At 36.0% G+C, this 122968-nt stretch overlaps 4 protein-coding genes across 14 annotated transcripts; 1 reads left to right on the top strand and 3 right to left on the bottom strand.

The window, feature by feature from the left end:
• The first annotated feature begins 4638 nt into the window (after positions 1-4638).
• how (protein held out wings) lies at positions 4639-75740 on the top strand. Of its 9 annotated transcripts, XM_074096203.1 has the most exons (8): positions 4639-4959; positions 53734-53867; positions 65974-66102; positions 66427-66567; positions 66802-66922; positions 67780-68115; positions 70549-70666; positions 72786-75740. In XM_074096203.1, exons 1-7 carry the CDS (start codon positions 4833-4835, stop codon positions 70623-70625), a joined length of 1065 nt encoding a protein of 354 aa, XP_073952304.1. In that variant the 5' UTR covers positions 4639-4832; the 3' UTR covers positions 70626-70666; positions 72786-75740. The 9 variants fall into 9 exon arrangements, with proteins under 9 accessions (XP_073952304.1, XP_073952309.1, XP_073952307.1 ...); XM_074096208.1 differs by lacking the exon at positions 72786-75740 and having other exon boundaries at positions 66802-66907; positions 67792-68115; positions 70549-71824; XM_074096206.1 differs by lacking the exon at positions 72786-75740 and having other exon boundaries at positions 66802-66907; positions 70549-71824.
• A 13095-nt stretch (positions 75741-88835) lies between these two features.
• LOC141434429 (luciferin 4-monooxygenase-like) lies at positions 88836-90353 on the bottom strand. The gene is made up of 4 exons (XM_074096849.1): positions 90269-90353; positions 89419-89639; positions 89138-89308; positions 88836-89061 (listed from the first exon to the last, which is right to left on the bottom strand). The coding sequence occupies exons 1-4, from the start codon at positions 90351-90353 to the stop codon at positions 88972-88974; spliced, it is 567 nt and encodes a 188-aa protein (XP_073952950.1). The 3' UTR covers positions 88836-88971.
• Positions 89833-98525, bottom strand: LOC141434365 (uncharacterized). 3 transcript variants are annotated; one of them, XM_074096778.1, is made up of 4 exons: positions 98449-98525; positions 90924-91130; positions 90199-90517; positions 89833-89992 (listed from the first exon to the last, which is right to left on the bottom strand). In XM_074096778.1, exons 1-3 carry the CDS (start codon positions 98476-98478, stop codon positions 90509-90511), a joined length of 246 nt encoding a protein of 81 aa, XP_073952879.1. In that variant the 5' UTR covers positions 98479-98525; the 3' UTR covers positions 89833-89992; positions 90199-90508. The 3 variants fall into 3 exon arrangements, with proteins under 3 accessions (XP_073952879.1, XP_073952877.1, XP_073952878.1); XM_074096776.1 differs by lacking the exon at positions 98449-98525 and adding an exon at positions 91420-91581; XM_074096777.1 differs by lacking the exons at positions 89833-89992; positions 98449-98525 and adding an exon at positions 91420-91581 and having other exon boundaries at positions 90059-90517.
• Positions 98526-101392: 2867 nt separating this feature from the next.
• On the bottom strand, positions 101393-106699 carry LOC141434006 (uncharacterized). Its single transcript, XM_074096201.1, has 2 exons — positions 106156-106699; positions 101393-103683 (listed from the first exon to the last, which is right to left on the bottom strand). Exons 1-2 carry the CDS (start codon positions 106336-106338, stop codon positions 103543-103545), a joined length of 324 nt encoding a protein of 107 aa, XP_073952302.1. The 5' UTR covers positions 106339-106699; the 3' UTR covers positions 101393-103542.
• Positions 106700-122968: the final 16269 nt, after the last annotated feature.

Below are 122968 nucleotides of genomic sequence, written 5' to 3'. Positions count from 1 at the left end.
AATATAGTAGGTAGTAGGAGGCACGTTGACATGCAGAGTAAAGAGGTGAAACCAACATTTGACCTAGAAGTTTAAAAATTATAAATATGACAATGAGATGTTCCTATACAGCCGATTACGCTTAGGGAATTGTTTCTACCATGTTCAGGTAAAGGGTAAAGAAGAGGTCTAGCGACGGAATAGCTACCTATTGATATTGAATCAGGACTTCCACTTTTTGAAAAGTCACGAAACCTAAAGGTGGCCTGGGAAAGTCAAGGCAATAAAGTCGGGGCAAAACCGTTATTTTTAGGTTGATTTGCACACTTTTACACTTTTCATCACTTTTCTCTTTTATTTGATTAAAATTTAATTTTAAATGATAAAATAAGGTTAATTTTCGACTTGGGCCGAAACTGTTACCAACCAGAATCGAAGGTTCAGTTTTGGTTTGGGCTGGAAATGTTGTTTCGGTCGGACAGTAGTTGTTACTAATTTGTACAACTATCTTGCGTTTTCATTTTTTTTTTTCAATAACCCTAATCGAGCCAATCAGGATGATCGGTCTGTATGTAACTATTCAAGATAACGGTGACTTGGAAACAAAATATAGACCGTGGAACTGTTTAATCCGCTTAATTTGATAGAACTACCCAGTACATCGGATAGGGGTCAATTATCCATTTATCCTTTTAACTAAATTGATAAAACGTAACCAACTGGGAGATTTTAATTGATCGAATGCAATGCTCTATTTAAGAAGTTTGGCTGTAGTTAAGCTTAATTTTTATCGGAGCAAACAGATATATACTGAATTGGGAATATAGTGGGGAATAGTGGGATAGGTATAACCTACTCCGGTCAATATACTCGTAGACATTTCAATTTACATAAATTCCAACAAAGCTGAATTTTGGTGGAGATTTTGGGTACACCATAAGGAACAGTGTCAAAAGTCCCCATGTATGCTAAAAAGTAAGTTCGGGGTAAAAAGGAATTATTGAACGGAGTTTATTTTCTTTAAAACTAATTCTAGTATCAAAATGCACATTTCTGATATTGCGATACTTATACATTCGGCACATCAACTGAAATTCCATTCGGTTACTTTTTTTTTATGATTAATTTATTTTTAACTTAGGCAAAAGTTAAACCAGTTATTTCCAGGGATTTTTATATTAAAAGAAAGTAGCCCCTTAATTATCTCATGGAATCTAAGAATTAATTCCTGAGTCGCGATTCTTGAAGGAGTCACGACATGATAGCACATTTACCGTCAGGGTGACTGACTGGTAATTATTCCTTGAAAATTTTTTTAGAACTTATTTAAATTTTGACCTTTGACCCCGAATAACTTTTTTAGCACAATGGGATCTAAGGGGACTTTTGATACTTTATTCCTAATGGTGTAGGTACCTACCTACTCCAGGTCTCCACCAAAATTCAGCTTTGTCGAAATTTTTGTAATTTGACCATTACTTTTATGACTATATTGTCCGGATTAGTATGTTCAATTTTATTTGATTCTGTACATCCGTAATAATCCTTAGGAACTTTTCTCTTTATTAACAATGCCTTAAAACTTTACGGGATTTAAATCCCTTCAAATATCTATTTGCTATTTGGTACAAATAGTGGGCAATCTATGGAGGAACTTTATTCCTAGTAGATCGGCATATTATTTTAATACATGCAGGAAGTTATAATAAACCAGGTGTTGGACTGCGCAATCAGAACCATAATGTTTTGCATAGCCTTATAGGAATAGGTGTAATATTAAAAACAATTCGACGGTCGCCCACCACTTCCTTTTAAGTGGTGGAGAGAAAAAATGTAGGCTCTATTCACTCTCTAATCGTGACAACTCTGGCAAACCAAATACGTCGCGCGTTGGCGTGATGGCGCAAGTTGGTTGCGTTGCCGGCTGGGGCACAAATAAGCAAACTAATAAATATATTACAGATTTTTTTATGTTTAATATGCATTGGGAATGGAGAGGATAAAGTTTGACTCTTGTGGCATTTACTTGCAGACTTGAGTTATCATTATCAGGTGGAACATTATTGTCGACATACATTCCAGGTCTACAATAATTACAGGTACCTAGTACTTTTTTTTGGAACCTTAATTAGATAGATCTAAATGTCCTAATACAAAGCTCAGTTTTTGCGGGATACTAAGTAGCGGGAATTCGCGAGATCTAGGTATATTATAGTGAATTGTTGTATGAAAGTTGAATGTTTTAGATACTTACTAAAATATTTACTAATTATTTGTGGGCTCCACAGAAAACCAGCGTTACTGTTACTGTTAGCACATAATGTGCGGCAACACATGCTGAGTGGAGACCCTTTTTGGTATCCTGTCGTATCACCAAGTAACATAGTTTTAGTGCTAGTTTAGTCTTAGTTTTAGGTGGTACTTATGGAGCCAAAACAAATCTTTCTTTCTTTCTTTCATTCTTAACGCAAGGGTGATTCACAAAAGCTACCATGAATGAATTAAACAGAAGTCATGTCACTGTCATTGTAAAACCTATTTTGATGCAGGGGCCTTCTAATACTTTGTAAACAAGTACCTTTACCTACATAATTTTGGACGGTTCGCTACTGATATTTTACTATCACGAATTTTCTAATTATTATATAAGGTAAACGTATACGAGTGCTCGTCGCTGTCCCAATAGTCTTTAATCTTATGTCATTAGCAATAGAGATGACAGCAGGGTGTCGTCTATTGGAAACTAGTGTGTCGAGCACTCGTACGTTTACCTTAGCCTGTTTTCACACTGACGCCGCAATCCGCGAAATAACGACGAAAAGATACGAAATTCGTAAGAAATTAAGCTGTTTTAATTATAATGCAGCCGTGGTGGCCTAGTGGTTTGACCTATCGCCTCTCAAGCAGAGGGTCGTGGGTTCAAACCCCGGTTTGCACCTCTGAGTTTTTCGAAATTCATGTGCGGAGTTACATTTGAAATTTACCTCGAGCTTTGCGGTGAAGGAAAACATCGTGAGGAAACCTGCACAAACCTGCGAAGCAATTGAATTGTGTGTGTGAAGTTCCCAATCCGCAAACTATGGCCCAAGCCCTCTTGTTCTGAGAGGAGGCCTGTGCCCTGCAGCGGGACGTATATAGGCTGGGATGATGATGATGATGAATTATAATGCAGGCCTGGAGAAAAACGGACAGGAAGAATAAATCAAGCGCATGATTCGTATTGCGTGTGGAGCTTTTGGGAAACTGTCTGATGTGTTCAGATATGAATATACCTATAAATCGGAAGCACAGGGTCTTCGATCAATGTGTCCTTGTGGCGATGGTGTAATGTAAGGCGCGGAGATTCGGACGCTTACACAGCAACATATCCATAGATTGCAAAGTCGAAGAGAGAGCTATGGAGCGAGCGATGCTCAGTATTTCTCTTGGTGATAAAATGAGAAAAATGAAGATCTTGAGGCGGACAATACTCATGGACCCGGCCATAGCTAGAGTAGCCAAAAGAACATTGCTATTGGTGGGCCACATGTGTCGGGCCATGGACGACCGCTGGGGAAAATTTAGTACTTGAGTGGAGTGGAGACGTACAATTGGACATATAAATGTTGTTAAACCACTCAAATGATGGCCCGATGATCTCTTTAACAATAACTAACTTGGTTGGCTTCGTTGGTTATTTGATCGAAGGATAACCTAAAAAAAAACCGGTAAGATGTGGATGAGAAAGACACAAGACCGAGAAAAATGTGCAATGCTGGAAGCCTACACTCAGCATTGGATGGCAAGGGGCTGAAGAAAAGAAAGAAAAAATCAATCAATCAGTCAATTTAATTTTTTTTGTGGACATCATTCACTCATTCAATTTAATTCATTCCTGCTAGTTCTTGTGAATCGACCTGTGCCTATCACAACCTAAAAGATTTAAGCGACCTTAGGAATGACATTTAATGGTAAGTCCTTAGATGAATTTGATTAATTGGTTGCATGTGCTATTTTGATACTACGTAGATATCTTGCTTTAAAATCAGTTACTTTCCTACGGAACTAAACAACGGCTTGTAAAAATGGTTTGTGCTTCTATTTCATCAACCTTATGTAATTTAGTACTGCATGTATTAATATTAATATTTAAATATGAAAATATATAATATCTATTGCAGAAACTGCGAGAGTCGATAGTGGTACAAAGTATCGATAGCTACTATTATTCTGTCTATTATTATTGTTATTGTTTTAAAGTGTGTTTTAAATAAAAGCGTGGGGATGTAAGAAAATAACTACTCTGAGTAGTTAAATTTACATAAAAAAAATTGTTAAAAGGGAAGGTTTAATATCTACGCAGTAGGTATACCTAATATATGCGAAGTCAGCGATTAGTCTACTGACAAATTTGTATGTTTAATCTGCAGAAATAATTAAAAGAACAACGTTTTAATCCAGCATCAGTAATTAGTTTCCAAGAATGATATTAGTTGAAAGTAGGTTGACTAGATGGCGACTCTTGCGATTGGTCTTCAACGTAAGAGCGAAGCGGGCGATCGCTAACGCACGAGTGCGAGCGAGATCAACGTATATTGTAACTACGCCTACACTGTGAACCCAAGCCGCACGCGCATAAAAAATCGTTCGACAAGAGCGCATGCGCGGCGCTATATTCGCCCACAACTTCACTTCGGTCAACTCCGTCATTTAGTGGTGTTCGAAACGTCGATGTGTGTGGAAGTGAAGTTTAACTTTTCTAACATACTTATCTCAACAAATAACAATAACCAAGTAACAAAAGTACAATATCTTATTTAAACGTGTTTGAATAAACATTTTACGTGACATAAGTTGTTCAAGTAGTATTCAAAATGTGTGATAATAACAATCCTTCGACGCAAAGTATAGCGGACTACTTAGCTCAGTTGCTCAAAGACAGGAAGCAACTGGCCGCGTTCCCGAATGTTTTCATGCACATGGAACGACTTCTGGATGAAGGTAGGTGGAATTGCAATCTACTCTCTTAAAAGGTAGTCTACCGATAGTGACATTATCAACAAATTTTGTCACCGAGGTCACTATAAATTGGATGCGTCGACAACTAGCCGACAAATGTTACAACGCACACGGTATTAAGTTTATTTTTGTCTTCGCCCGCCGAGTTATGGTCCAGCGGTGTTTGTAATGTGATCCTTTATAACTAAAATCGATGTGAATCGGTACATTTATCCGACGGCGATTTGCGGTCAGCGTTAGATTGTCGCCGAGGAAAGAGACTGGTGAAATGATTGTAAACGGGTTTAGCGTAGCGCACATTTGACAAGGCAGCTGTTGTGGATAAATCTCTCTGAATTAACGGTGTTGGGCTACCGTGAGGTTATATAATGAGGGCATGCGGCTCGAAGGATTGGGCGGCCTGTAACCTGTTGTAGGGTGGTGGTCTTGCATTCCATGGGAGTTGGCGGAATGCCGCCGTGCGTAGGTACCGTACAGTCGTTCTCAGTCACACGAGATTTGACGGCTCGCCGGCGCACGCTCCTTGTCCTCTGTAGCCTCGTTTTATTGCAACTCGTAACCAGTCTGCGGTGGTGGCCCTTATCGCTGCTAGGTATTTACGCCGCCAAACAGACGCGTTACTGTTTAGATTTCAATTAATATAATGTAGGTATCCAGCTGTCTAAATCAAATGGTCTTGTATGTAGGTAAACAGTAAATCAATGTTGTGTTCTCTTCTATTATTTTGATAACTGCAGAATACGTGAGGTATGATGATTTGAATGACAATGACAATTTGTAAGACCAACCTGCAGCAAACACCTAGAAGATGCGCCATTAAATGTGCTAGGAAGGACCATAATGATATCACATCAGCACAATAGTAATTATTCATTGAATTACCGCCACAAATACATAATGGGATTTCCTGTTCTAGGCAACAAATAATTGACACCTGTAACAACAAAGATGCGTTGACAAAAATATGTACAGTAAGTACACTACACTATGTTAAATTCTGATAACAATTAAGGAAATAAATTGTAAAGTACAATCAATGGTTTAAATAGATATTCTTCTAAGGCGTAACGTTACAAAAACTTATCGCAGCAGTTAGACATGTGTCGACGTGAAGTTGCTTTTTTATATTGTTGTATGTTTGTTTGTTTATACTCTTTATTGTACATACAAAAAGGAAAAACAAAAAGGTTACAGAAAAATAAAGTTTTGTGACGGTCCATACAACATGCATGGTTAACTGCGTCACAAAACTGACAATTAAAAGTGGGACACTTTTTTATTGCTTAAATCGATAGTGCTCGTGATTCTAAGTAGACATAACCCAAAATTTGTTAGGTTTAAAAAAAATATGGGTACACTTTTTTCTGAAAATGCCCAAGTGCAAAGGCGGACTTATCCCTGAACATTACTATTACACCCCCTCCCTCCCCTACCCCTGTACCTGTCCTGTCCCTGGACATTATTATTACTTTAATGATTATTAATTAGGTGCGCAGACGCCTGCTTACCTAATCACATTAACATCTGCAGCCGAGTTAAAATGTCAACATATAAATTCGTCCTTCATCTCATAAAGGATCTCTGGGCCTAATCCCAAATTAACACAATACTTACCTTCTTCTCCTTTTGTTTTCTTTTCGCTACTTCAAAACAAAAGTTCAATTCAACAAAAGTATTTCTGAGCGCCCTACCTTTTCCTACGGACTTAAAAATTCGTTTTAAACTCAAGTCACGTCCCGTGACGAAGCGAGGTCTATTGGGGCGACACACTACTGTCATATTACCTTCACCGTACCTAATGATTTACTGTTACCGTTTTGCCAGTATTTTGGATGTAGAATATTTAGAAATATTCACCTTGGCTGTTCGTTCGTGTAAGTATATTCCTTATTTATTTTACTTGCGGTATTATCATTTATTACATCAAATGTGATCAATATTTCTCTTCCAAATACATACTTGGCGATCACCCATCATGATCACCATCATCTTCAGTCACATAAATGACTAAGTTCATACTTCTAAAATAACTTAAGATACGATCTACTCGTATGAAACTATGGCACGACACGTACCTAGGTATGTTGATTCATCAATGTACATTCTAGGTAGGTATATGTTTAGGTATCTTCCTTTGAACAAAATTCATTAAGAAGAAAATACAGCTGATTCAGAAGCTTGACGTAGAACTGCGCTTAGAAGCAGCAGGGCTACTACGAAACTCGAAACTCGAAGTACGTGTCGTGCGGTTCCTCTGACAATTCTGACACTTATACTATTTAATACGAGAGCGAGAGGGACGATACGATACGAACTTCGAGTATCGAGTTTCGTAGTAGCCCTGCAGACAGTAGAAGCAGTATTTTCCTCCTACTTTTGTTTGATTTCACTCATATTCGGACACCGTGATGAACTATTTTAACAACCTTTTATTAGCTTCACCTCACACCTGTAAGTAACTTACAAACAAATCTAGCAAGCCGATTTCTACCCATTTCCAAGCCATTTGGTAAATGTGTTTTAAAACATTTTTCTAATACTCGATGCCAAAAGCCAAAGAAGCTAAGCACGAAAATCAAAAACAGTAGCCATTTTTAAGCTGAATGAAAATCTTGTGTTGTATCCAATTTTGTCGTTAGCATTATAAGTACGATGTCCTCGGAAAAACGATTGATCGCATAGCCATATAGTATAGCCCGATGTTTACTCGAATTTAAATAAGTGGCTTACGAAACGAGTCGGTGCCAAATGTAGGTGACTAATGGTTGGTCTCGTTTAGCAGTATGCAGATGTAAAGCCTCATTTATGAATATGTAATTCTATTGACTATATAATAGATAAAAATATTTTTGCAGCCTGTGAAGCAACTTTTAAAAATTTAAATTAAGTATGTTCTCTTGAAATTTTAAAAGATCAACTGATACGAAGCGAAATTTATAGTAAGACAGCAGTTTGTAAATTAAGTCCTTAGTATAATTTTAAGTAGGTAGTGCGTGCTGCGTGCGTAGGTATGGAAGACAAGAGTGCTTACCCAACTCTTTAAAACTTGTTGACTTAACATTTACCTTAAAAAGCAAGAGCTCTCGACACTGCTGGCGATTCTTTATTTAATTCAGTTTTGGTAACTCTGCTGACTATATTTGAAGCTGAGCACTCAAAAAAGCTGATTGTGAAATTTCCAGGGGCCTTAAATTTTGTTTAAAATTATTTGCCGCTGTCCAAGTAAAAATACGAGCGTAGATCGTTTTATAGTTTATTTGAGGCGTCGCCTGTCCAGTCACGAGTTGACGAAAATATCGACGGCAAGCTGACAGCCGAAAAGCGAGGCATATCGTATTACACCAACTTTTGGAATAACTATACTGGAAAAGATAACACCATTATTTCCCTGCTGCGGTATGTCAACGGAGACGTACACGTTAATAGCATTGTCTTTCTAATTGTTATTTAGTAATCCATGTTAATGTCAGCTAAAGTTCATATGCGATTCAGGCTAGTAACATAAATTATTTACCACATTGTTGTTCCCTGACATTTAATAACACAGAATCATCACAAGCAATTTCATCTGATCATGTTTACATATTGAATTGAACAATTGGGCTGTTTACATTCCGAGAGCAACCAATGTGAACAACGCTAGATAACAATGTATTTATGAAAGTAAATAACCAATTTGTCAATCATAACATTGCCGATATCGATAATGTTTGATAGATCCACTACAAGATAAGGGCATCAATGAAGAATCATTTTGTAATTTTACGATTATGGATAAGAATCATAAAAATAAAGGAGTTGAAATACCAGATTTCCAGATAAGCTTTATCAGTCATGTTTCACATGCTCTACTTGCAGATTAAACTTTGATAAGAGATAAAATGAGTTTAATAGCCTTAAACGTTACCACGAAGCTGGTAGTAGGAATATGTTACGAAATGAATTTTACATGAAGTAACAGTATGCAGGATGTTCTTTGTCTTATTAATTAAAAACAAATTGATTCAGAGAGCTCAATAATAATATGTAATGTAGGTAATGATATTGTAATAATAATTGCGTTCTAATGCGTAGGCGCCAGCGCTTTGATGTTGACGATTCCGCAACCCTACAGCAAAAGTGAGCTTAGTCGGGTCATTCATTATGAAGCTTGTGATTAGGCGATTGCGCCCACGCCGATAGCCAAATGAGGGTAGTCGTGGGTAGCGTGGAGGTGTAGAAGCCAAGGTTGTTCCAGTCCCTCTCCAACAGGTTGTAACAAGCAGTGGGTCGCTTAATTAAAACGTCTTAAATGTCTGACGGTCTTGGAATTATTACTTTGTTATTATGGATTAAATTATTTATGGGTCACCCAGCCTGGCCGCTGTCGCTGGCCACACCTTATAAGGACGCTCTCTGATTCACAGTTTTTCTCGATATTTTGTTCCTTGTTTTGATGCTTAAAATACGTACCTCGTTATAGCGTTCTAAATAAAGACTGCCAAAATATTATTGAATTATTTATTATGCTTATTGGTAAAATGATTGATTTGGTATGTAGGTACTTAGGTGCAACATATTATGTATTTTGTATCTGCATGCTGTAGAGTTAGTAAGTTAGTAAGCTAGTAAGCAAGTTAGTTGTAGTAAGTTATGCTGCGTGTCGCAGTTGTGCATTGCTGGCTTACTAATCATGTTCTTTTATCTATATGTTTGGTGGTAACTATTTTTTCATCACACTTGCTCGTCAAAGATGTTATTCCATGATATTATTCTAAAGGACAATAGCCTCAATTTTTCCCGCGGGAATTGTGGATTTACGTATAGTTTTTCTTCTCAAGGGAGTTATGACTTTAGTTTTAAAAAGTAAGTACTACGTCATTTCAGACTAAAGAGGATTCAAGACAGCCAACGTTTTATTTACATCTTCAAAACTTAGCTATAATCCAATTTTACACCTTAAAAATTTTCCACGCATCATGATCACTCCATCTTCGTTATTTCTATATTATAAGTTGATACGAAATTGTTCGCAAAATTTTTAGTAAATATTTTTTTAGCATGTTGGCTTAGCATTATTAATGGTAGACGACTAGAAAAAAGTGACAATGAGGGGGGGCTACTACGCAATTCGAAAATAGAAGTTTGTATCGTTTTAGCCCCCTGTATTGGCGGGTAGCCATTATATTATTCAGTTGTTTTCTTAGCGTCTTTCTTTTGCCGAACTGCGTAGTGTTTAGACACAAAACAATTTCATTTTTTGCATTTTTTCCTCGCAATGTGATGAAAATCATTGTGTGTATCACGGGCCGTAAGGGGATTACAAACTTGAGTCAGTAATAGACTCGTTAGTAATCCCCTTCTTACGCCCGTTAATGCACAATGTACTATAACACCTTTAGTGCCAAATCAATCAGCCTGCGTAGAAGCTAGTCGCTCTTAAATCGGTTCCCACGGATGGTTATCGGAAGACAGCGAAAACCATGCAGTCTGACACTTTCTACCCTAGACCAGTTTCGATTCAAGAAATGCCCTAGAAACTAAACATTGACACGCGACTCATTATGTTGTCTACGCGACCTCGATAAGGCTGTGTATTGCATCTCTAGAAAACTGGATCACTCCGAGACGCCTATTCTTCATGCGTTCCCACGACATTGCTGCTGCATGTATCTCCGCTCGTTCAAGCGACGTGATCACTTTACTAATGAGAAATATTTTTCTAAGGTTGAGAATACAAGTCGGTAAATGAATCTTGTTGGTGCAATTATAGACGAGAAAATGTAACTATACGCTTATCGATATTGAGTGAACTGAACAATGCATCCAATAATTCCGTTCCCGTGTCTATAGGCTAATAGCAATCAAGAAGGACAGGAACATTGTCTTTTGTTCCGCCAACCTACAATCGAGCGCCATAGACATGGAATGTTAATGAAAGCGGGTGACCATCGTGCTTAGTGTACTTGAACGCACCAAGAATGCGTTCGGGAAGGGCGCGTAGGTAGTGTGCGCGTGAGCACTGTAATTTGAAATGAAAATCAATCGCTTCAGAATGCCGAGCGAACCTGTCCTGTGGGTGGGACTCGAGGCCTACGCTTACTAACAAACAAACTCAATACACAAATCGCTTTTAGATTTTCGGTTCCGTAATATTTCACTGTTTAGACTCCTACGCGGTTACATGATTTATTGAATTGGATGGGTTTTTAAAATGTTTATTCGTTCATTGTGTCAAGAAACTCCATTGTCCGAAAAAGAGAGTCATCGAGTAGGTAGTAACATCACTGGAATATAACCGATCATAGCATTGTCATTCATTATTATCATCACTAGCACAGAATACCCATGAATGGCACGCGGTACCAAAGTGGTAAGTACTGAAATAGAATAATTCATAGAATGCTGATTGTATAATTAATAGTGAATTTATCGCAATTGCGGCAAGAAACAACGTTATTGAATTTTATCGCCTCCCTATGAACATGGTTAGCATAATTTGAATATTCAGCAACCGAGCAATCTGACTTGTACTTGCCAGTACCAGAATCATTGTCGAGCAGTAAACAAAAAGGTCGAATGGAAGCGTGGGAGCTGGCAGCCTACATACGAAGGTGACTTGATGGGTGGACCTGGTTAGATTAATAGTGGCCCTCGCAACGCCTACGGAACTCTTAGCCCCTTAAATACTTCTATTACTAAGTTGTAAGTAGGGAAACAAGTTAAGCTTGACAAATCTCGATTAGGTACTGCAGTTGGCTGAGGTTATCGTGAAGAAGTTTTCTTGCGCGCCTAAAAATGTAATCATTCATTGCTGATCACCTGAACTGTAGATTTTATTCATTATTCTTACAAGTCACTTCTGCTACACAGCTTTTTACCTAACTTTCAATTATAGGTAGGTACATAACAAACGTTAATTTATTTAATGTTTTACGTCACTGCGAATCAGCAAGAACTTCTTAGTACATAACTTCCCAAAACTTTGTTACCAAATCTTTTGGCAACGACAATCTTGATAAGTAATTTCCACATGATGAATCTTAAGAAAATCCGGCGGAAGTTTGTGCGTTATCTCGTCTATATATGGTATTCTGTAGGCGTGCTGTGTGAAACGAACGGCTTGAGCGCCTGAGGCTTTGAAACTAAAGGATGCACGGTGATAACACCCTAACGGTTCCGTTGACCATTCAAGAATAGTGAACTTTTCTTATCTTCTTCAAGTGCATTTCATTGTTATGTATAACATGATATGAATTTAATTCAATAGCAATTTAGAAACTCGAACGTAATAGTTTTCGTACCCTTAACTGAAACCGATTCAGCATGTATTAGTAATGCGTGGCAATCCACAAATGTACTCCTTTTATACATTAGCAGTCACAATGAACTTTTGTTAGCGGTCAGAGTAAACATGTTCGTTGGTTGGAAAACTGTTGACCCACTTATTATGTACAATGGAAGAATAAATCTCATTTAGACAAAAAAGGTTTTCGTTATATTACTGTTGTCGGTGTGTGTGTAGGTTGCATTGCCAGTTTATTTGGCTATCGATATTTTACGCAAGTTCTTGACAGTTTTATATCTATTTCTTGAATGCTACAGTTTTGTAGGTAGCTCACATATTTATTATTATTATATTCTTATTTTATGCTTATATATACTTAGTAGGTTAATTTAAAATTTTAGTTGCCTACATATTAAATGAACTACAACTTTTTTAAATGAGTTCCACAAGGCTTATGTAATTCACTTCCTGTCGTAACTAATACATGCTTGACTTTATATAGCTGCCAAAATGATACTATTTACAAAAGCTTATCTTTGCTATAGATCTGCTGCTTAAGAATTTTCAGAGTCGGAAGCACAATATCGAATATTTTATTAGTGAATCTCATCCAGCTTACATGCAGACGGTGAAAAATTTACGTTACTATTCATTTATTAGATAATTATTTACAGATATGTAATCTGACGTCTCAATCTGACTTTTCTGAAATTGTGAAATCTATTAAGATAATTTACTAATTCTATTCGTAGTTAGTATTCTTTCTCTACAGCTAATACGCCGGCTGTTATCCACCTATTTAAATTTACATTTTTATTTTTACCCAATAATCCTTTGAGTAAAAACAAGAAACAAAACATGCAAAGCAGTTAGTGAGATTGACATTTTACGCACGAAGTTTTTAAAGTAACAGGATTATGTTGTTTTGAAATCAACAGCGCACTTTATCCAATGTGTATTCAGGTGGAGTAACCGTAATCCTTAATAATAATGGTAATCTCTTTAAACCAAGAAATAAAGGTCTTAGAGTAATAAATCATTTTATTTAATCTATCAATATGCTTCGACACGCTTTATTTTTTAAATGACGGCTATATAAACGAATCCAATTAAATGTTGGTGTTATATGGTCGAATTATAAACTTAAGTGCCTTAAGAAATAATTTAGATAACATATCGTAATAAAAACGTTCAAAGAGGTGAGAAATTCGACTTAACAATTTCTCTTTATTAGTTAACCTACCCAAGAGGAAACATAGGTGATACTAGGCCAAAACTAGTTCCATAGCTGATATGCGAAAGTATTAGAAATTACAGCGAAAGAAGAAAATTAACATAAATAGTAATTTATAAATTTGACTGTTCAATTTGATTTATAAACGAAAACCATCGGGATTGAAATCGCGGAGTTGGCGAAAGGTGTTCTATCGACTGAACCAGAAATTGCAAACAAGAAAATGAAATGTTTCATGTGCTATTTATTTGTTTCTGTGTCTGTGCCTATACTTATAGTTAAATTAAATTTATTGCGAACATTTCACAAGTTATAGTAGTAATAGCCGGATTACTATCATTGATCATTTCACAAACAACGTTTCGCAAACTATTCATTTCACAACCACTTCATATCACAAACTGCTCATATCACAAATGATCATTTGATAAATATACTCTTAACAAACTTTGTCACTTTACAAACACATCATATCATGATAAATCATCATTTAAAAAATGTCCATTACCTAAACAGCTCATTTTTCAAACTAGTTATTTTACAAAACATCAATTTATGAATTACTAAAATTTGACAAACTATTTACATAACATGTTTAAATTGGTAGGATTTGGTTCTCGTGGCTCGTTTTTGTTGCGCATTCCTTAAAGTCGCAGTTCTAACCTAATAACCTACTATACTGGCAGCAATTCGTTTTTTCTCAGGGTTGCAGTTCTATCTAACCTAACATAACCTACTGTACACTGGCAGCAAACAGTATTTCTTAACCAATTTAACCTGAGCTGAGCTGAGTTAGTGTTTATCAAATCATGCATTTTATTAAACTTTTTTTGCCAAACGTTGATTTGACAAACGTGGTTTTGCCAAATAACTAAAATTATAAATGAATAGTTTGCCAAATAATGATTTGTTAGGTATATGATGATTTTTCAAATAAAGAGTTTGTGAAATGTGGTGGTATAAAACTATTGATTTGTGAAACATTTTTTAAATGTTTATTAAATGAATATTTGTTGAAATGTTTGTTTCCAAATTAGTGGATACCGTAACCAGCCACCTGCATTAGTATCTGCCATAGAAGAGCGTGCAATAGTTATTTGTGCAACAAGAGAGCAAAGTCGTTTTTTTGTGCGAGTGTTGAATTTGAATCCCGAGTAAGCGAAGGATTCTACAATTGAATCACGAGCGATAGCGAGTGATTCTAGGTTAGAATCCTGAGATCAGCGAGGGATTGAAAACATATGAGATGCAAAAAAACTTTGGTCTCGTGTGACAATATAATCCGATTGTTAAGAAATAAATATACTTAGTATACTTACTTAATCATATTTAAAAGTTTTTCTCGAAATTTATTCATACAGTCGCCATTACATCTTTAAAAAGTCACTTAAGAATGCCAGACAACGGTCAAAAGTCTCTGGTACTTACCTAAGTAGACAGGTTTTGAATATGGAACGAAAAAGTATCCAGTAGGTACGATATAAATCTCATACTCGTAACATCATACTTTTTAATACTGCAAAAAACCTCATCTTTGGGTCATTAGATTAAAGGTGGAACAATAAATGTATATTTTTTTATTAAAATAAACCTTTAAATATGATTTTATTAGGATTTCTATTGTTTGAAACATTGTTTTTGGAGTCTTTTTGTATTTTTTATTTCAACTCCAAATTTGTTACTTTTACGGGTATCCCGTGAAACCATATCGAAAATACAAACTGAGACATGGATGCACAGAAAAACCAGAAAAAGAGACCAGCACTGGGAATCGAACCCAGGTCCTCAGCATTCCGCGCTGCGTGCTATTACCCCTACACCACTGCTGGACACGAATTTTGCCTATGCATACATATCTCAGGTTGCTTATTTCTACTTTGCTACTTAAGCAGCAGCAAGCGACATCTATGTGGCGTCGACAGACGTCACACTCTTTCGGAACCAACCGCTCACCCAGACAAGAGATGTCGCTACTAAGCAGTGCTGGTCTCTTTTTCTAGTTTTTCTGTGCATCCATGTCTCAGTTTGTATTTTCGAACTAGATTACTTGCAAATTCATTCAATTTGACAAATATTTGATCCAACTTTAAGAGATAGGCAGTATACGGAACGATTTTATTCAAAAAAAAAACAAGAGCAGCGGCTTTCGTACAACGAGGTTGCATACTTTATTAAAAGAGTGGGAAAATTGTAACATTTCGGAAATATTTCGCTGCCATATAATTCACTGTTTTTTTTTAATTTCACCTCGAGTTTTGTTTTTCAATTTGTCCTTATAAATTACGAGTATAATTAATTAATTATTGACATATTTTTAATCCTAATGGTCAACACAGTATTGCTTCTTGCTTAATTAAAAAGTAAAAAAAAAACTTGGATAAAAGTAAAATTGAGCGGGATATTTGTTCATTTGCGATTGCGAATTGCGAATGCGATTTTGCTCACTGATCTTTCATAGCAAAACCTGCCTGTTTGAGCTGCTGGGGTAAAAAGAATATCTGACACGTTCTGCTACCAACCCTAGAGTCGTATCAGAATTTTATGCATGTTATGTTGTGTTGGTGCAGATGACTATATCTGCTTATGATGTTAATTGTGCCATTTTACCTAAATCTCGTTTAAATGTCACATTACATACCTACTGACTGCATCACAACGAAAGTGAAAATTGTTGACATTGTTTCCGATTTTATGCAGGTTACGATAACTGCGCGGTGCATTAATCACGTCCTGTTCTTTATTCTAAAACGCGATTTTCACTGATTTAAACATCAACCATTTAAAAGTTGACAAAGGTCACATACGGAGTCTTTTTTAGAGTTCCGTACCTCTAAAAAATAAACGGATGCCTAGTAGGATCACTTGTATGTCTGTCTGTCTGTCACGGCCAATTAGCTGCGAATCTACTGGGCCGATTTAATTAATATTTGGTACACATAAAATAAAAAATGTAAGTCACCGCCAATGACGAAAGTGTAAAGTAATTAAATGAATTTTAAACATGTAGGTACTTACTTTCGGGAGGTGCATATGAAAACAAAAAAAGTTTTGCAAGATTTTTCTAATAATTTTAAGATTAATTAATAGCTTGAAGTTATTAAATAAATAAGTAAATATTTGATAAAAAACTTAATTGTTTATCGTTCTGCTTTTCATGAGTCTTATTTCAGTATTAGAACGTAGATAACACAGTAAGAGCACCCACCACCCTACAGCCACGATTTGAGCAATATCAATTGATCAACTTCGTTAGCAACCAAATCAATATTTAAATTTCCGCGAACTTCTAAATTGGGTGACACTCGCCCACGCTTCACATTTGCTATTTGCTTCTGCTGAGTGAAAATCAAAACAGTCCGTGTGAGTCTGAGTCATTTCGTAATTCGTCCAAACAGGGCCGGTCTAGTTCTTCAACTTTCTACGAAGCTTGTAGGTGGCGGCGTGCTGGCGCCATCTTGGGAATACTTGATTTTAGTGACAGTTTCTTACAAGGCGCATTTTTTCTTGGCTATTTGTATATCGCGTGAAGCTGGTGCATTACCTACATCATGTTCAATTTTACCTTCTTTGCACGAATTACCTAGTTCTACAATAGATTAAATGCTTCACTATAGTATCACCTCTTAATGTTTCTAGGACTTCCTTAATTTCATCCTTATCTCTTACAATCTTTCCAAGTCTTTCAGATTTGAGCCTAAAGTAGTTGTATTTTCTCGAAAATTAATCAGTTTTCGCATTAACATCGATTTAGTACAAAATATTACCGAAATTTTAATTAAATAAGAAAATGAAGGCAAGGTAAGTTTTAATAGAGACTTGGCCCCGATGAATTAATTTTCGGGATTAGAGTAAAGCCTCCAAATGAATAAATAGTTTCAGTTTACTTACTCAACTAATCTTAATCCCACGTTTTCAGTTGCTTTTCCGTTCTCAATACCTACCTACTCGTAGGTATCCATGAATTTGACCAATCAGCACCAGTTAAACGTTTTTAGCATGTTTTCTATTGCACACCAGCGATTGACCCTTGCTGCCTACACATTTAACCGTCCGTGAGAACATATCAAGCGTTAATAAGTCGTATTTAGACAGAACTAAGGTTATGACAACATTAAGAACTAAATCCCCGTCTTTTCACACAGACGTCCAAGATTCGCTCTCTGAGTATAATCGATAGGCAACGCTTCACTAACAAGCAATATAAACAATGTCGAAAGCGCCTCTTACGGAACAGCTACGACTATGAGCGACAGCGGCGACTTAGTGAGCAATTTTCTTTCACACTGCGTATTTTGTTGACCTGCCAGTGTACGATGAGTGTCTCGACAGCGCAATGGACAGAGAATTTTCTACCGCGCCAAGAGTCGCACATAGCCGTGGCTGGACCGTTTCGCCACCACGTGTGGAGTGTGGGATGCGCCGGCGCCGGCCTGCCGTCGGCCGTAGTGTGTACACGGCTTAAGGGTCCCATTCATTTCGCGTTAAGCAATTTGTTAAAGGCAGAACGTTTACAAATTCATTCATGCGATTGTGCAACTGTGCATGTCCGGCTTAACTTATAACGATGTTAATGTAGTATTAACTGATTCAGTTTTGTTTGGTAAGTAATTCTATTCAAATGGAAATTGTTGTGCTGTCATTCTTCTTAATTTTATTTTTTCTACAATATCATGTTTTTATGTCACACAACACACATGATGATAAAAATTGTTCTAAGTCCAATACCGTGAAACAAAGATACAGATGCAGTGACTCATCGCTGGTGTTTTCATTTCACTCCAACTCGCCTGTCAGGGCATGCGTCTGTCACTTTCGGCTGCGACTGGTTACATGCTAGCCATCCAACTATTGTTAATTTAATTAGATGTGTACTTTCGTCTGTAGATACGCCATAGATCACATAACAAGAAGCATTTCTTAAAACTTAAGAAGTTTAAGTATACTTCTTTTGGCTCAGTGAGCGATTATCGCAAATGATAAAATTTTAGTGGGATCATAAAAATAAGTGTTGTTCTTCTAAAATTATTATTTACCTTATAATTAATTATGATCTTTGAATAAAAAGAGGTACCGAAATATTACTGAAGCTGCAAAGGTGTCCAATAAATAGTATGCAGTTGGGGTATTATGGATTTTTTTTTGTAAAATTGACTAGGATTGGTATTAAATGTTCTCGACCCTTTTAATGGTTGCTGTAGAAGTGATTTGGTATGTAAGTATATGAAAATTCTTTGAGCTATATTTAATTACCTCGTTTGTATAATGTGGTTTTAATTAAAGTACCTAGATAAATAAAGCACAGACGTAAACCGCGAAATAACCATCAATAACGTAAGCTCTTTACGTCCTTGGCCACAAAATATTGTTTATCTTATTAACGAACCTGTCCCAATGATGATCGTAATGTAAATAGCGGTGCTGAGGTCAGTAGGTTCCTGACGCCTCGCATGCATTTGATATTTTATCATTATGCTTCTTACATAATAGAACATTAACGAAGATTACGTTCCTTGCAATGTCAGTTGTCTGTGTAAGATAATAATAATTATGTTTTATAGACCGTTTTAATATGGCACGGGACTTGCCTTGTTTGTAGTTGTTTAGTCGCAAGCCTTTATACAGTAACACGTATTTTCAAACGAGACATAATGGAAATGTTTTCGTTTGTCGAAAATCTCGCGGTAAATTAAAATGTAATTTTGCGTAGGTAAATAATATAAATTCCGGAAATATAAAAGAGACGCGGTCCCCACGATGTCCTCTGCTTACGAGGCTATGTATCAAACAACTGGTGGCGAATTGCTCGTGTTTGCGCGTTCTTATCTACTTCGACAATTCTTGTTCTATTCTTCGCTGAGAAATGTCAGAGCTTAATGTAAGCCGGGGTTAAATAGCTAAATGGAATCTGCGCCTACATACTCGTAATTTATATAAGTAGAGCAATTTCACACAATTCAGAATATCTAGATATATTCTATCTGGCTATCTGGATCTTGTCCAATTTCCATTAATGCGGCCACTCACTTGTAAGACACTTTCTGTTTGAATACTTATATCACTTCGCTACTGAATGGGTTGGTTTTATATTTTCCGTTTTGTTACAGTTGACATCATTTCAAACTAGCCGTTGCCCGCGACTTTGTATGCAGAGAATTCGTTTATTGTTACCGCGAGAACTGTAAATTTTTCCGGGAAAAGTATCTTATGTGTTAATCCAATAAACTATCAGCCTGTAGTATAATACAAGACATTTCAAAATTGATCCGGGGTATTTTAACAATGATTGTAGACTAGTACGTGCTCATTCACTTAACGGATCGCTCTCATGTAGTACAATCGTGCAAACGTATTACTACTACTTCGGTTTTTTTAGTTCATTTAGTACACTAGTGCGTTATAATTATAGTCTATGCATGGTTCACTCTCGTTACAAAACCGTTCTGTTTCTTTTTGTTATCACACTCAAACTCGTACTTTCAAGGTATCGTTCACTAAGTCGACACTGTTCAATTTGACTCGGTTAAAGTACGGTTCGGCGGGTCGGTCAGTCGAAGCTATTCAGAGTAGATCAGAATATAGTGATTCGGTACGATTGCGCTCTCGAGATATTAAGAGCAGAAAGGAAATTTAAATTGTTCATTTCATTATTTAGGTACATTGTTATACCGATTATTGATTTTAGGTAGTTACTTAGCAGGTAATACATTACATGTAATACACAAGCCGATTAAGTTAATTTGACTGACCGCTGCTGTAAATATTCCTAGGGATTTTTAAGTTGTGGTTGACAAACTTGTCCATACATTGATCGATCTTCAAAGTGTACCGTAACAGAGGCGTGGCTACATTTTGAATCAAATTTTCCAATGAAAAGCCTTAACTTTGGTGTTCAGTTAAATTTACCCAAAAACCTCCTGAAATATTCCGAATTAATTTGAATACACCTTGTAAAGGTTATTTTTGCTTAATAGCAATAGATTAATCAACATCTGAACTTCCAAACTCTCATATTTATAACATTAGTAGAGCTACAGTTATGGCTGATTCATTCAGCACAATTAACTGTGAATACTCGCGTCGCATGCAAAAGTTTCTTAATTACTGAGACTTGGGCTCTTCACAAAATTCTAAGCCAAATTTGAACGTTCAAGGGTAAAGCGTATGATACTGTAAATAAAAATAATTTAGAATTGGCGTCAGGCCCGCATGCCCCGTCATCGACCTCTCCTGCATTACATTTAATATTTAACGGTACTAACAGTATTACTCCCCGATAAAGCTTGCGATAGTGCCCCCTTACGATAAACTACCGGTCCAATAGTTGTTAATATTTTCGTATTTGACATTATGTTTAATCACAGCGAGCTATCTGGTTAAGCGCCTAACAATAGCTGCCACTGTCGCGTCTAAAACGGGTGTCGTAACTCTCATTTCAACAGATTAAAGCTTGTTCCGAAACACGCATTTAAACTTATTTCTTTTAACAGAACAGGGAATAAAAGCAGCCCCAGAAATTACTAGGTGTCGAAATGTTTACGTAACTTTTTTTAAAAAAAATATATCAAACATTCGCTGGAACCCAACAACGACTTTTAGAGACTGCTTCTTAATTTGTCCATAAGGCACAGGGGCAGCCGGCGATGACTAAAGAAGATCTCCTGAAATGAACGTTCAACGTTCAGATTAGGGTCTAAATTCGCCCAATAACGATCCGCAAATAGGACTTAATACGAATTAATTGGATATTTTTAATGACATGCCTTTGGTTATTTATAAAGCATCTGGAACGGGTGCCTCACGGATGTGATATTTCGGAATAGGTAACGTAAGATACTATTTTAAAACATCCATAAGCCGAATTATATCACTAAAATGCATCTAAGATATGTTACAGATCCCTTTTGATTTATGTTCTTATGTTCTTTGTATTTTGTTACAGGTATGTGGGGGTTATATCGTTGTTTAAAATGAATTGGGTTCGAATGTAAGTATTTCAACGAGGCACTGCAATCGTTTACTTCCTGCTAGTGGAAATTTATTTCTTCGCACTGAAAAACAATCTAAGTACATAATAATATTCTTGTGCTAAATTTAGAACATTTTTGCTAGAGCATGCAGCAATTTCCTGTCTACCCTCTAAGCGCGAAACACAATAAAATCGGCGTAAACGTAAACTTATCTTAACGCTCTCGGTTCCGGTGCGCGGTGATTACAATCATTACAAATTACCTAATAATAACAGTGTAAGTATTTGACAAAGTAGACCGAACTAATAATGACTTACATAGAAGACAACTACGTTTTGTAGATAATATCAACACATTTCGCGATCACATCCATTTGTTTTAAGGATGAATATTAATTTGTAATGGAAGATTAGGAACGAAAACGAACATGACGAAGAATCTTGAAGTAATTACTCTTAAAGAGTCGCTTCCTCTTGACTTATAAAAACTCTTAAACGTGACAATTTAACTTTCCCTTTAATTAGTGTTCAACTGTTCATATTCTTACCGCATCCACCGGTTCATTCTTGAGCGACGACAATAAAGGCAAGCACGAGCACGCTCATTAAGTCCTAAAACAATGCAAGGTGGGGTTGTCAGGGTAATAAAAATTACAAGACGACCAGGATGGGAGCGCCTAATGGTTCCGTACTTGTCGGTCGATGCTCACGATAAAAACTTGATGCTGTATCGCGAGATATCTTGTGGTATATCTGACGTTTTCATTGCTCCTTTGTTTTTCAAGATATCTTTCCCGTTATGTAAGTATAATGATTTTCTTCAAATTGACTTGAGCCATGAAGTAGGTAATGATATAACTAGGTGAAGTGTTAAATCTCCAATTATGAACATTTAAGATTACTTACTGATTAAAGTGGCAGTTGAAAATACGAACAAGTTCGCTTACATAAAGGTTACTTTTATAAGATGCATTTGTAAGTTTAAATATTTATCTAAGATGGAAAATAAATTATGCGCGAAGTAACATTTTCTTCGTTATTTCGAATAAGCTCTTGCAACAACCCTAACTGATTACGAACCAAAACAGCCTAAACCAGTAAAAATTTTAACTATTGCCACACATCTGGCGTACCTATTTAATCTGCCGGGGAGGTGACTGACGGTATTTTGGTTATTTTAATCTAAGAGATGACGAATGGTGAGTGACGCGATGGCCTATGAGTATGAATGAAGCGTTGCGATGGCCAAGTTTCGGACGGTCTCGAGCCAATGGCGCGGGGATCCTGCTTCCGTAGCCGCGCCCGCGCCGCTCGCGCGTAAACAATCGTACTGTTCGATCCAGGGGAAAGGGAAAGGTCCCAGTTTCAACAGACAATGGAAATAGAATGCATTTGTAATGCTCGGATTCTAAGTACCACCCCTTAAATTGGATGCATAATCATAGTATGAGGTTGGGCATTCACACGATTAAATACACCGCACGTTTTTGTTTAGTATAAAATAGTTATGTTTTAGCTGATTGTTAATGAAAGAAAACTAAACCCGTTCGCTTTTTGAAGCTATTAAAAACTTTTTGTTAAAATAATAAAGAGTGCTTTACTTTGTTGGGATAATAAACTTTACTTTGCTTTACTTTGTAACTGTACTTTGGGTTTAGTAGTCAAAACGTGTTTCTGCATTTGAAAACAAAATAGGTAGGTACTTAAGTATAAGTACGTAAGTATGCATTTAGTTCAATATTTTAGGCAAAAATACCTATTTATGTAGTGGCCTAATGTTATTAGGTTCCTTTCCTAATTTTAGCAAGGTACTATTAATGAACGCGAATTGTGTCAAACATTTAACATGCTTTAAAATAACAAAAGTTTGAAGATCGTCCAGTTCGTAGTTGGCAGCCAGACGCAAATTTGTAAACCACAACAAATGAGCCGTCCTCTACAAGAAAAACATTCAGTATTTATAATTAATGTCACACTTGTTTTATAGCATATAGCGTACAGTTTGCATTTTTCATTAACTCAAAAATTTCAGATCGTAGCGCTAAATATGTCTACTACTTATGCAAAATAAATCATTAAGCTACGCCAAATGTTACCTTGAGCTGTTACTTCTTTGAGTTGCGAAATTATTAGAATATTATTTAGACATCCTGAATAACATCCTGAATGTAGGGGAAAAAACGTCGCAAACGACTTTAGAAAACTGTATGGAGTATGAGTACCTATGACTCAGAAGTGTTTGGAAACGGCGATGATTTATTAGAGGCCGCGCACTGTAGGTTCTCTGTTTTATTCGGATTGCACATTCGTAATTATTTCGACCTTAAACAGTTTTCTCTTGCAAAGATCGCATTTCAGATTACGTAATGAGAGTGCGTCGGCGCTCATTTCGTCACCGCGGAAAGCGCGCTGGCCCATTAAATTGTTTTATTATGAACCGACGCCATCTTGTGTATTTTTGGCTGGGGTTTAGGTATTTATCTCTTGGGACTCTGTCCAAACAGTAATTAGTAGGTATGTTTAACTTGTTTTCGCTGTCTAGGCGCTTCGCAACCACCACGTCCGCTGACTTCACCGTCCTCTGGAAACAGTTGAGTCATTAACAGAACACGTTTGTTTATTTGAAATAACTAGGTCGTGATATTCTTTGTCATCCATGGTGGATCTGGATAATAGAACTTTTGCGACTGAAGGAACCATTTCATTTTCTGAGTTTTAATTGTAACTGCTTTACTGGAAATGTAAGGTGTCATTGCCGCACGTTGCAGTACGATAAGAGTTAAACCTGACGCAAGCTGAAGAGTTGAACGACCGTTTGTCATCTTTCTTGTATTCCCGCATCACCTGCTTCATTTTTCACTATCGTCGTAGTCGTCGACAACTTCTATTTTTATTTCCGAGACTAATGATAATATGAATGAGCGGCCACGAGTGACACCGGACTCAGCACGCCCTCGTTAGCCGGTGGAAATAATTCTGTCTAATCAGTGAGAAAGCATTCATTCAAAGTCTTTGGCCACTAAATAACACAAGCAATCCAATATTTTCAATCTTGACAAATTTATTATAACAACTAAACGTTATTTTCATTCATTAATTCTTCTGAGGAGCTGGTGATATTCAAACATGCTAACGTATTCTACGTGCGTTGTTAGTATTAGTAATAATGAGGAAGATGAGTAAATTTTTCTCATGTCCTTAAGATTTCATGAATGAAACATATCAGGGGCACTTATGCTTACATTAACTGCACATTTTGTTAAATAATGCTAGGTTTTTATAGATAGCGTAAACATTAAAAATGCAATCATGTTGTCATATTGCCCTTGTGTGCTGCCGACGCCTTATTTATGAACGAGTTTATTAGTTTTGCAGTTCCATATTATAGCATCAGTTATTAGCCGCGTGAGTCAGCCTCTGGTCCCAGCGCAGGTTTCATAGCGCGTGATGTAATCTACGTTTTGGTCCATTGAATGCAGGGGTCGTAAAGCGCTGCCACACACCAATGTCCGTAATAGGCAGTGCACGAATTGTCGTTGCATTAACAAGCCTACTAACTTGCCTACAGTTCACCAGTTTCGCACCACTAACATGGGTAACACGAACTCGTATCAGATTAAATAGACAGCGTTCTTAAATCTACTTTACGAAAAAACCACACGATTTAACTTGCGAATCTAGTTTTTTGTTGCCTCTATTTATAATCACAAAGTGACCAAAGACTTCTATGAATACGAATATATAATAATCAATTATCTATAAGAACCTTAGTCAAAACCAGTCTTGCTGATGTCTTCGCGTGATACCGTACATTACGGTAGTCCGATAAAAAAATCTATCGCTTTAGCGAGTTAAGAGACATCACACTCGTGCATGTGCATGAAGAAAAAGCGGCGAAGTATGGCCGGTTGAAAGCAGGACAGATGTCCGTTTAGCTAATTGTCCTAGCAGGCGCCTGTGCAGTTTGTTTCATTGTAACTTAATTCATAAAACATTCGTGTAACTGTTTTCTAGATCCCCTCGCGTCCCTTCTGCGCCGGCGTGGGAGACGTGCGCGGAACGTCGACCCCGCAGGCGACTATAAATACCCACGTCGCGTATCCACGCGTCGAGATTGTCGGAAACTCCCTTGTGGCTAGATGCGTATTTTTCGAAAGCTGATAAATATAGAACGGGAATCGAGAAAATCGTACGGCGTATAACGAAGTCTCTGCTTCTGCGGATTTGCATAATTAGTGCTTTAGAAAAAACTTAACTAAGCGGCCAAGGATAATCTTAATTCGGGTCTTTTAATGATAAGCAGCAAGCAAACTTAATTTGTATGTTTCGTTTCAATATAATATTCTTCTGTCCTTTTAATAATGCAAACATTCTTTTAAATTAATAAACTATAATGATACCTATGTATAAGCAGATTGAAATAAAATAATAGATCCGTTATCGTCAACATTCTTTTATAAATTAATTTTACTGTATTAAATAAATAAATAATAAATATCATAGGACATTTGAGACACCAATTGACCTAGTCCCAAACTAAGCAAAGCTTGTAGTCTGAATACTAGGCAATGAATAAACATACTTATACATATAATATATTCACACCGTAGAACGTACGTGTGCATATTCACACCGCAATAATTATATTCGAGAAATATTATCCTTCTTTTACTTCGCAAATTAGTTTTTTTATCAATCTTTTTAACGTCTGATAAAGTGCTGATTATGTATTCAATTTCCGCTGTTAGGTGAAGAAACGTCGCCTTGTGAATGTTTCATTATAAAAATAATCATTAATTGAGGTTAACATTGTTCTACTTTATCGGACTCGATATCAAGCAATCCTTTAATATTTTACCATACATTGGTAACTATATAATTATAATCATCTGATATCAAACGTTTCTGGCCGGGTCAATGCCATCTCTAGATTGGTGATAGCAATTGAATCAGTTCCACTTGCATCAAATTAATGTTCATTAAACGAGAACAACGTGACACGGCTGACCGCCTCACTACCTATGTAAGTACTTCAACATCTTCAGACTTGTGTTGATCTTGTATAAAACGATCATTGGGACGTCCTGTTCTGCTATGTTCTCTATTCTGCCTTATGACATCATCCATGTGATTCTATCTCGATGAGACGTCGGGTTGCGTGCTTTTGAACGAAAATTTGATTTTTACGGTAATTATTTACGCATTCTCTTAAGAACCTGATCGATCGTCGTGTCGGGTCGTAAAACGGAACACGGCCGTCCCTGATATTGTCGCACTAGGTCAGTTCAGCGCGACTCTTGTAACGGTACAATCAGGTTGTTGCCGTCCACTGCCACGTAACAGTATGATTGCAGTTTGGAAACGTTGACTGTAACAATTCTATTGAACTGACGCGTCCGAATTCAAGCTTTGTTACTTGATAGGTGCGGTTTAAATCGCACAGGGAACTGATATGACTTGTACTCTGATTTCAAGACTTAACACCTTGGTGAAAATATTCTCTCCAGATCTTAAGTGTATTTATATAAAAATATTTATCTTTCACCAAACAAAGTTTTATTGATTTTTAATTTATTTAAGTACTCACATTAGTTTTAAATGACTTTTATTACCTACCTATGAATATTTATGAACCTCGAGTCTTTATATTGTTCTTGGTTTACCTGTATACTCATTAATGGACGACTGTATTGTGTTCTTAAAATAATTAAAAAAAATATGGTGCAGGGTTAAAAATATCAATATAGATGGTCCCGACATTTTCACTTCGATTTTGCAAACATGATAAGAATTTCTTACGCGAGTAAATTTACTTTTCAGATACCATCTAGGAGTTAATCAAGCATTCCGAGTTTGCGTTAACTCGGCGGTCACGTTTAATTGTCACCACATTTCTTAACGTTACCTACTTCTGAACTGAGGGGACTTACTTTCACAACTATGATAAGTAACAACTTTTCAGTATGTATATATGTTTTAAGTAGCAAAAGTAGCTTATTTTTTACGTACATTGGTTGACAAAAGATATATTATGTTTTTTTGTAAATTATGTAGAAACTAGAACACTGAAAAATCCAAGAAAGAATTATAGTTAAGGCTGAAAATCAAATCCAGTTCCTTAACAATCCGTGGGGCGTACTCTATCATATACCAACATGAGACCTAAAATTCTCAATGTGTTCACGAAACAGCTATTTTAATTTAGTTTTGCGAATTTTTGTTGCTAAGATTCGTCAGTATGAATGGATGCACATTACTATAGCTTTTTGCCGGATTTCTGAGTTTTTCAATAAATTCTAGTTTCGGTAAGTATACCAAAAAAAATGTAATGGGAGAATTTTTGAACATGTATTGTTACCTGACACAAAGTTGATATTTCGGGCTCTTGTCTACTTTCATATATGCCCTTGGTTAGAATCATGTTCATTTTATGTGTACAATTCACTAAGTACTCAGAATATTTCATCTCATTAGATCTTTGACTTGGAAATCATTTGAGTTAAGTATGACATCACTTTCGGACGTTAAAAAGATTAGTAATAGAGTAAACAGTGTTGTGTAAATTTTATACGTTTTGTAAATGGCGTCACGTGTTGTTTATTTTAGTGTAGTTAACGTAATGAACTGGCAATACTGGCATACTGTTTATAATTTGTATACAAGCATACGAAACCATACAATTGTAGAATTTCGAAACGAATGCTGTGGTTCGAAGAACATCTTTAATTTAAAGTAAAATTACTGCAATCAGTTAGTAAGCAATAGAGTTGTAGTCATAAAAAGCAAAAACATAGGTACCTGATGTTTTAATAAAAGAATAGATTTCCTCGAATTGGCTTAAATCGCTATGCTTTTGAGTTAAGTAAACATATCTATAAACCCAAATCCCTCAATAGGTAGGTACACAATGCAGGCACGGCCACTAAACAGGTGTAATATTGTACCGTTTCTACCTGCAGTAGCGCAGGTTCACGTTTGTATTCCGAACCCTAATCATCTATCTCGAGTTTCCGAGTGACGTCATATGGGGAGCGCCATAAAAGTGAGGTAATCTTAAAACTGTATAAAAAAGTGTTAGGCCTTTTTTGCCAAGTCCTAATAGATTACGGAATAGTGTTAGTCATTGATTTTGAATAATACCCGTAGTTGAAGATGACATGTCAACGGCGAGTTTTTACTGTTCATGTTTTATGTTATAAATTGTTTTTAAATATGCTCGTTTAAGTTGTAATTTCGTGATGTTCGAATCACTCACGACACCCACGTAACATGCACGTTCTCAAACTATGCAAAACAATTTATATTTATAACCCTATTACTTAGGTAGATTGATTGCAATATGAATTGGTCGTTTTATAAGTACATGTTACATGTTTAAGTGTTGATATACTTAGAAGTCTAAATACCCGCGAAATCTTAGCTTTTTCACGACTAGATAGTATCAGTCTAATTTTAATATCAATTATTGTTTTAAACCACAAACTTATCTTATGATAATGACATGAGTTTTTTTTCTACTGAGCACCAAACTTTTTGCATGCTTGCCCCAATAAATAATTAATTTCTAGGAATCAATTTGAACTATTGACCCAGACCAGCTGTCGGGATCTGCACATCTGTGTGGCGATAATAATAATGATTTTGATAATTTAATAGGCGTTATGCAACTGACAATTACTAAATGCATTAACCATTTATGGTAGCATCATGTAAAAAACAATAATTTACTTGCGCCTAGGTGCTGCTCGCGACTCTTGCCTGCGAATAATTTGTTTATCTGTATCCCGCAGGAAATATGCAAAGGATGTTTTTATCGTGGTCTAAAACTATCTCAATACAGATCAGCAGTTTAAGCGTGAAGAAATAACATACAGACAGACAAAGTTACTTTCGGATTTATAATACTTATATGGATTAGGTATGTTTCTAAGGTTCAATTATCCCCTCCCTGTAATAAATTAGTGCGTGTTCAGATTTTTCAGTCCTGATTAGCAGCGCGATGAGTGTTTTCATTACTGACAACTTGTGTGTCTGATAATGGTTATGTTTGGTAACCCGCAGTTACAAGAAATATCCATTTCCAAAAAATAATGACATGATTATAATAACGCGGGGTTAACCGTACAACAATGAGTTATATTTACCTACTTTATTACGTTCAATCTTCAATAGTTTGCATTTTTTCTATTGTTCCACACTTCTACATACATCCTGTATACGCAATGTAAAGCATCATAGCAAAATTATTGTAGGCTTCTTGCAAACAATCGTCAGGTTGCACAATGGCTAGACGTTTCTTGTACTCGCTAAGACAAAGGGATGACCGTTAAGTTGCTTTTTTCCCTTTTTTGTTCTGTTCTGGCGTCGTAGCAAACGTTTCTCTTGTTTCTCGTTGTTCCACATGCTGTACTAATGTTTTCTATTGTTGTGTTTCTGCTCATTTGTTGAAAGAACTTACTAATTTTGACCAACTTTAACTCGCCACAATTTACTGGTCAGCTCTTATTTTAATAGTCATTGGATTTGAGCTTAGAAGTAAATTGTTTAATAAATTATGTTTGAAGTAAGTACCATAGGCGACAATCTTGTGGTCGCACTGCAAGATTGCAATCAGGGTACAACTACAAATCCATAACAGCAAAACGACTGATCTCGTTCCATTGTGGTTTAACCGCAAGTCTTATACCGAGTAAGAATATCCCTGGAGTCGGCGTGATGCGATAATAAACGCAGCTGCTGTGATTTTAGAGTAGAACTCTGATTCATTAATTATGAAAGGCATTGTTGTACTGACATTGAATTCAATTGCGTTTGCAGCAAAACCTATTTCAGGAGAGCTGTTTTACTACTAAGTGTGTCGGTTGCATGAGTACTTGCAGAGATCATGTTTCAGCTGCAGGCGTGGTAGGTGTTAGCGTCAGTGATCAACCGCTCTTTGTGCTAAGCTCCTGCGCCGATGTTGATCGACCGTTATTGTTTCAACCTTATTCTTGTGATAGATGACGTAAGACAAAATTAGGGCATTTAGACGCAGTTGCCTTATTCATTAGGACCTGATTAGGTTTATGTGTTTAATTTTAAGGATTGCTCCCCAGATTCTTCAATTAGATTAATGTCGAATTTACGCCTCAAGTCTATTTATAATTCAATAGGTCATTCTGACTAAATGTTTAATGAACTTGATTTTCAAGTCTTACAATATTTAAATCGAAAATCGTGAACCGTTGATAACATCGAATAAGCTTTTTTCGTGACAGGTTAAATAAAGGCGTGATTGTTGTTGCAGATTGTTTTCATTGTGACTTCATTGCGAAGACTGGCGCCAGATACGAATGTTTACAAATAAGTGGTACAAAATAGTCTTAAAACTAAAATATTAGTGACACAAAGCATCCCATCCTTTTGCAATCGCTCTCTTGTTAATGTTTCCTTGTTTTATCTGCGCGTCAGAAACTAGCGTGGTCGGTAAATCTACAGCTGTGTTGGTAGCAGTTTGTACGAGTACCAACACGGGTGACAAAGATTGGCCTTGTGTGCTCAGCAACTGATCCTTTTATCGTCATCAAGATACCAGCTCTGACTTCATGTACAAAGTATTTTGTTCAGAACATTAAGCTTATTTATTACAAAGGCGGGTCCTTAGGTTAGCCAGGCTGTTAAGTCGTGTCACAAACTCTGCATGTAATAAAATAATTATGATGTTCTTTAACACTATGATGATCATTATAATTTTTGATGGGTATTAAAGCGTGAAGTTGGTTTTATATTAATGTTTTTGTACGATGCTGAATAATTATGTCATTCGATATAGATTTACTTGACCTTCGCGTAGTGCTTAAATTAACTAATGATTTCGAAAGGTTATAGGTACCATGAAAATCGTATTGGCTCGTATATTATGGTTTTATGTAGTGCTACAACAATTTGTCACTCGGAGAGCCACAATTCATTGTATGGTGTGAGAAATAGTGTGCTAGCTCCTAATATATCTGACGACACACCATTATTATGTGGCACTTACGGTGTCACTGACCACATTGGAGATGTTCGTCATGCGACTTTTCAATGTCTATCTCGTCGCATACAGGCATCTGAAATTTAAACCGAATCCCAATTTCATCTTCAAACTTATTCATATGCGATAACGTTACAAACACTTTGTAAGTACCTGCTATTACTGTTTTATGTCTCCTGGCTACTTCAAGTTTTGAAACACCTCTATGCGAAAAACGCAAAATCAAAACAGATTATCCAATCTATATCCAGCCGAGTATGAGTATGACTACAAATATTGCTATATGATCACTAACTGAATCTTTAAACCACCTTATATAGGCATGGTCGGGTTGGTTCCTCTGCCTACACAATACTAATGTCCATATTCGTCATTATGGGCGTTCTGAGTAACGCCGCCGACGAATCAGCTACCTTTGTTAGAAGACGATGATGACTGTTTTTGCTTCTTATGTGGGCGGTCAATTCACCTTCGATATTAAGGTCTTCATGTAGGTGGTATCCACCACTTATTCTTGAGAACTCAAGGAAGTGTCATAACATGTTATGCTTCGATTTTGTAATTACACTCAGGCCGTCACTGTGTGGGAAGCTTAGCTATTTGTAATTAAATTAGCTATTGCAATTATTGTATGTCATTCAGTTTCCAATTGTACTTAGTTTGTACATACTTAATAGTTTTTCTTGCAGATAGAAACGATGCAAATATTGGCCAAATACATTGTTACATTTAGGATGCATAATTATATTTGTTTCTTTATAAATTGACTATTGTGGCATTTGAAGTGCCTATTTTATTAAAAGTTTTTACGTTTACTATAAGTCTACAATTGCTTATTCCGTTTTCAGCTGATAGAGTAACATGAGTAACCGCAACTCGTAATTAAGGGTTTTTGCCTCATCTTTAAAAACCAACTTCATTCATACCATGAGCATAGCATTTGTAATTTTATTCTAATTTTCTTTACTTAAATGTAAGTTTTTTATTTTACTAATATTATGTGACTCTGGAGTTCTGTGCCGGGCCCATGTTAAAATAAAGTGTAGGTAAGTACTAGTTTTCTCTTCGGCCGAGTAGTGCAATTAAGTCATACAAACTAGCTTTTGTGTTGAAAATACCACGTGCTCTGACAAGAATAAATAAACGGTCGAACAAAATTTTCTGCAGTGTACTTGTAAATTTTCAATATAAGAATAGTTTAGTTTAGTTTATTTATTCATTCAATACATCATTACATTATAATTTACATAAATGTCATTTATAAAAATTTGTATTGTAAATTGAAATCGTCAAAGGTAATAGCGACTATAAAGTTCTGGCCCTATACTGCGAAGTGAAAAATTCAAATTTCGGCTATCTTGCCGTCACGCTGACGCTTATATTATTTAATATGAAAGTGAGAGCACAAAACAACAAATAGTACTACTGTGCAAGAGGGCCGGTACAATACGAAGAGGCCCCCCTGCTTTAAAACTTAGACAAGTAGGTAAGTATTCACCAAACCGTATTACAACTTGGACCACAAAATAAAGGCACCTTTAACATTAATGCTTTAAGTGTATCTCTGTAAAAATTATTTAAGATACTTCTACCAACAAAATAAATAAGATGCCACACAATTAAGTAATAAACCCTAATTTTATCAACATTTGTCTACATCGGTTAGCATTATCCTTTGTAAATACATGGAATTAACTGGCAGCCTGTAATTTTCTCATAACCGCGGCTTCGAAATGTTTCATCTTGCTACCGTAGATAACCGAGTAATGGATATCCATGTGAACAAATTGAAGTACCTACTCTAAGCCTACGGAGCTATTTTAGTTTATCAAGCCTTTAGTGTACGCTTGGAAATTTTACGCGTGGCTACTTAAGACTCAACAATTTATTTTGACGATCAGTGGTATTTTTAGACACGGGCAAGGCAAGGCATGTTTTAAATTTTCGACGTACCCTACATGGCCTATCAAGTACTTCTAGTGAAGTTAATGTTTTTTTTTTAACAGTTAATAATATGACATTAATGAGTTAATGATTAGGTACTGGAAAAATACTAGACAAGGGGTATATATGAAGGGGTATTACACGACCAGATGGCCTAGTGGTTAGAGAACCTGACTACGAAGCTTGAGGTCCCGGGTTCGATTCCCGTGTCGGGGCAGATATTTGTATGAAAAATACGAATGTTTGTTCTCGGGTCTTGGGTGTTATCTATCTATATAATTATATTTATCCGTTGCTTAGTACCCATAACACAAGCTTTGCTAAGCTTACTTTGGGACTAGGTCAGAATGGTCTGAATTGTCCCGTGATATTTTATTTATTTATTTATTTATATCGAAAATTTTACGGATATTAAAAGAAGTATGCGATTAGTTTTATTAAATGGACTAACATGTTAATTTGATTAAGGTAAAATCAGGCCACCGTAGGCTTATATTAGTCAAGTCTTTAATTGATGTTGAACCATTCATTTCATATTAACGGCTAATTCCGTCGCATATACAGCTATCTTAAATATCAAACTTCGTCAATAATAGTTATGTTTAGCATAATTCATTATCAATTCGGTTTCATCACTAAAATACGAGATCTGCGACAGATGCAGTTATTTAAATTAACAAAAAAGTAAAACCAACTCCAAAAAAATAAAAAAATAAAAAATGGAACCGACTACAAAACTATTGAAAATGTTTTTCTAGTTAGGTACCTACTATAGCTCGAAGTCGGTGCCTCAGCACGAGCCAGCAGGAGTGGGACAATAGTCGTCTACCTCACCTACATACTATGGGTTTCAATCACTCCTGCTGGGTCGTGCTGAGTCACCGACTTCGAGCTAGTAGGTACCTACCTAGAAAAATATTTTCAAGAGTTTTGTAGTCGGTTCCATTTTTTGTTACTTTTTTGGAGTTGGTTTTACTTTTTTGTTATTTTTTTTCTTTATTTCTCACTTTTTAGTGATTTGTAGCCAAAGTACATCTCACAAGAATCCCATTAAGCCTAAACACGGCTTAGTTTTGTTGTTTTATAACAGAGTTCCGTTGCCTACCTTCCGGCTTAAAGCTTCTTCTTAGTTGCTTATCTAGGTTTAGTAATCATGATCGTTTATAGACACACGAGCATTAAGTACTTAGCTTTGACGAGTTCCATTGGCCGTCTACGGTCTGCCTCATCAGGTCCAGTTTACCAAGTGATACTTTCTGAATGTAAATGCTTGTTTTAATGCTAAAAATGACAAAATCGCCATAGGTATGCTTCTAAATTTAGAGGTTTGCCCTCGATTTCCCCAGGATCCCATCATCAGATCTTGACTTGGTGACAATGCTTGGACCACCTCAGAAGAGTACTCTTTGAAATAAAAAAAGAATTTTGAAAATCGATCCACAATTGACTGAGTAATCGGTGAACATACATAAAGAAAAAAAATACAAACATAAGAAAATAGAACCTCCTCCTTTTTTGAAGTCGGTTAAAAACACGAGACATTTGTATTGATAAAATAGTTTTAAACGATCGATTAGATAGTTACTATATCACAATTTTATACATAACTTTCCAAAACCATAGAATCTAAGGCAGCATATAGTGATGAAAGAACAACACATATGACGGTAAACCAAGAAACGATAGAAAAACATTGATCAGTGTATCATCGATGTAACATCCGTTTCTCATGGCACACTTTATCTAATGTGGCGTAGTACTAACCCTACGACTAACCTTGTGTTTGGCATAAGACAGATAAGATCAAAATAGGGTCAAATTTAGTCCACCTTTGTTATGACTGTGTCTTAGGTAAAAAAATGAATGGCAGGCAATCGGCGGACCTCTGAACTGGGAAACCCGTTCACAATAGGCCTGATCAATTAGGGACAGAAACGCAGTGGGTGGTCTAAAAATATTTTTATCTTGTGGATATTGTTGGAATTAAAACCTTCACTTCATGCTATTTACCTTAGCCAACGTTTTCGTATCATAAAATGTTTGGACCTAAGATCATTACTTCCGTTAAAATAATTGCAAAACTAATAACTAATTCTATTGATAACGTTTTAAGAGAAGTTTCCCTGCCGGCCGCGCAGCCGCGTTAGGTATTCGTTTGGGATATTGCTGTCTTTATCGCTCGTGACATAAGCGCTCGCAGCCGTCCCCCCCATGCCTGCCGCAACGACGTCAGTAATTTATATCGAGATAGCTGTAGGCTTTTCAAGATTCGGGCGGTTGAATTTTGGGTTTCGTTGTCCTCATATTATACAAAAGTATAGCACAGAAATCAATGATATTTTACAATCAAGATATTCATTATATGTTATATGCCTGTGGTTTTTTCGATTTTTGTAAAAATGCTTTATTAGTCTGTAATGATCGTGCAAAGTTGACATCTTTTTTTTGTCGACTTTTGAGCTCCTGTAATTCTGATATTACACAGTTATATGAAAATCTGAAAAACCACAGGCATAGATAATTACGTCTAGTCCATACTTACAAAATTTCATCTATTTCTGTTGCCTAGTTTTCAAATGAGACCGGGACTACGTTTGTATGGAGAATGGAACGAAGAAACTTCTCTTAAATGATTCATGGTTAATTACATTAGTCTAATGAAATGATTTGACATATTCTATCCTGCGGGATTTATACCGCGGTTTAGTTGGGTAACTGCTTTCACGACGCCAGTTTTGTCAAAATATTGAGAGCTCATGATACGCAGTCCCGGTCTACGTCCTGTAGCGTAGAAAGAATGTTTAATGTGATTCTTTATTTACTTGTAACTTGTCAATGTATTCAAATCAGATATGAGATGGATTCGTGCAGGCTGTTAAAGCTGGCAGGCATCAAGATAATTATTTTCCTCTAGCTTTACTGAATGCCTTTTCTGTTGTAAACGTATAATCAGTGACATTTAGTCCACTTGTAATTAAGTCAACGAGCTGGGCCCCAGACAATGCCGTAATAAACCGGTACTGTAATGATCACTAAGTTCCATAATTTTGTCATCTCCATTAAAGGCTTTTGTTTGCATAGGTTTCCTTGTACTAACTACCCCGCCTTGCGAATTAAAATTTATTATTGTTATTAAGGATAACGACGATTTTACGTTTTTGCTGCACGTTTCATTTCGAACTAAGTTACATGGCTGAAGTAAAATTCACTTGTTGCCAAGTACCTATATATATTTAAATTCAGGTACAAAGTATATTTTAAGTAGCGACTTGATCACAAATAAGTTATTTGTTTATGTTGTCGAAGTATTTATTGTTTACTTGTTAATAACGCAAATAAGAAGTAATGCAATTCTCAATCAAAACAATATTTGTAAAACATACATTTAGGGGCTGTTTCACCATCCATTGATTAGTGTTAACTGGCGGTTAGGTGTGATGCCGTCTCTATTTGTTTTGTTCGAATAGACGAAGACGGCATCACATTAAACCGTCGGTTAACGCTAATCAATGGATGGTGAAACAGCCCCTTAGAATAGAAAAGTACTGACAGCTGTACCTAACAGTTAAACCTAACACAGTTGAAACTAATCTCATTGCAGTGTCTAGTTGAGTTATGATAAGGATTGGGAACTTAGCCAACGTACATCTGACGCGAGCAACACTGTTAACTGTTCTGCGATTATAATAAGACACCTTATTGCATTACGAGTATCTACATCGAATATTCAAATTAAATCCCAGTAGTTTCAATTATTGATGAAATATTTGAACATTTCAATATCAGCATTAATAATACTGATGAACTTAACGGATCATTTGATACAGTTTTCATTATTCAATTGTATTGTCTGTATCTTAAAATTAATCGGGATTATTTCAACAGATCATTAGGCAAGTTTCAATAAAAACCTTTTGAATGTTAATATATTTTTTTTTTCAATTTGTCATTTTTTTCATATAAAATATGGTCGATGTTCAAAGTATCTACAAAAGATACTACATCTTAAAAATTCCGATAAGAGATATTTACAGGGGTATTCGGTTCAGTTAACCCAACCATCTGATCAAAAAATATTTAATGCCAAAAAAAAAGGAATAATCAAGTAATTTTACCATCTGATGAAATGTTCCAGATTATTTTAAAACACCTTGCATATTTTGTTTTTGCTTTTTGACTGCGTTGTTTTTGACACTCTTTCGTCGAAGTGTCGAAATGTCCAACTCATCGCCATCCGAAGCGGAATGTTCGTTACAAACAGCGCGATTAACCGGAACGTATCTTTAGCTTCGCTTTATTATTCGCCTGTTCTTATGTATATGCGTGTGTACTCGACGCCGTGCCAAAGACTCAGACGCATTAGCACGCTCTACTAATATATAGGGACAGCTATTTCAGAGTATACGAATTATCATTGTCCACTAAAGTTCGTTATGCATGCTTTAAGTTTTTTTTAAATATTCATATTGAAACAGATTTCTTACAACAATGCCAAATGAGAAGACATTTTTCAATGTCACTATTAGACAGTGGTGATATTGTCTCGTGTATTGATTAATGAATTAATAGCCAAGATTCGTAGCGATACATTTATATCATAATAATTTAACTGAGATCATCAGTAATTGTTGCAAAATAGTTGATGGTTGACAGTAAAATCTCAGGCGCACCCAGTACCCGTTAGACAAATCGTCACTACTTTGAAAAAAGCTCATATCTCAAAATTGATACTTTTCTAATTGAACGTACGTAACGTATTGATTTTGATACGAGATTTTTTCAAAGTAGTGACGAAATGTTGAATATTTCCTCAAAGAACTGATGTTGCGTTGCGTAACTAGCGTAAACGAAACAAAATACCAACATTAGGTGTTACATGTGACAGGGACATTTGGTTACCGTGATCGAATGGCAAAAGCCAAATGTAAAACACATTATGAACTCGTGTAAAAGTTACATCACACATCATAGAGGCTTAATGCTTTGAGCTGGCTGAAACATTTCATTGATGACATTGCCCAACAAATCGCTTCCTTTGAATAAGTCTAAATAACACTGGGTTCAACTGGAAAAATATAGGAATATCATGAAGTTGATAGAGCGCCTTTCAAAATAAACACCAGAAACACAGGAAGTCGCGGACAGCAGCCAAACGAAAATTAGTAGTGCTGTAGATAAGGATTTGCGAAAACCATTTGTTCGTGTAAAACCTTGAGCGAGTCATGATCTTAGTGCGTTTCGGTACGTGCTAATTAACGCTATTGGGTTCTGGCGGTACCTTCACAGCGGGACGTGAAATTTATCATTGGATTAATTGGACACTCACTGTGACTGCTGCCAAGCCAACTATCACCGATTTCCCACGATTGTAGTCTGCGTCCTATTTATTTCAAAGCAATGCCGGAAAATGTACCTATATTTCAATTACTAATCACTTAAAAACGGTAAATGTTAGCTTTTCAATAATGAAAATTATTCTAATAATGTTTTCTTTTTCCAGGTAAGTAAGCCTTTTGGACCGTAATTACAGCGGGTGAGAAATTCTACGATTTGGTGTTAGTCACCATAAAGTCAACTTAACACTCACTACATTCTGGTCAATGTGTGACTTTCCTCGTAATATCCTCTTCCTCATACCCAACATCTTTTGACTTGAGTTCATAAAGGAGATGTTAAGTATATAAAATTATGCTTATGATTATTAACTTCACTGAAATCAAAATTTATAAGTTGAAATTGAAACTCAACTTCTACTTGCATCAATCATAGGAGATTATTTTAAGTTCTAGCGATTTTAGGTAACGTTTAGTTCATTGTGTTGTAGCCATTTTGCTCGAAATAAGTCTTATCTGTTTTATCTCATCGGTTCGTGGTCTGTTGCACTGCGCTGGCGGCGTTACAAAGGAGCTTATACATCTTTCGCGACGCCTAACCGTGGTCAGGAACGACATGCAAATGTTAGACGTTTATTATTGCAACGGCATTTCGTATTGGGTTAGCGCCGTTGGATGCATTATAATCAACAATGTGTCGAGAATATAAGGCGTCTTTTTGTGATCTTTGTACGCATTATTTAAATCGATACACATTAATTGTTGTCTGCGTAAGTTTGAACTAATATTATATTCAGTAAGTAAGTAAGTAACCTTACTTCCGCCATAAGGTATACTGTGAGCTAGATAGTGAACACTTTTACAGCGTTTCGTTTATCCCTTCGGCCGCTTTGGAAACAGGTTCGAAACCAGTTTAGAAAACAGAATTATTTTTCTTTTTCGGAAACCTGAGGCCGTATTGCCTAAGTTTCTGACGCTCGCGATCGCAATCAAATGACAGTTTTTGCATGCGAAATGTCATTTGATTGCGATCGCGAGCGCCAGATACGTTAGGCAATACGGCCTCTGGTTTCGAATGAAAACTATTTTATTCTTATACGAAACCAGTTATGAACGAATACTTTTTGTTCTTGCACGAAACTAGGACCAGTGATCGACTTCTGGTTTTTTACTGAAGCTTATTTTTACAGTAGCGTTTTTTCCAATCAGAATCGACACAGACACAGTGTTGACGGAGCTCCTGCTTTTGTGTAGTTTTGGCCCTTGGGGCCGATGTAAACTTAACATAAACTAAACCTACCTGTTTCTGTGTGGATTAAAATTGGGAAATTGAAATTTGTGAATGAGTTTCGAAATAAGATTCTGTATTCTGTCTGAGAAACCAGTTTAGAAAACAGAATCATTTTTCTTCATTCGAAACCAGGTTTCCGAAAAAGAAAAATAATTCTGTTTTCTAAACTGATTTCGAACCTTTGGTTTCCAAAGTGGCCGAAGGGTCGTTTATTGGTTACCTACGATCTTGCAAAAGTAACGCATTTGTGGATAGATACTTCAAACCCAAGAACCTTGACGAACTGCTGAAAGCCATGACTTTAGCATTTACCTATAAAATGTAACAATAAACAACCACACTCAGTCATTAGTGTGACTGACAATGCAAGCGTTATTGTCAACATTATCTCTGTATTTACAGTGTAGGTGGAATATAAATATCAATAACTTTGCATACATTAAACAGTTTATTACAATACATTTGCAAAAGCAAATTCTACTAGTGGTTCTAATGGGCGGTTCTTCTAATCATTCAAGATTATGAATGAGACGATTGACAGGTATCGGGTTGACCGAAGGTGCCAAACGTTGTTGCGGCTGGCACGTGTCTCTATTGTCAAATATTTGGACAAGCGTTTGGGCTAACATCTACTTGGAACAAGAACTGCACTTTTTTTTCATACCTCTGATTGACGTTCATATTTGTGGGCAAAAGACAAAAGAGTAGTCCTGTCATAGACGCCCATCACATGACTGCTCTGTGTACTAAGTCTAGTCTAGCAAATGTGGAGGAAATATTTCAAAGATGATTAAGTATTGTTTCTTAATTCTTAGATTAATTGGAGCAATAGAAGTTTAGGTCGAATATTCAACAGAACTGTGTCAGATTAGATAAATTGTGCAGTGATGAATCACCTAAGTAAGCGAGATGGCTCTATCTGAACACAAGGCATATGTTATAAGCAGAATTAAACTTATATGATGAGTGATTCACAAAATGGCTATTTCAGACCTCCAGCTAAGTCTAATATTGCGTACTCTCTAAAAATAACTACGTTTTGTCCATAGTGTACGGCTGCAGCTTTTACTGCCAAAAATCGTACAAGGAATATTTCAACACGTTGAAACTTGTGCATTGTTGCCACATTGGAATATCGTCGTTGTTTGTCGATCAAGATCAAACACGAAATCGTGGTTTGTCTAGTTGAACCGTTTAGGTAGGTACTTTGTCGTTCAACTCAAGTTGTCAATATTTGTCATCGATATGAAACTACCTGTTGAATACTATATTAGATACGCCCACCAGGCCTCATTGAATATGGGTTCCGCCCTACTGACAGCGTATTGTTTGCCAGTTTACCGCTTTTGCGTCCTAAAAATATGGACTTAGCATGTATGTACTGTATTTACGTATTTTTATTAGGTGTCAATTTCCTCCACGCGTCTTTGAAACTTTATTGGTTGTTGTTCGTTTAGTTTTTATTAACTGCCATCTGGTCTGCGCAATTTTTATAGACCCGTCATAGTCCTAGTTACACCGGAGGTAATAAATTTTCTATTATACATTGAACGTGGGATATGATGCATAAAAGTCGCAAACTATTAAACATATTGTGGTCAAGTATAGTGCTTCCTCTGTCCCCATTTATTTTGTAATGAAAAAATGGCTTCGGCTTGTTTAATTTCAATATCTACCTATTCGTAATTCACCAGTTCGTTACGCGGTCTTAGTTCCGTCAACACAACACAACACTTGCGAGTTTATAGGTCTTTGTCAATTTTGCGTGTATGTACAGTGTGCCTTTGGCTATTATTCAATTTTATCTTCTATTGTATAGCATTCAATAAATATGATAACTATTAACTGTAGGTACTTAGTAACATCTAAATGTTTTAATATTCTATATTTTCAGCAATACTCGTAATGCGTACCTATGCTATTTTACACACATCTATGGAATAAAGAAGTTAGTGCATATACTTAGATCAAACTGGTTTCTTATGCTCGTTGCAAACTATTTCCTTTGTTTGAAAGTAATACATTTAAAGAGAAAATTTGTTTACCTAACTGTAAACCCCGTCCTATTTGCGTTTGGTCCAGTAAGTAAACCGTGAAAAACAAATATTAGGCGATATATCAGGAAAATCGTTGGTTTGCGCTAAAGCTTTAATAGCTATAATAAAAGAACCGTCAACTACAGACAGTGTTCGGAGAATAAATAATAATACAACGTGGCCTGCATTCTAAAAGCGCAGGCGCGGAACGCCGTTCATTGGTTCAGCTTTAAATTCGACACATTTAGCTGCTCCCGACCAGTACGCTATTTACTCGAGTCGACGCGTAAATTCTTACAAATAGGCTGTAAATCTTGAGTCCACAGTTTCTATGAAAACAAACAATCGCTACTCCGCTTGGAAAGTGTTAGAACGATTCTATACGCCGCGATATTCAATACGTTTTAAACGTAGCACCACGTCGAAGAGTGCCGACTACGTGTTAAGTTAAGTTTACGCTTCTGTGCTGGTATCTTTTGTGAAACCGGCAATAAGCTGTGTGGAAACTTGGAACTACGGTTAGAAAGTTATTCATAAGCCTATACTTAAGTCATTTAATAATTTGCTAATGCTGTACATACTCGTAATTTCCTCAACAACGCATTTTCTTCATGAATGCTTGTTTTAGTATCGAAATACCGCACTCGGAAACTTCTAATGCGCCATCAAATAAATCGTCCGTGTTAACATTTTTCTTTCAAAAATATGGTAAGGATGATGGCCCAACAATTGATTTCGTGTCTAGATTGACATCAAATGCTTTCTGTGACTTGCAGCTTCAACCAACTTTCATCTACAAAGTACATGTGTACATTTAAATAGGTACCTATGTGAAGAACTGTCGTTCACTCTTTTTACTTTCGTGTGCCTACTTGCTGTGTATCAATAGCTAGATGGGTAAACTGTTTATCTTCATTCGCCTCCGAAGCCGGACAATTTCTTAACTCAGCTACTACAGTGTGTAAACAACATACATGTTTTCATTAACACTACACGTCGGCAAATAACTGTCATTCATAAATATTAACGGCGCGCTTAACATTTATGTGACACTTGCATTATAACGATGTCAAAATTTCTGGTTCTCAGAACTTTAATTTGTAATTGAAATTAATTATCATCATTCATTCGAAGACAAAACTCTTTTCATGTGTCAATGCTCCTGCTCACCATAAAATTTTATATCTCCAACTATTTCGTATGTCCATCAATATTCTGTGAGCATAATCATTTCGCCCTTTGACTTTGCATAGATTAAGATATCACGATAAAGCATTTCAATCACAGTCGTTAGGCCAACCTGCGCTGACATTTTCAAACTGGTTTCCTTTTGAGAAACCTCCATTAGGTATAATCTAACCTACAATTTCATATCCCAGTGTTTGTCGATCTGTATTAAGTCAAGTATACTCGGGGGTTATAATTATTCATTCGTATTTGAGTCACCTCTAGTAGCTATTTCGTCACCATTCTACGAATAAAGAAGAACAACAATTAACCCACGCGAATAGTATTAACACTTCAATCAATCTAGTGTCACTGCTGCATTGATCAATCCGGACAACTTTTTGCTGGTAGTGCCTATTCTAAAATCAAAATATACTCTGATATCTGCGGAGGTTCACTTGTCTTGTTATTGACAACTGCAACTGCTCTAACTGTACGTTAACTATTATGCATAATTCATGTACTCAACAACACATCGGTGCATGGTACTTGACATCCGGGACAGGAAGTCTCCTCTTCTGTTAAAAGCTACCATTCACTTAACTGCTAATTGTAGGGATAATTCAGTTGACTCGTATTACTCGTCATGTCAACTTTAAGTTCTAAACTTGCTAGTACGTATGTGGTCTTTTAATTAACATTCAAAAGCTTCTGGAACATAAAATAAAGTTACAAGTAATACTTTGTCCGTCGTATCGATAGCAATGGCAAGTAAGTACATTGTCTTTAACTACTGTTCCGGCACCTTGGCGTTCTGTCTTGATTATCTTACGGCCATCCATCATGTGAAGTGTGGTGCTTTCAATTTGTTCTTTATTGTTATTCATCAGATATTCATCTTCAACCATTGTTTTGATTTATGTTCTAAATGACCAGGTAATTTGTCACCGTTTTATTTTTTGGAATTTAATTATTCTAAGCAAGTTATTGTGTATTGTAAACTTTTTACTACACAAACAGTTTATAAGTAGCTACAACAATTGGTAGAGAGTAGCACAAAGGCGAACATATTCACTTCGAGTTAAAACGGATTCAGAAGCTGAAAATTTAATAAAAATTCGCAAGCAGTCGATAATTCGAAATATGTGTTCAAAACTTTTATCTAGATAAAGGAATAAAAATGTTATATCCATTCCGTACATAACTTCAGAGTCTTTACTGAGCGTTAATTTAATGTTCTTCTTGTGTATTTCGAGTTATTTTTCAATAAAAACCTCCACGCAAACGACATTGCAGGAAATCTCGTTCACTATCCTAAAGAACACACTGTAGTTGCAAATACAGACGAGAAATCAAACATAATCCCTATTTGAATGTTTCATCATTCCTCGTAATCATTTGACTGGCTTCTGCACTTGTGCCTACGAAAGGTGCAAATAACTTTATTAATGTTGAATATGCAGCAATTAACACGATAACTTATGTACATGATCCGATTGGATAGACTCGAGGGGTCCATATTGACTCTCATAAAATTCTTATTTCTATTTTTTATTTTACTACCCATTTGTGTTCAGTTCATAATAATCACTCTACATCATTTTTTTCCTCATACTGTTTTTGTTCATAAATTTTTATTACTAACATCGGAACTCATAACAGACAGTGTTCATAATATTTTCTTTACTCATAATGTCATTACTAAGAACACATTCAACTCATAATGTTGTTTTTCAGAAAAAAAACTTCATAACAGACGAATATCTTAATTTTCTTATTAATAATGACATTAATAAGAAAACGTTTGAACTCATAATATTGTTTTTCATAACAGTAACTACCTATTCAAAATAAGATTTACTTAAGTATATCGTTAATTATTTATATTAGTATTAGTTGAAAAATATCTTCGGTCCTGGCGCTTCGCCGGCCGCTTGCGTGGCACGCTCGCTTCGCTCGCTCGGCTCGCACGCTGTAAGGTCACAGTTCTACCTAACACTCCTCGCTTCGTTCGTCGTCGTACCTAACGGAGTCCTCCCTTAAATACATCATTTCGCACCATCGAAAATTTTTCATGTCCTTGCGCGTCAATAATGCGGATAAATAACACTTATGATTAAAAAAAATATGAAAACAAATATTAGTATTACCAAAGTTATGAATACTGGCGTTATGAATTAGAACGATTAGGAGTTTAAATCGTTATTATAAGAAAATATATGAAAACCAATATTAGTATAAGAACAAGGTGTATGATAAGTGATATTATGAATTCTGATGATTATGAGTTTCGATCGTTAGTATTAAAAAAAATGAAGTGATCGTTATGATGTAAAATGGTATGAGAAACATTTTCGAACTTCCGATACTTAATAGGAATTAAAATGTTATGTGAAAAAATGCGCACCCAGACTCGTGTCTATCGTCGGCACTTCTAGGCTGGCGCTAACTAACCGTAGCGGTTCGTACGCGCATGGCTGCATCGCGTGGGAATATTACACTAAAGGCATATTATCCAAATCTACCTTATTATGTTTCGTTTAAATCTTACAGACCAAAAAACCATAGAAGACGTGTTACAACTACACATATGGTTCTTGATTCAGTGTCCTTTCATAGCCAATTTTGTAAAAAAAGTTTCTGTTGGGTTATGATAAACAGCCTGTGGTAAGGTCTGTATCTGAAGGGTGAGACTCTTTCCCGGCCCGGATAATGCCGACATAGAAATACCGACGCATAGAAGCTCATGTCAGTTTCTATGGGCGTGTACACGAAAAGCAGGGTCGGTATTTTCATTTCGGTACTATCTGGGTCGGGAAAGAGGTCACCCTATCTGAATACAAATTAAACTTTAAACTTGGTAAGCTTATATTATAACCTACCACTTTCTTCATTGTCTCTTCACTTACCAGCGACTTTGCTAATTACTTCTACCCACCGTGTAATTTCCCCGTCTAGACTGCGTACCTACGACCGCAAACAACTTCACTTAGTTATTTTATAACGATACACCGGGTACTTGCATCCACAAACACAAGTTACGGTTCGCGCTGAAAAAAATTAACAGTTTCCATAGAGTAGTGTTAAGAAGGAAAGTGACATAAACTCGATGTACGCAACGATTATCGCTTCCATCTAACAAGCATAATTGAAGACATTCCTTCTAGAACAGTCTAAGTGATATTAAGATTTGGAGCGCAAGGTGTTATTATCTTACCAATATTTCAACAGGATTTATTCAAATGGGTTCTAATGTCAAAGATCGGGTTAAGGCGTGGGTTTGTTCTTACACGAGACGATAGCTTTTATTTCAACGCTTTACTTAAAAGATTGCTAAGGGGCTATAAAAAGTATTCTAATGGGGATCATGAAACGGGTTGTAGGCGTTAAGTTGGACGTAAAAATCCAATCACGTAAGTCAAAGGTTTCGATTCCGCATGCCGATGCTATCTTGTGCCTTAAATGTAACTGAATACATTTATTAACGTATTAGAATAGAATGAGGGAGACGGGATTACGGATGCAAAGAGGTGACTCGCAGACTGCCATTGTGGCCGGTGACAATGGAGATTGCATTATCTGTAACCAGAAAGCATGCTAGTGTTGCAATACTCAAGAGAAGAAATTGTTTCATGTTTTTTTAGAAATAGATTCTGCATACTTCGAATGCATACGCAGATTAAATAAAATTAAATGTGACTTTTAAATTTGTTGATAATTCTTTGATGAGTTAGGTAGGTAACTTTATTACAAATGGAAAATATTTGTTTTTCGGGTTTCGTCTTAACTTTCATGTTCATAAGCCGTACGGGACGCGACTGACATATAATTATGGAATTTGGCAAAAAGGACATAAGGTCTCAACACAAGTAAAGGACCAAAAATCACCCTATAGGTTTTGATACGACGAACAACGGTTTTAATGAGTGTATATTTTGATCTCGTGAACCCTATTATTTAACGGTAGGAAGAGATGATGACTGTGATTATTTCATATACATTTTAACTCTACCCGTGTTGCTGAGACAATATTGTTAAATTCTTAATGGGAATGTGGAATCTTCAACCTTAAAATAATGATGAGATGTCAAACTAAGGGATAGACAGGTATCAAAGTGATCCCAAAAGGGTGCTTTTTTGCCTGTTGAGGTACGAAACCATAAAAAATTACACATCAACAATAAGCAGAATTTACATCTTTACTCTTTAAGTAGTATAATAATAATGGCCCTGTTAGGACTAGAGTTACCTATCAGTGGTTAATGGTTGAGGTTGTGGTTAGAGTAATCCGACTTAGTAGTAAAATGAAGCTGGAATGAAGTATTAAAGGTACCTCGATTATTGTTGTACCTATTTAATTAAGTTTATTTGACCTGTGTCATGTGAACGGCTGTCCGTTTGGCCATTTTTAAATTTCTTCGAATTCAGACGTATTCTATTAATATATAATGTACTTACCTACACTTGCACATCTGAAACTTAAACGGTTTGAAAAAATACTATCCAAGGGGCACTTTGAAAATCAAACATCTGTGTCTGTTCATTCATCATAATCTAACATCTGTGTTTTAGAAGATAGCCAACTTCTAGAAATATAATTTTTAAGCATGTATTTTTATCTTGTAAATAATCTAATAACAATAAAGTCGCTTCTTGCCCGGCAATAGTTTGGCAACTCTGAAGCAAACAGTCCACTAGCACATCCTCATGATGAACTGAAACAATTACTTTCTTCACCCGCGACTTTATAAAGAAACGCTTGAAACGCCTGATTCGATAAATCATCCTCATGATGTAGGTATTAAGAAAAGGCCTCCATAGTCACGCCCATTTCATTTTTTAGATGTACTTATGGTAGGTACTAAAAGCTTCAGCATGTTGGCTTTAGGCTCATGAGCTTTTCCAGGATACCTGTGGGTTTGTGATCAATTTTTTTTGTAAAATCCCGGAATTTAACTGTAACTTCCAGATCGAAGACGCAGTGGGGATCGAGTGGCAGTGGGCCGGCCATATCAGCCGAAGAACCGATAACCGCTGGGGCAAACGAGTTCTTGAGTGGAGACCGCGAATTGGCAAGCGTGGCGTAGGACGCCCTCAGACTAGGTGGAGCGATGATCTTCGCAGATTAGCTGGCAAGAACTGGATGAGACTGGCCGAGGATCGTGCTCAGTGGCGTGCAACTGGAGAGGCCTATGTCCAGCAGTGGACTAAGATAGGCCGGTGATGATGATGATGATGATGACCAGATCGAATAGTTTACGCGTGCGAAGACTCATCGGAACATAGTGCATTTTTGTGAGCTATGATTCTTGAAATGGTGACGCTACAATACCGCATCGCTGCAATTTCCACTTGACTGAGAAAGGAAACAACCCTATTCCTTGTGCTCAAGCGCAGTTTAATAATAAACTAAATTACTACTAGTTAGTTTTATAAAAACAACTCGGTTAATGCGCGGTTGGCCGAAGTAAATAAACCATTATCCCATCACTCGCCTCTAGCACTTCAAACGTTGCGCAAGAGACTGAAGCCTTAGATGACAACGTTTCTGACGTGAACTGGTCCCGTCAAGTAAGACTGCATTAATCAAACTAAAAATGTACACGTGGAGTGACAGACAGACGGCCCCCAATAACACCTGCGTCAAAACTCAGTCTATTAAAACCGCCTTTGTTTTTATTTAGAAGCCTCATTTGCCGGCACAAAGCAGCCTGTATTGTTGTACGTCCATTACAAGTGTTTCGACACCCGTCAACGTAGAGTTGTGACAAGTATGAAAAGACTTTTTTTTAATTTACTCTGACCTTGTTATTAAGAACATCAGCAAATTGATTTTCTTGTCGATATATTATTTGATGAATTGTTTCGACTATCGAATAGACAGCAAAACTCCGGTTGATTGGGTTTTTAACACATCTAATGTATTATAGTTTGTAAATTAATATTAACTTTTACCAAATATATTTTTTCTTCTAGCTATTGATTTGAGTTTGTTGTTTCTTGGCTATATTTGCTCTGTAAGCTACACATTAGAAGTGAGTAAAATTCGACTTGTGAGATTTGAACACTTTACATACGAACATTTAAATGAAAGATTGCAAAAACCCGTCATAAAATGATTTTAATACTTGAATTTAATGTAGTTGATTTGCATTCATTTCATAAATTAGTATTCTGTCCATTATCAAAGAAGTAAACCTTTTCATTCTAAAAGCTTTCAGCCATTTAGAGGTCCATGCATGAGAGAGCAATAATGACAATTAAATATAGAATCCATTGGTGATCCTGATCACACGTATGCCGTATGGACTATAGGCTTGTTTACTCCATGCAACCCTTATATGGCGTGAAAGCTGTGTATTGTCGCTGCCTGCTGGACTCGTTCGGACATAGCCGCACTTAATCGAGAATCTGTTGTGAAGTTTTCGATTGGATACGTGAACCATCTTTGTGCTTAGCTAAGTTACTAAGTTGGCAATATTCATGTGTTCGTGGGTTCACGGTGGACACAGGCTTGCTCACTAATCCTGCCGTGAAGCAGCAGTGCTTGAACTGTTGTGTTTCGGCGTGGAGTGTAAGACAGCCGGTGAAATTACTGGCACTTGAGGTATCCCATCTTAGGCGTCTAGGTTGGCAACACATCTGCAATCCCCCTGGTGTTGCAGGTGTCTATGGGTGGTGGTGATCTCTTACCATCAGGAGACCCACTTGCTCGTTTTCCATCCAGTCGAATAAAAAAAACAGGCTGCCTTCAACCGAAGCAACAGGGGCTCATGGGGCAGACCCTACGTTCAACGGTTGCTATTAATAATTTTTATTTAATGATAGGAAAAAGATCCGCCATATCACTTATAAGTGAATAACAACGATTATTGAATACTTAATAAAACTTTGAGTTTAAAAAGTTCGTTACTTTAGTCTGCATATTGGGACTGAATCTCAAGGGATTAAAGTTTATTTTTTTTAATTTACTCTGGAAACCCCTAAACAGCCAATCACGGTGTTTGTGAATGGAGGATTATGGCCAGTTTCATTGATTGTACATACAATTTTTATGGCGTGGAAATAACCACAAAATGACAACTGTGCAAAAATATATAAAAAAAGATTTAATTTCGTGAAATACGATTATTGATTACGAAAATGAATATATTTAATTATATTAAGGGTTAATTCATTTTAAGCAATAAATGCGAAACTTTCATTTGTCCTGCTCTCGAGAGCGACAAGAGAAGTACTTGACCAACGACTTTCTGTCTTACTTAATATAAGTACATGGAGAAAATCTGATTCATCCTCCTACGTTCAACAAAAAACCTGTAAAAAATATTCTGTTCTTAAGAACAGCAGTGTATCCAATTTTTTTTTTCAAATTTTGATAACAAGTAATTGCGTCACCGATGTTAAATGAGCACCACCACTCATAGACACCAGTAGATTGCCGAGTGGCCGGCGTATTGTTAACCTAGAGCACTAAGCTAGAAAACTCCACGTGCCTGTAATTTTTGCGTTTAATTTCATACAAGCGAAACGCGAAATGAGCGAGCAGTCTTGAATCTGAATCTGTCATCCTCAATAATTTGCAAAAATCAGCAATACGTGCACTTTCCATTATTTCGTACCGTTAAGTAACATCAACGTTAAAATAAAACTACAAGCAATATATGCAATTTACCCGCTCTTATTGTGCCTGTGTCAAGATTTGACACACTTTTTATGCGCATCGCATAAGCATATGGTATTCCTTATTCGGCTGCCGAAAATTACGCGATGACTCACCAGATTCTTTGCGGATAAGGGTGATAAGTAGCGTCCAAGCAACAGTGGGGTTGCCAACTTTTAATTGCGAGCTGATTAGACCCTTAAACAGTTCTATTGAAGTGAAGACGTGGAGAATTGATCAATCACATAAGTTGAGAGTCGCGTCAAATTATAACGTTACAAGGGAAGGGACGGGACTTGATTTACCTATTTAACTTGTATCATTCGTACGAATGTAAGTTCTTTTAGTTTCCAATTTCGCACACTATTTTTCGACCACTTTCTGGTTTCTCCGGTTGAGACAAAATCAGGCATATTTATTTATCTTAATCTGGTTATAAGGCATTAATCTGATAGGAAAATTCTGGTAGGCCTTCCAGGATCGTCTTTGTAAGATAGAATTTGTAGACGGTAAATAGCATCGATTTGAAACTCGGTACAGATATGTAATAGTTTGGATGACAATGCAAGGAAAATGAACAGAAAATACAGACAGCAAAAAGTATAATTTTTTTTTAACTAAAACTTATTCGAATTTTATACGATTTGGCTACACTCCGTAAATATAATTAGAAACAATTAAAAGCCGAATTTTTAAAACTAGAAAATGTACTTTCATTTTGTCGCTAAAATTGTGGTCGAATGTCAATGTTTATATATTTAATTACAGTGAATCATGCGTTCGGTCTATTAATAACGCCATAAGACTGCTAAAAAGAAGTTTTAAACATAATGTAATCTAATCTAATCATCATAAATAAGTAATATCATAAACTTAATTAAATAGAAAAGAACTGCAAGTTCATTAATAATCAGTACGTCATAATAGGGCTTGTTAATTAAAAATCTTGATGTAAATCATTGTAATAATAAACTGTCGAAAAGGCAATTTATGTTTGTTTGTTGATACTCGTACGAAAATTAATGGAAAATTATTTATTTTGCTATGCTATTCATAAACAAACACTCATCCTTTACAATAGAAGCGTCTTATAATGTCTTGGTGCCTGACAACTTCAAGAAAATGCCTAAGATGTTTAATGGAAATCGTCTGGAAATAAGCTTTATGAGTAGGTTATAGCATAGTAAAAGAGGAGAAGTAAGTCCACTCCGACCCTTTAGGAGACTTAACGCCTACTCCGGCGCGGACGCTTAGGGTTGTCGACGTCTATTTTAGATTAATTACCTACCGGCAAATAATTTTAGTACGAAAGTTAACTTAATTCTATGCCGTTATATTATTATTATTATACTCAATTTAAAAATATTATTTATAAATTCACCGGAATGGCGATGGCGACTGTATATGTACATACTACTCATGCTTATACCTACACATAATACTATAACTATATTGTTTATAGGTAGGTAGGTATCTATTTTTTTTTGTGTCCTTGCACGAAACTCTTACACTACACTTATATACTACTAATTTACTACTATACCTAATACAAAAAATACGTAAGTACGAGTACGCGAACGTAAAAGGTGATCATCTCAGCGCAAGACGAGCGAGCTAAAATCGAAAAGTACGACACCGACGGCAGCGAAGCCTTGACTAAAGAAAACTCAATCCTCCTTAAATTATCAGTGTGTGCGTGCGGCGGGTGCGTGCGTACCGCCGCCAAAGGGCGCGCACACAATTAAGCCACGCGATGTACTTTTGTTCGTAGTGAACCAACTTGTCATCTTTTACTATGGTTTATAGCCCCTATTATCTTATACTTGTGTGTTTTCATCTGTCATTCTTTCTATGCTCTTGCCAGACATTAACAATTACTTAATTGAATGAACTATGGTGGTTGCGAAGTAGTTAGGTAAATGGATGTGGTTCATTGATATGCACCTCCGTAAAGTAACGCCTGAACTGATCAATTTATTTAAAATACGTATACGCTTCAACTATAATTAAGTCTTTAACTTTTTATGAATACCTAAGGGTATAAGTTATCTTAAGCACGACATCTGTTAAATGTTACATCTCAGCAACTACTCCAATGCGATTGTTTTTAGCTGTTGCATCAGCTTTAATGACAGAGTATGGAAGTGTGTCATGTAATTATGAGATAGAGGCTTCGATTTATCAATTAAATGATATCATAAATGGAAAATTAATGCTTTGTCAAGTTTAAGTGGTTCAAACGATTTTTAGCATCGAAAAATTTGCTTAGTTTAGCCTTAAAGATGCACAAGTTACAGTTATCTATATTAATTAGGCTAGCGTGGGAAGGATTAGTTCCCGACCCAAATTCCAGAAACATCAAACAAAACTACGGAAATATAGTAAATTTGGATATATTTACAATATTTTTGTAAAATGAATTCGACTCCTGAAATATACGGCAAAATAAGTAAGTATCCGTCGAATCCGGGACTAAGCATGCGAAGTACAGCTACAGAAACCCTTATTGGTAGCGGAGTTCTGTGTTCAACGCAACTGGCTTCTTTTCGTTTGTACTCTTAACTAAATGATGATATATCCGAACACTAATGTACACAATCCAAGTAGGTCTTGCTGTAAATCTAATTATTGAAGGCATTTATTAGTTTTCCTAGAGGCGTAATAAGGTCTCATAAAACTAAATTTTCTACGGCGCATTAAATTTTATCTTGGCGAGCAAATGTTTGGGCGGTCTCCTAAAATTATCGAAACTAATATGACATGTTTTATCTACAAAATTTATGTAGAAGTCACAAACATAACTTTTCATGTTGCTCATAACTGTTTTCTCTTCGTTACAGAAATAGCAAAAGTGCGGGCGAGTCTATTTCAAATAAATGGCGTTAAGAAGGAACCACTTATTCTACCAGAAGCTGAAGGCATGGTCACCACACTTACAGAAAAAGTATACGTACCAGTCAAAGAACATCCAGATGTAAGTACCGTTAAACTACATACACTATCATTAAGCAAGGAAGTTCTAAGGCTTGAAATAATAACGACTACTAGAGATGCAAAGAAACATAAATTGGCAAAACGTTGCTTCTTCTTTTAAACATTGGAAATAAACTGCTCTACATGTTATACATCAATAACAATATAATATCATTCCGTTCGTATGAGAAAGTCCAATTAAAACTGTATCTGTTGAAAGTTAATATCGGTAAAGCTGGCGTTAACATAACCGAATAGTTTTAATGCCATTATAAAGTTTTTGATTGCCATTTGACCAGATTTTCACTTCTTGGTAGCTGTCGATGTAAAATTTAAAGAGCAACGGTGAATTTTATTTTAGACCATGTGATTTATAAATCAAAGTAACATATTAAGCACTCCCTGTCAAGAGCATTTAGGAGGCTTTCAGTATTGTTTGCAATAACACTTATCGCCTAACTTAAATACTTACTGGCGCTCGCAAGACTTGTTTTGGTTGAGACAAATTAATAACTTACAAGTTAGGCGTAAATCAACTCAAGTTGGATGTGAATAAACAACCCAGTCGAAAACAATTCCGTACACATACCTCTACTACTATAAATCTGTCCCTGGTAGATTAAACGGGAGATTGTTATTCATAAGATCCAGTTGTTAACTAGAGTGGCTGCAAGTTAAAACGTACTTTTGCTCCAGGGGACATACTAAACGAGGCTATCTTTAAAATTTGTCTAAGCATTCCTTCCTTTTGTTCAAAAGGTGTAATGTCTACGAGAGATCGTTGTCAGAAGAGTTTCAACGAGCTCTGTAGAATTAAATGGCGTTTGTCATACATGTAGAGGCAAGGCTGGCAGCCTGCTTCATTTGGTGACTCGTGTCAGGGTTGCTCCACTGTTACAGGCTCTATCACTCATTGACACTTATTTCTCCAGTTATGTTTCATACGTCATTTATAGATATTTCCATTTCGTAAGTTCTTAATGCTACTAAGTAGAAGCGTTCAACCGTACGCTCCTGTTTTTTAATCATTTCACTTTTGTAAGGTTACGAATCACTGTTTTATATCGGTCGACTGCCACTGATGTGTTTGGCAGACTCCAACGAGTATGTGTGTAGTCCATTCATTCGCATCGTACCGTTTCAGGCTCATTTGCGAAGCACGTTTCTACAATTCTTTATTCGGCATACAGAGTTCGTTGAACCTGATGACACATGTTCCTACTTAATTATGTAATTCCTTCTAGGGATTTATGTCGATACTGTAGTGCCTCCAAGGCACCTTTTAGAATTGAGTTAAAATCAAATATGTAAATTTGAGTACCATAATATCGCAAGATTCTAACGATCTTCAATTTAGTGTGGGAAAATCCCTTTTTTTGTTTATTTCGTTTATTCTCCGCAAGCTGCTCTTTTCTGTTTACTTAGCAAGGACAATCAAAAACCGGAAATCAATGCAAACGTGAAATAATTATGGAAACTTGTAGAATAAATACACACAAACAAAAAAGACAATGTACGTTTGGGTTATGTTTATATTATGATTATTTAGGTATATATTGGCAGTCTGCATTTCTTTAAAAATCATTATACTTAGCAATAGCTTAATCACACTTAAGTACACGAGAATTTTCTAGAAACGAGCACTCAAAGTAATCGTAATGGAGGTAATGGTTTTCTTGCTACCAAGTTGTGAAGCACTGTTAATGGCGTGCGGTGAGAACTAGAAACAATTATATCCTTCGGCGTTTCTCGGTACTAGGGCATATACGTAATCAGATTTTACAGAATTTCAACATCGAAGCAGTTCGGTTTGATAATAATTAACTACAACGTACCATGGGGGTTAGGTCAAGCATAAAATTACGTAGTGTTTTAGTATACTGCAGAAAGCGTGTCTCTTAAGAAGCTTTGTAAGTATAGTTGTGGGGCGGAAATACTCAGATAATACTTTTTTCATGTTTTCATTTTTTATTACTTTTAGATATTTTAATACAACATGTTTCTCTTCAGATATCTGGGAATGAACCTTTGAGTATTCAAGTCAAGAAGGGAGTGAACGCGTGCCGCGATAGTTATATACTCCATTTTTTCTAGAAAGTGTCACAAGATATAATAAATCATTGTTGCAGTCTCGACAGCCAGTATATAACAGTATATTATTTTAACGATACTCCGCTTAGCAAATACACAATAATACGCTCAAATAAGTATCAGACGTTGTAAAATCAAGCAAAATCCGCTTACGACTATTTATACTTGTCAATGTTGATTCCATATTTATTCTCGTAGATCATCTGGATAATTGTCAGGAATTCAACAATGTGAACGTAAATCTTAAGATAAATTGAACGTTGAATGATATTGATTGTCGATCAAAAGAGCCGTACGAGACATCGGTCACGTACTGAAACCATGATGGAATCAGTCTTAACGATGTGGATGTCACTAGACTATAGTTCGGGCGCTTAGTATTCAAAGTATAAAACGGTATAGTTAATAAAGCAAGTACTTTGTTCAACTTTAAATTTGTTTCAAATTTCCTAGTTACAATGCACCGGAAAATGTCCTCCAAACTTTGTTTTAAATCTGGAGCGTTTGCAAAAACTGAACTGTAAAGTAAACAGCGACTACAACGGAAATAGACCGAAGAAAATGTGTTTCATATGTCGAACATATTGTAGAAACAATAGTTTCGAAACCTTGCTGCCAATGAGTAATATCTCGAAAATGTTTTTAGTTTTGTGACTTTAACGTTCTTCTTTATAGCTAGTTAACGCTTTTATACTCGGCCTGCGCGGTTCTGCGCAGTTTTCAGGAGAATCTCGAACTTTAACTTCCATTATTAATTTTAACCTCTGAAGTGCCTAAAAGCTTGTCAAGTAGACGTACCTTTAGTATGGCTGTTTTAATAAGTATTAAATATTACTAGTTACTTGTTACTTAAATTTTATTGTATAATTTGTAATCCGGAACGAATTGTACTTTAGTATGGATGCGTTTAATGTATGCAGCACACAGACAGCAGCGCTGCGTACTGCATTCAATCATAGTTGTATTGCCTTGACGGGACCTGGTTTAAGCTCTATTCCAGGACTCGATGGTTTTCTAGGCAAGACATCAGTTAATATCGATGATATTCTTTATCTCAATTTCACAAATAAATCAGCTCATGACAGTCAATATCAAAAGCTAATAGGTGCGGTGTGCGGTGCGTCTGTACGTACATGACTTACAAGCATTTGGCTATGTGCCTGAATTTAATGCCGTTAAGTCTCGTTAACAGAGGGTGTACATGCCAAAATAACTCCAAATTTCAATTTTATCGCAATGACTGATTTCGACTCGCTGGAAAGACTTGATGCAGCAAAACTGGCGAACTTCAAGTGTTATTTTTTGCTCTGAAAAGTTGACTTTAAAATCATCGCTCGCTTTAAATGATGAAGCTTATTAGTGATGCTTTTCCTGTATTCACTTACAACACCTACATGAAATAATATTGTGTAAATTGTCGATATCGATACATGCTTGTCCCCACCGCGGCCACTGCGTCTCCCCTTATAGGGAAAGGCGCTTTATTAAATCCAACCATATCGGTGGGCCCGTTACTTTGGCTTTTTGCTGGCCATCATGAGAAACCTGCAGGCCGACGCGTACCTACAACACTTTGAGGAACCTATGGGCTATTATAATGATCAGAGGACGGACAATCCTTTTGAATACTTCTTTATTACTAAGTTATTCATGGCAAACTATTTCACTAAAATTTTAATTAGTACTAATGCTATAGCATACGTAGGTATAATTAATAGAAAAAAACCTGCATGCTCAAAAATAATTATATCTAGTACGTAATCCCTAATTTCTGCACTATTTCATCTTCTTCTTCGAAAGGTAAGTGTTATTCAAATTGTTTTCATAAAATATATCAGCTAGCGGTATGCGGTTTATCATTGGCGAGTGCAAACATCGGTAAAAGCTCACGAATGTGTTTCAAACATTAAACATTTTCGGTTACCAGCTAACATAGTTTCTATACTGCATAGCGCACTAAGGAAATGCTGGGTTACGATTACGACGCTATAGACATCAACTGCATTAGATCTTCCTGTATTTTAGATTTAGGAAAGCTATAAATGTGTTGCTCCAAAGATTCCTATTGTAATGTGTAACCTGTACCTGTGTGCTACAATACTTCATGGTGTGAATGCGGACCTGTTCAATTGAGTGTGTGAGATTCTTAATAGGTACGTATTGGGCTGGAGGGGAACTACTGTTAAAGTCCTCTGTTTTTGAGAGGAAGCTAGTCTGTGACCTGCAAAGAGACGTATGTAAGCTATAGAGACTATGACGATACGGTATGAATATGTCCTTTTAATAATTTGCTGTAGACTTTCGTAAGATCTAAGTAGGTACTGTATTGTCTTCTTGTCTGTATTGTTTCCTTGGTATAATGTGGCGAGAGATTTCGGACACGGACGGCGAGTGGGCGAACGTTGTTTATTTTATTACTTAGCAATATTTTTCGTATTTAACGTATTTTTTAAAGTAAGTTTATTTTGTATTAAGCTATAACTTACGCAATAAATGCATGTGTGGGCCGTTAATCTGTCCCGTAATCCTCAGCTTGTTTTCTGACCTACACTTACACCCATAAGTTTCTTGAAAATGTGGATTATTCGTGTTTCGAAGGTGTTTGAATTTAGGTCAATTCACTAAAGGCTTTTCGTTTAAATGTTTTTGTTTTTGTGAATTATACAAAAGCCGCGCGCGCGTCATCTCCCTTTTCCTTAATTACTACTTTATTTAGGAATTGAACGTTCAAGTGAAACCGGAAAAATTCTTTTATTTTAAGGAAAATTCGAACACGGGTCACAGCGTAACTACATTAAATGTAGCGGCACTTCCTTTTTTAATATGTAGTAATGATACAGCACTAACGCCTTAAAGAATGTGGATTCATTGAACTCTGCACAATATCGTGCTCGCGTTTCTTTTTGAAGGTGAAACTTTGTATTAAAGTTAATCTAATATTTTTAGGGGTTATGGCCATAACTGTCATTTAGGGGTTCTCATCTATGATGCAGTCCGCACTGGTACCGATTTTGCATCAGCTAGATGCTTATGATATTCGTTATTTAGGGCAATGCATGTGAAATGTAAAATTGATTGTGAATTTTTGTTTTATAAAAAAGTCATCAACATACATCATGTGAGGGGTTGTCACAGGAACTAAAAATACCAGTATTAAATAATGCTTTAATAAGTACTAATTTCAAGGCTTTCTTTCATGTACCGGTAAAATACCAGTACAGTTTATGTAGGTACCGGTGTATACCGCTTATACTGGCATTTTTGATTTCAAGCCGCGGTTCTCGCAGCCGCAGAGATCGCAGCTTTACTTTATCTGGTTTCTAAATTAGATTTCCCACAACGCAGACAAAACAAAAGGCGGCTAATAAACATGAACACATTGTTATTTGATAATTTATCACCTTCATTTACGGTGATAAGTGCAATTGGCGGCAATGAGGTCGATCGGATCGGCCACGCTCCGCTGCGTGGTCACGGGTCACGGGGCACGCCGGTCTCGTTGGCTCCCTGTTTGGAACTCACATCTTGTACCTTTAGTTGGAATTCGCGGGCTATGATGTTGTATAGCGGTTGGAGCTTGGCCGTCTTCTTTTTTTTTGGAGTTGAGTCATCTTAGGGTCGAAAGACTACGCCAAAGAGGTCCTTACTTGTTTTAAGTTAAAAAAAATCTGACTTTCATTTTTAAAACACTTGCTTTTACCCGCAGTTTCACGTGAATTATTAGCTCGGCTGTTTGATGATGATTTACTAAATTCTCATTGGAATTCCCTCTGATTGTATGTAAGTATGTAAATACTTTATTATATACAAATAAAGAAACAATTGACAAACATTGAGATAACTATAAGTACAAAACTTGTCCACTTAAAGGTTTTCAACCAGTCAAGTTTCGTTAAGTTGCATGAAGAAATACCCTAGGCAAAATTTCTACATTTAGCGTTCTGTAATAATGTTATGTGAGAATTCCGATCCCGCGAGAATATCAGCATAATAAGTAGATAGACTGTGTTTATTTCTAAGATTCAGCCATTTACATAAGAAAGTTAATCCAGTCCTGTAATTTTAGCCTGAAAGAATACAACTCACACAGTAACACACACACGCACTCACTAACTTTCGCATTTAGAAGCAGTAGTTAGCAGAAGTACGTAGTTAGGTAGGTACGTAGTTTATGTTTGTAGTGAACATCCTTTGTAGTTAGTCTGGCTACTTGTACCCATATTAAAATCTTTTCTTAGTTTGGTAGTAGGCAGATAAATTGGTGTGAATTTTTCCGTGATATTTATCAATTGAGCATGTTAATAATGTCGTAAAAGTTGTCGCTTCGATGCCAGACGATTTGAACATTGACAATTACAAAAATACTTAGTTTAACTGTTTTAGGTTTTTTTTTATTCCGAGTCGATAGTGGCAGCTGTAATTAAATCATACGTAATTGAACAATTAGCACATGCCATATATTAATTATGCCCTTATGACTAATAATAAAATGGTGTCTGAGTTAGGTATTAATTAATGCTATTTAAAACAATACCTTTATTATTGTAAAAGTGCATCTCAATAACGTGGCGTCATAATTTAAGAGGCGTTTCTAAGTAACCTATAAAGTTATATGTAAATCTTATTAACATGTCAAATAACAAGGGTTCGTGACTAATTCGCAGGCGCAGCTTGTTAAGTTATTAGTAAAAATGATAAATCACTATTAAATAATGTATTGTAAATAATGTAAGTTACTGCCTACATTGTTAACTAGGCGCCCATTATGGTGAGGCAGATTCAATCTTATTGCTTGTTTATTCAAACTGTAAATTGCCTTTAATATTCTATACCACGCGTGAAAGAATAGAGTTAACAAATGTTAATGCGCGGTCAGTCATTTTAGTGGCACACGGAAACACAAAATTGCTTTCGAAAAAAGTGCAGCTACTCGTCTATACCTAACCAACGAATAGATAACCGACGGCCGTGATAAAAGAAAAACATAACACTGACAAAATAGTATTCTTTCAGGAACGTAATTTATGCATGTATGGGTTTAAACACGTCGTCGGCAATCAAAATACATAATCAAGGAAGCGGTAAGCTTGTGCATTCTGAAACTGAAGTCATACGGCCGGAGGCAACGATGATATCTTCTCGTGACCAATCGCGGTACGACAATTATGTCCGTATTAAACCATCAATCAATTGCGATGTGGGATTGGCAACCCACTATCCGGTATTAATGACTGCTGATTGCCGGCCTCGGTCAATAGTTCACTTGTTCGTTGTATTATTTTATTAAGTAATGGCTGAGACGTGTAATAAGCGAACGGTATTAGCCGTAATACCTGCTTGTTGAATTTAATGACAACTACAGCGAGATCGAGGCGATAAGTCACAACTTATTAAAGCAGTTAGCGCAGTGAGGCAAGTCATAAAATCGTTGATCTGCCGCGGTGTATTTAACACTGTTGATTGTTAAACCAGCGGATACAGCGAAGCACACAAAAGAGACTAATAGCGTCCATCTGTTTTGTCTCGTAACGCAGTTAACAATCTTGAATTAAGTAACAGTTGTCGCGTTTAGCCCCATTTAGACTATTCGAGAACTTGGGTGCAAGTTTCACTACATTGTGGTATTTGTTTTATCGACTGAATTCATTGTCCCTCAATAGTCTGCGATGTAATGCAACTTGTATGCAAGTTCTTGAATGGTCTAAATGGGACTTTAGTGTCACTGCTGCAACAATGGTGCACACATAATCAATGTGTTTACGATTACCCATGCACGTAGTATAGTATCTATCTACCTATCACATAATTTTCATTTCACCATGCCAGTTAAAATAATAGGTGCTTGGCATTACTCTACTTGTAAATATGTAAACCCGGACATGAGTAAATTATCGCGACATTGCCCTCTAATGCGAGGACAATGGTGTTTATATCGCGTTCAGGGGAAATGTGCAGTTTGGACCGTAATTGGCAGTGGTTCGAGAGGCAATGCTAACGAATACAGCAACGGTACCACAGCCACGTGCCGTGATCCACAATACAATTGCTAGTTAGATTGTTAGCCGGTAATGTTGTTATAATAATCGTGCCGTCACTGAAAAGGGGCGAGTAGAAGTACAAGACCGACCTTACGAGTTGTACGAACGGTGCCGCACACTTGCACACGCAAGTGAAGCAATAACTTAGCAGATAAGTATATAACAGAATTGTCCACTAGATACCTAACTGAAATTACCTAGGTTATCAAAATAAATAAAATAATGTACTCGTATTTGGTTACCGAATATATAATTTTAAATTAACCTATTTAAAGAGTGCTCAATCTCAAAGGAATCTAAAGGTAAATTTACTGTTGTACCTACAAGTACGCGTTCGTTATCCAGTTACCTGTTTTCATACTATAGTAAATTATGCCAGATGCCCGCAGGCCCCGGGATAGATATGAGCATGCATCCCATAATTACATTTATCTATATTGAGCTTTGTAACTCCAAAGATAAATCTATTTATATTCATAAATTGTCTGCTATAAGAAATTTGAAGTATTAACCTACGTAAATATACTTATTTGTTACATTTTGATTAAAACATTTGTGGAATGGAATTTACAGGAGATATTCTGTACTAATTCTATACAAAGAGTCGTAAAATAATTATATTTACACGTAAACGCTGTAAAATTTTACGTTACATTTTAAATAGAATCCGCCATATACCCGAAATTCCGCGGCCGTATGCTACCAACAGGGAATTTGTAACAATTTATCTATCCAAGTTGTGGCAAAGAATCCGAAATAAAAGCAATATAGACTTAATGAAAATAACAATAAAGGGAACTTTCATTTATTTAAAATAAATTTTCTTATATCAACGTTATTTTTCTTGCGCGAGAGACTTAGACTAATCGCCACCGTAGAGCTGTCGTCGCCCATCTTTGCGATCCCTAATTCCGTCACGACCACACCAATTTTCTCTAATTCCGGGTAAAATATTGCCGTAGCTATAGCTAAGACCGTTTAGTTAAATGTAGGACATTCTTAAACGTCCAAAAATACTATTTGAACGCATTCGCAAAAACGATTTAATCTCACCTTAGAGATTTGCTTTGTTTCTCATCTGTATTTGTTTAGGTAGGTAGTCGTCATGTTAAACTAGTGTAACACCAATATTTTCTACACATTAATATAATAGAAATTTTAACTGTGTGATGTAATAACCTGGTCATTTAAGTTTTTCGAATAAGTACATTTAATTGCGTAGCGCTGTTAGCATTACATAGTTGTAAAAAGGATTTCTGTGTACGTACTCGGCGCCGAGTTTTCTAATTATTTTTAAATGCGTTATTGTGTACCTACTTATTACACCTTTACTTAAGAATTTACAGATAGGTCCATTAGCATTGGTGGTAAAATTCGAAATTTGGTTAAAAAATAAGTTTATTTTATTTAGGTACAGGTACAGTCAAGTGTAAAAATATGTACTTATTCAAAGCTTCAAAAATATGTACCACAGACTCTTACTCCGACGCAATAAGGCCGTAGTAACATATTTTTGAGTGGTTCGAATAAATAGTGTAGACACCGCGAGAAATAAGGCGTGAGCGCGGCACCAACTCAATGACATTTCAGAACGGTGTATTTCCATTTGGAAAATCCTCCTAACTTAGACTTTACGCGCAAATGCCTTAGATTTAAATTTAACATGTCACTATAATAGAAATCACTCCTCGGCCAGCTCCTCTGTTAACACGTCCGGTGTTGGTTTGCACTCTTGTGAAATGCATTGTTGTGGTGATGCTGCCTTAAAGGCTAATGGCGTGGGGACCAATTAGACAGCCCTTTTTCGAATTTACGAAACTACGCAAATTGGGCTGTCAATAATTTAGTTTTATGCTTTTACAAACCTACTTTGTAAGTCGGACCATTAGGTACAATAGTTAACCAAATTTCTTGCAAGTCCGTGCTATTGATGCATAGTAAAATCTAGTTGGTATAAATATTTGGCAGTTGAGTAGAAATTTACAATTAGCACTACACCTATTGTATTTTTTGGGATTGGGTTGATAATGTATTTGATGAATTGATAAAACATATACTCGTACTATCAATCCGACCGATGTAGAAGTGGTTTCCACCCATTTTCCTGTAAGCTACGATTTTTGTAAACAACATTCTATATTTTTTTTCTATTTATAATTTGAAATGACACATACATACGTATTTCGTAGGCTATAAACACAATTTTACACTCCAGATTATTTGATTCACGGCTCTTTTTTATTATTTCATAGTCGCTATAAACCATCTAACTGGCTTATAAACATTTGGCAAATCGCAGATTTACTGCTGTATAGAAACGATCAGTAATTTGTAGGTTCTTCGTTAATTAAAGTACAGTACAACTAAAATTACTATTAGTGGCCCAACAAATTCGTCGTGTGGATTCGTCTACATTGTAGCTGTTGCTAGTGCTGGGGTGCTATTTATTACTACTTCTAATGCCTGCTCATTATATTTATAAGAGGAGCGTAATAATAGTTGACATGCAAAGAGGAAGTCTTCTGCCGCAGGCCGTTTTGTGGCCAACCACTAAGCAGCGTTTAGAACCCTCTGGTATAATATAACTATTACGATTACAGCTAGGATTTTATGTGTTGCAAACCGCAATCCCATAAAATGTAGTTTTTCAAATGAAAATGTTATCTGAAATTTACCACATCTAATATACGTATTTTATGTAGTTGTAAACCGAATGTTTTAAACAATATTAGGTACTACTAATCTTAGCGTATCTGATATTGTTAAGTTTGTCACACTCAATGGACTAAACTAATTTACCTTGCTTCTCTCCCAAAACGCCAATATTTAAATATTGACTGTAACTAAGTCATGCATAAGTATGTTGTAAGCGAACTCATCAAAGCGGGGACCGAAACGGCGGTATAGATGTTAAATTATGATAAACTGCGGTTAGATAAGATTCATTAGATGCAAATCAATATGCCAAACTCCGGTTCGTTTGTTTTCCCATTGATTTACGATCGGCGATCCGTCGGCGTCACGGTCGCCCGACCACGACGGATACCAAATGTCTCAGGCTTGTTTCCGTGTCTCATATTTCATCTATTGCATTGTCACAATAGCTAATCAACCTAATACCGACGCAGCTAGCGCGTTACAGTGAATATACCTTCTATGTCTACCTAAATAATAAAACACACACCGTTTGACCTTGTTTGGGATGCAATGTTTTCAAATATATACCAACCGTGTTCCGAGCATCCGTTAGTAATTTATACACTTTTTTTTCATTCGACTGTATGGTAAACGAGCAAGTGGGTCTCCTGATGGTAAGAGATCACCACCGCCCATAAACATCTGCAACACCAGGGGTATTGCAGACGCGTTGCCAACCTAGAGACCTAAGATGGGATACCTCAAGTGCCAGTAATTTCACCGGCTGTCTTACTCTCCACGCCGAAACACAACAGTGCAACCACTGCTGCTTCACGGCAGGATTAGCGAGCAAGACACTGTCACGCATAATAGTTTAGTTTGACAAGTGTTAAATTTTTGGGTTCACATTTGATTTGCCATTTAATAATTAACATACCAGAACGTATGAATATCGTTTGTGTTAAAGAAATGGGTGAAACCGTTCTCCTTGGCGTAGTGCCAGACCAACTGGGCCATTTCTTAGTAGAAACGGACGGCAGAGTGATACTGGTTCACAGTTCATATACCTTACTGGCCGACGCTTTGAAGCTAAGAAATTGAGGTTAAATTAGTGTATATGTGTACGTACGTAGATACACAGGAAACGATCTATGTGTAGCGGAGCGAGTAATTAATCCCAGTAAATGCCATTACTTGTATTAGGACGACTGGGCGCTTTGCAATTTTATCTTATGACTAATTGAGCTCTGTGAACTGATTTATATGTTGCACCTAAATAATTATCTTATGATTCAACGACATTAATTAAAATGAAAATAATTGTGGTTTCTTTTTTTACAGTTCAATTTTGTGGGAAGGATCCTGGGACCCCGAGGTATGACAGCGAAGCAGTTGGAGCAGGAAACCGGCTGCAAGATAATGGTCAGAGGCAAGGGGTCCATGAGAGACAAGAAGAAGGTGAGCATTACTGTAAGCTAATCATTAACTCTTTTTTTATTTTACATAGCGATAATGACTGTTAAAATTTGCTTTATTTTCACGCAGCCTTGAACGGATGTCCAGGTTAACATTTTATTACATCATATATTTGAACGGTCCGGTTAGAACTAGAATTTTGTGTGTAGTCTAGTAGTGAGAGAAAAGTTAAAAATGGTGAAATTTTCCGCTCCAGGTAACGAAAGAAAACTCATAAAAATACGACTGTCACGATTTTGAGACGAGTTTTAAATTTAGGTGCATGTGTTCTAATAAGCAAAAGCAACTGTTGTTAAAACCATTTGGTTGGAATTTCAGGAGGATGCAAACAGGGGTAAGCCCAACTGGGAGCACTTGGCAGATGACCTACACGTGCTTCTGACAGTTGAAGATACTGAGAACAGAGCGAAGCTGAAGCTTGCCAGGGCTGTGGAAGAAGTCAGACGTCTGCTTATTCCTGTAAGTGAACTTATAATTGATCTACCTTTTATCTATTTATTTATCTTCGACACTGTCCACAGCGCAAGTGTAAACAGTTTAAATAGTGGACCTAAGAATTGAATAACATTGCACAGAATTTTTTGGCAGAAGGCTCAACAGTGCACGATATACAAATCAATTACATCTCATAATCTATGATACCTATGTTAATGTTTGACGCTATAATTATCTCTATTCTCTCACGCATTTCAGCAAGCTGATGGTGAAGATGAGTTGAAGAAGCGCCAGCTTATGGAACTGGCCATAATCAACGGCACATACCGCGACTCGAGCGCGAAAGCCGTTGTGCCTGTCAACGGTCAGTGCCTCATAAGTATGGTCGCATTCATGTTTTGTAATTAACAATTGACAAGGAAGATTCTACAACTAAACAGGAAAGATGAAATGGTCGCTCCGGCAGCTAATTTGACGCCGTAACCAGGAATACGTCGTTAAATCCGCACTCGGCGCGATCGTAATCATGTTTTCTTGCAGAATCAACCTTTAAATTCACTACTAACTAATTCTTGGGTTTTTTTCAAGAGGTTAAAATACATTTATAACAGTATTTTTTATCCAATTCCTTTTTGTGCCGAAGTTATTAACCGAAGTTTCTGTTGCATAGTTGCATACCACAAAATATGTAAATGTTTTGCTTCACGTGTTTTCTCTAAAATTGGGATTTCTGACTTCGAGTGATTTGCTGTGGAATTTAAATTAGCAATTTGATTTAAAATATATTGAGTTCTTCGTGCGCTTGGGAATGATAATACCATCGTACCTATCGTAAATATTTTATAACATTTTATGTCTTTCCATCGACGAAACCATCTGTATTATTGGCGAAACAAATGAACATAAATTCTCATAATTTATGAATCATTAAATGCACTGGAAAGATGACTAAGTTACCTAAGTAATTTTCAGCATGTTGTGCTTGTTTCATTTACTTGGGTGGCAATCCGAAGATGTCTTGATATTTTGGGAATAATTTGGCTCAGGATCTCTTTATGTTTGAGACTGGTAATTTGGCAACTCTAAATAAATAAGTTTTGAAATGAAAGAAATTAACCTTGCTTTTAAACAAAATGTTATTAGAGATGTTCCGTTACCATGAATCCGATTTGACTAACGGGTGTAAAGTTACTAACACATCGTCACAAGACGTATCTTAACATTGATACAATGAAGGGGAATCCACAGCGGACGAGGAGTGGCGCCGCGTGGCCGCTGCCGCAGCCGAAACACAGCGACTGTTAGCGCCAGGAGGAGGAGTGGGTCTTCGCACCCAGGCGCCCCTTGGGGCTCCATTGATCCTGTCACCGAGAATGTCAGCGGGACATGGAGGGCAGGCGGGGCTTTTGAACGGCACTGGCGCGGGTGCTGCGGCCGGACTACTCTCTCCCGGCGAGCCCTCCCATCAGCTGATCTATGCGTCACCCTACGCTGATTACGCCAACTATGCAGCACTCACCGCCGCTGCCAATCCGCTGCTGACAGCGGAGTACGCCACTACTGACCATACGGGTGGGTTGTTCGCCCGTTGATCTCTTAAAACGATGTTAGTTTTGTTTGATGACATTTAGTTTGAATTTTATGTCCGTTAGAAATTTTACAATATTGAGTCTTATAGGCCCACTGCGTTGTTGGGAAAATGCTTCTAAGTTTAGATGGTAAAACGATGAATTTGTAGAGGATTAGTATTTTTGATGCAGCTAATTGAATTTTAGTTGGTAATGGTAATGTCATCAAACAAACTAGTCTTACTAACGCTGCCTAAACACACGGTACTGGGGTTCGTATAAACAATCGTTCAGTAGAATCAACGTAAACGAAAGTCATAATAATAACTTTATAACGTAAAAAGCTAGACGTTAGATCAATTTAGATAGTCAAATACGATGAGATTTAAAACAAGTATCTCCACTGCATTCTCTCATTTCGTTTCAAATAACCGCATGTCTTAAATAAGTCAGGTGATGTGTTTTTGTTTGATATCTAGTCACAAATTCCGCATGTTTTATATCACCCATAATCTGTTACGTTTATTACCCGATTTTCTTTTACATTGTAATTTGAAAGGCGCGTTAAAAATACGGTCAACAACTCAACAACAACTAATATTGTTTAAGGCGTACTGAACCGGCGATGATTAAATTAACACAATATTGAGGGCTAGTGAAAACATACCATTAACCGACTAATACGATATACGTAACACAGTATTGAGCTTACAGTGAACTGTGTGTGAAATATATTTTAATGGGGTTTGCAGCGTCGAGATACCTACTTGCTGGCTTTTGACAATGGCCGCAAATGCATCATCAGTCCGCCATAAGATACGACCGGCACAACGCGACGTATCGACCTCCGCAACATTATTGACGTCCTTTTAAACACCTCTTCCCCTAGGACGCACACTTTACAGTCATTTCAAAGCCATGATCAATTTCTAGGTTAAGATATCTGTTAAGTACGACTAGTTATCGACTCAATTTTGTACCTACGATGATGTTATTTAATTGTCATGTTTTAAAGCTACTTTATCTTCTTCGTCGGCTGTTTGTACAGATTCACAAATGGTTTATTTCGTTTTCGAGCAATCAAAGATATATTTATATACATTTTGAAGATTTTTTATTTACAGATTAATATATTTCAATTTATTATTATTTAATGTTTTACGTTTTTACGTATTATGTGTCTTATTAGTTATGGTTGATGACAGACGATAACGCAACTATTTTAAAATAGAAAATATATAATTTTACGAATAAGCTGAACTGCCAACAAAGCTCTATTTAGTTACCGATGTTTATTAACAAAGAATAAGCGTTTTTTTATATATTTATTTATTTAGTAATTGAGACTCTTCAAAGGTGATAGCGAGAAACAAAACCCGTCATTTTATCATACTTGTGATAACCCTTGCTTGTAACAACACTAATTAAATTAACATACATACTGTAATGTTAATACGTATCCAACTTTCATTGAGTTTTACTTACTAATACAATATTCAACTTTGAGAATAATCAGTATAATCACGCTCTAGTGGCACCATCATGCATGTTTTTGTCCTTTTTACACCTTGACTTGAATCATTATCTTTAACGACAGTATCTCTAAAATCAAGAATGAAATACAATTAATAATCAGCTAATTACAAGCAAAAGGGACCAAATGTTAATTGATTTTACAAAAAAACGACGTAAAGGTTTTTAACTTTATGATTATAACACACTTACAATTTAATTCCGCGATACATACACATTTCGATCAAAGCTGAACATTATAGGCGTTTTCAAATGTTATGAATATATCGTAATTTATTAATTATTAGCCATACTATTATATTTATAAACATACCATAGGTTAAGTATTATTATCTTTTAAAGATTTTTAGATAGGATAGTAAAGAGTGAGCTTTATGAAAATATTATAACCGTATTTTGTATAGTTGATTGTAGAGTCAATTTATTTAAAATGAAATTACAAAGCCAGCCATTACCTGTACCTTGACCGGGACCGCATTTGCCCGTGATTTTTTATTTTTATTTCCAAAGCACTAAAATAATAGGTAATCTATAGGCATAATATTATGAGTAAAATTCGGGGTACTGCCAAAACAAAAAGTTGATTAAAAGTATTATTGAGTTGACAATGACGAGTATTTGGCAGTGTTAGAAGTATTGCAAATTGTTTAGCATAGATATATTTAATTGAATATTATAGGATAATGCAAGTTTATTTTCAGCATTTAAAATTACGCGGAGCTTGAAGCTGTTAAATTGATCTGACCAGTATCTATTGCCAGTATTTTTATACAATCTTATATTTTACTCCTCGAATAAATTAAATAGACTTTTAATATTATGTACTTCACAGTGCATACTGCTTGTTAAGTTTCAAGCTCCATTGTAATGGTGACACAGATGATTTATGTGCATATGCCGCTAGGTATGGTGAGGCGAGCGGGTCGGCTAGCGCAAGTGAGGGAGCACCCTTACCAACGCACAGCCTTACCGGCGCCTTAATTCCCGTCAAAACGCTCTCACGCCGCCATTTTGTACACAAGGTGAGAAGCACGCCCACGCACCGCTCTGCGATGAACATGCTTACTCACTAATGCTGTAATCTAAAGTTTCCCTACCTACTTTTTTTTTGTATTTTCTGTAGTCTCTTCTTAATGATTATTCTTCTGTTAGCAAGTAGCCATGTTCAACGTTAAAAATGCGTGAGTGTATCTGCTTTGATGTCTCTCTCTGTGTCTTATATTATTTGTTGTGTACTTATTAGTTACGGTCTTATTTATAGGTTGTTTAGGTCTTTTATCTGTCATATACCGGCCTCAAACCGGGTTTTAAGTGACCCTGCATAATTTGGAAACTGTGATTTTTATATTTCTTTTTTATAGATTTTTAGATCTGTTACAAACATGTTGTGTGTTGTATGACATTGTTATGGAGATGCATAAGGCACAATAATAATGTTTTATTCTTTTATTTTATAATCTATGTTGTGAACAACAGTATTACCAAATTTATTATACTCTCGTTGTTGTTTATGAATGCTGTTGTTGCAGCAAACGATATCACAACATGTGCTTTTATTCAGCCACGTGTCTTCCTTTCGAATAGATAATTTAAAGGGATGGGGGATTCTATTTTACTGTAACTTCATATTTGCTCTTAAATACAGTTCATTTCAATTAGTCAAAATAATATATGTGCAGTTCATTACCAAATATACTTAGTTGGCGGAGGTGCTGCGCCTGGTTGTGAAGGATCCCCCTTCCCTATCTTTCGCCCAGTATTAGTCAAAGGAATGAGCATTTTCAGAATCGTGCCATCACTCCAGTATTATACAAAATGCCCCTTCTTTGACTTGACAGAATCTTCATCACAACTTTCTTAGTCAATGTAAGATTTTTATATGAATTTTTTTAAGCTAGATGTTTCTTTTTTGCCTTAGGTATTTTAGGTATATTTTACTTTCTTATTTGAAAGTGGTTATTATTGCACTTGTGTCCTTGTGGATCTAAAAGGCATACGACATGCCGGTAATACGTATATTCACGCTTCCTTATCATAAATTGAGTATAAGATCAAAAAGCTATGCATATTTTTGAATGAAAATATGTTTTTTTTTGTAAAATATTGTTTCAGTTGTTGATTGTAAATAAATGCATTTTCAGAAGAAATACATGCAATAAATTGTCTGAAATTTTAAATAAGCGTTTTCTTTTCATTAGCTATGTTCGGCTCGTGTGTAATTTTTTTAAGTGTTTTACGATAAGTCGATAAAGTTGATGACGTGCGTGATTTTGGTCAATTGTAGCCTCACACGACTAACATGCAACTCCACAAGGCCAAGTCCCGTTTGTTGAAATAATAAGTGCACATTCATAACTGCTACTGCCACAACTTGCAGAATATTTGTAACTATGTATTTATATTATATGAGTAACTAACATGCAAATATGTAATGAGATTGATACCATATCGCCAGTTATTAACAATATGAGAATGCTAATATGTACGATTTATTGAGATGTTACTTCAGTGATGTGTTGAATAACTTACATACTTGCAGTTGGGTGCTATGGTTATAATATACCTAAGTGATAAAATTTATTATGCTTGTTTGTAGTAGCGATGTTTGACGCAGCGCCCGCCATCTGCCTCGAACATCGCTCCTATGGGAACTATTGGGCATTTAATCCTATATTGTAGAATTTACTCGTATCATTATCATACTAAATTAATTTAACATTTCAACCATTAACTGCGTAAACTAATAAAGTACCTATCCGATGTTTAATATTGTTAACTGGGCCAGAATCGAAACTCAATGTCGCGGCGCGAATGCCTGATAGACTCCCCTTGTCATTTTTATTAGATATTTTTTTTATAAAAATCCGTCCTACACAAGTCATTATCGATCCGAGTTAACGGTTTACCGCTTTTGTTGCATAGCTGCATGTCGAGGCGATCCCTTTAAAAGCTTATAAATCAATCATGGATTCTTTAATTCAATTGTTTCTTGGGTCAAATCACCTAACATCGCCCCATTCGGTTTGCGCTGCAACGAGAGCGTCCGTTGGACACGCGATTGGGGCTACTCCTGTAGTCGGACCATGACATTTTGATCGATACTAACATTCTGTTTTTCTCTCTTCTCGTTAACCCGGCTAGGTGAGTGCTAACGGCGCCGAGGGACTAACCGGAGCCGCGGCCGGCGCCCGCGCCGCCCCGCCGCGTAACATTATCATCGGAACATCGACCACCATGTAGCTATAGCTGTTGGGCCTTTCACGTTAACATATACTATGTATTATAATAGTCTAACTATTAACATTTATCTGCCTGTTATGTTTATAACATGATGAACTTTATTAACATTTTTTTTGAAATGGCACACGCCGTCGACTATATTTGCTATTCTGTAACTTGTATTCTCTGTTGTCGCTTAATGTTTTGTTGTTTAAGCACGATGTGTTTTAGGCTACCCAGTCCTATGCGGTGCTAAATTTGTCATCTACGAAACCGGAGAGACGTCTCAGGTATTGTTTCCCCTATTTCTTTTATATACTATAATGCATTTTGTTTTAGTACTTTTGTGAGAATTTGTCGCGTATTGATTTTTTAAACTTATTTAGCACCGTTAATTATTTACACTGTTTAACATAAAATATGACCAAGAGTTATAAAATATGATGACATGCCAACTACAAGCTTAGATGTGGATTATCAATTCGTCTTTATCCATGAAATATAAGAACGCGGACGAGCAATGAAGCTGTTTTCATCAATTGGAGCTTAAATAGTGAAATAGTGGTTTGAAATTGGCCATAGTACCTACCTAACTGGCTCTTGGACTATTTATTACTGTTAAGTACAATTTTATGAAATTAAACACCCGTGTTAAAAGCTACACGTAAATTCAATTTAGATGTTGTGGGACCTAATGGCGGAATGGAGACAAAACCAACATCTGTGGTCCACTGTGAATTATCATGGACTTATGACCCTTTTTAATAAGATAGCTTGTATGGAAGAGACATAATTATGGCTTACGTCTATCGCGCAAGCTAAAAGGCTAGAGTATAAAAGTAAGTATAAAGGTAAATGCTAGTGCTAGCATTTTTTCATACAAAATCATTGCTTTGCAAAATATATTTAAAATGTTGGACTGATATTCGAGTTATACTCTAATATACTTACGTAGATGAGTTTCACATACTTATTGACCTAACATTTGTTTGGCTATTCATCATGTATTTATCTTTAAAACCAAAGACTAATATTATACTTACATGTAGAGATTTTGACAAATATTTGCATAACAAAATTTATAAAAAGTCTTCCTTGTTATTTACTCCTTGGTCAATAAGTATATGAATCGGTAGTATGACATTCATCTCTAGAGATATACATAGGATTATATTTTATATCATATTAGTTATCTGCGCATCCCAAGTGCCTTAGTTAAATCTATAATGTTGTCGTAGGGTTCTATAAATTGTTAATCCTAAAGTCTTAGTTAAGTTAGAGGAGATTAAATTATTGTTTACTTTGCTATGTTTATCGCTTAACAACAGCTCCAGATCTAGATTGATTTCTTTATTTAAATATAGTCGAACGTCGTATGTAGTTTTGAAATCATAAAATATATTTTTAAATTTAAGTGCCTTAATAATAATCTCTTGTGAGAATCTCCTAATATGTCGAAGAGTTAAATCTCCATTTTCTAAATGTTTACTCTCAACCAATATAAGGAGTTTTCTTTACGTTTTTTATCAGTTAGGTTGTATCTTTAATAATCTCAAAAACAGAATCCTTGAGCAGTGTTCAAGGCAACATTTCAATATAAAACGTGTACCTAGTGCAATAGAAATGTTATTTCTTATTCATATTTTATTAATAAAATCTCGATTATAAATATATTGAGTAGATATTGTTCAAGATTTGATAGAGATCTGATGCTGAGATTATTACAGTTTAGATATAAAAAAAATATATAATCGGTGGTGACGCGTTTGGTTTAATATTTGATATTTTATGTACTAATAGCAATGTAATGCTTAATATCGGTTCAAAAATTTTAGTTAAAAAAACTCATTATGGAATACGTAAAAATAACTCAACTATATACCCTTTTTAAATATCTACATTTGAAGTTGTTAACACTCCGTCCATGTTTTACATTACTTTAAGTACTTAATTCGTTGGTATCTCGTGAATAGTTAAGATCGAATTCATAAAAATTTTTCGAGATCATAAAATTGTGTTAACACTTATCCTTACTATCTTACTACTTATTTTAGAATATTTTCTTTTCTGTAGAAATTAAATGTTAAAGAACTTAAATGAAGTAAGTAACCAATAAGGTTTGCTATGGTAATACTATCTTAATCAGTGATTACGTTTTGTAGTATTTGAGATCTTTATAAATCAATCGAATCGAATCAATTTATATTAGTTTCCTGCGTCTATACAAAAGTTTTCTTTGTTCTTGTTATACAGATGTTTTTTTTTCTTTACTTTCCAGTAGAGTAATCATACATGAAGTGCCTTTTAAATCGTGTACAAACCACACTGTTATACAAACAAGCATTTATCGTGGAATCGTAGAATGCCAAGCCATAAACTGTATGAAACATGGAATGGAAGACGCCTTTTGAACTCAAATAGGATTGTTGATCAAGTAAAGTAGATATTATCGTACAAAATATAATTAAACGTTCTGCTACTAACTAGGAATAGGTTATTTATTGTGTTTCATAGCAATAACAATATAATTTGTTTCTTGAAACATGTCTCGTGCCATCAGCGGACGTCAGCAGGCGGGCTTATACATGTTATTATTTTTTGTTTAAATTTGTACTTATTTTACCTACATTAATGGCAATTCACAAATCAAGTGCCTTAAATTAACTATGTACATATTTATATTATAATAATTATTTTTCAATAAAGTATTATAACGGAAAATAATAAATTTCTTATACCTATACATTATGTAATTGTTTTCGAAAAACAAAATAGAGGATACTTTTATTACTTCTAGTTAGGTAAGTGAGATTGTGCATATGTCTGTTTTGATGTGTGTTATATTGATTTGGCATTAGTAAATACTTGGATAATGTGTTTGTTTCTTTTTTTTAAACCTTGACTTAATATGGTGTCGTGTTTGTATGGAAAATTGATTACAAATTAACCAGCTTTTTTCGTCTAGTCAGTGTAACTCATTTCAGAATGAGAATAACAAAGTACTTAAGTAACTTAGGTATACCGTTGTACAAAATTTATTAGAAAACCGCTTAGCCTGCGTTTCCATCCACCAGAGATGTGCTAGGTTTCGTTGCGAGGAATGTGTTTTTCATGAACCAATAGAAACGCTTCATTTACCCTATCCTCGCATAGCATCGCTCTGGTAGAAACAACTGAGCGGAGCGAGGCTAGGTGAATGAAGCGATTCTATTGGTTCATGAAAAACACGTTCCTCGCCACACATCCTCGCACATCTTTGGTTGAATGAAACGCAGCCTGACGGATATCCGATTCGAAGGACCAATTTGGTAAATCTGTATTTTACACACCTATCTTGTTCAATTCAAACCAGCTTAAGTTTGCAAAAAGGTGGGAATGCGCCAGAAAGCTCTGCAAAGAACGCACCCATTTATCTTGTTTACAAAAAGAAAAATGATTTTTTGATACATGTTTATGTTACCATAGGTGGTAAAGTGCCTAATCCGCAAATTGCATGTAAAGAGTCCCCCTAGTGAACAAGTCTCAAACTAATTGGTGTAGGTAACAAACTAAACAACAGCGCCACCTTGTATCAAGTTTCAGAAACAGATTAACTTTTGCTGGGCTAGTAGTGCGCGACAATGCTTGCAAATGATACCTACAAGGCTTTTAAATTTGTACGGTAGATGGTGCTATACAGTCAAAACATTATTCGAGAAGTAAATGTATGCACGGCTGCACGCACCTTTAGTATTAATTAAACTGACATGATACCTAATTCGTAATAGTTTTAGTACAAAATAACTAACTCAAGAACGGCTGGACCAATTTTTATGATTTTTGTGTTTTTGGATTTTTTGTCTTTGTCAGGAATAGGATAATAAGTATTAAAATAATTGGAAAATTGACAAAAAATAAATAAAAGAAAATACATTTTCTCATACGAAATGTTCATGGGTTTTGTAACTGTCAAACATTTAATGTTCATCCCACGGAACAGAAAAAAGAAGTTATTTCTGTTCTGTGGTTCATCCCGTCGATACGGTAAACTCCCCTCAAATCAAAGATCATATTTAAATAAATTGGACGCTAGACGGCGTTGTTGTTGTGTGTTATCATAATATTAATGTAGTGTTTTTTTTTTTCGGGCAGGACAAAGTCTGCCGGGTCACACAAATACAATACAATGACTCTTTATTGAACACCAAAACATAGAAAGCAGTAGGTACAGAAAACACAGGTAAATAGATTATATATGTTAGTCTGTAAGGTATTTATTGTATGGGTCAAGTTGCCCGAAATAAATGGATTTATTATTATTATTATAAAGAAAGGAGTATAGAAAATATTAGTGATTTTTGTGTGGTAATATATTTTTGAGCTACTTCACCGCTGCATAAAATATTTCATTGCAACGCACCACGCCGCTGTAGGTACCTAAACCCAAAGGTTTTTATCGGAAATTTTAACTCGATGTGTAGTCAAGACTTTGATGCGTTATAGGTACCTACTACACAACGCACGAACCAACTAAATATCTGCTGAAATATTCGGAAAGAATTTGAAAACGCCTTGTACGAGTATATCAAGGATCTTTATCGGCGCTATCTAACTACAGTTTTAAACGCCTTTAAGTTTTTTTGCGAACTTCTTTCCGCTGGCGCTCGTGTCGTCATAGCGTGTTGTATGTTTTTATATGTTTTAGTTTTTTAAATGGGTCCCACTGAAAAACAGCGTTGCGGCTTGTAACATTATGCTGAGTGGGGGTCTGGGGCCCACTTTAAACTATTCGATGTTATTTTTATTCTTTCCATCTAATGTATTTTTATGTGTATCGAATATATTGTGTAAATAAATGTTTCTCTCTCTCTCTCTTAACTTCGATGTAGGAACCAACGAGGCGAAAGATTACGAAATCATTAGAAGACGCTAAGCAAAGTCATAAAAATGAAAGCCATTAACGGTAACAGAACAAAAATCTGTAGCAATGAGGGCTATCGCGTATGAATTCGCCGCTAGAGGCGCTAGTGTAGCGTGAGGTCTCCGAAATGTCAAATCTCATAGTTTTTGCATGAGCTACGCTGGTTTACTTATAATTAGAATAATTTTGCGAATATTTTGCATTACCTGAAATTAATTATGGCAAATATGCGTCCGGGGCAACGAATGTCTGTTTTTTGAGACAGTTTTGTCTTTTAGAAACCTTTGTCCTCCCTTTTTTCCGAACAAAACGGGGACTATGCAACACCGTGGCATGCTCGATATTTTATGGTACGGTTTTAAGGTGTATTAAATATGATTTTAATCTAAACTTTGTTTTCACGCCCGTAATAACAGACTTTGAAAGCCATACTTAAAAACAGTGCGCCATCTAGTGAGACAAAAAACGATAGCCCTCATTACCTGCACATAAACGCGAAATCAAAGAAAAGAATCCAAAATTGCTCTACGTCTAGCGCTAAAGGCACTTTGCATTCGTTTAAAGCCCATTTCAATGCTCACAACAGTTAACTGTCCAGCAATTTGAACTTCGCAGTGCTCCAAAATGGAATTTTAAATTCGCAATCGCGTTCCGGACACACGTGGGAATAAACAGCTTTTTGTGTCTATGCTTTTGCTTTGCGACAAATATTTTCTGTCTACTTTACTGGCAAGCTGCGAAACTGTAAGCGAGTTCGGCAAACCGTAAATTGAATGCAACTCAGAAAATGGAAAAGCCACGGATGTCTCAAACAAAAGATCTGAGAATTGAGATACCGTGAACATTTTACTTGACATTTCCAGTACAGTCAATAGTATAAATTATCTGACACAACAAAGCGTGCATAAATATCTAATAGTTAGGACTCTATTTCTAGGGCCGGTAGGACGTGTCAGATATTTTTGCATAGTCTGCTGTGGCACACATTATTTAATATAGAGGTGACTGTATTTTAATTACCCATAATGCCTACAGCAGTTATTTCATGCCTGCAGTAAAGCCGTAGCAGTAGCTGTAGTCAGCTCAGCATCAAAAGTTGGTTACTTTTGTAATTTGTTGTTTTACAGCCACGTGGCTACATGGCGTTTCTATTATGTAGCTATCTTTTATCAAATTTTTCCTTGATTGAGGTTACTTACTAGTTGGAAATCTGAAGTTACCTTCTTCGAATCCTTTTTTTAACTCAGATTTTTTATTGAGAGCGTACCTACTTAGCGCCATAATAATGTGATAGAGTAAGAAGTAATCAGCTAGTTTTGATGCTGACTGTACTTATTTAATATCGATGCCTGTAAGTAAATCTTCTCAATAAAAAATCTGAGTAAAAAAATGGATTCGAAGAAGGTAACTTAAAATTTCCAAGTAGTAACCTCAATCAAGGATAGCTACATAATAGAGCAAGTGTGCTCGTGGCTCGAATTAGCTAAGTAAAACATAGGTACATACCCATGAACCTAGAAAATGTCACTACACTAATATACTAGCTGCCTACGCAAAAGCTAAAAAAACATAAAATAAACAATAACATTAATTTGTGTAAAGGAGAAGTCAAGTGTCACGTTTAATTTGAGTTGGTAAGTACAGAAATTACTATTTCTAAAATTAAGGAAGTTCACATGTAACCAAATATTTTTTTAGGAACTGTTATACCAAAACTTCCTTTAGCGCCGGCTAGCTATTCCCTACGAGTAATGTTTTCACCCGCTATAGCCTTAAGAGGGTCGCTGGCGGCGGATGGATGCGAGGGGCTGAAAGCAGTGTTGTGGCGCGCAATGAAAGAGGCCTATGTCCAGCAGTGGACTGCTGTAGGTTGATGATGATGATGATGATGACCCGCTATATATAGTGAACAATGTATTTCCATCGGGAAAAGTCAGATTTCAATCAGAATATGACAGCACTCGAAGTGCCAATCAATTAATGAATGACATTTACATTCATTCGTTTATTTATTTGCATTCATTTATTATCCATTCTCATGGAACCTTATTACTTAGTATAACTTTTGCCCGCGACTTCGGTCGCCCGGATTTAGTATGTAGTTTAAAACTTTTTGATTCCACAGGAACCATACATTATTTCTGGATAAAAGGTAGCCTATTATGTTACTCGCGTTCCTGCCGTGAAGCAAGACAGCCGGTGAACAACTGGCAACGCATCTGCAATAACCCTGGTGTTGCAGATGTTTTTAGGCGGTGGTGATCTCTCTGAAACAGCCCCTAAATGTCAAAACGGCTGTACGATGAGTACTGAAGCTTATTGAGTGAGCACAATAAATACGAACTTTAACGATAAAAAAAATACAAACATTTGAACATAGAACCTCCTCCTTTTTTGAAGCCGGTTAAAAATACGATAGAAAACGATTATCCTACGTACTACATCTGCAAGGCTACTACGAAACTCGTAACTCGAAGTTCGTGTCGTGCGGTCCCTCTCGCTCTCGTATCAAACAGTGTAAGTGTCAGAGGGACCGCACGACACGAACTTCGAGTTTCGAGTTTCGGAGTAGCCCAGCTGGCCCTATAGGTACTACGAAAAGTGCAAAATTCGAACTTCGTATCGTGCCGTTCCGCTGACGTGCGCTTATATTATTTAATACGAGAGTGAGAGCGATGGTACGACACTAACTTCGATAGTAGTACCTAGCCCCTCTGTATCTACGAGTTCCTAACTAGTTTATTCAGTTCACGTTTAGTTCACTAGTTTATTCAGTGACGCCAGTCGCAAAGACGTCGGCTTTCCAGCCTGTTATTAGGACATGCACAGTGATTACATTGATTTATATGCATGAGCTATAAATGATGCATAATTGGGCCCTTGTTTTTTACTTTTACCGTTTAAGTTGGCTGTTATAAATCATCGTCAAGTGAACAACGATAACTGTTCCTACCGTGATGATAAATGGGGTTAATCGAGATCGCGCGTAGATACTTATATGGTCTATCTGTATCAGAACCATTAACAGACTGTGACGCCCATAGACTGAAATGAAATTAAAGCAGATTAAGTAGGTTATAAAGCATATCCAAAAGATTATGTATCTACAACGTGTCTCTACGCTCTGGACTGGACAATGACCGAAATCCCGGCGAGTAGGTAGAGTTTCTTCTCAGAAATGTTCTAATGTTGTCGATTATTTGATTAGATCATCATCCCAGCCTATATACGTCCCACTGCTGGGCACAGGCCTCCTCTCAGAATGAGAGTGCTTGGGCCGTAGTTCCCACGGTGGCCCAGTGCGGATTGGGTACTTCACGCGCACCATTGAATTGCTTCGCAAGTGTCTACGGGTTTCCTGACGAGGTTTTCCTACACCGTAAGCTCGTGGTAAATTTCAAATGTGATTTCGCACATGAATTTGGTGCGAGCCGGGGTTTGAACCCACGATCCTCTGTTGATACCTATACTCTTTTCAACATGGTTTCCCATTACTTATATATGACTTTATAGTTACTAATTTGACGATAGTTTAAAACGGTTTATATTTTACAGAGACCAACGTGACTGAGATTATATCAGTTTGGAACTAACATTGGTAATATTTAGTAATAACTAGCTTATTTTATGATCCTATAAAACACATTAAATAGGTAGCTACCGCCAAGCACGACAAATTTTCATTTTCACGACACTGCTCGAAAATGTGGCCATAGATAACCTTCAGTACCCAAAACCAAAACTGCCTATATATGTACATTTAACAGCTGACTCATTGACTCATTACAATGTAACACATTACGAAAACAGGTCGTATCAATACATGTATTTCATAATACGATACGACTTTTTAGAATATAATTTCTGAATTTCATTCCTGGCGTGCTGAAACGACAATTGGACCAATCAAAAGTAAACGTCTGCTGCATGTGAAATTAACTTGACCAATGAGAATGCGTTATTCATGACTTTTATCAGGTGTTTTTTTTAACGCATAATACGCAGTTACTGGATTGTTATTGTTTGTTTGTTGATAAATATTTTTTATTTCCTCACAGTGATCGTGAAAAGCACAATGTTTAGTCTCGGCCAAAAGTGCAACAGATGATCTCGTAATCGTAGAGAAGGTACTTTCAAGCCTCTACAACAATGTACTATTAATGCACATAAAAATGGACATAAGCCAGTTTTCTGCCGCATACCTCAATTTTCACTTAGCAATATCAAACTCTGGGCCTTATCAGATTTGCGATTTGCGGCCAGTTGAAAGCGAGGCGAGCTCGTAACGAATTCGCCGCGAGCGCGTAACGAATTCGCTGTGTACTTACTCGCGGGAAAATTCCAACGGAGTCCCAGCTCTAGACGCAGCAAATTCGCTGCGCGCTCGCGGCGAAATCGTGACGCACTGTCTGCGAAATCGTTACGCGCACGCGGGAAAATCGTTACGCGCTCGCCTCGCTTTCAACTCGCCTGCAAATCGCAAGTATGATAAGGCCCTTAGTTTAACACTGGCCTTAAACACGTTAGTGACCAGTGCAAAATTTCCAAAATGGCTAAATCATTCACGTAAATGCAATTTTCTCGTATTGTAGGTAGCAGTGCCGTGTGTTGGTAGGGCTGCACGGCGGGGCAAGAGGCTAGGGCGGCCGCTCGTAAAATTGCAACCAACCCTGGGGGCGACGTCTCAAGACCGTGCATTCTTATGCTCGCGTAGACAACCCTGGCTATGCAGAAGCATTATAATACAATATTACAATGTATTATAACATAATGCAATGTCAAATTCAACCATAGTTCATAAAATTTTGGGGTTGGGAATCTATGCTATTTTTTTCCTTTTTTTTATTTTTTGACGGTGGAAGCATTCTACACTTCCACTGAACGTAGATATACCTGTTAAGATGTTTAGTTTTAGTTTCTTAAGTCCGAAATAATAAAAAATCCTGTAATTGTAATGTAATTTGTTCGTACTTATTTATTTTATATTGTTTTGAAAAAATGACTTTCTGCCAAGTTTCTTGCGGTTTATTCTTGGCACGGTGTTCTTTCCGAAAGCGCTGGTAGTAAAAAAAAGTGACATGTAAAAGACTCCTATGCGGCCTACTTGCTGAATAAACGGTTTAATTTAAGTTGGTTTTAGTAATTGAAGTCCGTAATTCCACCTACTTGATTTAACTCTACACTCATAAATTTGCAGGTGGTAGGACCTTGTGCAAGGTCCGCCCGGGTTGCTACCACCATCTTGCTCGCTAATCCTGCCGTGAAGCAGCAGTGCTTGCACTGTTGTGTTTCAGTGTGGAGAGTAAGACAGCCGGTGAAATTACTGGCACTTGAGGTATCCCATCTTAGGCCTCTAGGTTGGCAACGCATCTGAAATACCCCTGGTGTTGCAGATGTTTATGGGCGGAGTTGATCTCTTACCATCAGGAGACCCACTTGCTCGTTTGCCATCCAGTCGAATAAAAAAAAAAATAGAAAATGTGAGTTGCCCTTCTTTGTTGTTAAAAAAAAGGAAATCATCTGCAAGTTTATCAAGTACTGTGCCATCAAGGAATCAGCCAGGCTAACAGCCGGGGCTCGGGCGCCGGGGTCATAAAACTACTTCCCCCACGTATCGCGACACTCACTTTCTTACACGTTTACACAATACTTTCCGCTGCAAGAAAAGAGCGATTTGATGTCCGATTGCTGTAGATACTTCGAAGGTCAAATGCTCTTTTTTTTCGCTGCATGGGCACGAAGGTCTTATTTGTCAAATATGCGGTCGGCGCTGTCGCTCCCGAAAGGACGCTGAAAATGAAATAAATGAATCAACTACAAAAACCGCGAAGTTAAATTTCTACCCGTTTGAAGTCTTGTTATAATTTTTCTTTAATATACATACAAGGTAAGCTAAAGTTTTGTTATCGTGGCTAAAAGACAGAGCTTTCATCTCTACAACGCGTTATTATTTGGGAATTTGTTAAGTTATTAACCATTGGCAATAAAAAACTGTGAAATGTTCCATCAATATCCATCGTGCATTTCCATTTCGATTATGATTGGTACTTTATTATTATTAATGGAATGAAACTCTTTAGTTTCTCAGATACCGATGTAATGACTCAAAGGTAGCTATTTCACTTCATTAGAGCATATCGTAATGAGTTAAGTAATAATTCAAATTGTAATGGATTCAGTCAAAGGGCATTCTTGAAATAAAATTACAATTTAACTTCTTGATGTTCTAATATTAAATAACTATTCTAAGAAGTAAGGAAGTGACACATTAGTGCCGTCATTTAGTAAAATAAACTGGTTAGGATTGGAATTTATTTAGCAATAAAGAGATGCGTAAATAATTCATGAAATTTAAAATATTTAAATTATGTTTATACCTAATCTAACTGACATCGCCACAAATATGTTTTCGTCAGATAACTATTATTAATAATTATAACATTTGTTGTGACAGAATTTCTGCTAGTTCTTAGCTTGTGTACTTATTGGCCAAATAATTAATGATAAAATGATGATATTCCTTCGTCATTTAGTTTCATCTCCGGCCTTTGTACGTCACACTGCTGAGCACAAGCCTCCTCTCAAAATGCGATGACGATGATAATGATGTAGTTCCCATGCGGGCCCAAAGCAGATTGCGAACTTCGCACACCCACACCACAAAAATTTCACGTATTTCCTCACGATTTTTACTTCACAATGAAGTTTAAGTGTAAGTGTAATTTTGCTCATCTTCAGTTGTCACTTAGTCTAATAATTACAAAGTACCACAATTACAAACATTAGGTACTGATTAAAAGTTACGACACCAATCCATAGAGTGAGCAAAAACTTTGGTAACTTTAAAATATTTTATTCAATTTCATTTCTACTAAATCACAACTAAGGCCTCAAGGGAAATTTTTCATTTAAATTGGACAGGAAAAACTCGAGTAAGTATATTAATCAAACGGAATAATCTACGGGAAAATATAACGAGAAGATTTTTTTATCCTTGTCCTAGTTTACGGACTGTAGTTTTTTAATAAACTTCGTACCAATAAGTTGGTTTAATTGACAAAAGAAAAAATAACTGTCCAGTATTTTTTCATGATCTAACTGACCCAATTATCTTATTTTATAGGAATTTAATGTAATAGTGAACATAGATGTGGTTTATTATGACGAAGCACGCTGCCTTGTAAATGCCTATTTCTTTAGACTTGAAGATAGTCTTTATTGTTCAAGGAACATCTGCAGACAGTGAATTCCACTCCGGTTAATAATAAAGTATCTACCTACCAGGGAAAACGCTTTGGGCAAATTTTGGGGATGCCGACGACATAAGACTGTGTATCTTTAGTCGACAGTTGAAAGACACAGCCTGAGTTAATAACATGGTGCAGTTCCTAAACATACTCCAAAATGTAACCAGTACCTACTATACTGATATGCGTCGAAATGCGGGTCTCGTTCAGCTTTAGGTTTATTATGAACAGTATTATTGGTATCTAAGTAGTCAGCAAACCAAGGTGTTTGATGATAATGATGATGTTATTTGTTGTAATTGTAACAGGGCTCGCAAAAGAAGTTTCCATCTTCAACCAGTGCTTAGACAAAATTTATTAATCACAATATAGGTAAGAAGCAAAGTGCTGCAAATTTGACACAATAAGATTATGGCTGTGTTGTACCTAATGTAATCGGTAACTTTACTGTTGTTTTAATATAGTACCAGTCCTCGCAGTACATAAAAATGCAAAACATGACGTAGAAAGATAATTTTACATTCAAAGTAATTTAAGCATAATCACATTTAGAATCAAGATTCAACAAAGTTACTCGTATTCCGAATCATAAACGTAAATTAAAACGATTCTGACATTTGTAGCCCTCAGTTTCACGCTCACGTTTGCCTTTATTATTTTTCTTGGATTACGGTCGACGTCGACAAACATTAAAATATATTTAATAGCTTCCAATGTTCTCACCTCAGCTCGAATAGATGTCTCAAAATAGAATTCTCCTTCACGTAATTACGAAGTGTCAAATGTTATTAAAACTGTTTTAGTTTGCAGTCGTCGTCTGACAACCGTTTCGTTTTTTAATATCAAAAATAGATACGCGGGAAATTCCTTCGAAGCACCATAAGAAGCACGTAATAGCTTGTCTTATGCTTGTCAACAAAACGACATTCATAAACCTAACTCATTCTTAATGTGTTACACATTTGTATGCCCCAAAGAGGAAAAAAAATGCGAAAATGCTTCCGGAAAAGAAACTGCTCGTTACAATGATTTATGTTTGTGAAAAAAGATGTTCAAATAATCCAAAAAATGTGTACATCGTTATGTGTAAGTAGAAGTTGAAATAAATAACTGTACAAGGTGGAACTTGATTCCACTTCGAAGGAAATTAGTCTGAAAGCTGAAGTTAGGGAAATTTACAAGTGAATAAGATGAGGACGATCCTGAATGTGTAAGGAGCCAGCTTCAATTCCTAGAGACCACATTTATATCTGATTCTGAATTTTGACCAATTTGGACGTTTAATTTGGAAGGCTGATAAAAAAAAAAACTGATAACACCTAGAGGTTTAATTTTTTTTTATATGACACGATATAAACTCTCAAGGTCGCAAATGAGATAATTGATTTAAACCCTTTTAAAAAATAATAAAAATATATTACCGTCCAAAACGTAACGAAAATTGACTATTTTTTTTGACCACGAGTACTTAATACCTTATTATTTTCATGCTATTTAACTTCTCATGATCATGATTTTGTTTAAACGATATTTTATGAATATAACGATAGTCCTACCGATTGCGGAATCATGATAATCAAATAATTTTCATGTTTTATATTTATTTCTTTTCACGTGCCAAAAACCACGTTTTCGTTACGAATACTTAGGTGACGCTTTTTAAGCTACCTTTAACGCCAATTTCGGTAGAAATTTGTTTTGTACACTGGCAACTAATACTCTAATAGGGCAACATCGATGAGATAAATAAATCTCATCAGTTTGTTGACAAACAGCCATCAAAAAGTGACGCGGAGGTTTTTTTTCGAAAAAACGTCGAAAGTGCTTGTTCGATTTTAAGGGTAAGTAGTGATTATTTTAACTGGTGTTTTTTCATACGATAGGGTAATCTTTTCCATGTAAGTGGCATGTGTTATTATGTTCAAAATGTGTTATTCACCATGATAAACGATTTTTTGTATAAAATACGTTACACTTTCGTTACGATTACGTTACATTTTTACAAAATGCTACGTATTTTGTACATAACGTAACGAAAAAATGTGGTAAAGGGAAGTTCACACAGAAAATTCTAACTTACACCAGTTTATTATTAGGTTTCCAATGACTGCACGCACAGTAAGTTAGTTAGATGGATATTTTGAAGTTAAATAAATTTTAATCTGTAGGTGCAGGGATCGGCACGAGAATTGTGGCGAGTTCTGTATTCACGTCCTGCTACATGCATAGCGTATTTAAAGTGAGAGACAAACGGAGAGATTCACTTACCTACTTAGTTCATTTGTTACCTAAACTTAATAATCATAATAATTTATTTCCAAAAACATCTTTTTACATTGTCCACTTAACTAAGATACTACTCCTAAATTGGTAAAACCTGTGATTTAGGGTTTTGGCCATTTCTTTGAGGTATTTAATAGCTTGTACAGTCGAAGTCACAAGCATGCTCACAACTAGGTGGTAGGACCTTGTGCAAGGTCCGCCCGGATTGCTACCACCATCTTCCTCGCTAATCCTGCCGTGAAGCAGCAGTGCTTGCACTGTTGTGTTTCGGCGTGGTGAGTAAGACAGCCGGTGAAATTACTGGCACGAGGTATCCCATCATAGGCCTCTAGGTTGGCAACGCGTCTGCAATACCCCTGGTGTTGCAGATTTTTATGGGCGGTGGTGATCTCTTACTCATTTGATCGTTTGCCATCCAGTCGAATAAAAAAAACCACATCCAAATTCGTTATGCTTATAAATGTGCACCTTATTGTCAGTGTTAGAGAGGCATGTAAAGATACACTTTTGGAAAGATGTTCGTCAACTAGAGGGTACTCTACTTCCACATTCTCATGTTTAGCTCTATAGATCTCATATAGGACAGATTTAAGATCAGTATCGTCAGAAAGTTCTAGTAAAAATAAAAACTTCACTTTATTATATGAGATGTATTTTTTTTTCATACATACGTTATCTAATGGGAATTTTTACCAGTTTGATCTAGGCTTTATAAAAATTTGCGTTACGTTTTATGGTAACGTCACGTATTTTTTTTATGTATTTCTATGTCATATTGGTCAAAATTCGCGGCCTTACCCTTATATCTTTTCTGATTTTGAACGTGTTCTAGTTACGGCATCCTCATCTTCATCCTTACTAGTCCTTACTAATATTGTAAATACCAAAGTAACTCTATCTGTCTGTATGTAACCTCTAACTTGAAACCTTAAGAAAGGCAAAGGAACTTTTTATCTCGGAACATTTTAGATAAATTATGTTATATTTGTTTATCGTAGCGATAAACGAATTCTTGGCAAACCAAGTCAAAAAGCCAGTATTTAATATAACAAGTTGTAGCCGTCATACAAATACTATCCGAAAACTCGTTCCCCTCGGTAGTACTTTTCAGTTCAACATCGCTATAATTCTCAGTATCATTTGCAGTCGTTTGTATGTGCTGGACATATTGCGTTGCTACGAAACTTTCCCCTAGCCAACCCTCGTTCAGTTCCAAAGATTGTTCCGTGATTGTTTTACAAGATGAGGAAGAGTTGAGAAATTGTTGAGATTGTCGATCTGCATCAGCTGTGAAATTTTGTAAATTAATTTGTGAATATTTATTGGTACATTTTGGCTTGATTAAATTAATAAATATACTTACATAGTTAGTATGTATGTATTCATAACGCTTTATTGCATTGATTTTGTTGACGCCACGATTCAAAATTTAAAAAGGAATGTCAATGCTATATTAGGGATAGGAATAATAAATATATGAACATTTACGTTGTGAAATGTAATTTATTTTTTTAAATTACTGCTACATGTTGCATTGTTTAAAAACTGTTAAGAACAGAATGCGATCTTTATATTGACACAATACACAAGATAATTGTAAAAAGAAGTAAAAAAGTAATTTACAACTAACACAGCATGGTATTCTATTCAGATAATATTTCTTTATTGAGTAGTTCCTTCAACTCACGGCGCAAAAGTTTACCTCCTTCGCTTCTTGGTATTTCCGAATTAACACAACGCCACCTCTTAATTGCATCTGAGGTGACACCTAAAAATTAATGAAACAAATTTCCATGAATTCTCTTCTCATCTACTTAAAAATAATGGTTGAATGTAGAGCATACCTGTGAAGCGACAAATGCAATCAAGTCTTCTTCAGAAACTTTACTACCCGGTTTCTTTACTACGAATGCCATGGGAACTTCATGAACCACTGGTGCTGGTCTGCCGATTACTCCAACATCAAGGACTGCAGGGTGCTGTAGCAATACGTTTTCTAGTTCTCCTGGTGACACCTTTAATTTTTTTTATTATTCTAATTATCTGTTTTACAAGAGTAAAACAAAAAAAGGAAAAGATGATTGCATCCACCCACATCCATTCAATTTGTGAGAATGGCACCAACCTTATAACCGTTCCAAAGTATAAAGTTTGAAAACCTGTCTAAGATAAAGAAATCTTTGTCTTCATCGTAGTAACCCAAGTCTCCAGTCAAGAAAAAATTGTCTTCATCTGTATAATCAGCGAGGTTAAGATTTATGTAACCTTGCGTTACTGTAGGGCTCTTTATACATATTTCACCGATCTGTTTTGGACCTAGTAGCGCTCGTGTTTTAGGGTCAACTACTTAAAAGAATAGAAAAAATCTTAAATAATTTTATATTGAAATTTTATTTTTGTAAAAAAGGCATAGTTGCACGATTTTAATTACAAAATATCACCTACTAACCTTATACACACTCGCACGCACGCACGCACGCACGCACGCACGCACGCACGCACGCACGCACGCACACACACACACATACACACACACCTTACAGTCTCTTAAAATTTGCAATGTGGTTGTAATAGGAAGATTGTAGGCGAAAACTATTTTTCTTCCTAGTGATAAAAATTTGAATGTCACAGATGTATAGATATGAGTTGACCACGAACGAATTATCAAAATAGTTTTCAGTGATGTCATGTTTTCAAAACTGAAAAATATAAATGCAATTCTTATTTGTTCCACACATATACATTATATAAAAAAACTTCGGCTAACGAGCGGTTAGGTACAGTAAAGAAAATATACGATGTGTCAAATAATGTATCAATGCAAACAATGATGTATCAAATTCACATAGACATCAATTACTAATAATTTTAACCGAACTTCTACTTCAGAGAAAGACTCACGTACCCACGTAATACGACACTACTTAGTTCGTTGAAGTGGGATCTTTTGATTCCTTTGGGCATGTTAGTTGTACCTGTTGAATAGGCTATCAGTACAGTATCACTGTGTACTTGAACAGGAACTGGTTCAAAAGTTTCCACATCCACATCTTCGTTCATTGAGACTAACGATGCCAAAGAAATTTCAAATGGCACATCGTCTACTGCAATATAGGTTTTAATGCAGTCATAGCTCATTATTAAACCCTTGTATTTATTCCAAAACGATGAAGTGTAAATCAAATATGTCGGCTTTGCCAATTCTAATCGATGTTTTAATACAGCTGAAATAAATAAACAAATTAGGATTTTACTGTTATTGTATTACGCATAACAATATGATGACGTACTTATAACACCTCAATATAGTACCTGAGCAATACAAAAAACATAGTCATATTTATTGTTTAGGGTGCTTTGTAAGTAATCCAGAATAATTAGCAGATGTTTGTGTATTTTATGTCATCAATCAAATTCATATTTAGGCACAGTATTATTTTTCTGTTATGTTTTATTCTGTAGAAGTTGCAACAAACATTTGTCAAATTAGCAAAAAAAAACCAAAATAATAAATATTGTTAATGTGCATTTAGAAAATTTAAATTATGAGATCAATTATTTATGAGAATTACTCGTACTACTTAGTATGTCTACTAGAAATGTAAAGTAATACAATTATAATTGACTTACCTGTCCCCAAAGACTCATCATATGCAGTATATGTCGCTCCTGCAAACAAAACTGCCAGAGCCGTGGGTACGTAATGTAAAAGGGTTTGGATCCAATTGCAACCACATCTCCTCTGCGTACGCCAAGCTTTGATAATGCTACGGACAGATTCACGGCATACTGTGTGGCTTCCTTGTATGTTAATCCCTCACGCGTTTGACCGTTTTCCTTTAAAAAAAACAAAATCAATCAAAATCAAAGCACAAAAAAAAACTAGGAGCTAGTCAGTTACTTCAATGTTAATATGGCAATCATTCAAACTGGACACGTTAAATCGCTATGTTAATTTGCAGAAACCGAGCTATATCTTTCACTTTTATCTAATTTTATATAAACTCATCATCATCATCTGAGGCATTACAGCCGCGGGTGGGCCTTAGCCTGGTCCAGTAAATCTCTCCAGTCCGATCTATTCATGGCTATTTTATAAACTACTATTATTATAAAGTCTACTTACTAAACAAATTTCGTTCCCCTTTACAGCACGTAGTCTATCTAACATGAATTTACTGAAACTTATATCTTCTGGCACAGGTACCGTTTGGTCTCCATATATATACATATTATTGGTGGTTTTTGTGGTTGTCGTAAAACGTAAGGTATTATCCAATTTGGAAGATTAAGCTGATGAGGAAGTTTGTTGAATGACGGAAAATTTAGATACTTCGGTTTTATATATAGGTATTGCATGATCGTAGTACAACGAAGTAATGGTTACATAACTATTGATTATATAATCTCAAGCGGACGCTATTAACAGGTTTGATATAATTAATGAGATTTCACGGTCTAAAATCCAAAGTGAGTTTGCCCTGATATCAAGTGATTACTGAACGAAAATTATGTAGGTAAATACTTAGATAACAATGGATGCTCAAATTATTAAAACCATGAACATAACTGTTTTAAGGCAACTTAAATGGGTCAAAGATAAAGTATTAAAAATGATACTGCATTTATCTTTGATGTAAAATAGTTTTCACCGAGTAAACAGAAGGTCTTTGCTTTGGATCTCGCACTATCGTTTTTTAGATGAATAAGCACACATTATACGGGTTTTTGTTTACATCGTTTATATTAAACTCACCCATTTGAAAACTGTACAAGTTATTTACGTACAATATAAGTTATGTTGTATTGTATGTAATTGATAGTTTTTGTTTCACCGGTGATTCAATATGTATTTAAACCTCTATTCTAGCTCTTCCAACCTGAAATACAGGATCTCCTAGTGCGGGCTAATAAGTTGCTTAAGGATCTATCAAGAAACTTTGTATTCATTTTAAGCTAGTTTTGTAAAAATGAGCTTTGAATAAATTATCTTGTGTGTAGATAGTGCATGAAACACTTGGCATGGTGCATGTAAATCTTTCTTGCCGGATTCTTCTCAACAGAGGTTTTTCCGAACCGGTGGTAGATTTTTTTTGACATTCATATGTGCTTGTTATAACCTAAATTGAATAAAGATATTTTGACTTTGACTTTGGCGAATTCGTTTAAAAATAATACAAAAACGCATTCAGGACAATATTTGCATGCATTTACGCGTGCCGCTACTGTCAATTAAAATGCGGAAACAAAAACAAACAACAAAAAGGAAATTCAATTTAGTTGCGTTACTTTTCTGCAAATGTAAGTACGCTGGATATCTGAAATTCTAATCAATCCTAAGCCGTGGCTTTTACGACATTTCGCGTCGTCGCCGTGTCGTACTAAAAGGAAAATCCCGCCATTTTATATTCTCGTGCCCTGATCCCAGTGGAACTATTTTACGACCTCAAATCCCGTATTCAGCTGCTTTGGAGTCCTTTTACTTATTAAGGACGGTGGTTTTAGGATAATTGTTTTTGGTGGTTGCATTTTCTCAAAATTTATTTGTAATGCGTTAGAAAAGCGACTGAAGTGAGATCTAGTACTCGACTCGAGTAAAAAAAAACAGCCAAAAGCGATTGGTTTTTTGGAATCTTTTTGTATTTTTTATTTCAAATCCAAATTTTTACTTTTACGGTCATCCCGTAAAACCGAAATTGAAAATACAAACTGAAATATAGACAAAAGGGGGAGTTCTGTTCAATTCTTAGGTGTCTATATGAATATCCAGTGCTAGCAGAGCCCCTCTCCTGAGGAAAATGTACGCAGTGTACATAGTATAGGGTTACAGACATAAAAAAAAAAAACTTTCAGACTACCTTCATAGAAAATTTCAAGCTTTTAGGACAACTAGAAAGCTTTTTTTTATTATAATGAAGTTTAAAGAGCTAGTAGACCTGAGTATTTGATATTTATTTCATATTGATACTTTCACACGTTGCTGAGAAAAAAGTCTTAATCGACAAACGGGGAACGGGGGACAGACAAACATACTGACAGCCAGATAGACGGACAGAAAAGTGCTATACAGGTTCCGTTTCCTTCTAAGGTACAGAATCCAAAAAATAACAAACGTTAAGAGAATATTTTATAATCATATTTGAAACTAACGCGATCCTAATAAGCATGGGTGCGAAATTTTGTACACCTTCCACCTAATTGACCTTCACCGAATGAAACCTTATTTTAACAAAGATAACTTGAGTTTAGTTAAGGTAAAGTACTTAAATTCCTAAAATATTGAAATATTTTTTTAAATACTGGCTTGACCATATTTATTGTTTCACCATCCATTGATTAGTGTTAACTGGCGGTTAGGTGTGATGCTGTCTCTATTTGTTTTGTTAGAATAGACGGAGACGGCATCACATTTGACCGTCAGTTAACACTTATCAATGGATGGTGAAACAGCCCCAAGTATAATAACATGCAAAGTTGAAACATGAACTTTTGCGTCAGCCATTTTGCGTCACTTAAATCTGAATTAAAAGTATCTAGACTGGTGTGATGTTGCAAAATTTATCGTAAATTAAGCTCAAAAACAGGAGGAGGGCAAAGTAGGTTAAATTAATCAAATCACGACACATGTACTACTGAATAGTCTGTCTGATATGTCATTTTTGGCGCTCTCCTCGGAGTGTGAAAGTCCCAGAGTGTTATACGGTATAGAATACACGTCAACGTCGCAAGCCTTAATAGCGAAACAAACGGGCAAATTAGCCTCTGCGCTCCCCGACAGATCCTGATTGATGGATGGCCCAAACCCGCAGCGCAACCGAACAGTCTTACGCAATTACCTAACAAAACCCCTTAGATATACGACGTCTGTTAAATTAAAATGTACGGTGAAATTGGAATTTAATTTGGGGTACGTGTTGGCTTTTGAGACATGCAGTGACGGTGATGTCATTGGAATCCTGTTATGGGAAGTTTTTTGCTAAATATAACTAATTACTTCAAAGTAAATTACGCAGTAGTAATACAATCCTTATATCATCAAAAATCTTTTCAAGAGTAATTGGTACTTGTAAAATATTGTCGGTTTTATATATCGAGATTTGTGGATGCATGTCTTGTTACTTGTTGTTAATGACAGATACACGCAACAAATTACATTAATTCGTTCTGAGAAGGTAAGTAGGTCTAATATAGTAGTCTTCTATGTATAAAATAAATCCATCCCAGCCTATATACGTCCCACTGCTGGGCACAGGCCTCCTCTCAGAACAAGAGGGCTTGGGCCATAGTTCCCACGCGGGCCCAGTGCGGATTGGGAACTTCACACGCACCATTGAATTTCTTCGCAGGTTTGTGCAGGCTTCCTCACGATGTTTTCCTTCACCGCAAAGCTCGTGGTAAATTTCAAATGTAATTCCGCACATGAATTTCGAAAAACTCAGAGGTGCGAGCCGGGGTTGAACCCACGACCCTCTGCTTGAGAGGCGATTGGTCAAACCACTAGGCCACCACGGCTTATAAAATAAATAGCTGTCTAAATTAACATCAAAGCGACATTATCATTACAACATTCTATTGTCAGCACAAAGTTCATTGACTTCGATAGCAGTCCAACAAAGCTATGACTGAGCTAATATGGATAAAGAAATAGGTTAATGACTCCCCTTTCTACACAATCAACCCTTTGCGAAGTGTCTTCATTCAAACGTAGCGATTTGATTCTGGGTGATTGAGTCGAGTTTAGTATTCCGCGTATCTATAGTTCTTCCAAACAAAACTTTTTTTGTACTAAATCAATGCTTCTACTTTCTCGCTGGTTTGCTTCAGGCGTATTCCTACTGAGGAACTTGAAAATTATTGTTGTTTTGTAATTACTTAGTATTATTTTTTTCATACGAAATCAAGGATATTGATGAAACTTGCTACGCACATAGCCTTTGACACAGAAATAAACAAAGGCTATAATCATCATCATCATAATCATGAGCAACACCGGCAGCAGTCATTACAGTATAAGTATAACCAGGTTTTATGTTTGCTTGCATGCTTGCTTGCTTCTGTGACATGCTCAGGTTTACGAGAGCGAAGCTAGAAATAAGGTTTGAAACACTTACACCCTTTAATTAAAGTAGTTAAGCATTATGTTATGTCTGTCATATTTTATACAAGAAATATGACTCGAGCGTACAAACCAACTAGAACTAAACTGTGACCGCTGTCAGCTATGCCGTCACTGGTAGGTCTTTTAGTGTACATTTTTATTTCAGTAAGTTTTTTTAGTCTGTTATATGCATTATATTCTTAACTTCCAAACTCCCGGTCTGGCGCAATATCAGGCGAGTCCTCTGCATGCACTTCCAAATCGTCCCGTCAACTCTGTCTTCCCCGACACCCACCAAGTAGCTGTTTGAACCCATTTTTGGTGCATGTGGCAGACGTGCTCAGCCCAGTTCCATTTTAGTTATCACAAAACCCGAGTACTATACAATAACTGCGGCCCAAGTCTTTCTGAGAGGTCTGTGCCCAGCAGTTGGACGTACATAGGCTGGGATGATACAATAATTTGTGAAGGATTAACGTACCGAATGGACACAGATTAGATTTTTCCAATGTACGGAATCCTGAAAAAACTTATGTGTATGGCGAAAAATATGACATTCAAGAAATGTGGGACATGTAAAGGTTAAAAAGTAGCATTCATGCGTTTAGGTCGCATCAGCACGTCACTTAAATGTCGCTACTCGTTGCATCAAATGTATAAAATAATTAGCTAAATGAGTTTTAGCTTCGATTCTGTAGTTTGAGAGATTCATCTCATCTTGACCTACATACTTCCCACTACAGGGCATGAGGGAACAGATTTGATATCAGAATGAGAGGACTTGGGCCGTAGACCCGTAGTTCCCCGGGAACAGTAGAGATTGGTAACATCACGCACACATACACACATTGTTGAATTTCTTCACAGATTTTCCTGCACCATGAAACTCATAGTAAATTTGAAATGTAATTTCGAACATTAATTACGAAAACCTCAGAGAAGCCGGGGCAGGAACCCACAACCGTCTGCTGGAGAGGCCATTTCGGGCAAACCACTAGACTACCACGACATTTTTAGACATTTATCGTAAGTGATACGTATTTCTGTATTAATTCAATTAGGTCCCCACTGAAATGTGTATACTTATTAATATTTACACTTACATTTAATAATAACGAATATTTAAAATTAGGAAATTTATTCACGATTTTCCTTTTTCCAAACAGAAATATTAAACTTCCGCGGAACATCGAGACGAGACACTACCTAAGTTTAGGTACATAGTAGATCCGATGCTTAGAAAACTGAATATTCTTTCTATTTACATTTAAGCAGCATCAAAGTAGTCCAGCAAGGTTTACTAGGCTACTAAGAGAAAAAAAGCGTCTTATTTTGAAACCTACGACTTGGGTAATATTGTTTTAGATAGAGCTTCTTGCATGTATAGTAAAGTTTGTGCCAGTGCATTATTGGAAATTCCTGAACGTTTGAAACCTTCTCGATATCGAAGAATAGCTACGTAGGTAGGCGATAGCTTGAGCTGCGATTGGAGCAAAGTCTCGTCTCGGACGTGCAAGATTTTCCGCTGGCGAGGTTTGCGTTTGTTTGGCCTTTAAAATAGATTGCTAAGGAGGAAAAGCTAACGTACCTAATACCTGCTTACCCAGGCATCGTATTATGTTTAATATATTGTATTGAATGCGGGCATGCTCATACGATTACAAATACATGTGTGTCGGGGCAGATATTTGTATGAAAAATACGAATGTTTGTTCTTGGGTCTTGGGTGTTTAATATGTATTTAAGTATGTATCTATCCATATAATTATATTTATCCGTTGCTTAGTACCCAGAACACAAGCTTTGCTAAGCTTACTTTGGGACTAGGTCAATTGGTGTGAATTGTCCCGTGATATTTATGTATTTTATGTATTTATTTATGTTGGTGGTAGGTATATACAAGACTGATAATGTATCTAGTGTGCTTAGCACTGTTTGTTCTGTTTTTGTTGTACATTTATTTTTAGCTGTAAGTAATATTAGTGTTTTGCTTCTATGAGCCATGTCTTTTTTCCACTACTGCATACCACGCAAACAATAGAGCTGGTACTTTTAAGTTTGGACTGCTTTTATTTTTATTTATTTCTGTAATCTTGATTGTGTGTGTTTGTACCAAATAAACGTTTAATCTATCTATATCATGCTGGTGTATATATCATTCGTTCTATGAGTATCAACTCGGTCATTCTTCAGACAGCCATTTTCATATGTCCACGCGCTTAAAAAATACAAGAACCTATATATATTTCATATTTTTTACATGGTGATTTTGAGGTGTACATGAATTCCCATATTATAATTCAAAACCATTTCAAAATCCATCTGGGAGAAAAAAAATGCAATAGGTACCCCATTCTCCTCAATGACACGTCGCGTCCCACTTCCGAAATAACGTACTTCATCCCAGCCTATATACGTCCCACTGCTGGGCACAGGCCTCCTCTCAGAACAGGAGGGCTTGGGCCATAGTTCCCACGCGGGCCCAGTGCGGATTGGGAACTTCACACACACCATTGAAGTGCTTCGCAGGTTTGTGCAGGTTTCCTCACGATGTTTTCCTTCACCGCAAAGCTCGTGGTAAATTTCAAATGTAATTCCGCACATGAATTTCGAAAAACTCAGAGGTGCGAGCCGGGGTTTGAACCCACGACAATCTGCTTGAGAGGCGATAGGTCAAACCACTAGGCCACCACGGCTCATGTCTTAATTACAATGAATAAAACAAGCGTATTTGGGCCAATTTTTACTTTCTTGTCGATATCTTTCTTTTCTCAGATTTCAATGCATTTTGGTGAATTTGTAAAGTTGCTTATTCTGACTATGGAAAGCCCAATTTCACACTATGCCCAAAAATTTATTCCATTGAGTTACACAAAATGTATGGAAATTTCGTAACTAAACTGAAAATTTAGTATAAAATGAGGAACTCAAAATGAAAATTAAATATTTGGTAATATCTTACCAAGATATAAAATATAATATTGCCTTTGTCCCGAGACATGTTATCAATAACGCGTCGCATAAATTTGCGCCTTTAAGTATTTATTATTCACTTACCCGACACTTAGTAAGACTGAAATGTAGCATCCTTGACTCTTAAGTAGTGAACCGCAACTGTATACAAAAGAGTAAGCACTCCAATCGCTAAAATTGGCACGTAGTGATTCCATTATCTTTGACAGTTGTCAATTCATAAAGTTCTCTGTGACTACCTGTGACTACTACTGGCACTGTCAAACACGAGTATCGAAACTGTGGCGAGTAACTTGCTATCTGTGGTTTAAAAAAACAATTGAAGACGAGAAACTAGCGAATTTCTTGTTTCGAACGTTCTAATTTGAAATTGAACATTCTACAAATATTTTTCGGCATAACACTTTATCGCTGGCCAGCACGAAGCAACTAGCAAAGTAGGAACTCTCATAAAACAAAGTGTCAGTTATTACATTAATAACGGAGGGCCGCAAAAACCCTACCCTTTTTGTTTATCCCTCGGGCCTGCAACTTCCGCCTCTATGATGGAAGCGTAGACGTACTTTTCCAGGAAATTTATGAATAGTGAATGTGTTTCGCTTTGGTTATAAATAAACCAGGTGCAGTAAAAATGTTATGAGATCACGTTTTTTTTAACACACACCGTAAAAGAATAGTTGTACGAGTTGGAATCCACGGATTGCCTATATGTAATATGGTCTGTCTAACCGCAACATCGTATGAGGACATAAAGGAGGGTTTTTTTTTTTACTAAAGCCATTTATAAAAAAACTCTTACGTATCTATAGAAACTGTAAGTCACTGGATCAATTTGTTTTAAACAGCGGTTATAAAACCGGTGCTTCGAAATTTGCTAGAACATTTCAGCTGCATGAAATGTTTCGAGTCAGTGGGCAAGAACGATACTTGCATCTTGCATCTTGTTCGGTCGTGTGTCTCCTGAATAAATTGCAAAGATGACAGAAGTAAAGCTTTATTTAATTTACCTTAAGCGAAGTACCTATAAGAGAAGCATAATAACAAGGAGGCAAATACTTACCATGAACATAATTTATGATGAAAATCTGAAGAGACCTTTACTGATCTCTGCGTACGAGATGGTGGTTCAAAAATAATGACATCGAGCCTTGATTCTATTATTATTTAAAAACTGTCTCACAGTTCCTCCTACAATAAAGTTATTTTAGAATCAAAAAATCGGCAAAATGTTGCTGTTACCATAAGTCACCTGTCGAAAGTGTCGGAAGGGTTTATCGTATCTAGTCCCAGTAGATATCATCGTCCCCTGACCGCCTCCTGATTTATTGCGGACCTTTCCACAAAAACCAGCGCCGTAAGCTGTTTCCGCCTTCCGTTCCGGCCACGATAACACTCAACTGACGTAGCTGTAAGACTTTTTGTAATACATTGCGTGTGTTGGCAATTAATTGCTTTGCGGTAAGAGTTAAGATCCTGCAATGAACAGCGACTTCGCTTTTTGTTCCACTCGCCGCGTATAACCCCAGTCTGCCGGTTCTGTCCAAATATTTTCTGTTCTTCTTTAATCTAACAAAGGTTTTGTTGTATTGATTTATGGTACACGCGACCCTTTGCAATAGGATGGAATTAAACTTTTTGTTTTATTTGAACTAATAAAACGTTATTTGTTTCGTTTCAGAGTTTTCTGCGATAGGTATAAAAGTTTTACACAAGTAAAAAAGAATAAAAGTAATTATGCAATGACAAGTAGCTTCCGGATTAACAAAACCGTAGAAAATAACCTGGGCGATTACGCATTTTATACCTATTCACGCTACAATTAAAGTTTGTTATTAAATTGATAAATAAATCAGTCTGTAAAATAAAAAGGTTCCCCGTTTAGTAGATGAGATGAAAAAAAAACAAAGGTTACCTGTACGTACATACGTACCTGTTACCTGTTACCCTTAGCTGTTACCTGTAATCTAGTTTAAAATAAATATCACTAACAAATATTTTCAGATAAATTCACCTGCTACTCCTTTCTTTCAACAAACAACAATACTTGGATCTGACAGCCGTGAAATAGCACCTCACAAACACGTGTGAACGGAACAGAGCACATTTAATCTTACGTCAACTTGTCCTGATATGAACAACTTTCATTTGTTTTTTGATACCTAGGTATAGTTCTTAAGTTTCATGCCTCTTTTTTTCTTCAAGGTTAATTTCATTTGTCAACATAAAATTTAATAGGTATCACACCAACGTTAAGGCTTAGTGGTAAGTATATGTGCAAGATTAAGTATTACTGAAATGTTATGCAACTAAACTGGATGTATGCGTACATCAAGACAGTAAGAAAGAAGAGGTAGTATGAGATATCAATCTGCATTACCTACAACGTTATTTTTTTTCAAATTCAAACTCTAGAATACAGATTGATGTCTAGTCTGAACTAAATAATAAACTGTACAGTTTCGGGTTAAATTTCCTCAGAAACTGTCTTTCCCACAAAAAGTTATCTACTAGTTAGTAACTAATTTCTTAACTCTGCTGGTGCAGTTAAAAAAAGGTTTAGAAAACTAAAATAAAGTTCTATTTACAAAAATAATCATTTTATTATCATAACATTATCAAGTTTTCCAATCTCATAATAAACCTTACAATAAGTCATAACCAAAAACATGCCTACAACGTAAAACAGTCTTACAGTATTTACACTAATAACAAGTTTACAATTACCTACCCATTCTTTTTACGTCTAGACTCGTGCACATTTTTAAACACGATTATTGAATAACGTCATTCTCTGTTTGACATAAATGTTTACAGAACCATTTGCTTTGCTTCCAAGAATAGCCATATTATCACAACGTTCTAGAATATTCTACATTCTTTATATATTATGTAGGTACTAGGTACAATAATATTATATCAATTATATACAGTTTGGTATGGTATCAGTTACAACGTTAAATTGACCTCCACAAAGACTACAGAGCTAAATGCGATAATGTAAGCAATACAAAACAAAAAATAGTCTACATGATCTTATATACATATCATAAGTACTTAGACGGGTATAGGTATACGGGAAACAGCTAAGTAAATGTCGCTCGTCTAAAAAGCTAAAATAATGTTGAGATTTTATTTCCTCCATTTCTAACAAGTGTTTTTTTGACAATATTAAATATTGTTTACCTAAAATTTTATGGGTCTTCGTTTGTGCCTAAAGTTTACGTAAATTGCATTCACTAAGTTACAAAGATAGGACACCTGACATTTTGTGAAAGTAATATTTCAAATAGAGATTTACAAAATATATATTAAAAATAGAAGTAAGAGCGACTCTCCCATGTAAACCCAGTTAAGTTGTTTCAAATTCAATAATACATTCGGTTTAAAAAACTAGTAATTCAAATGGTGGTAATGGATTGATGATACTAACAAAAAATATTTAGTGTATTTATTATTCGGTAGCCACAAGTCGCCGTGTTGCAATCAATGCAACCTTCGAACAATAAAACTGGCATTGGCAGGCGGCATAACCATTGTGCCATATAAAGTAAACAAAACGGTGATGAAATTAAGACTTACTAAATTACACTTAGTGCCAGCAATAACAATATATCACCAAGTTGGAAGCAATAACACAGAGAGCGATAGCTTAATTATCTATTTATATACACATAATATATATTACACGACCACATATTTAGACTACCTATGTAAGCCGATCAGGACTTCAAACGGGTATATTATACCGGTATTTTTGCAACTAGATTTGAGACTTACTTTAATAAAAAAAATGCTTTAATCAAGGCCAGAGTGAAAGGCTGTTACTGAACCAGTGATATAAACTTTGGCCTTATCTGCACTTAACAGAAGGTGAGATAGGGGTCAATCACGGTCAGATTTATGTAAAAAAAACCTATACCGGTTAAAAAACTGGTAAATAACCCTTCAATACCGGTATTTTTGGTACCGGTTTGAAATCCTGACGTTGACATACTGCGACTTGACGATCTTAACTTATAAAAAATAACCTCAGTTCCATCAAATTGAAGTTGCTAAAAATTTAATCACCAAACAGGCATACAAATCAATTACCTTCAAGGTTTTATCTTTAGGCAGCGATTCCCAAAATTTTTCAAAGGCTGACTCTGTAGCGCCTCCTGACCATGATTGGATTGGCGTTTGATTGTTCCGTTTTCACGCACTTCTGAATAATTGTCACGTAATTTTGCATTTAGAAGTCCTGAAAATTGGGTACCTTTTAATCCGAAAGAATCAGTTATTCCCATCCCAAGGGATGACAAAGAGTAAAGTTCGGTATATATATACATTTCCTTAGCCGATTTAAATACAATTTAATTTTGTGACATATAAGCATGTTATAAGAAATTTCTATCCTGAAAGGGGTACATGTGTCCGAAGGACTTCAAATCTTCTGAAATTATAGTTTAACTTAAAAAACAAAAAAACTATTTTAATGCGAGCGAATCCGCTGGCAGTAGATATTATTATACTCATATACTCGTAAATCTATTTTAACTTTGGTAGGTAATTCATTTTTTCGTCACAGAATAATTGTATACATCGAATTTAAATCTTGTTTTTTTTCTGCGGTTCACCTGGGTGTGATCAAAAGTTGAGAAAAACTGCCGTAAAGAAAAGTTGATATAGACCTCTGTTACAGTAATGCCTGAATCAACCAATTACATACTTACACAAATTTTGATCTAGGATTAGGTACTTACATGTGTTTGTATTTCAAATAGCATAATTATAAAAACTACCTATTACAATTTACATAACTTGTAGATTACCCTGTCAATTAAATTTAAACGTTGAATTTTCTGGCTCATTTCTCAGCACTCTGTTTACTTTGTCAATAATTGAATCTCATTTCTTCGGGCTCAGTCGAAAAAAGATGTGCTCAGCGACCTGCGACGAAACGGAGCAGAGGGCGTGCCAGGCCTCTTCAATCCAATATTGTCGAACACGCACGCAATGAAAATTGCATCTACCATCCTTTATGCAGCCGTATTTTTTATGTAATAGTAGACAATAATAACTAATTTTATAGTTTGACAGATAAAAATGATGATTCAGACGGTGACCGTGTGAATGTTGGGCTATAAGCCCATTTATCTCAATTTGAACTTACAAGGTACCACTAAAGAGGTGTAAATGTTATACATATATTTCAACTTCGAAATTGAGAGGATGATGTCTCTGACTCTTCATCCTGACTGTGACGTGGCTGCATCCCACACCGCCTTCTGTGACGTTCGCACTGGCATGTGAAAAGTCGTTGTCTATAGCAGCTATACCCTGAAATTAAAAAAAAATAGTTATAAATTTATCGACTCGGGCGTTATTTTGCGAAACTATCAATAAACTGCTACCAACTGTTCTTTCACTACCACTCAAACCAGCTTGCAAAAGGTCTAATGGCAAACAGAACTACACTATTGGTAATTTTTATTTCAAATGTATCATCAACATTATCATACATAATCATCAGCCGGAACCAGCGCCGGAACACGTCCACTGTTGCACAAAGTCTTGCCCCCTTAGAACGCCACAACAATCTGACGAATTAACGATTATAATAATGAATCTAAACGAGAAAGTATGTGAAGATAATTCTTACTTGTGGAGATAATTTGAATGTGGTTTGTAAATAGACGTATCAAAGGCAGTATTATTTTGGAAAATTGCATTGTTCCTGCGGGGTAGCGATAAAAGAATCTACGCAGACGAAGTTGCGAGCAACAGCTAGTTACGTAATGTATAATTGTGATATTTTTTCAAAAGATCAACATAGTTCAACAAACAAGTCAGTAATGGAACTAATAACAATAATTAAGCTTCTTTAAATGTAAACAGTCTTAAGTATAGTACCTACTTACGAGTGTGCTGCGTATGTACAATGAGTAAAATACATTTTTGACATAAAAAAAGACTTAGATAGTAAGATAGTTTATCTGTCTGTCCTGTCTTGTGTAGTATGTAGGTATCTAATTACCCATAGTGCTTAAGAGAAGTCTCTTCGTTCCATTCTCCATACAAACGTAGTCCCGGTCTCATTTGAAAACTAGGCAACAGAAATAGATGAAATTTTGTAAGTATGGAATAGACGTAATTATCTATGCCTGTGGTTTTTCAAATTTTCATATAAATGTGTAATACCAGAATTATAGGAGCTCAAAAGTAGACAAAAAAAAAATGTCAACTTTGCACGAGAATTACAGATTAATAAAGCATTTTTACTAAAATCGAAAAAACCACAGGTATAGAAAATATAATGAATATCTTGATTGTAAAATATCATTGATTTCTGTGCTATACTTTTCGTATACTGAAATGAGGACAACTAAACCCAAAATTCAACCGCCCAAATCTTGAAAAGCCTACAGCTATCTCGATATAAATTACGGACGTCGTTGTGGACGGCATGGGAGAGCATGGGGGGACGGCTGCGAGCGCTTATGTTACGAGCGATAAAGACAGCAATATCCAAAACGAATACCTAACGCGGTCGCGCAGCCAGCAGGGAAACTTCTCTTAACATTGACCACATAGGCAATAAAGAATGTTAATTGCTTTGCTTGTCAACAAACTCCGTTTTCTGTTTTTTATTTGTTAAAATATGGTCAAGAAAATGTTAATTGCAACTAAGTTAAAGTAAACCGTTGCGAATCTCGGAAATAACAAGCTGCATACGCTATTACCGGGAAAGGTTTTCTTTAAAATACCTACTTAGATGCAAAAACTTTAATTAAATCTAATTGCATCAACAACTGCAACTTTACGTAGGTAAGTTAACTAATAAAATAACTTTGTGCGACTAACTGTTGCGGTCAGAGACGCCATTTACTCGTACAATCACGTATTAGTTTCCATATTAGCCTCCTACTAGGTGGACAGGTCGCAAGTTGTTGTTTGGTGACGTTCTAAAGGGGACGTCTTTGTGCGACAGTGGATGTCTTCTGGTTGATGAATATTCTGTTTGTTTTTTTTTCTAAATTCAACATGTAGCAGTAGGAAAGGCATTCTCAAAGTATTTATTTATTTACTTTTACAATTTTTCTAGTACTTGTACTACAAAATAATGATAACGAGAATCCATAAGTGTAAATATTGGTTATAAATAATGGCATAGATCTTGGGAATACAAAGACGATTAAACAATAATTAAGCACTAACGATAAGTGTGAATACATTAATAGGAATTATGAATGGCATTTTTAAGATACCGCATCTCAAACGGAAAAAAGGAACTTTTATACCTATTACCATTTCATTGTCTATCTGTATATCAAGAACCTTTTTAAAGGAACAAGTGTAGACATCAAATTGCAATTAATATAAAATTGTTTAGGCTTTTTCTTGTAACTAATCATAAGAAATTAAATTCAAGCGCTCAGAAGATTCCACCTTTTGATAGTATATTTTCATTCAATTACTGCTTGTATCAAAACCTAGGGTAGTTTCCGGTTCCCGTGGAACATAGAATTATGCAAAATTGCAAGAAGTGAATCCTATATACAATACAAGTAAATCTATCTACTCAATACAAGTAAAAGTAAAATCCACAATTTGATCCACAAAAAATAACTTTATTTTCCGATATGTACGGAAGCCTGATTGCGCGAGACCAACAAGCACTTAGCCGGTTATTTTAATTGACTTCAGACGAAGCTGAAGTAAGTATCTATCTTAAAATACTTTATTTGTTGTGAATACTTGCATTTGTTGCTTCATCAGATTCTAAATTAGCGGCAAAGTGTTGTAACGTACCTTGATAATCCTTTGCTCAGGGTCTGTATAAGTCAAAGTCTTTATCCTCTTCTTGAATGGTATTGCGAAATCCTTTACCCTCTGGTGGAACACCATCTTCCGATGTACGGTATCTCCAATAATCATGTCGTAAGTCGCACTCACAGTAAAAAATAAGAATATAGTCACTAACACAAAACGCATGTCGAATACATTTCACATAGCACAAATAATGACTCGAGTGATGCGTTCTTTGCCTGAGCGCCGGCCAGTGACTAATGTATAGCCGATAACCTTTGCTTTTGCTTACAATACTGCGATGCGATTCGAAACGGCGGATACTAAAATAAGATCACACTACCTACACAACTGCTAGCTCGGATCTGTAGTAGATAGATCCACTAATATGTCGTTGCTACGAGTATGTAATACACTTGAATATTGATGACTTTACTCGACGGTATTAGTCAAGCATTTGTTTGTTGAGATGTTCTTCAACAATATAATAATAAATGTGTAATACAACGGTATTTCAAAGTTAAGGAACACTTCTAGTTACTTCAACGGCTGCCTATAGCAAAATAATATCAACTTTCAAGAACCTCCTTTTTTAAATAGATATTAATAACAATTAACAAAATGCGTTCTTAAAAAATTGGAAAGTACATAACTTTGCTAATTATTTTTGGTAAAACCATAACGCGCATTGCAAATTAAGGATTTTTAACGAGTTTGTTTTTATCATTAGCTGTTTAATTCTATGCGCTACAATTCTTGTTCTAAACTTTACCTATCAACTGCACATCCCGGGCAACGAAACCTCCGAAACTTTTCGTTTTCGTTTCTTTTCTCGGCTGACAGAATGATTAATCTCCCGTCACTCAGGCTCTGACAGGAAAATTTCCGGAACTCCACGAAACAATCCAAGAGAATTTTTAAGACTTAAAAGTGGCAAAGTTGTTAAAAGTTTGCAGTTATAATTGCAGGGAGTTTAGTCGAGCGTGTCACCGCCACCTCTGCATTCACTTGTTTCACTGCGCAAAATTACAGGGGTTGAGTGCCTTAATTACTGCTTACATTTTTTTTAAACTACAGGGGATATTATTATGATACTTGGGTATTATTGCATTTTACCAATGGTTGAAAATACTTACTCTAATTATCTTATCGTTGAAATAAACCGACACGGGCGTTCACTTTCTTAATTTTTGAGCGAAGCCTATGATTTACGTCTTGCTATAGTTTACATCTTAAAATTTAAAGTAGGTAATTAAATAGTTAAATTTAGCACGGATTGCTTCCAATTGACGACCAAGGGGTTAGTGACCATGATTATTATCGACCTTGAGGTTTTGGGTTTGAATCCCGGTAGGGACAGTACCCACAGGTAGGTACGAGTATGTTGAATACGAAGCCGATGTGCTTGGTGTGGATGTTACTATCTGTATATTTAACTACTTAGTATTTCATATGTTTATTACCTATAACTACGTAATTACGTATACGTATTTTTATAGGTATGTGTTACCATTGTCTAACTGCAGTTAGACAATGGTAACACATACCTATTTTGCCTGGCATGGGACTGGAATTATTATTGTAATTTGTTTCACGATATTGTTATCTTTTATTAATTACTGGCTCCACCAACACACCAACGAGATGGACGGATGATCTGGTTAAAGTCACGAGTTCACGGTGGATGCACGTTGCTTCCAATCGAAGCAACTGGAGGTCTATGGGGGAGAGGCCTATGTTTAACAGTGGACGTTCTACGGCTGATATGACGATGATGTTGCTGAACTACAACCTGTTGCCCGCAACTTCGTCTTTTTTGGGGGAACTTTGCACGTTTCCGGGTTAAAGAGTAGCCTACATTAATCTAAGATAATGTAGCCTTCTATCAGTGAAAGATTTTTGTAATCGGTATAAATGATCTAATACATACCTACAAACAAATAAAGTTTACCTCTTTATTACACAAAAGTATCGTAGTATAAAATTTTTAATAGGTACTAAAACATCATCGCATTTGCATTTTCCTTCATTGTAATTAGTGCAAAGCCTGGAATGCCCCTTAATGCTGCAATTAGCTATTTAGCTGTGATGAATCCAGTACTCGACCTAAACCTATTTTAAAAATAATAAGTTTATTAATTCGGATTAGTCTATATACCTAATTATTTACCTAATTAACATATATAAGTTGACGATCCTCGAGTGAGTCATAGGATAGGTAATTCCTAAATCCATTATGATGTACGCTTAAATCTAAAACGTTAACCTTGCCACGTTGAACTATTGCAAAGCTAGAAAAATAAAATATAATATACTGCCTCCTTTAGGAATTGGATCAGGAACGAAACAAGTGAAAGAATTGAGACTGCATTGCATTCCCGTTTTGTTGGACATAAGAACCAGTAAAGTGAATGTAAGAAGCATGCGCCACGGAATACATAAAGCTATCTGTCAGTTGGAGCCAAAGCTATTTCCTAAGCCTGGATTTACTCTGCTTGTTTCTTTGTAGAACTGATTCTTTCAACCAAGATGGCATGTACTGTACCTACTGCTGAGAATTTTGAAACATGTATGAACGGAATGTAATTTTTTTCTCGTTGATACCTAATTCAAAACAAATATACATTTTATGTATTTCGTCAAAAGGAAGGACTCTGAAACTAGATTTTTAATTTATGTTAAAACCAAAATGTGCAATACAAAATCACTCAGGCTCATTAAAATTCTCGATCGTTTGTAGCCCGATTCGTGAGTTGCGCAATCCAAGGTTTAGAAATTATGTTTATACGTATTGTATAAAACGCGGAGTATCCGCGTAATTGAAACAATAACAAATAAAGAAAGTACTTAGGCAAGCGTAAAAGTCATTGACGCAGCGTTCGCTAGTACTATGTATTGTGGACTTTGCCTCTAAAGTGTTTACGCATAAATAAATGAGAGTAAAGTCCAATTGGTTAGTCCACATTGCATAATTTATACTATGATGCGATTTTTTCTGGGTTCAAGGCACGAAGTGGTTTCGTGTAAGACACAAGGACACGTTCTGTATTTAGCGCAGAATTTTCATCGAAATGGAATGCGCCTTAACTCTAAAACAATAGGCAAAGTTGACAGCTGTATAGCCTGTATATGCCGTCGCTCTTCCTTTGTATTAAGTTTTCCAAAACAACGTAAAAAAAACTTATTATCAAACCTCTAGTTTCCTCGTTTTCTAAGAGATCAGTAAAACATCAGGCAAAATAAACCCACAATCCGGATAGTGTTGGAAAATCCGAAGTAAAATCAGAAAATCCCCACTGTAAATAAAGGGGGTGAATAAACGTAGCGACGTTTGCCTGGGACGGATTCTTTTTTCATTGCCCCGTCGAGTGATATATTCTCCTGTCTCACTATTGCTTTTTTAAGTTGTGTAGGCATGCATGCATAACACAAACTCGATTGAGTCGTCAATTTGTTTAATTTTCTGCTCGGTTGTCTGTTTATTCGAGTGTGCTAGAAGCAATTCGTATACCTAATCGTAAATTTTGAAAAAACCTACTTGTTCGTATTTATGACGATTTTCCATGACCTATAGTAATAAATTTTGTAGCAAGGGGTCACTCCTTCGGTGGTAAGTTTTCATTTACCCCTCCTTACAACTATAAACAAGTTCATAGTGACACCACGCCTATTAACTACGAGTTTCTTTTATGATCCCTGTTTACAAGGTCCCGGAAAGACCCAAGAATTTCCACTTAATTACCTACTGACCCTACTAAAATTTACGACAGAATATATGTATGACGGCCCGGGTTACCAATTTCTTACAACGTAACTTGTAAGTAAGTTTTTTTACAACGATTGTACAACGCAAACATAAATCGCGTCATTTTATCCGAGACGTTTATCCATCCGAGCCACTGGCGGCGGGTTAAGTCGAAGGTAGAATGAATTTAACAGCAACACTAGATAAACTTAATGCTTTCTTATGAAGCCCGTTGTAAGCGACCATTCTATATATACTAACCTATTAGGTAATGTTTTGTAGTTTTGTTAATTTATTAATATAAAAAATATGAACTATTAAAACTTTATTAGAATCTCACTTTATGCACTAGAACTAGAACATAAATGTTATTATAATGTCGCCTTGATCTAGCATAAATACAAAGTTTACTAGCATGAGAAGTAACAATAATATTATATATATGTATTTTTTTTATTCGACGGGATGGCAAACGAGCAAGTGGGTATCCTGATGGTATGAGAAGAGATCACCACCGCCCATAAACATCTGCAACACCAGGGGTAATGCAGATGCGTTGTCAACCTAAAGGCCTAAGATGGAATACCTCAAGTGCCAGATATGTGCAATTATTTTTATTTCTTCGTTGTTACCTTCTCAAAAAAAGAATTTCCGTTTGAATATTGATTGTCGTTATAAGTGCATTATGCGTTTTTCTTACTCACTCGTGGATCTTCGTATCTCTAATGGCTCCGACAAATGGTAAGCAAACGCTATCATTCGATCAGCTAATGATATTCACCTCCTCGGAAAACCGTTTCCTTTATCCATACACATCGTGCGTTTGCCGAAAATTTAGCGAGAAATCCGCATTGAGGGAGGGCGTTGCCATGGCAACGAGACGGAGGCTCGTGTGGGCTCCAAAACTTTAAATTGTATTACCAGTGCCAGCGAACGCAAATACCTCCCGTGTTAGCTCTATCAATCTTTCATAGAATCAGGACAAGGCAAATTCAGTTTATTGGATGCATGGTGTAGGGACAGCAACGAACGGCGCGAATAAGACGTGATGTTTTGGAAAGAAAACAAGATGTACACAGTCTCAGGATTCTCACTCTTTGCCTTATATTCGCTAATATAATATTTCAACTATATCGTTATCGCTACTACTTATAACATACTCGTTTCACAACAACAACAATTAATAAGTTCTTTATTTTCTGCAGCTGTATATTTGCAACCACATGTAACAAAAATAAAACGTGATCTAAACCTTGCTTATTGCTTTTCGTTGATCATTTAAGAAAATAACTTGGCACGTAACTAATTAACTGTCTAATCGTCTATCCAGCTACAAAAATGGCTGACTACCTACCTACCTAAAAGTATAAATGAGTCGTAAAGGTATTTCTTTGTTCAGTATAGTTATATAGGTTAAAAATAGATTAAAAAGATATTCATAATACCTACGCAGTCGCCAACGAACGTTTTAATTTTAGATTCATCAATTATTACACTTTAGCAGAATCAGCTTAAGTTGCTTTTTAATGTTTTAGTACCTGGGCGACCGAGCTTTGCTCGGGCTAAAACTCGGTAACAATCGTTTTCCCAGAGATAAGACCAAGTTAGATTGATTTTTCATCCCCGAAAACCCCTACATACCAAATTTCATCGAAATCGTTAGAGCGGTTTTCGAGATCTTCGCAACATATTTATATATATATAAATACTATATACCAGAATTGCTCGTTTAAAAGTATTATACTTAAATGAATGAATTGAAATGAAACTAAGTCTTGTTAGCGTACCTTACCTACCAATTTAGGATATAACAAGCACTTATAAATGTCAAAAAAAAATCTACCACCGGTTCGGAAAAACCTCTGTTGAGAAGAATCCGGCAAGAAACTCAACGAGATATATATTTTCTTTAATTATTGATTCACAGAACACATTGCATATATCTGAGTTTAAATCCTATAATTTAATCAAAAGCTCGTAAGCGAAAAGGAAATGCAATCTAATTTAAGCCATACGAAGCAAGATAAAATGAATAGAACGCAGCGACTTTTCTATCAAAAAAATTACAGCATATAATTGAATCATATTGTCAGAAGAGACCCTTTTTAATCTCAACGAAATGGGATTACGCGAGTTCCCTACTGAAAGAAAATCCGATGGAGCGAAGGACATGAGAGAGGCGAAAATAAGTGGTATTTCTCTAGATACGATATCCAGTGGAGAGGCGCTGGATTCTCGTATAAACAAGGACATTAACATCAAAACTATGGAGCATAGATTGCGTTAACGTGCTTTATGTTGCGTTTTTCGCAAGTAAATGTACGTATACGTAGACAATCGTGGCGGCAAGGAAATATAGTGTGTACTTCCTTGATGGAAGTTGATATACGTAAACAAAATCATTTGTTATGCTGGCATTGAGTCAGGTTTCTTCACAATTATGTCAACAAAATCATAGCATATTAAAGCAATTATTATTATACATCTTGCGTGGATAATAATAACATTTCCGTAATGTATATTGTTTCTAAATATTTTAGTAAATACACACATTCAAACAGAAACGATCTTTAATTAAAAATAAATAGAACTAGTTAGTTCCAAAGTACCTAGAATGTAAAATGGTGTACCTACTTAGATTTAGCTCAGGCGTTTGCTTCAAGAGGAACAATATGACTAAAAATAACAAAAAAGAAACAGCAAGTGAGTCGAAAAAGTGACAACCGACAAATTATATTTTGGAAGGCAATACATCTACGAGTATTCCGCTTGATATTAGTTCTATGCTGATAGCCTGATTGTCGACATTTGAAACCGTGTCACAGTGCATCTCGTTGCTCATCCATTCCCGCATAATGTAGGGTCGGTAATTGATCCTTGCTCTACGAACCGGCCTGGGTATAAGCGGGATAATTGCTGCGTGCAAATCGATAGACGGATATCCGGGTAGGCGAACTAATTGCCCGGCTCGCTGTGAACGTGGACTAGCGTAAAACTGAATTAGGGTGTGGAGTATTTGGGTTTCATGTTAAGAGAACATTGTACATTAGTAGGTAATTGCTTTAAATTGACATTGTTCATATTTGACCAATGTACCCTGAGTCAAAAAACATTTCGCGGGATAGTGTTAAAAACTTTTGTCCTATTCTGATCCAAAAATACTTAAGGATATATATTTGACCTTTATTTGACCTTTCTAAGAATCCCTGGTGTTGCAGATGTTTATGGGCGGTGGTGATCTCTTACCATCAGGAGACACACTTGCTCGTTTGCCATCCAGTCGAATAAAAAGAAAAAGAGGGGTACATTTTTATTTAGTTTTTTATATAAGAGGGGTAAACTAGCATGCGGGCACCTGATGGGAAACAGTCGCCGCCGCCCATAGACACCTGTCAACACGAAGGGTATCACAGGTTCGTTGCCGGCCCTTTGAGAGACTGATAGGTACCATCAGCCAAACAAGTGGTCTACCAATTTTTAAACAAGTTCCTATCAAATGAATATGTCGCTAAAGTCGAACTTTGAAGTTGACAGACACGTCTATTGGCATTATTGTTTTATGAATGCAAACGATTTTCAATTTTAGGGTGATAGACCACATATTTGGCTGATGGTGTCTTACCATAAAAGAAAATCCATAAGTATCTAGGTTTGTCTATGGTAATACCAAGACAAACCTATATACCATAATGGTATCTGTTACGTTGATATTGATGGCAGTCAGTTTTTCGTGCGTACTTTTAATATAAATGTATGTTCCTTCGTGCAATAATAGCACGTCAACAACTCCTGGAATAGTACATTGTTGTAGAGGTTGGAAAGTAAGCAATAGATGAACTCGTTCATCTATTGCACTTTAGGCCGAGACTTAACAGTGTGCTTTTCACGAACACTGCGAGGAAATAAAAACATTTTTTTTTATTCGACTGGACGGCAAACGAGAAAGTTACACAACACATAAGAAAACAAACAATAACAATCCAAAGACTGCGTTGCTCCCGCCGACGATTGTAGTTTTTCTTTTGTAACATTTTTTTTAAACGTGTCCGTTCTTTGTGGCCAGTAGCCAAAACCGTCATCCTCGTTATATCCGACCTGCTGCAGCACGACGAAAATGAGGTGGATGTATACTCGCGCACGGAGCAGCCTGGCTGCGGCAACACAACGAACATGGTGAGGATGAAGACTCTCGCACTAAGCACCCTGGCTGTTCAATCAGTGCAGTGCAATGTAACAGCTGCTTAAAAGTTAATGTCTAAATTTTTTTTTGTTTTTTTTATTGTACCATTTTGTCGGCATAGTTTACATATAAACCACTCGTTTAAACTACTCGAATCCGTGTAAAATTACAACTTTCTAGCATTGATAGTCCCTGAGAAAAGCCACGGACGGACAGACAGACAGACATGGCGAAAATATAAGGGTTCCGTTTTTGCCATTTTGGCTCCGGAACCCTAAAAAAAATAGTAAAAAAAGTGAACAATGCCAATTAGAACTAGCTGTTGCCCACAATTCGGCCATCGTAATCGTAATAAAAACTATCGTTATCATGAATAATTACTATCTATCCTATTATATAGTTTTTAAAAGCTATCCTATAGATAATATAACTTTTCATGAATATAAACTGTCCTATCTCCTTATCAGGGTCTGTCTCCATAGTCCCAGACTAAACATCGTCAAAATCGGTTAAACGGTTAATTAAGCCGGGGCTAAAATGCTAAAAAATACAGTTTACATTGCATAGATCAGGGGAGGCCAACCGGTCGATTGCAATCCACCTATCGATCGCAACTATTGGTCCAATCGATCGTGCAAGGTAGAAAAGTACGTTTTATGAAGAAATATGGCTTTGCAAAATACTGATCAAATGATTAAATTTGTAGATCGTAAAGTCTAGCTATTGGTAAACACTGTGCTATTTTTGATTTTCGTTGACCATGGTAACGTTATAACCATAACAGGTCAAATGAATAATTTCTGTAAGTAACTAATTGTCTTACTTTAACTGTTTAAAATGATAATCAAAAATTTAAATTAGTGCGCGGTAAATAGTGTACAAAAGGTTTGTTTGATGGCTCTCTTGTCTATCACGTCAATCTGCTCTTCAAGTTTATGAATTTTACAATTTGTTCCCTGAAATTACCTGCGAAAACAATCTAATTAATTATTATGTATAAAAATATATAGGTATAACTAGGTAGTTATTCAATTTAGCCAAAAGATAGATCTGGTAATCAATTACTAGATCTATCAATAAACTGAGCCATCCGTCGAAGTTAACGGAATTAAAAACAACACTAACACTGTGTAATATAAATGGTTTGTTGGGTGTACTGCCTTTTCGGCGAAATATGTTTCGCCATATTTTACTTAGCAACCAACCTTTCGCCGAAGTTTCATTTGGCAAACTAATCATTGGCATAACTTTACTTCGCATTTTTCTTATTTCGCAATATTTTGATATTGCAAAATTTTACTTCATCATACTTTTACGTGGCAAATATAATTATGTAGCAAATAACAAATTGTCAAATAACATTTGGCCAATTTTTGTATTGCATAGTACTTCAAATTGTTTTGTGCGAGCGAGCGAGCAAGACGATTCGGAGCAGAAGGGACTTGGATAGTTTAGGTTCAGAAGGCTAAGGCGGGAGTGAAGCGGAGCGTAGCTATTGTGATGTTAGGTTTTTTTTATAGCAGCCAGGATAACTGCCACTAGGAAAGTAGGTTGGATGCCATTAAATATGTTGCTACATTAAGGTATGCCAATCAATACAATTGACGAAAACATAAATGACATCTTAAAAAACTTCCAGGTAATAATTTGCATAATAATAATTTATCAAATCATTAGTTGGGAAATGATATCAATGCGAAACGTTGAGTTGGGAAATAACATTTCGCCTTAATAAAAATATGGGATAAATAATTTGGGAGCTAATAATTTGCTAAATAATTTTCGCCGAAACATTAGTAAACCGGTTTTTTGCGTAATCCTAGAATTTCATCTCTAACGCTAGATCTAGTGGTTATTGCGAGTGCAACAGCGGGTAAAAGGTAGTAGTAAATATAAACTTAAATTGTTACAACCTCCTCGAATTAGAAATGTAGGTATCTATGTCATAATGTGAAATCATAAAATTATAATAATGGTTGTATAATGTTCAAAATAAATTATTCTTAACCCATTGAATGTTTAATTACGTGTACCTACTAGTCTAGACTAGACCAGTCGAGTCGTCTTCTTACACAACTCAACCTACGGTACTCGTAACAGATAAAATAACAAGAAGTATTTGTTCCCACCCACTCTAATCTAAGCTAGTTGTGACTTGATTTCCAATGTCTCTTTGACTTGGCTGGATTTTACGTACAGACTAACGAACTAAATTTTTGAAAAGTAATATTACTTTCTAAAATTTAGTTCGCTGGTATTGTAGTCTTGAACTTGCATTAAATCCCAACTGGGTACTTATATAGATCTCAATTATTTTGTCAGCGAAAGTCAACAGGACGTATTATATGCTTAGTGTTGAAACTTGCTCTCATTTCACATAATGTTTTTGATGCGATTATTATTAAGATTAATTAATTATGGTGTCAACTACCTATAAATTACATTAAGTACTTAGTATGTACTCTTATTTTCTATTGTTCCATGCAATACTTCTGACGACACCTTCTAAACGATAGGTTCTCTGTACACAAGCCACACAAATCTTTCACACCCGACGGTTTTAGCCTCTAAGCGACTACATGCCACAATCACAATACAAATAAATAGAGATCCGTACACAGGCGGACGCTTGAACTACAATCGCCGTTATTAAAAATTTGCATAGCTTTGTAAATACAATTCCGAAAGGCAAAGTATTACGACTCTCATAGTGGTCCGCTTCACGTGCAAAATTATGTACTTAATAGGAATTGGATAGTTAGGATAGGTAGTCAGGCTCAGATAAACAAGCGCCGCAAATACTCAGCTTTAACAAACTACCTATCATGAATTCATGAGTTTGCGACGCTTGCTTTTGAGACAATGGGACCATGGTCAGAAGACACCAAACTTTTTGTTAAATATCATCTTGTCTAGTTTTGGTCTCAGGCGACCCCAGGACTGGCACTTACCTCTCGCAAGGATTAGGAATTACAGTTCAGAGAGGTAATACTGCCGCAAGCCGTGGTGGCCTAGTGGTTTGAGCTATCGCCTCTCAAGCCGAGGGTCGTGGGTTCAAACCCGGCTCGCACCTCTGAGTTTTTCGAAATTCATGTGCGGAATTACATTTGAAATTTACCACGAGCTTTGCGGTGAAGGAAAACATCGTGAGGAAACCTGCACAAATCTGCGAAGCAATTCAATGGTGTGTGTGAAGTTCCCAATCCGAACTGGACCCGCGTGGGAACTATGGCCCAAGCCCTCTTGTTCTGAGAGGAGGCCTGTGCCCCAGCAGTGGGACGTATATAGGCTGGGATGGGGATGTGAGGTAATGCTGCCAGTGTCTTGGGGTCAATGCCTGTGGCCGAAATTCTGGACGACATTTTTACTTTTATTAATTTTAGTTTAGTTTATATTTAGTTTTAGTTTTGTAATTATTTTTTATATTAGTCAAGTAAATGTTTTGTTTCAAGTTGTTAATTATTGTTATAAATAAATATGTAAAAAGTACATTATTCTGTTTAATCCGTCAGTCGGTTTATCAGAAAATACTGAACACGTATTATTTCTTTTATCCATCTAATTAAAAATTACAAAAATGAAGCACATCAAAGTTCGAGAGTGGGGGACCATGACGCCACGGCATGCTAAAAAGTGTTCCACGATGTGACGTCACGCAGAACTTTAACTAGCTATATCTTCGTATTTTTTTATTTAATTTACAAAACTAGAAAGCGCCTACTTGTCGATGGTGGCAATCAACGATCAACAACACTTTTGCCAGAACCCTATACATTATCTGAAATCAATTTTGAACCTTCCAAATTATACATGTGAAATCGAATTGCGTAACCCTATCCCGAGTTTGGTCTACCATTAGGTACGGTAAGACCCATGCATGGAAGTTGTTAACTAACTTAAAGCGATATACCCTGGCCTTATTTGCATAGCGATTACTGGGTTTCTCTATGCTTTACAAGCTAAACAGCAGTTAACGCTAAACCTACGCTATGTACCTACCAGACACATAATTTACCACGCAGTAAGTATGGGTAAATACCTATTTATGTAGGTAAAGTACTCTGCATGTTGATGTTATAGCTCTTTTGATGAGAGCAGGACTGTAGATTACATTGCGTGTAGGTACCCATATTTTAATTTGGAGTCTTTTACCTGAATTGCTTCAATTTTGACAAGCTTTTGTATAACTTTTATCTTTCCACTGTTCATAATATCATCTCTGCCATAGGACGTCCACTGGTGGACATGGCCTCCTCCAGCATAGGTCTCCCCATGTTTATAATATGAAAGTACCTACCTAATAATTATGTAAGTTGTCCGCTTCAAAATTAGCAAACCTTTTTTCAAACACTGGTGGGTTGGTATCGGATTGAGCAAGAATTTTCCTTATTTATGTAAATCTAGTGGCGGATAATGGCATCGACTTTAAACTTGATACGGATATATAGTTTCGATGATAGTGTAAATACAGTAAAGAAGATACAGTTACCAATAAAGGCGTGTATGGTTTTTTTTACAAATGTTTAGTGCTATAACATATTCTTGGGGTCCCAAGATATAGATTCAGCTAACTAGCCCGCTGTACAGGAAGTTGTAGTTTTTTTATGCTAAAATAAACATTTGTATTTAATTTTCACTACTGTTTGCTCGAAAAACCATACGGCATACTTTTTTTACGTTTTATTACGAAGTTTCCTTTTAATATAAGCGCTGAAAATATTTCAATCACTTTTTCATTTATATTATTTACCTAATTGAATCTGAAGTTCATTAAAGAAACTACTTTGAAAACTTAACTCTTGTGCCCCAAGTTGAGCTTTTAAGTAACTTTTGAGTGTAATTGAGTTTTTCGCTTCTAATCTGCCACTAGTCTCCGATATCTAAGGATAATGACACTCGAAGGGGCTTTAACGAAGTAAACTGGAAACTGAAAAGCATTTTCATTGTAGGTTTTCACAGAGATCTTCATTCATTCGTTGAATTTAAGCAGTAGATGCTTGGAAGGATCTTGTTGTGGCTGTTTTACTTTATACTTCAAGTTTATAGTTCAATAATAGATATTGTAGCGTTGTACAACTCTTTATTGTACAATAACATACATGAAATTAAAAATTCCCAAGAAAAAGAGAAAAAAAGAGAAGTTACTCTTCCAGTTCACCTTTGACCGATTGATAGGACTTTAGAAGCAAGAGGAGAAAGTACAATGAAAAGGTAAAAGGACCGAAAGTTTTAAATAATTTTGTAAATACACCAGTTTTAAAGCAATCGAATGTAACTAAGACAACTGTAACTGACTTAGTTAAAGTGGTCATGTACTGTATAAGGAGGACGTAAAAGGGATATAAATTAATACATAGGTATGCCTCATGACCATGACGATGTGCTTTAGTTTGCTTCAGTTCTGTTTGGTATGACCGCTCGATATTAAGATGTTTCTGTTGTGTTCTGAGGAAGAAGATACTGTCAATAGAATGGCCGGAGTAACTCCTCGGAGTCGATAAGATTTGAAAGGAGCCGATAGAGGATTCTGATTCGTTTGAAAATTTGACTCTTTTGGAGCTTCAGATCTGGATTTACCCATCTTACATTTTGGTATTAGTAACGGATCAAACGTTATATTGCTACATGTTGGATCTTTAAGTTATTTTTTAATAATGTCCATAGCAACGACGTGACCCGATAGATACCTACCCAGTGGCCTTTTGTTTTTTGCCATTCTCCCTAATGCTAATAATAACAAGCATAATAAAAATTGATTAATGCGTAAATTATGTAAGATTGTATACTACTGCGGGGTGTTGCATCCGAAGACATACTTATTTTAACACTCTTGCCTTACTTGCCCTTTCTTCACTCGTCGCCTTAAGGTTGTCTTTGCATGTTTTCTAACGAAATTTTTCAAGTCATGGTCTATATGTAGTAGGTATGTCATAGCATATTTGTATACTTCTGAATGGATAACTGTCATAATTGTGTGCAGCGGAGTAAAGCTGAAAATATTAGTAATGCTTCGAAACTTTTGCATCATATTGCAGAATCAGAAACACACGTTAATTCTGGAAACAGTGGCATTTCACCATCACGTCCAGATTCATAGACACTCAAATATTCATAAATTATTGTACCAATCTTGGACCAAACCATAACTCTGATCCCATTGCAGTACCCGAGCTCGAGCCGCTAAAAGCATGTTGTCGTCGTCAATTTGGTTTCAGTGTCGCGCTCCGGAGAGGATACAATTTGCCCTTTCTATGAAATATAAGAAATGTGCACGTGAAGATTTAAGTTACATATGCTGGGTAAAGTGGTTCAGTGTTTTAGATTTGTGGGACGTGCTTTGGATATTGATACTCGTATTTAAGGCAGTTGGAAGCTAGCGTCGTCTTTAACTTGCCTAAGTTTTATTTGAAGTTAAGATATATTTTTTTCGGAATTCATGTGCGAAATTAAATTTGAAATTTACCACGAGCTTTGCGGTGAAGGAAAACATCGTGAGGAAACCTGCACAAACCTGCGAAGTAATTCAATGGTGTGTGTGAAGTTCCCAATCCGCACTGGGCCCGCGTGGGAACTATGGCCCAAGCCCTCTCATTCTGAGAGGAGGCCTGTGCCCAGCAGTTGGACGTTTATAGGCTGGGATTATTATAATTATTATTATTTTATAAGATATTTTATCTTGGGTATATAGACATTGCTTATTTCTATTGTTTTATCAACACAAATACACGTACTTATTTACTATAAAAAAGTATATTTTAAACAACAATTAATCAATGACACACTATTAAATGGTAACTCAAAAACACATATCTACAACAAATATGAAACAGTAAACTCAAAAAAAAATACACTGATGTTGACATAATTACTATACCTTACTCCCGAGATTTAATCACGCTAATCATTTTCCCAATTGCCTATGCGTTTCCAAATGATCACGGCTACCGCAATGTAATGTTTAGGTAATTATATAACTATACAGTGTGTTGCCGGCAGCCAGGCTTTTTTTAAGGGAGGTTAAAGTAATGTATTTCTGTAACATTAATTAACCGTGACATTAATTTAATTAATAAACTAAAATTCAGACTTTGTTAACGTTCTAACAAAATTATAATTGTCTGCAGTGTACAGCAAAGTAAATTGACAAGACAGTAATAATTAATAATCAAAGTATCCGTCCGCTGTCATTTACGCTTACCTACTTGTCAATTTTTCTACTCCCATAGTATAATCTGTCAATTATATGGTCAAAAATTGTACAATAATAACTAACGTTATAAGTCTGTTCCAAGTTCTATGCTCTATGGTGCAAATTCAGTAACATAATAACCCATAGTAATTTTCATTATGTTACGGAACTGAGTAATATAATAACATTCGAAAAAAGAATACTGTAATCGATTTTGATAATCAAGTTTCCTTAAACAGGCAGGTACGCTTGTGCCACGTGATTGGTTGCTTAAACATGAGTAAGAACTGCTGTAAGCCAATAACAATCAAGGTTTATTTTTTCAAGCGAAATTTCGTAATTGAGAACATGCTGATCAAGCTTTATGGTACGAGTACGGTTGGAAATAAAAAAAAGCGGGAAATTAATATAAAGTCAGTCTAATGCTGTTGTTGTTGGTGAAAAGTAATTAAAATTAATTAAAATGAGTGGTGATAATGAGATACCGTGTACTCCCGAAGACATTTTAACGATGGTGTAAACAGTCACTGCAAGTTTGCTGCGGAAAAGAAAAAACTGTATAACAAAATTTACAACAATCTCCTGCAATGGAGAATCGACAAAAGTATTACATCTTTTTCGGAAACTGTGTTGTTGGTGTATTTTCAAGAAATACGTAGCAAATTTAAGGCATCAATATTGTGGGCTGAGTACTCCATGCTAAAATCTACGTTAAACATATACCATCAAACAGATATATCCAAATACTGTAACTTGCAAGCTTTTCTAAAACGCAAGTCAGAGGGGTTTAAATCAAAGAAATCAAAAACTTTCTTGCCTAGCAAAATCAACGTATTTCTAAATGAAGCACCAGAAGAGAAGTACCTTTTCTCTAAGGTAACCAGTGTTTCTAATATTAATTAAAAAACAATGCTTTATTTTATTTAGTGCTTAAAAGGATTTTTTAAATTCCTTTTTTCATTTCTGAAATAATGTCGCAGAAAAAGTTATGTAAGTATGCAACTGTACATAACTGGTCATTATACACTCGTGTGATTCTTTTATAAAACTCGCCAAGGCTCGTTTTATAAACACACACACGTGAAATAAAGACCCTTGTTATGTTAAAGTAGCATAAAATACTTTTACTTTGCTGTACATTGCTGGCAATTATAATTTTGTTACAAAGTTAACAAATTCTGAATTTTAGTTTATTAATTAAATTAATGTCATGGTTAAGTTACAGAAATACATTACTTTAACCTCCCTTAAAGAAGCCTGGCTGCCGGCAACACACTGTATAGTTATATAATTACCTAAGTATTAAGTCCAAGTAATGACGGAAATTATGAATGAAAACCGCGAATGTATAAAACATTATACTTGCATATTGTTAACTGACACGAGCCAGCTGACATATCTAAACGCGTACCTATACGAGTACAACATAAATAAAGCATAACTCAAGTACTAAGCTTTTACGCGAGATTTCTGACTCAACCAAATTTGAATTAAACAATTGAAAAAAAGAGAATGCTCCAGATTTGTCTCATTAAGTTACTCTAGTTAAGACGCATCGTCGAGCGATATTCCATCCCATTCTTTCGCGTAAGACTTGCACGTAAGACCGGGACAGAATTTACTTTGCGGCGTCTAGATTATCGGCGTATATTATGCTTAGTTGAAAGTTGTTATATCTTCAAGAATATATTCCAATGTCATA

This window comes from Choristoneura fumiferana, chromosome 13 (genome assembly GCF_025370935.1).
Source record: "Choristoneura fumiferana chromosome 13, NRCan_CFum_1, whole genome shotgun sequence".
NCBI lineage: Eukaryota > Metazoa > Arthropoda > Insecta > Lepidoptera > Tortricidae > Choristoneura > Choristoneura fumiferana.
Note: the sequence above shows the minus strand (reverse complement) of the source record. Positions and strands in the feature narration are given on the sequence as shown.

Bases quoted from the DNA above. Each gene is read 5' to 3' on its own strand.
- how (XM_074096203.1), top strand. From the start codon at position 4,833: ATGTGTGATAATAACAATCCTTCGACGCAAAGTATAGCGGACTACTTA. The intron at 53,868-65,973 runs GTAAGTACCGTT...CTTTTTTTACAG, and splicing joins CAGTCAAAGAACATCCAGAT to TTCAATTTTGTGGGAAGGAT. The intron at 66,923-67,779 runs GTATGGTCGCAT...GATACAATGAAG, and splicing joins CAACGGTCAGTGCCTCATAA to GGGAATCCACAGCGGACGAG.
- LOC141434429 (XM_074096849.1), bottom strand. From the start codon at position 90,353: ATGAACGAAGATGTGGATGTGGAAACTTTTGAACCAGTTCCTGTTCAA. The intron at 89,309-89,418 runs GTTGGTGCCATT...AAAAAATTAAAG, and splicing joins TACTTTGGAACGGTTATAAG to GTGTCACCAGGAGAACTAGA. The intron at 89,062-89,137 runs GTATGCTCTACA...ATTAATTTTTAG, and splicing joins TTGCATTTGTCGCTTCACAG to GTGTCACCTCAGATGCAATT.
- LOC141434365 (XM_074096776.1), bottom strand. From the start codon at position 91,524: ATGTATATATATGGAGACCAAACGGTACCTGTGCCAGAAGATATAAGT. The intron at 91,131-91,419 runs GTAAGTAGACTT...TTTTTTTTAAAG, and splicing joins AGGGGAACGAAATTTGTTTA to GAAAACGGTCAAACGCGTGA.
- LOC141434006 (XM_074096201.1), bottom strand. From the start codon at position 106,338: ATGCGTTTTGTGTTAGTGACTATATTCTTATTTTTTACTGTGAGTGCG. The intron at 103,684-106,155 runs GTACGTTACAAC...TTTTAATTTCAG, and splicing joins CTGAGCAAAGGATTATCAAG to GGTATAGCTGCTATAGACAA.